Raw genomic sequence first — 144179 nt, forward strand, 5'->3', positions numbered from 1 at the left:
AGCTTTAAAGCAGGGATACCCAATCCTGGCAGCTTTAAGACTTGTGGACTTTAAATCCCAGAGTTCCTCAACCAGCATGACTGGCTGGAGAATTCTGAGAGTTGAAGTCCACAGGTCTTAAAATTGCCAAGGTTGGACATTTCTGCTCTAGACTGTATAAAAGGTGGGAAAACAAATATGCAAGAAACTGTATACCGTATTCCCTTCCTCATGCCATTTTCCCAGATGAGCAATCAGAGCCACTTTTTCTAATATGAGAAATATTTCAGCTACTCTGAAATGCCATATAAATTGCGTAGTTCTATGATTCCTGCTGCTTTTCTTAGAAGAGGCCTTCTCTGGTGAAAGTTAAGGATTGAGTAACTCAAAAACTAAGTCTAAATTCTTAACGGAAGTCTATTATAGAAGATGACTATCTTGTATATAAAAAGCTCTAAAGGTTTCCCAGTTTGATTAAGTGCCTCACCTCATCCCATTTATTCTTTCCCAGTGGGCTAATATAAAGCCTAATTCATAGTTATAAAACTATGATTCAAGATTTCATGCTGTCCTTCAACCCCCACATTCAGTTGCTGTCCCTCTGCTGCCATTTTCCTGTATCACATCCTGTTGTTTCCTATAGAAGACTCATATTTTGTTTTGTACTCACATACTTAATCTATTTTAGAGATACACAGTATTTGGATCTGAAATGCTCCCATTTCATTCTGCCTATAATATATAGCCTGAAATCCTATACCAGTTTAGAATGAGGATTCATTGAAGTCCGTACCTATTTCTGTAAACCAGTTAACTGGATATGTTAATTGTTATGTAAAAGATGCCATAATGTAAAAATTCAGGTAGAAAGTAGGCACTTCTTAGACATGGCATTTTCTTCTGTCTTTCATACAAGATAATGTCTCCTTTATTGGGCTCCCTGTTACAACATATTTATATATAAAGATCACAGAAATATGTTTCTTCTTCAAAGTACTGTTGTTCCTAAATGCCACAATGCATTTATTAAAATGCTTGCAATAATTCGGTGGGCTCTGGAACAGTTCTTCCTTCTTGCATGGCTTGGAAATCCAACAATTAGCATGCCTTCCCAGAAAAGACTTCATGTGGTTAAGTAGAGGATATTTAGGAAGAGCTTTAGATACAAAGGTTATAAGGGCCAGTTTCATCTAGTGCTTAAGGCACCAGGCTAGAACACCTGCTTCTAAGCAGGTAGCTGCTAAGGCACCTACTTAGGCATGAAAAACTGGCTGGGTCACCTTGGGTCAATCATTCTCTCTCAGCCCAACACACCTAATGAGATTTATGTTGTGGTGAAAATACGAGGAAGAAGAAGCGTTATGTATGTTCACTGCTTTATTTACAAAGTAATAAAGGTGGAATCATAATCATAATCTAATTTTAAAAAATCTAATATAAACCCTCTGCCCCAAACTGGTAAAAAAAATAGGATTGTTTTCGAACTGACTACTCATCTACTACTATTGCTTTCAGAGGAAAAAGTTAATAATAATCACACTCCAAATTTAATAACTGTTGATAATAAAAACAAAATAGTCTGGATAGTGGATGTGGCAGTACTTGCAGACATGTAGAATAGAAGAAAAAGAACTGGGAGAAGATAACAAAATAGAAATATCTGAAAATAAAACATCTGCAGCCAAAGAAAGCAATGGTAGTACCAACAGTAATGCTTTTTGGGTGCAATCTCAAAACAACTGGAACATCATTTGAACACCACTGGCTTAACAAAATCACCATCGGTTAAAAGGCAGCTTCACACGGAACAGCTTACATCCTACAATATCTTTAACACCATCAAACAACAGCTCCCTATCCCAGGTCCTTGAGAAGGACTCGATACATAGGTAAAAATGCCAAATCCAATCTAAACATCTGGTGGGCTGTGCAACGAACAATAATAATTTAATATACTATGTTATTATATTTATAATAATAAAGACCTGATACTGATTCCACATTGTTGTGTATATAATAATATACCCTTAATATTATTAAACAATATCTTCTATCCCAGGTCCTTGGGAAGGTGAACAAAAATGCCAAATCCACTCTAAACATCTGAATGACTGTGTGACCAACCATAACAATAAGATACAAATTCCAATGGCCATTATTTTCCTGGAAAACTGTGCCAGGCAGAGGGTATTTATTTTAACTTTTATGGAGTTAAAATATTGTTTACTCAAAAATTCCTTCAACTTCAGTAGAATCTATTACCATTACTATTCCAGATTACACAATTATTATTTTTACTTTGTACTGGCAGGCCACAAGTTTTAATAAGATTTTAAAGAATGGCTCTGAAAAATTGTATCTTCTATTAACTAAAAAATGATTTCTGGATGTCAGTCATATAAGAGCATGTCATGTATTTTTTTAATTAAGGCTTGTTTTATTTATTTAAATTATATTAAATTAAATTAGCAGGCTTTTTGGTCAAATTATAAACAAAGTACTTATATAAAATATTATTCTTCAAATAAATCTTAATATTTTGCATAATCTAGTAAATGAACACCATATAATAATTTAGAAGAAAAAACAGGGGAAAGAGGTGTAAAGACTTTGGATTCGATATAAACACATTATGAGTAAAAAATATAGCCCTTTCCCATATTCATAAACAAAACAATTGACAATCATTGAAAACAGAGTTCCAGAAATAGTCAATGCCTTTCAGCACATCAATTAACAGAGAGAGCTGTCGCTCTCTTTTGTCTTCTCAGTACTAGTGTCTTTATGAAGCTGTTGACCCTTGTCTTCAGTTATCTTGCCTTGATCCATAACTTTAGGCATTTGTTCTTTGATTTTCTCTGGATTGAATAGTACCATGAATTCAGCTTGCTTGTCTGTGTCAACAATCTTGTTTTTAAATCCTGCATTGCTGGATGACCTAAAAGGCAAATTAAAAAAACAAAGGGAATACTACATGATTTTAAAAATATAAACAACAATCAACCAGTTAGTTACAGTCTTAGCACGTGCTTGATATACTACCACAGTTTATGAGCCTGACTTTCATACTGCACACCAGTAGTGGGTTTCTACCCGTTTGCCTCGGTTCAGGTGAACCAGTAGTGGCAGCGGCGGGAGGCTCCGCCCATCTGCCCAGACATCATCACAGACGCTCTGCGCATGCGCAGAAAGGTTCTGTGCGTGTGCAGAAGCGCCACCCGCGAGTTCACAGTCCCAAACCAGTAGCGAAGGTAAGTGAAAACCACTACTGCTGCACACCCATAATAATTGCCTTCTCACACAATTTTGATCTAAGCTGAAAAACTGAACATAATGTCGACACCATCTCAAACATTTATTAACACAGTATAAGAAATGATAGTTTACTGTGAGGATGCAAAATTACAGCAAAGTTCAACCATTCAATAGCTATCGCTACTTCCTGTAAATGAAATCAGTGAATACAACCAACAGTCTAAGATCATTTTTTCCTAGCACCTAACAAAGATAGTACTGCCTATGAATTTCCTCTTAGTAAAAGGCAAGTCGGTAAAATGCAAATATATAGTAAACCATCCATGAGTTGGCAGGAGTACTGGTTATAATGTTAACTTAAAAATAGCTGGACTAAAATTGGAAGTATTAGGTTAGTCTTTTTTTTTTCCCAGAAGAAACATCTCACTTTAAGTATAATCTTAAATAAAAAGATGGTTTAATGACAGTTAAACACTTTAGCATATTAAACACTGTCATTGACATGCACTTCTATAATTGACATTCTTCTATTGACAGAATTAAGTAGTAACCATATCAGGGAGATGGCAGCATATAAATTTAATAAATAAATCAATGCATCAGGTGCAAATGTGTTTATTAACTTACTTTCTATAGTTTGAACATTATCTGCTTTGAAGTCATGGTTGTGAGTTTTAAATGCATTGATTGATTGATTTTAATTATTTATTACATTTATATGCCACTCACCTTGCTATCCAAAGTGACTCAGGACGGCTTACAGTGGTATAAAAGAATCAAAACTAACAACAATTTAATAAAGGGTGAAAACCAAGGTTACAAGTGGGTTTTTGTCTCTCTATTAGCCATCTCCAGCATAGCGCACTCCCATCGGGGCCCCAAGCCAAGCAGCAGAGTCAGGTTTTAAGACCCTTCCAGAAGGCAGAAGGATGGAGGCAGATTTCACCTCTCATGGCAAAGTATTTATTGTCTATTATGCCTTGGAAGGTGGTCTTAGGATTCTTTCTTAAACAGAATACTGAACAGCCAAGTATGTTCTGGATTACAGACATCTATGCATTATTTACCAATTCCAATGGCAACATTCTAAATATTTTAAGAACCATTTAAAGACCAGCTAATTTGCAATTTTATTTTGAAGATCTAGGCAGAAATTATTACATGGCATAATGCAGTAGTAAATGTGTAAGGATTTTTGGCATTGGTTCCACAAGCCAGGTAGAATAAAGTGATGTGTTTTTATTCACTTAGAACAATAAAATCTTGCAGTGTGTCATGCTAAGTGAAGTCCTGCTGATTTCCATGATGAATTCTGTATTACAGGAGCAAGTTTCTTCAATAAAAATGAGAATTTCATGAACAGCAAAAATGTTATTTCTCTTCAGTTAATATTCATGATTCACACTATACACCCTGCCATCTAACACTAGAGTGTGAGACTAATTAGTTCAAGAACTGGCCTCTGACAGGTCCAGTTAGCATTTCCAATCTGCAATTGTTCAGACCCAAATTGTGCAGAGCATTTAGCCTTGTTTTTTGTTTCTCCTGAAAGTGGAAAGAGAAATATGTTTAACGTTATAGTGAATGAAAGTTTGGAAATGACATGACGACAAGGCAGTTATTTTAGAAAATGCTACCTCCAAAATGCTGATTGCCACAACACTATCAAAATGGACAAAGCCATAAATGCCAAGGTCCTTTTTATTTCACTTTGGAGGTAACTATCTTTCAAATCTCAACAGCTGGACTATTTAACACAATCAAGTGAATCAGAGTCTAATTCTTCACTGGGCTCTCCATGGGAGGCCTGCATTAGTGGATGGCAGTCATCCAACAGCTGACACACAGCCAAAGTCTGTGAAGCCTCTGTCATTCAAAATAAAAATGGATAACGGAGCAATCATATTTATCACCTTCAAGGACAGGAAAACGGGAGATGAAAGTCTGTCAATAGAACACAGTTTAATGGCAAACTCCAGTGATTAATAAGTTGTTTGTTCCAGCACAAAATCAGAAATTGCCACTTAGGGTTTCTCCGTTCTTCTTCCTCACAAATACATATATTTTACACAACTGCTGTTATTTATTGAGGTAATAATATTGTTAAAAATCATAAAATCTGTCCAAGGACTTCACTGCTGATTTATTATACTATATCTCGAACTGAAATTTGGCACAGTTATTGTTGTGCAAAATAGATTTCCAAATTCTATAACAGAACAACAAAGCACAACTACCCTATGAAGCCTTGTTACAATGAATAGGATTTGAACAAGACTGGATCAGGGCGAGTTTCAGTCAGTTCTTAATTCTTTCCATAATAGTCTCAGTGGTGTTAAACTGCACTGTGCCGCTCCAGATTAACTCTTGGTCCAAATTAAATGATTGTTTTTATGTTAAAAAAGCTACTTCTTATAAGCTATTTTTATTGAAAAACCAGGGGAAGGGAAATGACAAATTCTCTTTCAATCTGCTGCCCTCTATTGCTATGAATTATCACACAAGCAGCTCTACCTACCATGTATTCACTCTTGTGATCACTAAAAGCCTGCTGCCTTTAATTTTACCTCTTTAACAGTTAACTAAGTACTATACTCCTTTTTGGCAATAGTAGAATTTGTGGTTCCCCTGCTTTTGTCTTGACTCTGGGAGTGTCAAAACAGGGATTTTTAGATTCCAGCAGGATAGAAGGTACTAGGGTACACAGATTCCCTCATGAAGATAGCACTGGAATGAAATCTCATTTCAGTCATCGCCAATACCCCAAATCCAACAGCATATTACTACCATAACTGTACATTCTGGGTTATTCAAATAATGACTAGACAGCCACAAATAAAAGACTCCTTTCTGCCATCCCACGGATGCCATTTTTGTTCCAAGTAACTACATCTGCATATCATTGATGCATCACTTTATATAAATCACTGAGCAGCCATGTCAATAGTTCCTGTCGTGCTAAGAACTGGATGACAATCCATCTCTAGTGCTAGAAGGGACATCGGCATCAAAATGCTTGTTTGATATTTTAGCTTGAGGGAATAGTCTTGTGAATTCTTATTCCAAATTCACTTGAGCAAGAAAATGTAGAGGTATAACTCTGATTTGCCCAATTTTAAAGCATTTTTCTGCAGAAGCCATATGCATTCACTTATTTTGCAGTGCAAAGGGCAAGGTTTTTTTTAAAAGGAAGATTCTAAACTTCCAGTTCATCCTGTTGTATCTTTCTAATATGTTGTTAAGTCTAATGGTCCATGTGGAGACTACAGATGGAAAACCTTTGTAGTTGTGTCTCTTAGACTGGGCTGTTTCCTGCAGTGTCAGTAGATAATTCAGTAGTGCTAAGGTTACAGCTGAGGGAAGGAGAGAAAATCCTTTAATTGTATAAAATCATCAGATTAAGTCTTACTCTGTATGTAGTTTGCTCTGTTAACTGGAATTGTTTACTAAAAGAAAAAAAGGAAGGAGAGAAATATACCCTTCTTCCATTTTTGAAAAATGCTGTGAACTGTCTTAATTTATTCCAATAGTTAATTGATTTAAAATAATCAATTAACTATTAATATTATTTATTGTGTCTAATTTTTCCCCAATAACAACACTGTGTGATAGGCTGGGCAGAGATAAGGTACAGTCCAAAAGACCCAGGGAGCTTTTGTGGCTGAGGATGGATTTCAGACATCAAATTCCTTTATTAAATATTTCAACTTAGTCTCCATTCACTCCTTTTTCATTTTTTTTCTCCATTTTTTTCTTTCTGTCCCAAACCTCCTCCCCTGCAGATAGGAACCATAACTGAAATCAAGTTCAATAGCATGGCTATTTTCATGAATCAATGGAGCTATGATTACTTTTTTAAGAAGTTTGAGACACATTCCTAATTACACATTTGGTACATGAGTGAAATTTTAAGAAGGTTCCCTATTCTCTTCAAAGGGGAAGTACTTAGAGAAATAAAAATGCTTTAGAGAAATAAAAATGATCACAGTGTCCTTCAAAGCCACTAAAACAGTACAGAGCATTGGCAGGAAGAACGGATGATATGGCAAAAGATCTCTTCAATGCCTGTTGCTTACAAAGCAGCAGACCATTGTTGTCTCATAGTTCTATTAAGAAGGAAGACAACTTAATTACCAGATCTGGTAGACACCTGGGTTTGTAAACACGAACAATTCCTCCATGGTCTCTTTAGAGATTTCCACAAAGTAAGAATGTTTATTTCAATTCAAATCAGTGCTTATTTCCATTCAACACTGCAACACTTTTTCAATCCTTTATGTGACCCCCGCGCATTGTAGGGCAAAATCTGGTGGAATTTCAACACTCTGGTTTAGTTATCCTTTATGATTCTATCTTGCACCAATACACAGAGACACACCCTCTCTCTCCCAAAGGAACCAAGTTGGCAAGGTAGTCATTCAGTCTTTCTTTTAAAACCCCAAACATTTCCACAGCTTCATGGTGACACCTCTATCTTTTTTGGAACAAGTCTTACCTCTTGTCCTTTCTATTGGCAGCAAATAACTTATTACCATAGGAATAATAAAGAAGGATGTTTATCATCAGCCTTTCTTGAATAACAGCATGTTGCTATTTAATCCCATGCTTCAACACAGTAATCCTATCACTTTTATTGGATTTAAGTCTGCATAAGGGCAAAAGACTGCCATTAAATCTGACTAGTCCTTGCATTAGCTTTTGCTATACATTGCATATTTTAATCCAAATTGGAATTAATTGGAAAAGCTCTATATATTCTATGGAAAAGCCCTATATATTCTATGTTTCTACATGTTTTAGTAAATGCATACAAATAGACCACAGTTTACAATCACAATTGGGACTGAAATTTGCTATCCAATGTGGTCAGCAACATCATGTGACTCCCTTGCTTAGCAACAGCAATCCTGGAAGTCCCAGTTACTATCAAAATTCCAAATTCATCGGCAGGAAGTGGGAGGAATTCCAAGTAAGGAACATGGGAGCGCTATTGGGTATGGGGGAGGCCCCAGGAGACCTGGGACAGTATGTGTGCATTTTGGGAGGGATTGCAGTCTGGACCAATTTAGGAAGGCTGGGGAGAGCATACTCTTGACTCAGGATTACTTGGTATGCTGGGAGTCTGTAGAGATTTTCAGTCATCCAGTCATGGTTGTCTCAAAGGTGCTTTTTTTCAAGAGGCAACTGGACTTTGTTTTTTCTTTTGAAGATGTTTTGCTCCTCACAAGATAGTGAGGAATGGAAGGATTTATATTTACTATCCTGCCAGAGCTGAAGAAGCTTCTTGGATGAGAAGCGAAATGTCTTCAAAAGAAAAAACAAGAAAGTTCAGTTGCCTCCTGGAAAAAAAGCATCTTTGGGATGCTGGGGTTATAGGGCTGCAAGAACTGCAACTATCCAAGCCTGATCCAGAAATCCAGTGGAAAACCACCACGTTCTGGGAAAGCACAGTCTTCCAAACTCAGATCTAGCCACCCTCATACCTTGCACTCCTAGGCCATGCTGCCCTGCACTCCACCACCCCATCTGACCTTAGCTGTCTTCTTCCTCCCACTGCCAATGAGATGTGCCCAATCTGGCTCTTTGGGAGGCAGTTGTTAGCCACATAAAGCCATCTTTCCCAGGTCTCATATGGCAACGGCCATTTCTGACCTGAAGAAGAAAGCTTTGAGTGGCCAGTAGCTATCTTGCAAACAGCCAGCCAGGCATGCTTGGTCAGCAGTGGGAGAAAGAAGACAGCAAAGGTTAGCTGGAGCATCAGGGTTGCAGAATTTAAAATAGGAGGCCAAAAAGACATACGTGTGTGTGGGGAGTTGACATGCCTCTGTGGTCAGAAATGCAGATGGGCTGCCAAGCGCCTGAATTTTGATCACATGATCGTGGGGACACAGCAACATCCATAACTTTGAGAACCAGTCATAAGTCCTTTCTTTCGGCACTGCTGTGATTTCAGTCACAGTCCTAAATCAAGGACTATTTGGAGTTCTGTTCTTTTTTTGTTGGTTGTTTGGTTTAAAGAGCAGCCGTTGTAATGTTGAATGGGACTCAGGCTCATGAGGTGGGGTACTTCTTTCCATCTGCCAACACCTCATCTTTCATGTAAAACAACCACACACACAAAAGGAATCATATAACATAAAAACCTCACTGGAGGGCAAAGCTTTGTTGAACAATCTGCTGCAAAGCCCGACTCAAGTTTTGTTAAAAAGGAAATTCTATCCTATTGTGGGAAAGGGCTTGCTTATTGCTCTTATACATTATAACATTTTGAAGTGCCACATATTTATTGCACATCGGCTATGCCAAAAGGAGACATCATAGTTTAATGGAACACCCCCGCCCATTTGTATAATGAATAGTTCACAAAAACAACCTCCTCTATTTAACCAGCCACAAAACAGGTTAAAGTGATCATTTCTCTTTTTTTCTCATGTCCATTTTGTGAAACATCTCTGCCCTAAGCAGCTTGAACATTGAGTCAGCCACCTTGCTTCAGGGAACACCACTGACTTTCAGATGCAAACAGTAACAGGTCCTGAGGTGATTTGAAAACAGACAAAGCTTATATTTTAAAATGGAACTCCCTGATTTAAAGACAATGACCATGGGATCCTTAATTTTAAGCTACTTAATTTTAAATGTCATTATATTTAAACCGAATTATTATTAATACTAATACTTAATACATTAAAATAAAATTTATTTCATTAGTAATATTAATTAATATCACTAATATTTAAATTGTTTACTTAAAAAGTTAACATGCAATTTCTATAATGTTGCAGAGATACTTGCTAGTGCTTGCTTTAAATCAAATTGGCATAAATCCACAACTTGTTGCAAGTAAAGGAAATGTACTAGTGACTCACCATTCCTTATCAACAATTACACTGCATGAGTTAAAAAGAATACTTTTCTTAGCCCTGTGACCTGAGATGCTTTCACTGGAAATGTAGGAACTTGGGAATTTTTTACATACAAAATAAATGTTGTCCCATTCAAGTGGAAATTATATATATATGTATAAATATTCATTACATTAACATTAATTCTATAATCTTAAAATGATATTAAACATAATAATCATAATATTTGCTTCTTTCTCTTAACATATCTTCTTTATTTCTCTAATCTTTATCTTTTGTTTCCCGTTTCTAACTTCCATTTTTGTTATCTAACCATTGATAGAATAAGTCCCATGTCATATAATATTCAGTTTGTTCTTTCTCCCTAATTGCTAGCATTAGTCTATTCATTTCTGCACATTCTAATATTTTCCTGATCACATTCTTATCTGTGGGATCTCTTTACTTTTCCAATTTTGTGCAAATACAATTCTAGCTACTCATTCCTGAACAGCATAGCCGATTGCCTTAGAAGTAGGGAACTGATGCAGCACATTCTCGTTTCATCCATCCAAAGGAGATTATGGATTTTTGGCGAGCTGCTTGCTTTGCTTCTTGTAAAAAGCATCACACTAAAGAGAGACTAAACTGACCCCTTACAGTTATTAAGAAAGAAAGTCTGCAAGAAACTTGCTTTACTCAACCCCCCCCCCCCCCCATAATGAAATAATAGAGCCTATTAGGCGGACTTTGGAACTAGGCAGCTTAAGAGCAGAACATCCAGGTGTTATTTATTGTCCAAAGGAATAAGAGCTACAAGTTCTTATATAAAGAAATGCTCCCAATCCAAAATAGCAGTGCAACTTCACTAGATTCAAAGCTCGCATCCTTTCTGCCCTTTAAGAACCAATTTCTCCCTCTCCTTCCCTCTCTGTCTCTCTATCTCTTCCATGTCTCTTGTATCATGCATATTTAGATTATGATCCTAAAGGCCAGCCTTTTTTTTGTTCTTAATTTAAGTGGTTGGCTTTAGTACAGGAGTGAAGGAGGCAAGTAGTTCACAAAATAAAAAACAGCGAAAATCAGTTTGGATAGACATTACCTAATGGATCTTTTTGCCATACTAATTTCATTTTAATCAATCCTGAACAAATGTTCAGTGTTCAGATAATATGTCAGAAATCACTACAGGATCAGGTATATACTTAGGTGTTTATACAATACTTGAATATGATTAGGCAACCCCTACATTATTACATGTAATCCCAAAGGATATGGGTTATGACATTTTTTTTAATTTTTGGAAAGCAGATAAACCCCAAAGATTCTTTTTGGTTCTTGCTGAATAGGCAGTCTGTATGCTAAACAAAACATCATGTCTGCTTTTACTGCATCTAACAGCTATGATAGTCAACACAAGATCCTTTTCACAGTCAATTCACCACGCATTCTGGGAGACCTTGGGTCTACAATTATTTCATTTCCTCTCTTGCAAATGTAATTTCCACTTAGTTTCTTAGAATAAAAGGTGGACAAAAAAGGTAGCAGGGGTAGCAGAATATACTGATTAACATTATCCATTCAAAGAGGTGGAAATCTATAGATGAACAATGCTGTAGTTTATAGGAAACAAAAATCAACTCGGATCAGAACTAAATTGCCCTTTATATGGTTCAAAAGTGGTTAAAAATGCAACCATGTCAAATTGAAGAAATTTAATCAGAAAAGTAAAAAAAAAAAGTACAGTAAAAAAAAAAGTATCAGACAGTGGTGGAGATCAGGAAGGGAGATTTTCTTTTAACACCCAAATTCAGAAGCAAATAAAATAAAACCATAAAGGCAAGTGACAGAGGAAATTCTCCCTTTTCTTTTCTACAAATGATAAAAGCATTAGTATAGAATAAAGCAGTGTGCGTAAATAGAAGTGAATTGAATTTCCACTTCATTTGTTTAGGTTTACCCCTTTGAACTATGAGACGCAGGCCTTGGAGAATGGGTGTTCCTTTTTCCACTGATAGAGCAGGAAATCAGAGGTTTAATTAACCATTATTATAACATTTGTCTCACCTATTTTTTCTTTTCTTTCAGTAATAAACTGCCTGACATCCTGGAAAAAGGACCAAATGAAAACCTGAGAAGAGTTTCTTAAAAGCTGTGAATTGTTATAAAACAAACTGACCCTCGACCGGATCTACCTGAAGTATGTATTTCTGAAGAGGGATTAACTCTTTGATGATAAATCAGCACTTTGAAAGAAAATGTACAGTCAGGTAATACTTTGTCCAACCATACTACGGATTTATTCAGTTAAACAGATGGAGGCTTCAAAGTGTTGGATCCCAACAACTTCAACTAGCTCAACAGCCTGAATCCCACTGATTAAGAGTTGTTTCCACAGCTGGGCTTTAAGCTGAGAAAATATTCATCTTCTTGGCAAACGTATGCTGTGTTGCCACCAATAAGATAATATTGCTACTAAACGTCTAATTTCAATTAGAGTCCTTGCATTATTTGGGTTAAGCAACTAACATGGCTGGGGATCAGTATCCTGGTAGCTGAAGTTGCAGTTGTTCTTTCAAAGTTCTATGTCTTTCTTAATGTCAAAAATGAGGAATGTATCTCAAAGCTGAAAAGCTGGCACAAATAGAAGATTCAATGATGATTTGGGGTGATTCCAATGTCCCATTTCTGGGGTTGGAGACAGTTCAGGAATTCATGGCTGCCATGATGACCATGGCCATGTGCCAGATCATTACCAACCCAATCTAGATATCTGGTCACATACTGGATTTGGTCTTCATATTGGGGCAGATAAGTTTGGTTTGTCAAACTCTTGAGGTCTTGATACACCCATACCTGAAGCCCTTATAAATAGAAGAATACTGACACTGACATCCCCTAAACTCCACTAAAGATGTTACCTAGACTGGTAATGAAACATTTGGAAACCAACCAACAAGCTTGGAGAACGAACCTCACAAATAAAATAGTTCATAAACTCTGAAGTATGTAGCATTTGGAGACAACAACCAGTTATTACTTACTGAGTGACAACTGCAGAACTTGTGCTTTTGACCATTTTATGAGTCTCTTCGTCCAGCCCTGAAGATTTGGAACTGAAGTTTGCTGCTAAATATTTTTTAGTAAATTCCGATTCTGTTTCAATGGAACCCAAAACTGGCATAGATTTAGATTCAGATGTAGCCAAAGTTCCAGTTGGATCTGAAATGTATAAGAGTCCGGCATTTATGTTACATGTTGTTCACATAGCTCAAATCTCTAAATATCTTTAAATAATGTTTATTTGGGCATAAAACTGTGGATCATTTATATCATTTCTTGTGTTCAGATCTCCTGATAATATATTCCCAGTTAAGCACTGGGAATTTATCCTTGGGAATAAGATAATTAATTGAACTACATAATTCACTATTTTTGCTACACTATATAATTCACTATTTTAGATACACTATATAAGTACTGTGAACAACAGAACATGCTTGTAATCAAACAGAACTTTCCCCCCAAAGTTAGAGTCTTGACCATAGAGTCTTAGAGACTAGTTAAGCAGGTTCTTCGAGGTTTACCTGCAGCCGTATCCTTTGACCCCCTTTGACCATTCCTACTCTTATCAATAGATACTGCTTTACAAGAGTAGCTAATGAAAATCAAACCAATGGGCCACAGAGACCATGTTTTCTATAACATTTTATCAATCTGAACTACATATTCCAAGAAAAATTATCTGTTATTTCTATAAAAAAAAGTGTTACTATTTTTAAAAAATTAATATTTGAAAGAAGTTTTGTTTGCTCTCTTGTATACCAATGTTCATCCAATAACATGCAGTTTTCACTTTCTCTCTTCATGCTTGCATTATTTGGATATGCATGGTAATAGACCGGAAAAATGAGGGAGGAGACATGTTTGAATTTATACCTATAATCAGAAAAAAATCAAAAACTTATTTCCTGGCTACTTATTTTTTTATTTGCCATTTTTCAGGACAACGCCTTCCTAAAACGGCTTATAGAAAGAGCAAAAACCTATAGAATGCAACAGTTCTGCATAGCAATTTGCATAAAACAAAGTTGAAGATGGTGTGGAATGTGGTCACCAAGTTGCTGAATGGGACACCTGGCCCTGAAGATGATATCGTTTAACAATTGGCTACTAAACCTGGTTCAATATTTTGATTATGATACATAGTGGGACCAGGACATCAACAGATTGCCTATCCCATTAGATTTATAGTCTTGGTTGATTGCTGAGGTATTGGGGAAGATCCTGCTAAACATGCTGAGAAATTCTGAATGCTATTTGATGGCTTGTTATTCAGCAGCCCTTTTCTGGAGCGGTGCTCTTTTCTTCTTACTGAAATTTAAGAAGTGTTTTCTATATTACATTTAGGCAGCTGCTGAAAACTTAACCTCTCTCCAGGTTTCTCCATATTTTTCCTTTTTTCCCTCTACATTTTAATGAATATGTTCAGTTGAATATTGGTTTCACATTGCATTAATTACCATTCTATTATTTATTTTACTTTATAATTAAAAACTGCTTCAAGATGTTTCAGCATAAAGATTTACTAATTAAATAATGCAGGCATAGTAAGGATTCATGAGAAGGAATTTTACCTATCATTGAAAAGACCTTCTATCCAACTATAGACAGACTATGCCAAATTTTTTAAAAAAGGCTTTTGAAGAGTATCTCAATGGGAGACACATTTGTATAGCTGCAAGTAGCCCTTTAACTTACCAATCTCAAATGATTTCGGACTATGTTGTTTTAGAAATGTTCTTATCAAATGTCACAAATATATTGATGTTCTAGGCCATCCTGACATCCCTGTGTTATTATTAATATGATATCCAACTGTTAATGTATCTGCTCATCTTATGAACCGAAAAAGTTCCTATTAGTTGAAAAAATCACAGCAGCTTTTATCTCAATGTCCAAAGGAGTAGAAGTTTACTTAATCCAATAGTTTACTAAGAAATACTGTGATATTAAGAGCGCAACTATTATGAGAACACGAATTACCGTATTTTTCGCACTATAAGATATACTGGACCATAGGACGTACATTAGCTTTAGAGGAAGAAAACAAGAAAAAAAATTTCTGCCTCTGCCTCCCAGCATCCAGCCAGTATTCATTTGACTAGCATCCTTGCAGCAAACAGCAAACAGCATGGTCAGCTTCAGCACATTATCGCAGCTCCAGCATGTGGCTCATCAGGGCTCCGCTCCGTTGCACCCACCACTGGTCCTCTGAGCTGAGCTGCTGCTGCCGCCGGGGAATGCTGGAGCCTTCACTGCTGATTGGTGGTTGGATTGGCCTCCCGGAATACTGCCGATTAGCTGTTCTATCGCCATCGCTCTCTGCCATTTGGTGACTGCAATCGGCAGCGATTGGCAGCGGCAAACAGCAGTGGTGATTGGCAGCGATCCCCGCAGTCTAGAACAGCTGATCAGTGGTATTCCAGGAGGCTGATCCAACCCCTGATCATCTGCTCATCAGCGAAGGCTCCAGTGTTCCCCAGTGGTGGCAAGCGGCGGCAGTGGTGACAGGCAGCAGCGGTGACAGCCAGCAGCAGTGACAGCCGCACTAACCCTTCCCCCCACCGCAATATTTGCTCTATAAGATGCAGAGATATTTTCACCAACTTTTTTGGGGGGGGAAAGTGCGTCTTATAGTGTGAAAAATATGGTCGCTGGAAATGTGATCAGAGCTCTGCCAAGTAATGAGAATTTGCATATTATAGTTTCGTAAGAAAAACATGATCACGGGACTCATTACGCACGGTCACTCATGCCCTTGTCACCTCCCACCTGGACTATTGCAACATCTCTACATGGGGCTCCCCTTGAGGAGGCTCCAACTGGCACAGAGTGCGGCCGCGCGGGTGGTAATGGGAGCGACATGGCATTCCCATGTAACACCCCTCCTGCGCGAGCTGCACTGGCTCCCGGTGGTCTTCCGGGTGCGCTTCAAGGTTTTGGTTACCACCTTTAAAGCGCTCCATGGCTCAGGACCTGGGTACTTGCGGGACCGCCTACTACCACCAATAGCCTCCCACCGGCTGGTACGCTCCCATAGAGAGGGGCTCCTCCAGGTGCTGACAGCCAAACAATGCCGACTGGCGGCCCCCAGGGGGAGAGCCTTCTCTGTGGGGGCACCTACTATCTGGAACGAGCTCCCCCTGGAGATACGGAGGATCCCGGATCTGCGCACCTTCCGCCGCGCTCTATTATTTCACCAGGCGGGCCTGGCCTAATTTTCTCCCTCTTTTATAAAAGATTTTTAATTTTTAAATATCTTTTAGTATTTTATATATTCAAATTTTAAAATTGGTTTTAAATAGTTTGGGGTTTTAATTTGTTTGGGCCAAAACTATTTAATTTGATTTTAATTCTACTTTTAAATTTTGTATGTATGTATTTTATTGTTTGGCTGTGCACCGCCCTGAGTCCTTCGGGAGTAGGGCGGTATAGAAATAAAATAAAATAAATAAATAAATAAATAAATGATCAGTGGAGTACTATTGAAAATGTAACATGATCCAGTTTCAGGTTCTGAAAACATTACTTACTGCTACTATCTTGATCAGTTGTCACTTTTCTGAGCCTCAGAATTCTTTCTAATTCTGTTTCATTACCGTATGTATCCAGGGATTTTAAACTTCTGGAACTTGCAGATGTACTCAAAGTCTCCTGCAATAAAATATGTCAGTGAAAAATGACCAGTATAAAAATCAAGATAACTTAATGGTAATTGTAAATAAACTCCATACCATCTGTTTCTAAGTTTTCTTTTAAAATTATAGACCAAGTTATGGTGGCAGTACAAAACAAAACATCTTACACATTCAGTATGCAGTCTGGATTATGCCTACATTCTCTTGAAAATGACTATGGAAAAAAAAAATGAAAACACATAATTTTTAAACTTGGCACATCTTTAAAGATTTAAGCAAAACAGCATTTAATTCCCAATGTTTCCTCCAATTAAGTTAAATCTTGCATTTTGTTAGTTCTTTGAATTTAACAGAGCAGTCATATTATTAGCAAATCAGTCCTTGCTATTGTGCTCGGGCTACAGATCTAGTAGCAAAGCAAATAGCATAAGCTGTTTTACATCACGCTTGAAATGGAACAAATTAATATCACTTTGTTTACCACAATTATACAGAGGCCAACATAAAATGCATAATTAGCACAGTAACAATATACATATAAGTATTTTGCTTTATGTCCCCCGATCCTATTCTTCCCATCTCACTGTGCTAATGACTAGGCTTGTGAACGTATTAGAAGTTGGTTTTATAAAGTGCTCTATTTAGTTCCAGTACAGAAAAGATGTACCACTAGCAGATTAGATCTTATTATAGCTAGTACTAAGATCTTATTCAGTCTACAGGCTGAAGAATTTAGATGGAAAAGGGGTACCCACATTCCAGAGGTGGGTTTCAGCAGGTTCTGACCAGTTCTGGAGAGAACCAGTAGCAGAATTTTTGAGTAGCTCGGAGAACCGGTAGTAAAAATTCTGACTGGCCCTGCCCCCATCTATTCTCTGCCTTCCAAGTCCCAGCTGATTGGGAAGAAATGGGCATTTTGCAGTAACCTTCCCCTGGAGTGGGGAGGGAATGGGGATTTTACAGTATCCTTCCCCTGCCACACCCACCAAGCCACGCCCACAGAACTGGTAGTATAAAATTTTGAAACCCACCACTGCCACATTCTTTCTGTAAAAGCCCCACAGAAACTGATGAAATTAAAAGAGTCACCCACAGATCTTATGATAGCTGTCTGCATCTTTTTTTTTAACATATGCCAAATATCACCAAAGTTTTGCCAGGAAAAAAAAAATCATAGTTGGCTTCCCTGCCTCTTTCCATCCCATTTCCACCCCTACCCTGGCAGATCCCAGTCCAATTTACCAGTATTCCTTTTAGTTCTTTCACTGCACTCTCGCTGGGTTTGGCCACCTCTGGCTGTAATTAAAAACAAAACATTCATCTAGATAATCTGATTTTGCGGATGCTAAATAAAATATTCAAGAGTCAGAAATAAATAAGTAAATCACATCTACAGAAAGAAAAATAAAAGTAGGATTCCACAAGAAAGTATCTATTTTGAAGGATAAGGTTTTGGAATGTAGCAGTTATATCTTAAATGAATCTTAATAGAATAAAGTTGGGCAGGAAGGCAGGAAGAAGAAAAGCAGGCAGAAAGTTGGGCAGGGTTTTTTTTTTTTTATTGTGTGTTTGGAATATTTTTGATTTTTAAAAAAGAATGTTCTAATAGCTCATTCAAGTATGATTATATTTAATTGTAATAATACAGAATGAATTACAATGCTGGTGATTTTCATTCTCCCCTGAAACTTAACAAAATGAGCTTCTTTTCTTCAGAGTCAGCCTAAGAGCAGCTGAAGAGGCTCTGAGACAGGTGACTGACAGAATCCAATTCTTTTTTTTTTTTTTAATATCATCTATAAGGTTTTGAGTTAAATAACCGAAGTCATTTTAAGCATACACATATTTTTGCTGTACTTATCTTAGTCTATATGCGCTAAGAGCTGATCCAGCTAACAGGATCAAAATATTGTATTCTGAGTACTAGAATCTTATTCAAATCTAAGGTTTCTTGTATCAGAAAAGGGAACCCCATGAATTGGCTGGTGGTTTCTTAATATTGATGACCCTATATCAATCTAAGCAATGACATAAAACCCTGTCATATTAAAATAGCAGATCAGAGCAGATAGGATATTCATAAAAAGAAAAATTCAATTATAAGAAGGTGATAGTCAATTTATGTAGAAAGTAACCCCACTCCCTCATTTATGTTTAATTTATGTTATATTATTATCTACCAACCTTTGCCCTAAAACGGTTGGTTTGATTAACAGGTCTAAGATGAACTCCTTTTTTAATTCTATCCATCATTTCTTCCACAGCTTGTCTCTTGAGATCCGTTACTTCTCCTGTTCCTGTTCCCAAAATAAAGTAAAAATATATTTAGCAAGTGTATCTACTTGCAGATAAGGTTGTGTCATGCATTGTTACAAGCTGAGGTCTTTGAATATACAGTAACTAGAAGTGACCACATATTTGTTCTTAGAGGACCCTTTAAATTTGAATTGAAACTTGAATGGTAAAATTAAAATAATTTGGTGCACTTGCAGGTTTTAAGATCAACAAAGACAAAGATGTTGGCAAAAAATATGAAGTCAACAGATCACATAAGTCTGAAGAATAAAATGGGTTTTGAAATTGAGAATAAGATAAAATATTCAGAATATTAGTATGACAAATATGAATTTTATGTTATTTCAAAATAATTGCATTAAGATCTGGAACAAAATTAAGAAGACGTGAAGATGGGGAAAACACAATTGCCATTGTCGGGGAGAATTACTGTGATTAAGATGAATGTCTTGTCTAGAACGTTAGTTTTATTTCCAACAATACCAGTTTTGACATCTGATGTACTGTACCACTTAAAACAGTGGCAGAAAGACATGTCTAAATTTGTGTTGCAGGGGGAGAAAAACATGAGTTAAATATAAGGTGTTACAAGATAGAGAAGAAAAGAGGACTGGGTTTACCTGATCTGAAATTATATTTTGCAATCTGCTGTTTGGTCTGGATGAAAGAAAAGATGTTGCTAAGAAACAGGAGGCTTTTAGAATCAGAAGGCCAAGATTTAAGATTTGGGTTGTATGGATATCTATTGTATGATAAAGTTAAGGTTAATGTAGATTTTAGAAATAATTTGTTTGATGTGTCATATTAAGAATATGGAATCTGAAAATACCTTTGGGACTCTCAGCACAGGAATTATTTTATAGAAGAAAAATGATTACTGAACATAAATAGTTGATTTACTCTGGTGTATTATAATTTTCTTGAGGAGAATATAGAATGAAAACAAGAGAAGAACAGGCAATAAAATGATGTTCCTATCAATGATTTTTGTATATATAATTAGGAGTCGGTGTGAGCTTAAATGGACTCCAGAGGATGGTAGAGGACAGGAAGGCCTGAAGGAACGTTGTCCATTGGGTCGCAATGGGTCAGACACGACTTCACAACTAACAACAACAATGTATAATTATTCAAAATATTTAAAGTAGATAAAATAACTTGGTTTTAAACAAAGTAAGATTGAATTTGAAACAAGAACTGTACAAATTATCACGTTATTGCTAAAAGGTATAAACTTTTTTTTTAAAAAAAATGAAGATTCTGAGCTCAGTTGAATATCAATCTTTAAAACCTTCTGAATCAGTGACATGGATTCAATTTTCCTCAGGGTTATTATCAATCTATATTTTTCTTTCCTACTTGGGAGTTTCCTCCTTTTGACCAGGCTCCAAGGAAGTAATAGTGATGGAAAGATTTGACTATATGTGTATCTATTTTGGGTTCTCTATTTGATGAAGTCTGTCTCTGAATATTTATTTCCCTTTTTTGCTACAAAGAGAAACAAGAATATCTTAATTTGTGCTACCTTTCCCTTTATGTGATACTTCAGGAAGAAGTGGGAGTACAGAATGAGACTTTCTCAGTTTCAGCCATTTACCTCCTTATTTATCAGAAAATCAGCAAACTGGAGAAGATCAGAGTGTGTTTTATCTTGCTTTGTGTCAAGATAATTGAAGGGAATAGTAGTAGGAAAGTCATTATATCCCCTTCTGTATCTAAATCAAGCTTCCACAGGTTGTATAATTTTCTCTTATATTCTTATGCTCTTGTCCAAATGGAAGAAAGAAAGAAAGAAAGAAAGAAAGAAAGAAAGAAAGAAAGAAAGAAAGAAAGAAAGAAAGAAAGGAAGGAAGGAAGGAAGGAAGGAAGGAAGGAAGGAAGGAAGGAAGGGAAAAGAAAAGAAAAGAAAAGAAAAGAAAAGAAAAGAAAAGAAAAGAAAAGAAAAGAAAAGAAAAGAAAAGAAAAGCTGTTCACAAACAATCCACTTGCCCTGAAAGGGACAGTAGGCAGTTGAATTTGCTCTGTTTTGATGGTACTGTGAAACCTAGTGGGAAGATACTCCTGATCTGTGAAAGCAAGTAAGACACCAGCAAGCATCTTGGGCCTTGCAACTGTCCCATCAGAGAAGGAAAACATACAAGAATAGCTTCTTATCTTGTCTTATCTTCAGACCTCAGTCCTAATTGTTGAAGGAGGGAAAAGAAAAAAAAAAGATATAAAAGAACCATGCTTTTTTTTGTTTATTAAAAAACAGAGCTCATCAATATCTCTGTTATTCTATGAATAGGCCTGTTAAGTCTGGGTAACAGTACCACTATCCTCTTTGAAGAAACAAGAGATGCTTTCGACCTTGGCTGCCTACCCAAAGAAGTGGTAACTTAAAAGGATATAAAAATTTAAATGCTCATTTGGAATCCTGGGAAAATAATTATATAATTTCTTAGGAAACAAGTGCTTGAATTTAATTAGTGAAAGGGAAGAATTTTATTCAATTAGGAATAGAAGTAAGAAAAATTATCAAAGTCTTTTGCTCCTGGCAACATTCAGTGTTTCCCAAAACAAAAGAATGGAAACCCTGAGCCAAGATTTCAGAGGACTACCAAGCTAAATAGTACAAAGATACAGAAATCTAACATAATATCTCTCCTTCCCTCCTTTCGCTACTCTGTCGGTCCCTTTACTCATTCCTTCATCCTCTCCAGAATACACTACCTTTCATCCTCCCTCTGTCCACATGGTCTTTGTTAATTTAATCTTTAACAGACTTTTTGTAGCCATCTTGTTTCTTAAAACTCTGCAGTTCTCCAATCAGAATGGAAGATGATATCTGTATCTATATTTATATCTATATCTATATAAGGAAGGCTTGGTGGGAAACTACATTAGCATGCTGAAGAGTAGGACAGATTGTTTTATACGGCAAACAATTTGATATGGGAAGACCAGACAGCTTGGCAGTCACACCTGGCCCCTAGGATTGCAAGTTGTTGCATTGTGGATCCCACAATAGGAATGCTTTTAATTGCAATTTTGTGGTCTGCCATAACACAATTGCACTAGAAAGAAAGATGTTCAGAATGTGATGCTGTGATTACCTGATTGTTCATCACAAGAAATCAGTCTGAAGGAATCAGCAGGTAGAAACAAAGTTATGTATACTAATCAAACACAGAAACTCAGCCTGAGTATATTAGTAGGCTGTACTTCACAGCAGAATCTGCTCTCTTGGGATTTAGAAACGTTCTGTTTTACATTTTTGGGCCCACCACCACAATTATTCATAGAAACCCCCCCTCCCCCCGCTTGTTTGTACTGGCTTTCAGTGAATAGGAATGTTCTTAAAATTGGTTTATTTTATTTAAAGTGCCTAGAAGGCACAATATTGTGCTGTGACAAAAATGATTCATTTAAAATACACTATACCTGATTGTTGCTGAGAGGAGGTCTTTTCTTTTTTGGTCAAGTTGCTGTTTGGATGAGACTTCTTACGAATCATTGACATTAGCGACCTTTCAGAAAGAGAAGATGGAGACAATCACACAGCTTTCTTTTGAACATGACCCCAGTACTTAAAGAGCTTTTTGGACCTTAGCCCCCTTCAGTCCCACTCTCACAAGGACATAAATACTTCTGGGATTGGGGCCTGTTTCTATGACATGACTTTGTGAAAAGAACTGGCATTAACCCACAAACAGCTAGTGCTTTTATTAACAAGTGTTCAAACATTGCCAGGTTGAGACAGAAATGTCGCACCTCCTAAAAATACAGCTTGTGTATCATTTGTTTCGTTATTGCTGTTGTCAAGGCATAGTGAAAAACACTCAAGATGTGAATATTAAAAAGGTAACATGGCACTGTGACATGTGTGACAAAATAAAGCTTTTGCACAAAATAAAAAATTGAAGGGTTAGAATGTTAATGTGACACATTACTCTTGAGAGAACAATATTACCCAGCGGGGTACCTCTATAATGTCCCTCCTTTCTACAGTATGTGTTTGCTGGAACATGCCTACTGGTAAACAAACAAAATGAGAATGGAAAATAAAGCCCTCACAGTATCTATGCTTGCCATTCAATCTCCAAAGCATGATATTAGTTTTAAACAGGCACTGCCAAGTCAATATTTAATAAAATATGAGGTGTTTGTTGTCATTTCATTTCTTTTCTTTTTTAAAAGGCTTTTAAAAGGGAGAAAACATTGTTATTAAGTATGTGAACCAGGTTTCCTTGAGTATCATTCAAAATGTTAAAGAACAGGTAATGAATACATAAATCCAGAGATTTTGAAACATTCCCAGCTGCCTGCAACATTTAGAAGATAAGTAGAACTTTAGAACTGTCAGAATTCCTTCAAAGCATAAAACTTAATCTGTGTTACAGTGTCATGCTGCTTACACTGAAATAGAACAACATTTTTGTTTTCTACATTGAATAATTAGGACAGTTATATTTTAACCATTCCTTCAAGCTTTGATCCAGTGACAATAATACAATACCCATTTTATATATATATACTGGATAAGATAATGGACATTTTGCCATCTATCTTATTTCGAAGCGACTCTGGGCAGTTTATAGCACTAAATCATAAAAGATAAATATTTCTAAAATAATAGAAATGGAAATTACAATAAAAAATAAGATTATAAAAGGGAGGGAGCAGCAGGATGTGCTAGGGATTGCCCATTAAGAATAATGCAGTCTGTAGCCATTATCACTTCCATCTAGAGAAATCCTTCCTACATATAAAACCTTCCTGAAGTGATTTAACTCATTTTTGATTTTTTTCCTATCTCCCTGTTTTTACTATTTTGTCAGTAGGTTTGCTTGTGTACTTATGAAGCCTGACTGCATTTATGATTGACTTATCTGAAGCAAGAACACTGTTACTTCCACTTGATCAACCAAGTCCTGCCTATTTGTTAATATTAAATCAAATATAGCTGTTCCACTGCTATGTCCTGAGGAAGAAAGTTTTCAGCAAGTCAGGAATTTTCATACCAAAGAAAGTTTGTTTCCAAGCTTGGGTCAGGATAATTAGTTACCCATCACTACTACTGCATGCTTCTTTAAACGGAATATAAAACATTCACATCTGCTTCTTGGTAGATTAGCCAATAGTTGGTGTTAAATTGGGTGAATGAGGACACAGCAAGCCAGGCAGTGAGTGACAACAGCCCTTTATTGTAGGGTGAGAACCCAGCAACTGACCAGGGGAAACAGCTCCCTTTATATACCTTGCAGCTGTCAGCAGCTCAGCAATCAGCTGACGGTCAGTTAATTCAAACTGCCTGCCCAAAATATACATACATAACACTCCTCCCCTCCCAGAAGTCACTTGGGGTGGCATTAGCATACAAAGTCTCTCAGGTGACCAGGGCATGTCGAAGATGTCGGCTGTGTCGGCGGCCCAACACTTCCATAACTGATCAATGTGTCGGCGCCAAATCCTCCCATCTCCCATGTCTACTCTATAAGATTTGGGTCCGGTTACCTCCGTGATTGTCCCGGTTTCCCAGAGGGGCCCGTTCCCGTAATTTCTAGCTAACACTGGCGTTCCTAGTGTGAACTTCCTAAGCTTTTTCTCTGCCCCTCTGAAGTTGTCCGGGGAATAACTGGGGTGTAGCCTGTCTAGGACTCCTTGGAGCTTTCTCCCCATTAGAAGTTCCACCGGGCTCCTGCCTGTGGCGGTGCATGGTGTGGCGTTTTGGGCTGTTAAGAATTTGTCTATATTTTCCTGCCAGTCTATGGGGCCTAGGCCTGAGATGGCTTCCTTAGCCGTTTTCACAAATCTCTCCACCAATCCATTGCTAACCGGATGAAACGGGGCGGAGAGTACGTGTCTGATCCCCAATTCTGCTAGGTATCCCTCAAACTGCGTGGCCGTGAACTGGAGCCCGTTATCTGAGACTAAGGTGTCCGGTAGACCATGGGTGGCGAACAACTGCCTTAGGTCCCTAATGACGACGTTGGTGGTAGTGGTTTTCATGAGTCTGATCTCCAACCACTTCGAGAAAGCGTCCACGATGACCATAAATACCTGCCCATGGAATGGGCCAGCGAAGTCTATGTGGATCCTGGACGAGGGACCCTGGGGCTGTTCCCATTCCCTGACCAGTGCTGGGGGTCGGGCCTAGACTCCTGGCAGGGTTGGCACTTCCCCACCCACTCAGTGATATCTTTATCCATTAGGGGCCACCATACGTAACTCCTAGCTAACCCCTTTATCCTCACAATCCCGGGGTGCCCCTCATGCAATAGCTTTAAAACTTTTTCCCTTAGGCACAAGGGAACAATAACCCGATCGCCCCACAAAAGACAACCCCCTTGCATTGTCAGCTCGCCCTTTTTGTTAGCGAAGTATTTGAATTCCCCGCCCTCAGTCTTTTCCGGCCACCCCCTCGTGACCCAACTCGTGACTTTCCTAATCACGTGGTCTCTGGTTGAAGCCCTCGCCACCTCTGCTGAAGTGATGGGCTCCGAGTCCAAGACGTCAATTAGCAGGACTGGAACTCCAGGTGTGGGGTACTCTATCCTGTCCAGTAATGGGCAACGGCTGAGGGCGTCGGCATTGCCCATGCTCACCCCTGGTCGATGTTCCAGCCAATAGGAGTATGCTGCCAGGAAGATGGCCCAGCGTGTCATCCTGGGAGATAGGACTGCTGGGGTGGGTCGGTCCCCTGCGATGAGACCCAGAAGGGGGCGATGGTCTGTGATGAGTTCGAAGTCTCTGCCGAACAGGTATTCGTGGAACTTCTTGACTCCTGAGACAGCTGGCAGGGCCTCTTTGTCAAGTTGACTGTAGTTCCGTTCAGCGCTTGAAAGAGTCTGGGAGTAGTAGGCGATGGTGCCTCTAGACCGTTCGATAGTCTATTGCTCAGGACGGCCTGCACGCCAAAGGGGGACGTGTCACAGACTAGCACTAGGGGAAGCGTAGAGTTGTACTGAATTAGAAAACTCTTGGCCGACAGGAGTTTCTTTACGGCCGCAAACACGGTAGCCTCAGCCTTCCCCCAAACCCATTTGGACTTTTTGGCTGAAAGTCTGTGCAGGGGCTCCACTACTGTTGCCTTGTCCCTTAGAAAAATTGTGTAAAAGTTCAATAGTCCCAGGAACGCTTGTAGTTCCGCTTTGTCTTTGGCGGTGGGGGCCTCTCGGATTGCCCTAATCTTGCTCTCTGTGGGGTGTATGCCGGTTCCGTCTATCCGGTACCCCAAGAATTCCATGGAAGGGACTGCGATCATGCACTTGTTGCGTTTGACCCAGAGTCCTGCACTCCTGAACTTCCCTAGGACTTGTCTCAGTCTCTCCCCTAGCTGCTGTTCGTCTTCTGCGGTGACGAGCACGTCATCAAAATACGGGACCACCCCAGGGATCCCCTGTAACAGATGCTCCATGGTGCTCTGGAACAGTCCTGGAGCTATGCTGACTCCGAATTGGAGTCTGGTACACTTGAAGGCACCTCTATGCGTTACTATAGTTTGTGCCTCTGCGGTAGCAGCATCTACCGGCAGTTGCTGGTATGCCTGCGCAAGATCGAGTTTAGCAAAGATCTTGTCTGGTCCTAGGGAATGCAGCAGATGATGTACGATCGGAACCGGGTAAGGGCTCTGTTGCAGGGCCTTGTTGATCGTACACTTATAGTCTGCGCAGATGCACACAGACCCGTCCGGCTTAACGGGGGTCACAATTGGGGTCTCCCAGCGGGGCATGATCAACTGGCACTAACACCCCCTGCTTTATCAATTTGTCCAATTCCACGTCGATCTTGGGCTTTAGGGTGAAGGGTACCCTCCTGGGTTTCAGCCTGATGGGGGCAATATTGGGGTTGAGATTGAATGATATAGGGGTCCCCACATACTTGCCGAGCCGCTCGTCGAACACGTCCTGGAACTCCTGCATCAGGTCATCTTTCAGGGTGCTTCGCACGTTGCGGACTCCAGTGAATCCCATGCTCAGGGCTCTGAACCAGTCCATGCCCAGGCGGCTTGGGAGCTTTCCGCTGACCATGGTGAGGGGAAGCTTCTCCCGGAATTCCCCATACTCCACCTGGAACTCACCAATTCCTTCCACGGGGATGCGGTTCCCCTGGTAATCGCACAGTCCCAGCTGCTGGTGCCGTAGTTGCCGTCTCTGGATGCTGGGGACGGCTTTCTTTAGCTTGTCCCAGGACATGATGGTAATTGGGGATCCGGTGTCGATCTCCATTACGCACTCATGCCCCTCAATGTCGACCGTCGTGTAGGTCTTCTCCCCGGGGGATATACAGGTCCAGCCGATTCGGATGGTGCAGGCCTCAAGATCCTCAGATTTAGCGCTCTTCCTGTAGCCACCCTTCGGATTGGTTCTCGTCCACTGCGCCGTCTCTGATTGGCTAACATTGCTCCGTGGCTTGTAATGGGGGTTCTGCTTGGCTCTGCAGACTCTGATAATGTGCCCCTTCCGCTTGCATTGCCGGCAAATGGCATCTCGGAACTTGCAGGTCTGGCACGGATGGGGTCCGCCACAACTCGCATAGGCATCTCGCTGGCCTCGCCGGTCCTGCTGGTACTGTTCGGTCCGGCAGACCTCCTCGTCCGACTCCAACTCTCTCCCTGGGCCTATGGTTTCCTGGTGAACCGGGGCTGATTTCTGTGCCGTTCTGCTCTGCGTCGTCCCCTATAGTCTCTCGGCTGCCTTGGATGAGGATTTGTGAGCTCTTGCCTCGTCCAGTGCGATGTGTAGTGTGAGATTTGTCTTTGCGAGCAACTTCCTCTGCAAAAGAATATCTCTCACTCCACAGATTAGTTGCTCTAGCAGCATTTCATTGAGGTCTCGGTACTCGCACTGGTTTGCGACCTTGCGCAGGGCAGCGACGTACTTGCTAATCGATTCTCCCTCATGCTGCAGCCGTTGCCGGAAGTCAAACCGTTGGACGTACTTTGATGGCGTTGGGGCATAATGATCCTTCAGCAGCGTCTGAAGCGTCTGCCCGAGATGGTGTGGACCGAGTTCGGTTCCGACAGGGCCTCTGCCATATCGAACACCTTGGGTCCACAATGGCTCAGGAACAGGGCTTTCTTCCGTACATCGGGTAGCCCCTGTAGGTCGCTGGCCACCAGGAAGCATTCGAAGCGGGACATGTAGGATCTCCACTTCTCTTCCGTTGGGTTGAAAGGCACTGGCGGTACGTAGGCAGACATCGTCAGTAGATTCTCCAAGTACTCCACTCGCTCGCCTGACTGGATTCGGGGTTGTAGCTCTCTCATCGGCTCATGGCTTCAGCTCTTTCCGTGGCTTCTGGCCTCAAAATCCCACCTTCATCCGCCAATGTTAAGTTGGGTGAATGAGGATGCAGCAAGCCAGGCAGTGAGTGACAACAGCTCTTTGTTGTAGGGTGAGAACCCAGCGACTGACCAGGGGAAACAGCTCCCTTTATATACCTTGCAGCTGTGGTGGTCAGCCAATCAGTTGACGGTCAGTTAATTCAAACTGCCCGCCCAAAATCTACATACATAACAGTTAGCACTAACAGTAGCACTGCTTTCATTTGTCATTCACTTTTTTAACCTATATATTCTCTATAATGTTGCCAAATTCACTCACTTGAATTTTGTGCAGGTGTGGTTACTTTTAACATACAGAGGCATTCTTACTTATTTTCTATCAGCTTCTATCTCTCTTTTTCAACCATGGATATCATCCTATTTGATTTTCATTACACCCATGGTATTTCCCTTTTGAATGATGATCAGACAGCAATAGCTCCAGTGATATATGGAGCAACTAAATGATTCAAAATTGGGAGTGTTGCAAGGTTGTACACATTTATTTACCATATATGCAAAATATATTATGAAAAATGCTGCAATGGAAGAAATAGAAATAGAAATCAAAAGTTGTCAGAAGAAACATCAACAATAAATTGATGATAGCATAGTAGGGCTGGAAGTGAGAAAAATGTAAGAAGCCCGTTACAGAATGCAACATAAAGAATGAATAACTTAATCTGCTGCTCAATCTTGGAGAAAAAAACCTAAAATTATATCAATGGGCAATACCTTCTGTGTCAAATGACAGAAGAGAAATTGAAACAATAAAGAGACTTTATCTTCTTGGGCTTAAGAATTCATAGGTATAGTGACTGTAGCTAGGAAATAAAGTAATGTCTGCTATTTGGGAAAAAAGACTATGACAAATTTAGGCAAAATATTAAAGAACAGAGACTTTACACTGACAATAAAGCTACATATTGTCAGGGCTATGTTTTCCCAGTTTTAACATGCCTGTGAAAGTTGAATTAACAGGAAAGCTGAACAAAGAAAAAATGATGCCTCTGAATTGCTGTGTTGGAGAAAATTGTTGAGAATATCATGGGCTGCAAGAAAAACCAGGAGACTACTCTTTGGAGACACTAATAATGAAATTACAACTTAATATTTCAAACACCTAATGCTAACACAAAAGTACTGAAGGAAGCACTGATGTTTGTAAAAATTAAAGGCAACTGAAAAAAGGCCAACAGAAGGCAAGGAGATTAAAAACTACCACGGAAGACATACGTATGAAATTACCAAAACTCAAAGAAGCAGTTACTGACAGACGAACCTGAGAAAATGATGTTCATTCAGTCACAAAGAATTGGAAAGTGACTGAATTACAGGGCAACCGAAGTCTGCTTTGCTTATCTTCAATACTTTACCCATTAGTGTTTATATACTGAATAAGAGGAATTCTGTGACCTAATATTTTTTACTGATTTTTCATTGAATGGTTGATTAGCTTCTATTTATAGTAACTCTCTCACTTCCTTCTAAAATACATGCCCTTTATCTGAGAGTCTTACTTCAGAGTTTTCATCTTTAGCCACCCCAGAATTCAGTTTAAAGGCATCCTATCAAGTTCACCAGGCTTCAGCTGAACACATTTTCACCAGTCTTATAAGACACAACCTTATAAAGGAGCAATATATATTGACTGATCTTCCTTGCATGGGAAAATCCCTTTGACTCTTTTGTCCTGATCAGTGCAGCAATGAATTTTTCTGGTCACAAAGATTCCATTCTCATTGAAAGAATCAAATCCACAAAACCCCCAAATTTGCTAAGTTAATACCACTACTTGATGAAAATGAAGAGTTTGGGGGCATTGGAATGAAGCTTGAAAAGATAGGCTGTCTTTAATAGCCCAACCAAACTCAACCAAACTCAAAGCTTTTGTTCTGGAGAAAGAAGAAAGCCAAAAAGAGCATAGCCTTGGTCTCCAACTCTAAACAATTTTTCAAATTCCTTTTTTGGATTCACATTTCTTTTCTCAATCCTTGGAAGCACTAATGTTACAGGAGGTGTCCTTCACTGGAATACATATGGAATTTGTGTTTTTGGATGCCAGGCTGCAAAGTATTCAAGTGGATCTTTTCCCATAGAAATGTCTTTTACCATCAAGGCTGGATAATGGCCTGTTTCACTTCCCCAGAGATAGATGAAATGAGCATCTTTGATTTTCTTGGGTACCAGTAGGCAGTGCTGGACAAGCTGCCCCATTGTCTCAATTTTAGATGTGGATTACTAGAAGAAAGCCTTGTTCTTCTTCTTAAGACCATTCAGCATTGTCCATAGCCTTTCCACTGACAGTGCTACAATTCTTTAAAATGAAGACTCCCCAAAGACTCAGAACTGCTCAGATGTTGGCCCAGGTCCCCTGAAGATGTTGCACAAGGGAGAAGATGGCCAAGGGGTCTTCAGAAAAATTCTGCAGGATTGGCAGCTATTTGCCACTTTATTTTGGCATAGTATGGATAGTATACAAGCTTCTTGTACAGAGGTGAATTCTGACACACCTAATTACTCTGTTATATCTGTTAACTAGAGCAAGGGTCCCCAACCCCCGGTCCATGGACTGGCACCTGTCTGTGGCATGCCAGAAACTGGGCCATGCAAACAAGTGAAGCCCCACTTGTGGGATGCAGGCAGCATGCAAAACTATGTACCCTCCAATCTGCGGAAAAACCTCTCACCACGGAACCGGTCCCTGGTTGGGGGCCGCTGGGGGTATTTAACTGCAAGATTGTCTCTGTAGCCTAGTGAAGACCAGAAAAGGTCTTTTTAGAAAACGCCATGAAAAAACTTGTTACGTGAGGTTTCAGAAGCAACTATAACTATGTACTGTAGTACAGTCTAAATTGAAATACCATTAATATATATTCACTGAATGATATAAAATGCATCTTTTAAAAGTCCATGCTTTGCTATTTTTAATGTTATAATTTGCAATTGTATTATTGATTTGATTTCTGAAATGGCAGTCCTAGAAAAAGGCTCAGCTGATAGCCACTTGATCTGGGTACAGAAAAATTCAAAAGAAACTAAAAGTAAAAAGACAATACCAGCATTGGCCTTGGAATAATTAAAGGACAAGGTTTTGTGTGGAATAAAAAGACTCGAATATTAAGTACATGAAAGTCCAGATTGATTTAAGAATCAGAAAGATGCACATAAAAGAACTGTTAAATAATTAGTATCTATTAGTAGATGGCTGAAGTGATTTAAAAGCAAGGCCAAGACTGAACCGTGAAGGAAACTGATGGGAAAATAACTTGATTCTTTCACTTAAATCTATACATAGTGTTTATTCCAATAGAAGAGAATGATGTTATCTAGTTGGGTAATGAAACGTCTGCAAGCAAGGTCAGAGAACACCAAGGACTCCATAGTATTTATTGAAAGCACATACTTATCAAGCTAGCATTGAAACACGTCAATTTCATTACCATAGCTGACATGGGAGAACATGTCAAATTTTCATTAACTATAATAGTAAGCTGTTACTTCAATAGGATGAGGTAACTTTGACTGTATTTTCACTGCAGAAGATGCACGGAATTGTATTTCTTCTGGGAATTTTTTTACCCTGTATTGGTACATAGTCTTTTGCCTCAAAATTGGTATTATCTTTTAAAAGAGCAGCTGCAGTAATAGCATGTGTTGCCTTTGCAAAGAAGCTGAAGAAATAGTAGACACCTGCTTAGCTGCTGCAAGAAGAATGCATAGTCTATTTATAAACAATGGCATGACAAAGCAGCAAAAACAATGCATTGGAAGACCTGCAAGAAATACCATTTGCCTTCAAGCAAGAACTGGCGGGATCATAAAATAGAGAAAATAATAGAAAATGAAGAAGCTAAAGTGCTCTGGGATTTTAGAATTCAAACTGATAGACACTTGCTGCATAACATGCCAGGCTTAACAACTGTTGATAAGAAAGACAAAAAAAAAAAAATCTGGATAGTGGATATGGCAGTACCTGGAGGCAGAAGGAGAGAAGAGAAGGAACTGGAGAAGATAACAAAATACAAATACCTGCAAATAGAAATAGAATGACTGTGGAAAAAGAAAGCAAAGATAGTATCAACAGTAATAGGTACTTGGATGCAACCCCAAAACAACTGGAGCACTACTTGAATACTATCGGCATTGACAAAATCACCATCAGTCCATTGAAAAAGGTGTCTTTACTTGTAACAGTTTACATCCTGCAATGATACTTCTAACACAGGGGTGTCAAATTTGTGTTGTCACATTGTGTTCACATGATGTATCATGACTTCTTTCCCCTTTGCTAAACCGAGGGTGGGCGTGGCCAGCGCATGATGCATTTAACCCATGGGCCGTGAGTTTGACACTCCTGTTCTAACACCATAAAACCTCCACATCTGCCTATACTAGATCCTTTGGAAAGACCCGATAGGTGTATAAAAATGCCAAATCCAGTTTGAACATCTAGCTGACTGCGACAAAAGTTTATAACGATATAGGTAATAATGCCACCCAAACCTTTAACTGATTATTACTTTAACTACAGTATTGCACTACAGTGTAATCAGTAGGGGCTGTGGGCAGAATCTCTCTTCCCCAATAACCACAGATTTGAATCAAGCCAGGAGAAGGAAGTGAACTAGCATAACACTGTGCTGCCCACCCCAAATCTTCTGAGTTGATCCATAAGGACACCATGGTCAATGGTATCAAAATCTGCTGAGAGATCAAGTAAAGCAAGGATGGATGCATAACCGCCATTCTGCTCTCACCATAGAGATCATCCAAAAGTACAACCAATGCCATTTCTATCCCATATCTTGGTCTGTATCCTGCCTGCAAAATGTCCGGATAACCCACTTCATTCAACATCCTCTGAAACTGTTTTGTAGCCATCTTCTTAAATTACCTTCCCCAAGAAGGGGAAGCTATAGACAAGGGAAGGTTGTACAACGGGGGCCAGCAATAGCTTTTGGAGGAGCTACCAAGGCTTCCTTAAGAAGTAAAGGAACAACCCTGAGAATGCCAGCAATATTCTAGACATCTCTCTTGTTTTAATTGCCTTAGCTCTTCCATGAGCCGTGGGAAGTAATAGCATCCATGAGAAAGGAAAGGTTATATAGGCGCAATTTGATCTAAAGCCTCTGTCATTCTCTTATTCCAAGCAGTGACCAAACTCCAGATGGACTGTGCAGCTGATCAGTAGGAACAACCAAAGCACCCTCTTAAATCCATATGGGTCCATCAACCACCCAGGGTAGAACGATCCAATTGATCCAGCCTCTTTGAAGTGGATAGTGGCACAATAGAATTCCATGGTAATCAGGACATGATCTGACTATGACACCACAAGACACATTACACATCACACTTACATTCCTATGATTCTTCTTACACTTCCAATTCAGAGTAATAAACACTTAAGCCTAGGCAATGAGTTTAAAATGCAATGTGCATGGTACTTACTTTATTGGATTAGGAGGAGGAGGAAGTGGAGGTGGGAGGGGTGGAGGTGGAGGTGGTACTGGATTTTCTGACCGATGTACTCGTTTTTCAAGCTCATCAGCTGTGTAAAGAGAGAACTGAATCTTCACTTAAAAGTACTTATGTACATATAGGTATTTAAAAATGCTAAATAAAAAGGTAAAATAAAATCATTTTTTGTAAAATAAAACCACTTACTAATTAGTGGGTTAATTGATGTTAAAAGTGGACTTTTTTTACACCAAGCATCTCTAGAAATTAGAGTGCTAAATGTTTCCCATCATTATTATAGGCTTTTACCCAGTTCTGTATATATAGACACACTATGATCCTGGAACAGACACCGAAGAAAGGTGCTGAGTGAAGCCTCTTCTTGCTTTAAAGCACTTTCAATCCAAAGCAATGCACTGACTTAATATCTGGAGACCTCCATGTCATTTTTTACTATTGTATCACCTTCTGCTAAACTACACTGCTGAATTTGAAGATAATTCTAGAACACCTGATAGGATAATAAGACAGAAGCAACAGCTTTGATTCTTAAAATGACAAAGCTTAGTACTGATTTGATTTTGTGTACTCATATTTTATAACAGTCTGCTTCAATCTTAAATAACTCCTTAAATAGTACTTTTAAAAAAACCCTCCAAAGAATCATTACTAGTTTTTTTCTACCCAGTTTTTGATTTGCTAAACAATCACTATTTTTGGTATTCAGATCATAACTGAATTGCGAAGTCATTATGAAACGCCATCATGCTGCAATACAGTCAGTACACACATTCAAGTAATTTATTTCAAATCCTGCAGTAGTGCCTGGGCGAGTCTCCTTAGAAATTTCCATAGGTTTTCCAGTTACCTTACTAGCCTGCGATTAATTTAACACACATCACTAGAGTTTTAGGACCTTGCACAAAGGCATTTGTATGTTTTTCTTTTGACATTTTCCATCCACATAATCCAGCTGCTTTAGGATAGTTAAACAGTACTTCCCCTGCTGGTAACTGTATTTTGAATTTATTAAGAAATGGCAATCTTAGATAAAGAGTAGTAAATTACAGTTTTTAGCACTTAATAGGTACGATGCTGTAAGCTGGTCAGGCACCATCCTGGTAAATAATTCTTTGGTAACAACTAAATCACAGTAGTTGATTCATACTGTATGTATTTTAAGTGGTTTTGTCAGTGCTTCTGCTGTCTTGTTTTAGCCTATAAACTGGACAAATAATAGCCAGCAAGTCAGACAGCTTCAACAGTTAGATAGTGAGGGGTAAATGTTTAGCCTGAAGTGCAGGGAATTAGCTACACAGTTCCCATGGATTTTAGCCATTAACACCCATGGGAGTTGCAAAGTTAATTTCTTCTGCATAGCCTTTGACAAAGCATTTACTTTTTAAAATGTCAATCATATGAAGGCTCATAAAACAACAGGGGGGAACAAAACCTTCACATCCATGCTTTCCAACTAACTGTGAAGTTCTAAATATTTTTTTTAAAAAAATATATATTCATAATTTCCAAGGACGAATATCATTTTATACTTTTTAAACCTCTTCATGGCTTTCACTTCTGAAGTGTTCCTAGTCAGGTACTACAGAAGTTTTCTTTTTCACTGGATGCTATAATAAATCACAATTATATGTCAAAACATATCCAATTCAAAACCAGGCAAATTTTACTTCCGTTCCACTAAAACTAAAGGAGTTGATCATATGTAATCTACGGTAAATATCATTGATTTCAATGGGAGCAAAATGCAATTAACTTAATCTGGTTAAATAACAGCAATGTACCAACATTTAGTGAAGAGTCTTGATGTTTTGGCTGCAAATGTAGCCTAACAACCACCATTACATTGAAGACTGCTTTTTAGGAAATAACAAGGTAAATTAATGCTATGGACAAATAGCTAAATTCTGTTAAGAATATGTTAATAATATTTAGAACATCATCAACATGATGTTTTAAATATCTAAAATTATTTATTTATTTAGCTTACCTAAATGCTTTAAGTTTTTAATTTGTTCTTCAGCATTCTGACACTTTTCCTCTAACTCTTTTTTTTCTTCTTCTAGAAGTTCTAGTTGTTGTTTAAGGGACTTGATTTCCTTGTGCAAAACTTCATTACATAATTGTTCTTCCAATTCTTTAATCTAATATTGACAAATATAAAATCACAATGAATATCTAACATATGAATGACAGGATTACCACTGAACTAAACGTTCCTCAAAACCCAATTATTTAATTTTTGACACAGAATTTAATCGTTTTAAATTTTATTGTGTAATAGTTAATATTAAGGGAATATCCTTGAAATCAGTGTGTCCATGTATGCCATTTATTCAAAATCATTTATATGATTTTTAATTTCATCAGTGAAATAGTCAAGATTATTTTGTCTTCCACCACTACATCTTGGTTCTCCCAAACATGGCCCAGATCTCAAAGTTCTCTAGGGATTTGTTGGCAAGGAACAAAACTTCAAGAGAGGAAGAAAAAGTCAAATTGCATGCAGTTTGGAAAGACAACCTAATATATTATTCTTTAAAAACATTATTTGATTTAAATAAAGCATTATAATTTGTAACTGTTTGGAAAGTACCAGCTAACATCTATTGTGCAGCTTTATGTAATAGTAAGTTTCCAGAGTGGTAAAGGTTTAAGATGTAAAGGGGTGTTGGTCCTACCTGAGACGCACCATCCCTTGGAAAGATTTTTTTCTTATTAGTGAAAAGATCTGCCAGTTTACAGAAAGCCAATTTAATAAAAGAAAAGGATGAAGGCTCCACCTTAATGTACTTTGGGGAATATACTGTAGTTGCTTTTCAGAGAAAATAGTTCAGATGCTAGAGTTCTTTTTTTTTCTCAAGAAATCTTGCTAAAGAGACTATGGGATATGATCAGAAAAGAATAGTTTTCCATTTTAAGCAGACACCAAGAGTCTGACATTTTAATTTGCTACGCATAGTGACTATAGGCAGCAAGTTCCTAGTTTTATATTAAAGCATGTTAATTTCCTTGAGTTGTTAAATGATTCATTTTTAGAATATAGTCCAAGTATATGACAATTTAAACTTGAATTGAGCATCTGAATAGGAGGTGGTTTTAAGCATCTGATGTACAGACTGACCAGGACACTAGTCCACCTGGCATGCTTCTTTATTTAGTAAAATCTGATTCGTCAGTTTAAGATAGTGTTCAAATTAAATAACCTCCCTTCTGAACCAAAAAATGGTTTTGCAAATACCTTAAACAGTATGGCTGCACTCTTGATAAGCGTATACCCTGGGATTATGTCCTGCCATATATACAGCATACTAGCTTTTAAAGCAAGAGGTTTACTCAGTTCATGAAAGGGCATGTTTACAGTAAGCAAGCTTGACTCATTTACATACATTATTGTGAGCAAGCTTAACTCATTTACATATTGTGAAGACCTGATGAAGAAATACTTGAATTCCAAAACAACATAAAATTTGATCCTTAACATTAATTATGTATCTTTTTTTTACCTATTCAAACACTCAGCTTTGTTAGTAACATTTTACCTGCGAAAGATGCGTTCAGCCTAATCCAACATATCAGCTGGAGATGTACTGCACTGAAACTAAAATAGTAAATGTCCAAGGTGGGAGCAGGCTTCTTACCTTCTGCTGGTGCTGCAATCTCTCTTTCTCCAGCGTTTGAGTCAGTTTGGCATTTTCATCTAGAGCTTTTGAAAGCTGCTCATCAGGGGTTGAGTTTTGTTGCAGCAACTGACTTTGCCGTTTCAACTTATTTTGTTCAATAAACATCTATCAAACACAACCACACAAAATGTCAGTCAGATTATTTAATAAACTGCATTTACCTGAGCAGACTGCACAGAAACATCAGTTTCCTTTTAGAACAACCTAGAAGTCCAGATATGTCAGATATCAGAAGACCGCTTCTATAATTCATCGACTGCTTTGAAAATATCTCAAGTGACCAAATAAAATATGGAGTGGAGACAATCCCTAAAATAGCACAAGAATAGAAAATGCACTTAGTTTTCTTCCATTTGTTGCATTGAGTTGTCAGTGGGATATATTATATGGAAACACTGAAATACTAGGTGAAGGAATTAAAAAGTTTCAAAGAAGTAGACCTTCAATTATGCAAAGTACTTAACAAAATTCAGAACATGTAGAAATTATTCGATAAGTGTGTTAGGATATTGGATACCAAGGTACACAGAAAGGACTTCGGACAATCAAATATATGATTTGATTTCATCTTTCTCTGTAAGATAAATTGGGTTTCAGGGTGTAGGACTTCAAATTGTTTACATCCAAAAGATGTTGCCTGCATATTTAAGAAATCTTACAACAACAAAATGTTGGTTTCACTTAATGTAGTTTCATATATACCTTGTTAATGAACAATGTGTTAAGACAATATAAATTTATTATAAATTATCAGAAAGTAAAGCAATTATACTTAATCTGAGGGACCAGCTCATCCCGATGGAATTAGACTATCCCACCTATGCTGCAGAAGAGGCATGCTCTCTTTCTCTTCTTTGTGGTTAATGTTCTGACCTAAGCTTCCTGATACAGTAAAAGAGTCCCAAAAACCCTCTTTTTATTTCAACGGCTGTGAATTCTGCTCATTCAAAGCCTGTTCATTCTCAATCTGTTCATTCACAGATGAGTCCCAAATAATTGTAGAGTCCAACAAAAGTCTGCTACAGTTCTTTGGGATAAGGTTGATAAACACCCACCTTTATCTCCCTTGACACGCTGCCAAGACCTAATTGGCAATTAACTTTGCAAGGCCACACGGAATACAGAATCAACACAGAGCTGCAGTCTTGAAACCGGCTAGCACGAACAACAGTTGCTTCCTGCAAAGGCCCATGTGCCTTTGCTCCTCCTTTATGTTTTATGGGAGGGGTCAATCATCTCCAAGCCCTACTCCCAAGTCGTCCCTTTTGTTTTAACTGTTCTTGCCTTCTGGCAGTTCTGTACATGCGCACACTGGGAACAGGCTCCTCCTGTTCCTCTGCCTCACTGATGTCCAACTCTGGAGGCTCTGGAGTCTGCACATAACTCCCATATGGCCCTGGCCCCATCTCTGCCTCCGACGCAGAGCCCTCGACCGAGCCTTCCCCAGACTTCAGGATTGGCCCATGTTTCTCCCTAGCCTCCTCACTGTCCGACAGGCCACCGCGGACCACAACAGTTAAACAAATGTTATCTGAATTTTTAACTGTATGATTCATATTCACTGTTTAAGATTTTAATGTTTATATGGTATTTAATTATTTGACTGTAAGTCTCCTAGTCTTTCCTTCATGAGATAGACAGCATAGAATAAACAAACAAACAAAGATTATATCTATGCTGTAAAACTATTATCTGCTATGTATTAAGATCTTTTGTTTTTTAACAGCTTCCCTGGTCTGAGAGGAGCAATTGCATATATAGTCCAATGCTTTACTCAACAAATAATTATTATTATTTCAAAATTGCTGAAAATTGATCCAGAAAATGGTTAAAGAAGAGACACATTTTAAAATTACTGCCTCAGAAATAAAATGTCCATTATTTATGGTCCCGTGTTGTTTATTTACCAGATAAAATAACAGTCACAGCAGGCTGGCTGATTCATACCATCCTTCAATATTATGTCATTAACAAAATCCAAAATCAGATACTTGTATATGTATTTATTTACTGGAAAAAAAATCTATGCATTGCTTTGAAAAATGCTCCCTATTACTTTCCAATCTCCTGTTTCTAGATGGGGAAAGAAACAGAAGTGAGTAATAGATTTTGATTCCTATACTATTCTACCTAACAGATACTTCATTGTGGTCACACAGACCTTACCAATTGCTTAGATTTGGGTGAACTCCAAGCGGAAGCACAGCCTGCTTTTCTGCTTGCACATTCTTAGAGGGCAATGTAACTGAAGCAAAACTAAATCTGATTTTAAATAGGGAGGGGGAGGGGAGAGGAGAGGAGAAGGGAGGAGAAGAGAGGAGAGGAGAGGAGAGGAGAGGAGAGGAGAGGAGAGGAGAGGAGAGGAGAGGAGAGGAGAGGAGAGAAGAGGTGACAGGAACTCTTTCAGGAACTCTTCCCAAAAAAAAAAACAAAAAAAAAAAAACGCCTGGAGTTTCTACACAAAGCATTTAACCCACAAATCTATGCTCATTTTCTTCAGGATTTCCTGATATCAGCAATTTACCGTAATTATTTACTGAAGAAAGAGATTCTTGCTATGTAATGCAGATTCCTCTATCTAGCTGATCTTTCTTGATTCTGAAAAGCTAAACAAGGTCAGACTGGTTAGTACTAGTTAGTAGTTGAATGAAAGACCATCAGAAAATTATCCTATTTGAATTAGAATAGGTTACAGAATAAGTGAAACATATAACATATTACATCGGTTTCCCTGAAAATAGTTAAAAATATTAGAATGCTTTACTCCTGATATCTACCTTAGCCTTTTTCTCTGATAAGTTAAATTTCCCATTATGTTTGGCAGGTGATAGATTCAAATTTCTAAAGATAAACACACTCGTACCCTAACCTTATCGATTCCTGCATATGACAGTTGAAACTATGGAATGTTATATTAATTATGGTTATACTGTGTAGCAGGTGTTTTTCATTTTTTTTTTCCAATATAGATTAGTCTACACATAAGAACCTTTCTGTAAGTGCAGGTTTTTCAGTCCATTTAGAAATATATTACATATTAATGGACCAGCTATTATAAAGTAACTTAAAAACCATTAATGCATCTAAATGAAGAGTTATTGTGGAGCTTATTATTAATACAGTGCATTGATATCTCTGAATCAATAATATGAAATCTTATTATGAAAGGAGCAAAATTCCTATACAAGAAGGTCATGGCTGTCTGGATTATAAGCATTTTTCTTTACAATTACAAAAAGCAGATAACAGCATTTGAGCTTTCTGCATGTAAATGTTCACTGTAAGGATTTTAAACACAGGTCTGCTAAGTATTTACTAAGGAACCTATAATGAAAAGGGCACTGTAAGTAACCAAGTTAAAGATAGTCACTATAGTTTAAAACTAACTCTATTATTTACATCGTACATATGGAATCTTTCTTGTTACAGAGAAAAAGTGAATTAAATGATAAGAAAGGAAGCAAATTCTTTCTATCTTCTCCTTTCTACTTCCAGTGTCAGATTTCATCCCTGTCCTTATTATTTTAGATAATAGCCGTGATGGTGAGGTGGGCACACGTGCCATCGCCACCAGCTCTTCTGGTTTCCAGTGCGTGCATGCGTGCTGGCCAGTTGGTCTTTGCATGCGCCGGAGCACTGGAAACCTGAAGAACAGCTGGACAGTGCACATGCGCATGCCGGAAACATGAACATGAGCTGGTCGGCATGCACATGTGCACTGGCCAGCTGGTCTTCAGGTTTCTGGCGCTCCAGCGCACACGCATATGTTCTGGTTTGGGCACTCAGTGCTGAAAAGGTTTGCCATCACTGGACTATAAAATCATGTAGGACACATTTTTTTCCTACACATTAAAAAAAGTTACGATGCCAGAATATGCCATTGTATACAACCATCAACACATTTTGCGAACAGTGTTTTTTTCACAAATACGGTATTTTTTCTCTTCATCACTGTTAAAATGGAGTTCACATGGATGCCAGAATTTATTATTTCTAAGCCCCCCAAAACAAGCATGTTAAAAATAGATAGTTTTATCATAAATATAAAACAAAGTCAGTGAACTGTGGACACTCTCACAGGCTTGAATAATAATGTATTTCTGCTTCTGGGTGAGGATCAATTGAGGATTAGATGTCCCTTCTTTTTTTTTTTTTTAATTTGATTTATATGCCGCCCTTCTCCGAAGACTCAGGGCGGCTTACAAAGTGCTCAGCAATAGCCTTCATCCTTTTGTATATTTATACAAAGTCAGCTTATTGCCCCCATAAACTGGGTCCTCATTTCACCTACCTTAGAAAGGATGGAAGGCTGAGTCAACCTTGAGCCTTGGCGAGATTCGAACCCTGCAGTAATTGCAGGCAGCTGGTCTTAAGCAGCTTAATAACAGGGTGCCTTAAACCCTTGTACTACCAAAGTTCCAATAAAATTATATATTATTTTAAAAAGAACAATTCTGTATTTCAAAGGCTCTGGAACTCATTGCCTGTGTTGACACGCCAGGGAAGACAAATTATGAAATACAAAATGACACAAACTCTACCCTTTTTTGTATGTAACAGATGGAGCTTGAGTTTTGATGTCATAGCACATTTCACATTCTGAAAAAATCATGGCTTAGAATGAGAATTATTAACACCATGGTATGATTATCACTTAATGTTCCCAATATAATCATCATTCAGTCAAGTCCTTTGCATTATGAGGAGCTGAGGGAAGAGAAAATAAGGATAACTAGGACTTCTGAGGAAAAAATAGAGGTGGCTGTGGTGGAATGAAGAAATGGCTCTTTGTAATTTCTCTCTGGACAAGGAGAGGACTTGTGATTGTCAAAGTGCTCCTCAAAAGGAGACCAAAAGACCAGAAGTTTGGAGGTCTGGGAGCTGAGAGTGTAGTTAACTTTTTGCTCAAACTATGGCCAGCGCCTTTGAAAAGGTTTGCAAACTTCCTTTTGTACCGACTTTCAGAAATGACTTATTAACTGCTTTTCAGCTATTAGGAATCTTTGGATCAATAGGTTGTACAGCAATAGGTGAGTTTCCTTCAATCCTTAGTGAAAGAAGTTTTAAATAAAAGTTCAAGGACAATTGTTTTCTCTTGGAATAAACAGTAAAAGGGTAATTAGAAACTTGATTTTGGAAAGTTACAGATTAAGAGTCCATAAAGATTTTTTAAAATTATTTTGAAATTAATTATAAGAATTCTTCCATGGGAAAATACTTTTGTTTTGAATTCTCTTTACAAAACACAATAGGATGAAACTTTGAGGTTGAACACTAGAGGGAACCAAGAGGAACTAAAAATTACAATTAAAGGAGAATATTTACACTTGATTCACTAATACAGAATGGAGCAAACTATATTATTAAAATATATTTTAGAACAATAGACCAAGAATTAATTTTAGGAATTTCTGCCATTCTATGACTGTGTTTAAAAGATGCTTCGGAAGAGAATAAGCATTATCAGGCAAGATTGAGACTGATTTGAAAGTGGATTTAAAAATAATAGGCTACACGAATGATATGGAAAGAGATGCTATATGGGACATACAAATAAAACCGACTGATGTCTTAATAATCAAAAGGGATATACAAATAAGAAAATCAAAAGTATGATCTGGATAATTTTTCTGTAGTGGATTTACAAAAGAGCTGTGAAGAATTTTATGAGAAGAGAAAGAAAAAACGAAAACAAATCAAGTTCTAGAACATAATGGACTAAAAATTAAGATTGTTCAAAGTAAAAGTAATTTTTTAAAAAAATTAAGGTTAAAATAGATATGTTGTTATCTCTAGTAACTTTAACAGACTTTTACTGATCAGGAGTGAACAAGGCTTCAAGGTTGTCTTAAACCTTCTCTGAGACAACATCATAAACCATGATCACGGTATTAATGAATTGCTGCTTTTCCATGATATGTTATGGTCAAAAGAGAGCCCTGGTAGCGCAGTAGACTAAAGCACTGTTATTAACATCAACTGCCTGCAATTACTGCAAGTTCAAATCTCACCAGGCTCAAGGTTGATTTAGCCTTCCATCCTTTCTAAGGTAGGTAAAATGAGGACCCAGATTGTGGGGTCAATAAGCTGACTTTGTATAAAATATACAAAAGTATGAAGGCTATTGCTTAACGCATTGTAAGCTGCCCTGAGTCTCCGGAGAAGGGCGGCATATAAATCAAATAAAAAAAAAATAGTTCTTAATTTTATAAACAGATCTATTTTCCACTGGATATTTATTTTCCAAATAATTTACAGGAATAATGAAATACTGGAGGGTTTCTAAATGTTTAAATCAGCTGATGAATTATTTAAGTTCAACCCACCCAGAAGCAAAACCTGATTATGTCAACATTGCTGATTTATTTCTTAATGATGTAATCCACAGAATAAATCCTCTTTGAAACTGATTCCACCTGAACACATTCCACCTGAATCATGAGAAAACGAAATCTTTCAACAGGATAAAACAGCCTTTCTAGGTCCTTAGAGAAACAAGAAGTACAAAAGGATGTACCCCATATCCATCTATCACAACATTAATGTTATAGATTATTAGAGTATCGTAAACTACTTCAAACATTGTGGCACAATAAACACTGGTATTTCAATTTATATATAAATTATTGTACATAATTAATGATCAAGTGAGGGGATATGGTGCTTATTTGCTTGCATACCAGTCTTTTTGAGAATGTACACTGATTAATGATAAATCCTCCCATCTCATGGAGAAGAAAAGAAGTTAATTTATGGGTAGGAGAGTTAATCTCAATGTAATACAGTATATGCCACATATGCAATTTTGGTATGAGCCCTGTCAGTCTAAAAGGAAGACTCATACACGGGCAGACAATACATTTGACATTAAAACATTGGCATTCATCACAAGAAGCTGGATATTGTACACTGGATAAAATATCTCCACCAAAAAGTCAGAGAAATATGGTCAAGGTCAAATATAGATAGAAACTCCCCAAGTAAGCATCAGAACAATAAACACCCATTTACTGCAGAACTGAAGAGTTTTCATCTGAAGAGAACTTCGCAGCATGATTTTTATTAACTTATTATTAAATACATCTTTGCACTGTCACATAGCCTGTATAAAGTATCCATTTATAAAGCAGAGAACTAAAGAGAAAAGAGCTGGAATTGAAAAAAGCCATTGTTTCTTCAGAACATTTTTAAAAAAATGCTTGCTATGGTCCGTTCTCTGATCAGAAAAAGCTATTAACTTCCATACCTCTTGTGCAAAGTTTTCCGCCCTCTTCCGTAGGTTTTTTTCCAGCTCAAAGTTGTCTTGGAGTTCTTCATACTCGTCTACTGCTAGTACAGACACTGTGAAATGAAAAGGAGGGGGAGAAGGAGGAAGGGCAGTTGTAGCAGTGGTGGTGAAACAAAACACAACCATGAAACATGCCATGAAACAAGATTATTTAAAGTGTAGCAATATGGCTGTAAGGAAGATATTTTCTTCTTTTCTACTACAGTATTTGAAATGTTGTAATTAATTATATAAGTAATTAGACATATGAACTAAAGTGGAATGGGAGGTGTACTTGTCCTGCTAGAAGGAAGGAGGGACAATCGTTGACTGCCCGCAAACTGTTCCCTTCAAGGTTAGAAAGCGAGACTGAAAAATGATGTTGAAAAATGACTGTAGAAATAAGTTTCTTTAAGGTAAAGTGAAAAACACTTTACATTCCATGGCAAATTAGACAGAAGTTTGATGACTTGGTCCAGTGATGTCAGAGGCATCTAATAACAGATACTTATAACAGTAAAAGAAGTGGCCATTTCTTGCCTCATCCACATAACCTCCTTCCTAAAATATCACAATGGTCTGTTTACAGTATCTGGAAGAAAGGATCTCACAACAAACTTTGATCTTGTGATCAAAGTTGTCACTATTGCCAGTGACAACTAATAGTGATCAACCTGTCACTGTTGCCAGGTCAAAAAAAACTACACAATGTATCCTTACGTTACATTGGAACTTGCCAGTTCAACCCAGTTGTGAGGCTGACTCAGCTAAAGATGGAAATATTTATCCCACTCATATCAAATAGCTCATACTAGCTTCTCCATTCTGTATCCTGGGAGCAGAGAGAAAGGGGGCTTCTCGACTGCATCTCTAGGTACTAGTCCTGCGTGAGAAGCATTCATGGCTCACTGCAAAGAAAAAGGCCTACTGCCACAAGGAATCTCATGACTAAGCTGACCCAGCAAGATCAGAAAAGAGAAGGAGGGATAAATACAGGTGCATTGCACAGGTGACCATGCGGGAGGAAGAAGGAGAAAGTACTCGTGGGAAGAAGGCTCTGGAACCCAACCTTTCAATTCCCACAGACTCAACAAAGTGTTATCCATGTTGAAATGAAATGTTTGTGAAAGATTAGGGCCCTGTATACATGATTGCACAGGAGACTTACCTTTTATTTCTCTTTTTAATTGGAAGTATAAAGTCTCTTGGATTTATCATGAAGTAGTAATAGCAATAGCACTTAGACTTATATACCACTTTACAGCCCTCTCTGAGCAATTTACAGAGTCAGCATATTGCCCCCCAACAATTTGGGTCCTCATTTTACCCACCTCGGAAGGATGGAAGGGTGAGTCAACCTTGAGCCTGGTGAGATTTGAATTGCTAAATTGCAGGCAGCTGGCAGTCAGCAGAAGTAGCTTGCAGTACTGCACTCTAACCACTGTGCCACTGCGGCTCATGTATGCAAAATAATGGCATATGCTATTGATTCTGAATACTTTGGCATTATAATTCTTCCAAAATCATTAAATGTTAACAATCTTATTTAAGCCTAGTGAGTTAATCTGTATACGGTTTTAGTTAAAGCATTAACTATCATTCAGTAACCTGAATACTAGTCATCATAGAATTCAGATTATATTTCCCACTTCAGTTATAAATAAGTATTGATCGGATTATTGAATGGGGAATAGAATATTTTATGATCCAACTGCCAAGGTTATAAATATATCAAGGTCTTCAAAGGAATCAAGTAGCAATTAGTAAACTAAGTCATCCTGATGTTTCTTGTTTTGATTCTTACATTTCTTGAGTAAGTTCTGATAGAGAGTAACGATTTGACTGTCTTAGATTCTTACAGCTCCTATATGTGCGCATACTTCAGGGTCTAGAACATGACTGTTTCCTCAGTCTAACATGTGGCAGCAAATTCCATGCAGTCACAAGAAATGATAAAGATAAACCTATGTGATTATACTATACATGGTATAATTTAATATGGGTATATAGAAACATTTGTAGTGCTAAAGTTTCTTCCAGGCAATCAGAGGAACTTTATAAATTGACATTATTATATTTTATACTGTCTTGCCACGCAAATAGCAGGGGTGAAATCCAACAGGTTCTGACAGGTTCTGGAGAACTGGTAGCAGAAATTTTGAGCAGTTCGGAGAACCAGTAGCGGAAATTTTGAATACCACCTCTGACTGGCCCCAGAGTGGTGTGGGAATGGAGATTGTGCAATATCCCTCCCCTGGAGTGGGGTGGGAATGGAGATTTTGCAGTATCCTTCCCCTGCCATGCCCACCAAGCCACACCCCACCTACCAAGCCACGCCCACAGAACCGGTAGTAAAAAAAATTGGATTTCACCACTGGCAAATAGTGCAATAATACAGTTCATTTTAGAAGTATACCTGAACAAATAAGTATGTACACAAGGTAGCCAAGAGTCCCTGAGATACAGTTCTATCTAAATCAATTGCATTGTTGCCAAAGATTTATGAACAGGTATGGAGAAAAACGAACAATCTTGCCATTATTCCCAAATGCTAAATTCACAACTGGAAATCATTGGAATGTTAGAGAGGGTAAAAGCATATACGCTGGTCAGCAATGCAAATCCTTCTGGACCTTGGTTTCTATTGGTCATAGAAGAGTTCATTAAGACTATACTCTTTACATTTCTATCCCTATTCTTGCTTGCTTGTATAAAGGTACACCAGCCTTCATCGGTTTGATAATATCTTGTGATTACCCAATACAGATAGCCTTCAACTTACAACCACCATTTGGACTGGATTTTCAGTCACTAAGAGATGCTATTGCTAGAAAGCCATCACATGACCAGACTCGATTTTACAGATATTTTTTCTGTGGTAGTTTAAAAAAAATATCCTGTGGTAATTAAGAAAATCACACGGCCATTAAACAAGTTTGACTTTCCCAGCTGATATTGTTTGTCAGAACCCGGCTAGGAAGGTCACAAGTCACAATCATGTGACCGCAGGATGCTACAACTGGTCATAAAATGCGAGCTGGTTGCCAAGTGCCTGAATTGGTATAACATGACCCTGGGAGTGGTGTGACAGTCATAAATTCAGGGACATGTCATAAATCACTTTTATTAAGGCTACTGTAGTTTTGAACCATTCTTAAAGAAATTACTTTTTAGTCTAGCCATGTGTGCAAAATTATGCCAAGAAATTAGTTTACAGTTTGGTATGTTTCATCAATCCTGAAAATTGTGCTCCCATGTTTATAATAAATATGGTTAAGTGTATTGTGTGAACATACGCATTATTAAATTGAGTACTATACTGGTAAGATTGTTTGAGGATCGGTAGAATTGCAAAGAGAGGCAGTGCTTTCTGGAAAGTGATTATTATACCTCCAACCAAGAACAGCTTTTATCTCAAGGCATGTCCCTGCACCAATTTACTATACCAAGTTAACAATTTTAAACATATGAAAGTGCATCTTTTTTCCTCTGGCATTCATAAGAAAGCAGAAAATGTAAGGATGCAGTTTTCATCTTCTAGTTAAAATAAATTAAATCTGGTGAGAATTTGCCTGGATTTTCTGGCTGATTCTGATTAACCTCTTATACATTCTCTATAATTTAAGGATGATTGGTCAAGTTTTATAGTTACAATGCTTATTACAATATCCACAAGAATGTGGCAGTAACTTATTGTACTCTAATCCTTGTCTCAGACATAGATCTAGAAATTCTCATCAAGTGGATCAAAATCTGACAAGTGGTCATCTCTTAGCTTCTAAGATCAGATAACAGGTGTGTGGAAATTAACAATAAATACATCTAAATTTTATTAATTATTCACAGGTACACATATTGATAGAATTTCCATTAAAAGCCTAAGATATCTCTGGCTAGTAGAATCTGTGCAGTAGATTCAGAGATCTGTCCCTGCTCTGGATCTCTGTTACGTCAGTTATCCATCTGTCCATCTGTCTACTCATCAATGCAACAACATTAGGTATTAAAGTATTACCATTAAGCGTTCTAGAGAAGCATACATACGTACTTCGATTACATTTTTCCAACAACTTGTGATGGTTGTGAACTTCAGATGCTAGGACTGCATTTTGTTCCTTTAGTTTATTTATCTGAAAAACAGATGAGCCAAATAATGAGATTATCAGAGAAACTTAAACACTAATAATGATGCTATGAACATTCAAGAAGTTTTCTTTAAATCTATCAAGCTTCCAATCCAATTATCAATTTTAAGTGAATAACAGCAACCAGGGAGTGTACCAATATTCTTCGTTATTTCACTGATGTATTAGTTTCTGTACCAAGTTGCAAACAACTGTTGGATTTCCAGCTAAAGAAGCAATCTGAAACAACCTTTCCCCATTTACTTCCTAATATCTTTGGTCAAGGTTATAGCCAAATGGTATTAAAACAGCTAGAATGCTTTAAATGCTACATTAAATGGAACCTGCCTTGAGAGGTAGCAATTAAATACTTTGCAGCTCATGCAGAGAAAACCCTTGCTTATGAAGAATTAAGATTTAGCTAGCAAGACAGCTTACAAAGGGACAGGATATTATTAAGATGTATAGTTTAAAATTCTTGCTTTAGCTTTGACTAGCATAATATCTACCATAAAAATCACAGCTTCCAATCTCAGCAACTGAGAATAATCTGTTCGCTTATATAGTGGATCACTTTTCATGAGATGGACGACTATATAAATTTGATTAATAAATAAATAACAAACAACCAAGTAGCAACACCCTGACCATGCATAGGTAGTCCTCAATTTATAAATGTTCATTTAACAATGTTTCAAAGTTTACAATGACCTTGGAAAAAGCATTTAAAACCTGTCCTCGCACTTACAACCAGCACATCATCCCTTCAGTCATATAATCACAAACCGAGCACTTGGCAACCAGCTTGCATTTACAGCCGATTGCAGTGTTTTGCAGTCATGTGACTGTAATTTCTAAACTTCTTAGATATTTTCTGACAAAAAACTGCCAATTAGGGAAGATGGATCCACTTAATAACCACATTAAAAATAGTCATAAAATCGCATCTGGCCACATGACGACTCACTTTGCAACCTCACTGACTTACAATGGAAAAATCTGTAGTTGTGGTCCTAAGTCGAAGGCTGCCTGCACAGTGGTTCTTAGCCCTCTAGCTAAAATACTTACTTCTGCTATTCCTTCTACAAATGTGCTCTTCAGGTTTTCCAGCTCGATGACAGCAGTCTTCTTCTCCTCTTGAAGTGAGATAATTTGATCTCGCAGATCTTCATTTTCAAGAACAGCAGTGGCCGTTCATTTTTCATTTTAAGACAAAAAGGAACAGGGTAAGTGTAGAAAAGCTGAAGAGCAAAGGCATTCACTGTTTTTTGAATTATTAAGCATGCAGAGGTTTCACATGTCGGTGTTCTCACAAACAGTAATGGTTAACTAGCCCTTTAATCTGTGTTTGAGGAGTTTCATTGTGGAGATTTTCAACTCTGAAAGGGAAGATTCTCAACTCAGCTATACAAGTTATCTCTCAGTTTTAGAGAAAGCTTCTTTTTTAAGGAAGACACAAAAATTATTTGCTTATTCAGCTGTTCTACTGTAATAGCTGTCATCTCATTTTCTACTTTCCTATTTCATCATTCTAAATGATGGAGCCAAAAACCATAACTAGAAATCACTACCTAGAGAGATTAGCATTCAAAATTAAGGCACATAAAAATAAACAGCTGCGTGCCATTTAGCACTACAAAATAATATTAAAGTACTACATTTTAATGTAATTAAGATTTAAATACTCCCAGTTCACGCAACCCTGAACAATATACAGTTAGGATAAAAGTATATAATCGTTTCAGGAAAAAATTAAAAATCAATGTAACCCCTCCCCCTCCCCCAAACCAGACAATTCAAATGAGCAGGGGGGGAAAACCAAAAGTAATTTTAAAATTATAACTTTAAAAAAAATGGACTAGTTTCAAAGTAATCACTATAATCAGAATTATCAGAAACTGTTCATAAACATCAATTTTATAGCAGAAAAAAAAGCAAGAAAAGGAAGTGGGTGTGAGTTTTTGTAGAGTTCCTGAATAGCATGCTATAAACTGTATATTAATTTCTTCATTAAATACATTATTTGATTCAGTATCTAATCCCCATTTTATGGAAGGCTGGCCTGCAAAAGCAGTACAGAATCTGAAACTATGAGTCTATGGATGAGGTTTAGTTTAGGTCAGGAAACTGACTCAATTTAAGCCTACAACTGAACTGCAAAAGATTATGCTATGCTATTTAACCTAATTCCAATGGCTTAACCTACCCCTCCTGAATTAAATAGTGACCCAGACACTTGTCAGTCAGTCCAAAACAATGCATCTGAACTTCTGCTGTCCTACTGGTAAGTCCTATTATGTTCTTGCTCTTCTGTTTACAGTAAGTTTAGCGCTGAACGGTTTGTTTTGATTTGTGAGCTTGTCACTTACTCTAAGCAAGCTGCTGTCCTCTTTCAACATAGGACTTCCACTAATTAGGGCTCTGCATCAGGAATGGGGAGGTTCCATCTTCAGAAATCTATTTAGTGTTCTAGTTTTTTTAGGTTGGTTTGTCTGACTCCTTACACCATGTGTTCCAGCAGAAGCTGGAGGCTTCATCCAAATATTGCACAAAAATGCACATTCCAACATTTTGATGAAACAAACTCTGTTAAGTATTTGCCTGAATGTCATGACACAATTACAAAGGGGGCACAGTTTCATCATTCCCCTAGTGATTCCCTGTGGATGTGCCTGAGTCCTACGCGTTATATCCCAAGGTAAATAATATGGAATCAAGAAACATGGGAAGGCATCACCATAGAAATCCACTCTTAGAAGGGAGTGAGGTAAATTCTGTCATAAATTAGCAAGTAGCTTCTATACATCTGAACTGACCTGAACCAAGAACTGGAGCTAACTAATGGACAACGAGGCTACTGAAAAACGAAAGCCAACTTCAACATCTCTCATCATTTTTTTTTTTTTTGATGTTACAATGAGGAAAAAAAGTGCACTTGATAAGTGCCAGCTACAATGCATATAAATGATATAATAAGATACATGTACAGTACACTTCTCACAGTGTAATAGACTTATCTTTCTATTGGCTTTCAGCTGAATTGGAATTCACTTGCCATTATTCTTAGAGAGCAAAGCATCTGGCTATTCTAATGAGGGATTAGAGGGACTGAAATCCAACACATTTGGAAACTATTAGATTAGGGAAGGGTATCTATTACAATGAAACTGGATCTTCATGTTCACTTTTTGAAAATGAAAACCCACTCTAATCTTCAGAAAAGCACTCACCTTTTATTACCTGCTGGCACTCCATTGAGTCACAGGCTCCAGGGCTAACTTCTGTGTCCGTACAAGATTCTCCATCATCAATGTTAATTTCTTCAGTAATGATGTCTGGCCCCAGTTTTGCCATATACAACATGCTGATTCTTTTCAGCGTCTTGTTCTCTTTGCTCAGCTACAAAATGTCAATTACATATTCTGTTGCTATGAATTCCTTAATTTTTTTTTTCTTTTGAAGGAAAAATAAACATGTCAAATGCCCGTAAAGTCGCCAATGAGTTTGGCTGAAGAGAACAAAATTAATGGATTTTTCATTAGCCACAATTAAATTAGGGAATTCCTTATCCTTCTAGCATGGCATGTTAATAATTGTGATCTATAAAACCTCTTTATTTAAGAAGGCTTTCATTTAGTATTTAATACAATTTATTTCCCTGACTTATTTTACTTTGTGGTTATATTTTAATGCTGTCTATACTGAGTGATGCATGAGCAGCAAAAGAGAAGAGGACAAAGGGTCATATAAATATAATAAGACTGGCATTTCTTGAGACATCAATTTCAATGTAATAGAGCAGATATCGGCAGTTTTTCAGGCTAAGGTTCTACCTGGTTATTGTGCTGCAACTGAGGACCAAGATTCCCCAATGTGGGTGAGGCTGTTAAAAAAATTAAATGTTATTTATTTAATTTAAATGTAAACTTAATTAAATTACCATTAATGTCATATTAATTATATAACTTATGTATTTAATATTTTCTGCTATCGAATTAAAAATGATAATTCAAAACTTTTATAGAAATTTTGAGGGCTTCATTCAAGATTCAGAACCTCCATAATATATAAATCATAAATCATGGCTCCTGAGAAATGATTTGAACTAACTTGCAACTTTATAATATTTAATAACTTTACAGTTTAAGTTGCAAGAGAAATGGGTTCATAAGGTCAACCTTTTTTTCCCCCTTTAGGATATCTTGTTAGCTGCTACTTCTAAGGATATGGGAAGGAAGGGCATGATATTGTTATAACTGGGAATTCTAGCCCCTCTCCAGAATTCAAGCATTTCTGAAGGTCCAGTAAGTACACAACAGCTCTTCCCTTCTGTAAAGATACACACTGACTTTAATCATCCATGAATATACTGTGGCTTTCTAGAGGGAATTCATAGAGTTCTAAATTTTATACTCTAAGGGTTAAGCTCAGACGGAAACTTTTGAATGTAGGCCAGTGCTTTTAGTTATAATATTTAATTGAATCCAATGATACATGATCATCAAGTTTGTTTGGTGAGTTGTGCACTTTAATGGATTAAGTTACTGCTGCACATAGCAAGCCACTTTCTCATCCTTTTCCCGAGGTGGTACAACAGGTAATTTAATATAAAGATTTTTGCTCTCTGCTTCAATATAAAAAAGGGGGTACAAAAATAAATTATAAAATCAAAAAGGAAGAAAAAAGAAAAGGGACCAAGTCTTATAATGTATACAAACAACAGCTTAATTTCTAATTACCTTGGTGACTCAGAGTAATATTGATAAGGTTTTTTTCATCATGTCGTGTCAATAGAAACTCAGTTCATAAGAAGAAAGTACTCATATAAACAATTCAAGTTTGTAAATTTGGAATAACACTGCCTGTCTGATAAAAAAAAAATAACCTTTTTTGCTCTGACTCATACTCAATAGCTAAAAGTATAAATAGTTCTTCATAAAGTAATAGATTTCAAACTCTGGGAATAACATTCAGAAACACAGTCATACTTTTAAACTATTAATTTTCCAAGCTATGTTAACAAGCATATGAAGTAAATGAGCCTAACGTATGATTGCTTTGCAGGGAGAAAAATATCCCAAAGAAAAATTAACTGACAGCTTCTCTTGCTTGTAAAATTGGAAGCACATAGGCCACAGCTCACTACAAAATGAAATATGTTGGTGAACATAAATGCCAGCATTCTTTTTCAACAAGAACTATGCTGTTGTTGGATCTGAAACAAAAACATTTTTAAAATGCAGGTTAGAAATGCAGGCATCAAGTTTTTCAAACTAGAGCAGGCCTTAAGGTTAGATATTACCTCTGTGCCATTTGAAACCTTGCCAAATTCTTGCTTTAAATACAGTTTACAGTACTAATTAAAGCAGCTATAGATTTTATTTTTTAAAAAATAGTTTTTAAAAAACAAGGCAAGATGAAAAAGACAGAGTCGCAAAAAAGAATCCATTCTGGGAGGAGCACAATAAAACCTAGCAGACAACAGCAAAGCCAAATCATCATACTTACTTCTATACCCTCCAATCCCTTTGCATCTTTCATTTCTGTCCTTGAATGTCCAGTTCCATTAATGAAAGGTTATTGTTTCAAGGTAGCTTTGATTATTCATAACTTGTACTATTATATATACACACAGGCTCAAAATTAAATATGAAAAATGAAACAGTAGAAATTGGGAATGCTACATCCAAAATCTTGCATATCAGCATCTGATGCCATCAGAATGCAATGATTCCATTATACACTAATTTGCCTAATCTTTAAATCAGAGTAGCTGTGAGAGCAGAAGCTGCAAAAGGAACAACTGCACTTTATATAAGCATGTCTAATGATCTTGCAACTTGGTAGGAAGGTCAGTAATTGGAATGACATACAAAAATAATATCTCTGTCCCATTCCATGAATAATTTTGCATTATACAATGCAGAACTACGGCAGAAGCTTCTATTTCTAAGAAATAATCAAAGACCAAGAAAAGATCCTAAAGTAAAAATATTACTCTTCTCTTTTCAAAACTACATGAATTATCATAATCATTTTGAGGATGTAAGAAACATACTGCTTCAAGAGATATCAGAGTTGAAGTGGGGATTAGTTTCGATACAAAGAAAAGCTAGAGTTTGTTTATCTATTTTTAAAATTCTCACTCATCAGGACTAAAGCAGTAGATTGGTACATGCTGTTCGATTAGGTATTAATGTATTTATTTATCGATTTGACTGGTGCATGATGGTGCATGCTGTCCAATAATGTATTAATATAGTTATTATTATTATACACACATACACACAACAGAGTGATCATTATTACACCAGCCAAATAGCATTGTGCCACTGTCTTATTTTACTATGTATCATTACATAAAAAGAATGGAAAGAAAAAATCTATGCATTCATGTTCATACTGATAAGTTCTCATTTTATAAATCCTTATATAGTATCATTATGCAAACAATCAAGTAAATACCTATTCAAAGTACACTATTAATGCATCTACATTTTAAAAAATACTACTGTGGAATTTCTGCTCTATCTGAAGTAGAGAGAAAATTCAAAAATGTACACACATACACACACACATGCACACACACACACAGACAGAGAGAGAGAGAGAGAGAGAGAGAGAGAGAGAGAGAGAGAGAGAGAGAGAGAGAGAGCAACACACGGAGTCATGGACCAGTCAACATTGCTAATGAAATTTGGTTCAAAATTGCTTCAATCTATTTTCTGATGATGAAGTGGTTGGTATGTGTTTTTCACAACTAAAAAAAAATACCAAAGAGATAAAAAAATTCTTTAATAATAATAATGCACTTCTGATGAGATGGAATATAGAAAATTATATACTTGGCAAATTCATCAACCTAGATGCAATCAACAGAGCAGTGTGGGTCACCTTTTGCTTGCTCCATAGTTTGCTTTCATAAACAATCACCTGAAATGTAATACTCTGCCTGACTTTTCCATTTGATTCAGACCCTGAAAAGCTCATTATTCTTTTATGTGACAGACACTCAGTATATTTCTAAACTTGTTTATCTGTTAACCCAGATGCATAAAATACATGTGGGAGGAAGGTGTCAAAGAATATAAATATGAATATATTTACGAAAATATTTATGAATATATATGCACATATTTGTAAAATAACACTTTTCTATTGTCCTTATATTTCTCTGCAATCCCCAAATATGAACATCATATTTCAGGGCTGCTTCATTCGAACATGTAACTCTTAACACATAATAAACTATTCTCCATGAAGGGATTTTATTATGCACTAACTCTAAGAGTATAACCAACAACACTGAAAAGAAAAAGATACTGGATAGTTCTGTATGTCCAATGGGACAATATTGACAATATTTTGTCCCACTGAGTAAATATGCCAACTATATATTTATTCAGAAGGAAATCCCACATAAAATTTAATAGGATTTCTGCCAAGTAATGCACAAGCGTTTACTGAGTGTAACCCCAAAATAACTCTGGACAGAACTGTAGTCTCATTTTCTGAAGTAAATCTCATAGTTTCTCTAGTGCACAGCAGCCAAGAAGGTATTGGCAAGGCTGTTGTGTGAATCTGTCCTGACCAACCGATTACCCTAAGACTGTGACTTCTGAACAGAGAATGTAAAATATAAAATTGTTTCTTACCTTAGTAGCCAAAGCTTCTGCACTTTCACGACATGTCTTTTCAATGTCTAGGTGGTTTTGTATACAGCTGACTTCTTCAATAACCATATGAGAAACTAGAGAATTAGGGTAAAACCCATGATTCATACAGTTTAATATGAGTCAAACCTTCTCCATATATTGTTATTCAGAAAAACATCCTATGCTCATGAATATTTCTTGGACTGCCACATGTTTTAGAATGTATATAATTGCTTTTCATGTAGCACAGACACTACCATATGAAACATAATAAAATGATACATTTGGAAGATTATGAAACGGCATTCTTGATTCTCACTGAGGAAACCCTCCCCAGTGCTCTAGTCCTACAAAGATACACCTTGATGTCCCATTTCATGCATCTGATGAAGTGAGTTGCTGCTCATAAAAGCATATGTCTTTTGATAAAATTTGTTAGAATGTACCGATGCCATCAGGCTGTTTCTGATTTCTTTGTATTTATCTGTTTGCTTGTTTGTTTGTTTGCTTGCTTGCTTGCTTTTTTATTAGCTGGTATACTCTTTCTTGTCTCTCTATTATTTTTGAACATATTAACGAAGACATTTTTGGTTCTTTTTAACGTTTTTCCCCAACTACATCTCACTCTGCTATTTGGCCTTTCTCCATAGTGTAGTTGGGGAAGAATGTTAAAACTCTCTCTTTGGCTTTTATTTTCAAATTGTCACTAAGTGTTTTGGGCTGCCAGACTGACTTCTTTTTAAAAAATCTTTCAATTCCATATACAATATGGGGGGCGGGATCGCAAGTTTATTTTATACCAATGTACTTGTGGCAGAGAAACAGCAAATTGCCAAGATGTTAATCCAAATGTTGGTCTATTTTATTTCAAGATTTCTTCCACTGACTCATTTAGCTCCTGTTTTTCCTGTCTCATCATTCTCTACTGTTCCTTAATCTAGAAGTCTGACCAACCTCTATCAGGAAGAGGTCACTTAGGAGCAATTGAGTCAATGGCTAGAGCCATTTCTACAATTAAAGTTCTCTCAATTGCAACACTGTGGAAAAGTGTTCTCCATTTCCTAGATGCCTCATTCTCTTAAGATTTAAATATTCTGAGCAGAATTTAGATCTGTCAAAAGATTTGTTTGGAATTTCTCCCCATTTAGGTCTACTGGAATGCTTTATTAATCCTGTATACAATTAGGAGTGATTATATCCTATTGCTACCAACTTAAATGTAAAACATTTCAACAGGCAAACATCTAGTTACAGGTCAATCTTCCTGCCCCAAACTGTGACCCAGATTATACTATTTGAAAACTGTTCTGTTAGGAAGAAGTGTTCTTGCACCAAGGATGCAAAAATGCAGCTCAAATACCAATTGTAGCCCGCTAGCATCTCTTTTGGAACCTCAATGCATCACATAGCTTTTAAATGTGGGCAAGAGGAATGGAGAAAGGTTTAGTCTTCTGCAGGCTAAATTTCACCCTTTACAACCACTGTATCATTTTCCCCCTGCCCAAATGTATCCTGATTCTGCCCAATTTTACAGTGTAGTCCTTATATTCTAGATCAGGGGTATCAAACTGGATTTCTTCAAGGGCCTGATCAGCATTGCAGTTTTCCTCTGTGGGCCGTCCTGGGGAGAGGGAGATCGGATGGACACCTCCTGCAGCATCCTGCCGGCCAAAACGGGGCACGGGGCACTGGTTGCCAGAGGCACTGCGGGCCTTTGCTATTTTGAGGCCGGCCCCATGGGCCAGATTTAAGCACCCCGCGGGCCAGATCCAGCCCGCGGGCCTTGAGTTTGACACCCCTGTTCTAGATCAAGCCTAAGGAAGTTCTTGGGCTATTGGAAGTTGCAATGCCTATGTGTTTGTTATGTTCAAAATCAAGTCCTTTACAGCTCCATAGGTATGGAGTAGTGCTGAAAACTGCGCCTTAAAAGCAACATGAGAACAATGATACGCTCCATAATTATTATTTATGCTTTGAGTTCTGTGAGCTTCTGGCACTGTACCATGACAGAGATGAAAGCAAACAGACTTAACCCAAGGAGATGCGTTGTGCTTCAGCTAGGCCTGGAGCATTGCCACATGGCAGTTGTGTCTTGGGTAGAAAAGGTAAAACCAAAACTAGCCAAGGAAATTCTCTATGCTGGGATTGTGTAATCAAAAAACACAGTGGCAAAAGATTTGGCACTAGCACCCATACTTTAAGAGGCTTATCTTCTATTAGGTCAGCCCAGGCCATCCATTTTTGCTGTGTGCCATGAGCCAAGAACAGGAATAAGCAATGCATGCCATGCAGAGATACTGTCAGCAAATGAGAAGAGTGTACACAACACGAAAAAAATGCCCCAAGTAGACTGTGCCACATATTGCAAGAAAAAAATAAGTTACCAGCCAACTTGTTTCAGACTGCAATCAAATACACAGTTACTTGGAAGTAAAATCTATTAAGTCATTGTAATTAACTTGTATGAGTTTAGTTGCATAGTGGCATAAAGGAAATTACTACCTCTGAACTGAAAGTATAAAGTGATAGCTTATGCTCAGAAAATAAACTGCTTTATTATGACTACTGTATTATACATATAAAATATGTACATGTAAAATGTGCACTGGGGAAATGTGCAACGAAATCACAATTAGCTATTTCTGTATCACATACATGCAACATAAATATTATGAAAAACTCTATAAACAGAACAAGAAACTATTGTTCACATGACATACTGTTCTTACATATAAATCAATGACCAAAAAGAAGACAGTTGTTTTTATCCAAGAAGGCTTTATGGTTACTTCCCATAGTTAGCTGAGAATTTAAAAGAAAGTTCTGAGTGTGTATGCGTATGTGTATAGATATATCTATATCTATCTCCTAGAAATAACTCATGGTTCATTTAAGATTAGTTAACCTGCAATTATGATTAAATTTCCAAAGAGGAAAAAAATCTTTAAAAATGAAATAGAAAGAAAAGGTGCTAGTTTCTAAGATGTCCCGAGTTCTTCTCAGGTTGATATTAAAATTCATAAAGCAACACTAAATGGCCAGAACACTCTCCAACCTCAACATTTTTTCAGGGGTAATAATAATATGCAGCAAATGCAGGCCAACCAAAAACCACTTAACTAATTAGTAGTTGCAGTCACCGAGAAAACATGAATCAACACTGTTATTACAAGTGGCACATTTGAGTGGCATCTAATTATGACTTGATGAGCGTGATACTTGCATTATCAACATTACTCCCGCATCCCATCAGGGACTAAAAGCCGCTGATGGCATTGACTGCAAGAAACTCCCACTCAATGGCACTGCAGCACCCAACAATCTCCTTGGCAGGGGCACCCTCACTAAATGGCACGTTAAGCATAATTACTGGCCGACATTGTAAATAAACAGGATTGGAAGTGAAAATTGTACCAAGTGCATAAGACACAATCTGACACATTGGAAGTGGCAGCCTTAATTGAGAGTTTCTTTGACTGTTCAAGATCATTTCAACTGCATTTCTCGGAGGACAGTGATTATAACTGTGGAGACAGACGGCATAATGGTATCAGCACTGCTGACAGAGCAGTGAATTAAATTGTATCTGCTGTTGTGTGAAAGCCTTGATGAGAAGTACAGATCCTTAGTGGTCTTATCATTATCACACAATGGTCATGTTGTCATCAACCTTTCTGGCTCCAATTGAAAAGAAATGATTGTGTGGTGAAGCGTCCCCCTCCCTTACCACCACCTTCTATCTCTTGTGCTGAATAGAACCAATTTTCAGAGAGCTATGAAATCACGCTATAGGGCCTAAAATGCAGCTGCTTGGCATACAAACTGGGCCCCATTAAACAGGAATCAGGCACAATATGTGTTTATGCCGAGAGAACAAATAGAAGCTGAGCACAGGCCAAGTTTATTCACAGACACAAAGCCCATGTAGCTCTTCATCAATATAATTGCCTTTTATATTGTCATTTAAATAATGGGCTCCATTATTGCTGTAAAATCCTAATATTCCTGGCATTTATTGCCATGTTTACAAGACATGTCTTTTTTTTTTTAAGGAAGGTAGGGGGGAAAAAAAGAATCAGGAAAAAAAGTGAAGAGGCAGATAAAAGAAACCTATGACATTTTACAAAAGCAAATACTACTTTTGAATTTTAAGTCTTAGCTACTTGACATTTTATGCCTGCTTTATGAATTGCCAATATCATAACAAATACAAATAGGCCATAAGGTATTTGTGTATTTTTATATGTGATATTCATTCCCTTTCTTTTCACAGGAATTTGGCTTATAATTAGAAAATGTTTGCCGCTTAGGATGATAGCCTAAGTTTAGGATCGTTTTGAAGGAGGCATTTCATAAATGGCCTATATATAAACTAGGGTAAACAAGAGCTGCATAAATTCCTTTGACAACTCTGCATTAGATGCAAGGTGCTTAGGCTTTTTTTTTTTTTTTAATGATTATTAACCCAACAAAACACACTATACTGACAGAGAGGTAGCATAACAGGCTGTGATACTGTTGTCATCGTTCTCAAGAAGCTATTCACAAGAGCTTTTCCACTCCCATTAGCTGTGTTTTGTTACCCTCAGACCCCCACACTGGATCAATAGAAGTGTTGTCTCATAAGAGGAAAATCTGGGTGTTTCGCAAGATGGGTGAGCTGTTCACATGTTTATCCCTTGTGCCAGAGGAAGTCAGCATCATACCTATTTTAAATCTGGTGATGTCTGGTTTTTGTATCACCAGACTTAAAAGGGAACAGTGAAGCTCAGGAAGTCTGCAACCCTGGGCTTTCAATCCATAAGCAAACAGGGCTTTTTTGATAGGAGACATGGGTAGGATTTCTTCTCCTCTCTAACTGCATATCAAAAAGTATCAAAATAGGTGCAAAGGGTAAGCAAAGGACAAAGGTTTCTTTTTATCATAACCCCTTGAAAGAAAAATGTCATCCATTTAAAAAAAAAGGAGCTTTTAGTTTCTGCTAACAAGAAAAAAATGGTCTCTTTCTGGCTATTGGAGCAGAACTCTGGATGTTTTAAAAATAGGGAAGCCATTAAGTTGATAATGGATGCAAGAAAGCAAAAGTAAAAACAAATAAAATGCTTGTAATCCGTAATATATAAATTTTAATTAACTGTATGTATAATGTATATGCTAGGTATTTTAGAAATAAATCACTCCTTCTCAGGCAAAGATATACTCTCCAGACTAATGGAGTTTAAAGACGCATTACGTTAGATGAATTATGCCAATTGCGAGTCACGGGAGATTAGAAAGTTAGCAAAATGGAACTAACTCCTTGGCAAAAAAATGCCAAAGAAAATGCCAAATAAATGAACAGATCTTTAAGAAGATGAGCTGTGCCCTGTAAAAACATCAGACAGATTTTCGGTCAGTCTTAAACATTTTAGACAATGTATTAGTATATGGTTTGACTTTGCAGATACAAACAGATCTGACTTTAATGCAGAAATCCACTACCATCTTTCACAAGTGTACAAGAGGCAAATGTTTGTAGATAAAATCCACTGTGGGGAGAACAAATGTTCTGCAAACATTTACACATGTACAGGAACTTTGGCTGGCTACATTCTTTTCTGTAGTAGTATTTATTTTTTTGTAGTCCTTTTTGAATTTATTTGCTTTGGATCAACTCCAGCTGGGTCAAATTGGGCTAGGACTCTTAAGCTTAACAAACAAGGATTTTGAACATTTTTGAAAGCTGTGCTATCAGCTCCGCAGAAGGGACAATTATAAATCTGGAAGAAAGAAGGAATGTAACTAAAAGCATTTTAAGAAATGCTTGATTCATTATTTTTTTCTGCTATGAGAAAATAATTTGGAGTAGAATGGATCTTTCATCCTAGCTCAGTGGCCTTGGGATAGGCAGATGCCTATCTGGAAGAGGTATATATAGATGGCCAACTAGTAACAGAACAAGGTAAAGGAGCAGCCCCCAACCTTTCGAGCACCAGGGATCAGTTCTGTAGAGAGACGTTTTTCTGCAGAGCGGAGGGGGCGTGGTTTCTCATTCTCCCTGTACCCTGCAGATGGAGCTTTGCTTGTTTGCATGGCCCAGTTTCTGGCATGTTGTGGCCCAGTGCCGGTCCACGGACCAGGGGTTGGGGACCCTGAGATAAAGGATACTACTTCTTATGCTGTCATCCCAGTGGACTTTGATGACTGCCTCCTCCAACATAAAACAATCTATACGTAACACATTGGTAATGGTCAGCATTCCTTCCTTCCCAATTATGGTATATTTAGGCAGGCATGATGACAATTTTGAAACAGGGTGTACCTACACAAACTGGAGATCTAAATCTAATAGCAGTAGTCCAACTTTATATATATATAAAAGCAAGTGATGGAAATAAATACCCAAAATAGTCTATATGCGAAGGCCACCAATGGAAATTGGAAAAGCTTTTATTTGATTTTTATCTCACTTCCATTATTTCATAAATAACTGAAAGCAGCAAACATATCTAATATTCCTGCTTCCTCCTATTTTCCATACACAACAACCCTTTGAGGTGAGAAAGAGAGCGACTGGCCAGTCTCACATAGCCAGCTTTCATGCCTAAGGTGGAGTCTAAAAGTCAGAGTCTCCTGCACATTATTAATTTTGGGTGCTGGGAGTAGATTTTAAAGTATATGAACTGCAAAAAAAAAAAAAAAAAACTAGAAAAATATTGCCACTTCTCATAAAATAACCCTGATTATTAAACATAAATAGTTGCAGCTCTGGAAAGACTAAACTGATTTTTGCTCATTTAAACCTTACCTTTATGCAGTTCTTGCAGCTGTTTGACCACTTCATCTCTTTCTTGCTTGAATTTGTCACACTGGAAAAAAATGTTTTCATGTTAAAAAGGGTTACTTTCTCACAATTGACAGTAAATAGACCAAAACAAGGAGTTCATTTAAAACTGCAAGAACAACTTACAACTAAATGTGAAAGAAAAGTAGTGGGTGTTAGGGAAGAAGCTAGTATGGGGGGTGTAGGGAAGTTGTACACAGCCATTTCCAGGGTAGACAAAATTGTTACATTAACACCGATCACTGCCTTCCGAGGTCAACAAAGGAATAGTTTAACTATGCACAGATTTGAAAATGCAAGATGAAAAAAATTAGATTTTAAATTCTGGAGTCCAGACTTATATAGAGGCCTTGAACTGTATGTGCAGCAATAGGCAAATCTTGCAAATAGCTTCATTCTTGTCTATTCATGTAATTTTCTGTTGCATTAGCGAAGTCTTGAATAAGAGCTAAGATTCTAGCCATTTATGTATGCAAACTCCAACCACACATAGCTAAGAGTGAATTTTTCCATTTAAACTTAGCTCTATCCTATATCCCAAATTCTTTCACATTCAATATATATAGTTTGGATAATTTTCACATGAAAACTAAGAGCAGCCTTTACTATGTCTTTTTATTTACTTTTGTATTTTATCAACAGAGTTCACAGGAGTACTTCTAGTAGAGAGTTCCATTAAATGCAATACAGAGCTATTCCATCTTTTCTTTCTTTCTTTCTCTTTCTTTCTTTCTTTCTTTCTTTCTTTCTTTCTTTCTTTCTTTCTTTCTTTCTTTCTTTCTTTCTTTCTTCTATACAAAGAAAAGTAGGGAAACATGAGAGAGTAATAACTAGGATGCTATGTAATTCTATCAAGCAGACTGTCTGGATGTACCGACTGTAAAGCTCCGGTGATATAAAAATTGTACCTACAATCTCGTAAATAGTACAAGCTTATTCTTCCATTGTTGGGCTTAATTCTGTTGTTAAGGGGTGCATGGTTTTTTTCTGAAATAAGTGGATTTAAGCTTGTTTTTAAAGGGAGTCTTCCTTGGCTATCCTATTTTTCGCCATCTCAGATAACTTATAATAACTAACAGCTTTGTGTTGCACCCACTCTAACATGCAATCAAATGACTTTTGTTTAAGAACTGCTTCTGTTTTACCTACCACCACTAATAAAAAAACCCTAGTAATTGGCTCAGCAGTGTTTCTCAACTTTGGCATCTTTTAAGATGTATGGACCAACTCCCAGCATTCATCAAGCTAAATGTGAACACGATCTTTATAAATTTATTATGTAAGTGGAAAATCAATGATGCAGGACATTCACAATCATGATTTTCTTGGTGTATTTCTAAATATGAACAACCATAGTGGGAGGAACATGAATTGGATTGTAAATAGCAATAGCACTTAGACTTATATACTGCTTTACAGTGCTTTACAGCCCTCTCTAGGCAGTTTATAGTCAGCATATTGGCCCCAACAATTTGTGTCCTCATTTTACCCACCTCGGAAGGATGGAAGGCTGAATCAACCTTGAAAATAGTTATGGAGACATGTAGATATTTGCCTCATGCTACTTTCTTTGGAATACCATGCCTTCGTAAACAAAGCACTTTCTGTGGCAGGTGGGTGAAATTATGAAAACAATAAATAGTTATCCTCCATTCACCAGGGTTGTCATTTCAGTTTGAGTCAGCTGTCCTGACTTCTCTTCCTTTAACTCAGGAAAAAAAATCCTGGCCAAACATCTCCCATGTTCCACTGCACATACCTTTAAGCTGATAGCACCACCAATACCCCAAGACAACAATAACTTTATTTGATTGAAATTATAACTACGACTCTTCCAGTTCACTCCATATTTAACTGAAATTCTAGGAACCTGCACCTTTCCTTTATAAAAATAAAACAGAATGAGATGCAATCTTGGAGAGCAGCTAGAATTAAAACATTTCATTCAGAACCCAACTAAGATTTATATGACAATGTAAATGCCTACCATTTTTGTTTAAAAAAAGACGCTTTGTATCTTAGAATTAAAATGAATGGTCAAGGCTATCAAATCTAAAGATGCCAGCTGCTGTATATCCTACATAATATTCTTTCTTCAATCTTAACTCACATGCACAAAAACATCTACACAAAGCCAAACATGTTTGAATATGTAGAAGTAAAAAAGATATCTTGTATATTCATGTCAGAGATTCAAATTAATAACCTGAAAGGCATGAATACATAGACAGTTTTTTGTAAATCAACAGGTTTTATTTACTTAATGGGAAAAAGTCTGCTAAAAATGTACTCTTATATAGCATCCTCTTCCCTTCAATAGAAATAGATGGTTTCTATTAACAACAGAAGCTATCAAAAAGCATACACAGAAAGGGAGGAAGAATTACAAACCCTAGTATAAAATAGATATAATTATTTCTTGCTTATTCTCTTAATATGCAGCTTCACATAAAATGTAATCCACTTACCTCTTAAACCATAGCCCTCCTCTGCCTTTAGTCAAATTAAACCAACTCAAATCAATGTTTATTATTGAAATAGACCAGCATAAGGCATGGGGAAGGAATACAGTCAATAAAAGAAGACACAGAGGTATCGAAGATATAAAATGGTGTAGAGAATATAAAAAGTTATATTATGGACTGACTGTAAATTAAAGACCATAAGCTTCTAGGTTTTAAAGTACTCCATGGTGAACAACTAGGAGCATTGCCAAAAATAATCTATAAGGTTTGGCATTAACCATGAGGTAAATGTCATTCTACAATGAACGTTGAGTGCTCCTACACAGAATCAAAAAATACTGCATGTTGTAGTCCAATTTATTTCCAAAAGGAACAGGAAAATGCAAATTGCTGCCATGGCTCCTGGATGCTGTATAGTAGAATGAGGTTCATATGGTTGTAAACAAGCATTGGAGGAAGATGCATGGCTTCTATGCGCCTCATTGTTACAAGGGCATTTTTGTTCTGAGAAGGAACATTGGACTTACCTGAAGGTTCTTTCTCCTTGCGCTGCGTGAGAGTCCATTGAATGGGTTAATCCTCATGTGATTGGCCAAAGTAAGAATTTGTTTAAACACACCTCCTCTTCCTGTCTAGCCCCAGTTCTAAAACGAAGTCCGGATCTGAAGAAACAGAAACTTGAATGGAAAAGGAGTTAATAGTAGTCCTGGACCCCCAACAAGGGAGGGTATGGACTCTCACACAGTGCAAGGGGAAAGTGTGGGGGGTAGGTGGTATGATGGTTTCTGCCTGCTTTTTGGCTTTGTCAAATTGCTTGGTTAGGGCCAAATGCCTTCTCCTGGCATCCTTTTCTGCTGCAGAGGAAGAAGTAGCAGCGGTGGATGTTTTGGCCCTGGTAAGATGCTTGACCTTAGATCTGCCCCTGTGCTGAGAAGAAGAATTGGATCTCCTAGGTGGGGAATGACTGTGGTTGGCCATTTTGAAAGGCTTAGTGGCTGCAACAAGTAAAGCCAAAATAAATTCCAACTGGGTTAGAAAAATGTGCCACAAAGGCGTGGGGCTGACAAAACAGCTCCTGGAAGCCTGAAGTTGGAAATCAAATGGCACGGGGCTGGCAGAACAGTCCCGGTTGAAAACACCTCACACAGTGTGAAACCAAAATGGCGCTGAGCCGACAACACAGCCCTCAGGCGCCTCAAAATGGCGGCAAAGCAGCTTGGAGCAAGTAAAACAACTCCTCAGATGCCTTAAAACTACTGTGGGAACGGCGCAGAGCCGGCAGCACAGCTCTAGAAAGCGCCCAAACTATCCGCCACAAAATGGCGCAGAGCTGGCAAAACAGCCCCTTTTGTGCCTGGAAATGAGCCCGAACAAAGCTGGAGCCAGCAAAACAGCTCCTGAATCAAAGGCAAAACGGGCTAAGCGAGGGAGAGCTGAGCTCTGACAACATGGAGCTATTCTCGATCCCCGCAACACGAAGCCGACAACACAGGTTCCCTCGCACTCCCCAGACAATTTACAGTAGGGCGATCTCCTCTGAACAGCAGGCTGTGAACTCCACGTGTCAATGGGGCAACGCCGAGGAAAGTTAATGCAAATCGCCACCGGCAAAGCCGCTGCTCAGCTGAGCGGCACTCAGCCAAGTGCGAATCCACAAACTGCCAGTAACTCAGCAGGCTTTCATTCAGGGTTCAATTTTAGAAAAAATTGTTAAGCTTCCTCGAAACTGCAAAGTAGAGAGTCCAAAGAATGGAGCTATAGAAAAAAAGAAAGTCTCTAAAGGCCGGACTGAGTAAGGAACTGGGGCTAGACAGGAAGAGGAAGTGTGTTTAAACAAATTCTTATTCAGTCTCTGGCCAATCACATGAGGATTAAGCCATTCAATGGACTCTCTAAACAGCGCAAGGGAGAAAGGAGCCTTCTTGTATCATTCCCAAAGCACACTGAAAGAAGGATGTGACATCATGCCAAAGTAATGGTCCTTGGTGATCTCAAAAGGCAACTGGACTTTCTTAATTTTTTTCCTTGAAAACGTTTTGCTTACCCCTGAAGAACTGAAGAAGCTTCTTGAATGAAAAGTGAAATGTTTTCAAGGGAAAAAAAGAAACCAAGAAAGTCCAGTTGTTCTTTGAAAAGCATTTTTGGGACAATCATGATCTGAATGATTGAGAATCTCCATAGACTTTTGGCCCTTGGTGAGTTGAGAGTTCTAGTTGTTTTAGGTATGCCACAGAAAAGCAAATTACCTCAGATCTCAGAGAGAAATTTTAGGTCAGGCCATTGTTACATATGACTTATGCACAATATGGTAAAGAGTTTTGATTGTAACCAAGTAGGAGAAGAATGAATTTTAAGTCACAACTACCTGGCATCTACACGGATTGGAAATCATTGTTCATAGTTGGGGAGGGTGGGGAAGTAAAACCCAGGAGAAAGAGAAATAGTCCCAACCAACAGCTAAGCATGGCCAAAGTCCCTGTAGCTTTTATCATAGTGAGGCCTGTCCCCAGTTGCAGGGTGGCACTGGAGATGCAGCTAGTGACTTGAAGGATTATTCTTAAGAATTTTGATTGTACAAACTCCAGGAAGGCAAAATTGGAAAAGGGACCCAAGTGAGTATCATGAAAAAGCTATGCTGCTGGCTTGGCTCCAAACAATTTGAGCCAATTTAAACCATGAAGTTCTTGTTAGCTTTCTTGCTGATGGCAGAGTAGAGGAGTAAACTATCTGAAACAGGAAAACTATTCACTCTTCTGATCATCTAAAATTCCATAAGTGAGTTTGGACCCTTTGAGCAACTATCATAATTTTGGTTTTCTAGTAGTTAGGTTCTAGCAGGTCTTCCTTGCAACATTGTCTTAGAGATCTTAGTGCTGTTGAAGGCCAATAAGAGTCCTTGAGAATATCACTGTATTGTCTGCTACAGTCAGATGGAAAAGTGTACCCAGCAAATTTTGGAGAGTGAAAGTCTTGAGTTGTTGAGTTGACCTACCATGGAGTTAATATAAACATTAGAATAGAATAACAGAGTTGGAAAGGACCTTGGAATCATAGTGCCAGTATGTAGCTTTACTTGGTACTCTTGCAGGTTTCATTAGTACTAGCAAGATGGCCCTGGAGATTTCACCTTACATTGAGCAACATGACTTCATGTAGCATTCGTATTAGGTATAACATGCATCAGACAATTGACATTGCCTACAGCTTCTCCCCCAGTTTGATGCATGCAACGGAATCCAATGCTGCTTTAAAATCTAAATGCAGCATTGGAGAGTCATTGGATGAGTTTGATCCTGTGACCCCAGATGACGTGGACAGGATTCTGGGTAGATTGAACGCGACCACATGTTTGTTGGACCCGTGTCCCTCCTGGTTAGTGCTGGCTTCCCGGGAGGTGACGCGAGGCTGGCTCCAGGGGATTATCAATGCTTCATTGGGTGAGGGTGTCTTCCCCACCGCCTTGGTTGATGATCTCTGGAGGGCTCGGGACAGGGGCTGCTCCTCTGTCCTGGTCCTATTAGACCTCTCAGCGGCTTTTGATACCATCGACCATGGTATCATGCTGCACCGGTTGGAAGAGTTGGGGGTGGGAGGCACCGTACTAAGGTGGTTCTTCTCCTCCTTCTCCGGTCGCAGTCTGTGTTGACAGGGGGGCAGAGGTCGACCCCGAGGCCCCTCATATGTGGGGTGCCGCAGGGATCGGTCCTCTCGCCCCTTTTGTTCAACATTTATGTAAAGCCGCTGGGCGAGATCATCCGTGGTTTTGGGGTGAAGTACCATCAGTACGCGGATGACACCCAGCTGTACATCTCCACCCCGGACCACCCCAACGATGCCCTTGAAGTGATGTCCCAGTGCCTGGAGGCCGTACGGATCTGGATGGGGAGGAACAGGCTCAGGCTCAACCCATCCAAGACCGAGTGGCTGTGGTTTCCGACGTCCCGATATAGTCAGCTAGTGCCATCGCTGACTATTGGGGGCGAATCATTGGCCCCCACGGATAGGGCCCGCAACCTGGGTGTCCTCCTGGATTCACGGCTGTCGTTAGAAGAGCATGTGACAGCCGTGTCCGGGAGGATTTTTCATCAGGTTCGCCTGATCCGCCAGTTGCGTCCCTATCTAGATCGGGACTCCCTACACACAGTCACTCATGCCCTCGTTACTTCTCGTCTGGACTACTGCAATGCTCTCTACATGGGGCTCCCCTTGAGGTGCACTCGGAGGCTCCAACTGGCGCAGAGTGCGGCCGCGCGGGTGGTGATGGGAGCGACATGGAGTTCCCATGTGACACCTCTCCTGCGCGAGCTGCACTGGCTCCCGGTGGTCTTCCGAGTGCGCTTCAAGGTTCTGGTTATCACCTTTAAAGCGCTCCATGGCTTAGGACCTGGTTATTTACGGGACCGCCTGCTACCACCAATAGCCTCCCACCGGCCAGTACGCTCCCATAGAGAGGGGTGCCGTCGGCCAAACAATGTCGGCTGTCGGCCCCTAGGGGGAGAGCCTTCTCTGTGGGGGCACCTACGATTTGGAACGAGCTCCCCCCAGAGATACGTAGGATCCCGGATCTGCGCACCTTCCGCCACGCGCTTAAGACTTTTCTATTTTATCAAGCTGGCCTGGCCTAAATCTTCCCCCTTTTAAATGTGGAAATTTTAAATTTTTAAATTTTAAATTCGTCTTATTTATAGGGGTATGGGTAAGGCGTTTTAAATTGGGGAGCCATTTTAGATTTAATTCTGTTTTAAACGTATTTTAATTGTTTATATTGTATGTTTTTAATTTTGGCTGTTCACCGCCCCGAGTCCTTCGGGAGAGGGGGCGGTATAAAAATCTAATAAATAAATAATAAATAAATAAATACATTTTTCAATGAAGGGCCAAAGTACTACCTAGTCTTTAGCTCCCCTTTCTTTTCAACAATCCTTTGGTTGCAAAACACCCAGAGTATGGTTTTAATATGGCATATAAATGTTTCAAATAAATAAATGAATAAATATCCCCCAAAACAGAGCAATTCAGTTATTATATTTGTTCAAAGTTTGCGATAACTTCATTAAAAACTATAGAAAAATCCATTTATTGGCATATAGTGCTAAACTCTGCCAAAATGAAAATACAGAACTGTTACAAAAGAAATTTACATATTGATTCCGACATTGTAAAAAGCACCCTTTTAATTGATTTCTTGATAGTATGGACAGTTTCAACAGAAAATAGGAGGAAAACTTCCTATCCCTAATTAGGAGAATATTCCAGATGAAATACCCATAGCTTTTTCTTCAAAACAAAAGTTTGAACCTTCAGTGACAGAAAAAAGCCCATAGTACTTGTTTTGAAGAAGTCACATTTGCCGTTTAAAATTGTTCAAAGCTAAATTGAATAACATAAAAAAAAAACTGCAGAAAAAAAATCCAGTAATTTGAATGCATACGTAACTGGAAAGCATGAAATGTCTTACAAAAGGAACTGACAAATCGATTAGGAAATGAAACATTAAGAAAACATAAAATGCAGATATGCATAAAATAAACACAATAGAAAAGCTATCCATTATGTAAACTATGTAAGTGGTACATTGCAATGTTTAGGGAGAAGTACAAGCGGAAAACCTTGACGGAGGGGATAGTTCTGCCATCCTTAAAAAAGAAACGGTTCATCTTGCGAGAGAAAGAAGTTGGGATTTCTGCCTGCTCTTTGTAAGGCAATAAAGTTAGGGTAGCTGGCAGACAAGCTGCTTCTCCCCCCCTTCTCCTCAGGCATTCATCCATTCCCTCAGAACTGCACTAATAGGGACATTCAAGCTGATGCTCCAGCTGCCTGGCTAATTGAGCCACACCCTGGTGTTTTCAAGGACATGCTGACCCAGGAGCAGCTTCACCCCACCCAGTCTTTTCAGCTTACAAAAGCAAATGCTGAGACAGAGGGAGAAAAGAAGGTGTGTATAGCAGGAAAGGTAAAAACAAAGGGCCTACTGAGGAAGAAGCAGAGGTGATGTCTGAAGAATAGCAACAGCAATAGACTTATATACCGCTTTACAGCCCTCTCTAAGCAGTTCACAGAGTCAGCATATTGCCCCCAGCGATATGGGTCTTCATTTTACTGACCTTGGAAGGATGGAAGGCTGAGTCAACCTTTAGCCGAGAAAGACTCAAACTGCTGGCAGTTGGCAGGCAGCAGAATTAGCCTGCAATACTGCATTCTAACCACTGCGCCACCATGGTATTAGCAGCTATTACAAGCAAGCAAGGGGACGTTTATTCAACTGCCGGGGCCACCAGCCATGGTGAGCAAGCATATCCCAGAGTCAGACGGAATCCAATTAGTTTGGAGCTTTGCCTGGAGCTTGGCAGCAGCTAAAAAAGAGCAAGCAAACTGAAACAGCACCTCACCCCAATTCATGCAAGTGTTTGAATAAGGGCAAAGGCTGTACACAGGTAGTCCTCGACTTACAATAGTTCATTCAGTGACCATTCAAAAGTTACAACGGCACTGAAAAAAGTGATCTATGACCACTTTTCACAGTTACAACCTTTGAAGCATCCCCATGATCATGTGATCAAAATTCAGATCTTTGGCAACTGGTTCGTACTTATGATCATTACTGTGCCCCAGGGTCAGAGGATCCCCTTTTGCAACTTTTTGACAAACAGAGTCAATGCGGAAGCCAAGTTCACTTAACAACCATTACTAACATCAACTGCAGTAATTCGCTTAATAACTGTGGCAAGAAAGGTCGTAAAATACAGCAAAACTCACTTAACAAATATCTCACTTAACAACAGAAATTTGGGACTCAACTGTGATCGTAAATCGAGGACTACCTGTATGTGTTACTTTAAAGACTTCGAGTCTTTTGTTTGACTGAGTATTAGCAGACTAAGTATTAAAGTACTAATTATCAAAGACACGTTTATGAGGCAACATCAACTTGAAAACCTAGAAGGCTGGAACTGACCTAGAGCAGTAGGCCAACTGTTGGAGAATGTGTGTGTAGTAATGAAGTATTGTGTATTGATTTGTTATGCTGTGATGTGTTCAATACTTAAGAGAGCAAAGAATCTTCATACAGCTCCTCCTTAAGAAGCCATCCCAGCCTACCCATTTGGGGCAATTTTTACCGTCTCCAACTTCCCCTTTTTAGGGAAAATTGTTGAGAAGGTAGTTGTCTTGTTGCTTTAGAGGGCTTTGTATGAAGTGGATTGTTTGGACCAGTTGGGTTTTAGGACAGAGTATGTGACTGAAATGGCATTACCACACTTGGAGATGACATCTGGAAGGATAAAAATAGTGTAATCATCTTTGCTCGCCTTGATTTTTTAGTTCTGTTCACTTCCATCAATAATAGTATCCTTCTGGACCAGCTCCAGGATTATGGAGTTGGGGGCACAATGTTATGTTGGTAGTCCTTCCTCCGAGGTCACTTCTAGTTAGTGTTTATAGGAGGGGACAGGTCTGATCTACAGGTCCTCTTAGGTGGGATGCCTCCTATGATACTCAACTCTATCTCTACCCACAGTGTTGCTGTGGAAGTTCTTCTCAGAGCCTGGAAGCTATGGGAATCTGAATAGGGAAGATCAGGCTTGAACCTAGCTAGACATATTTGTTTTGATTTGTTAGGGTCTCCTGGATCTGGTGGTTTTCCTTCCTTAGTTCTGTATGAGGTCCCTCTCCAAGAAAATCTTTGTAAAGTTTGGGTGTCCCTCTTGACTTGCAGCTCCAGTTCAAAGAGCAGATGGCAGCAAGGATCAGAGAGCCTTTACACAACATTGTGTTGTTGACCAATTGCACTTGTTCTTGAATTGGGAGCTACTACACAGGCACTCATGTTTCATTTATATCCTGAACAGGTTATCGCAATGCATTCTAATTAGGCTTCCCTTGAAGAATATTCAGAAGTTTCAATTGATCCAGAATGCAGCGGCATAGACAATTATGAGTATGCCTCATTAAGCTTATGTAGATCTTTGTTCTCCTAGCTGCATTGCTACTCCCAATTTGCTTCTATGTGTAATTCAAGGGGTTGGTTATTACCTGTAAAGCCCTATATGGCATGGGGCATAACATTTGAGGGATCATCTTACTTCCATTATTTCTACCTATCCCATTGAATTGGGCAGGAAGGACACACACTGGTTCTCATAAATCAGGTATTGACATCCAGCTATGCCTGGAGGTGTGTCTTTTCTGTAGTTGCACCTCTGTGTTAATTTGATACCTCTAATCTTGGACCTACATTTTCTGCCCATAACTGTACCTCATATCAGGAATAAATGTTGATAGTCAGGATGGTATTGAAATACTGCAAATGGTCCTTGATATGAATATCATTTGATGGCAGAAAGAATCTCATCAACTTTAGATAAAAGACAAAATATTCAACAAGAAGATCCATAAAAATCAGTAGATAATAAACATTATGAAAATACCAAGTCATGTCAAAATGAGTACCAACCTCTTCTTTTGTTTTCTTATTTTCTTTTCTTAAATCTTCATATTCACCAATAGCTATAAAGACAAAGAAGAATAATAGCAATACATTTAGAAAAAATATATTTGTTTTTATAACTTCAGTTAAGATTTTACTATAGTGTTAGACCAGTGTATACACCCAAGATTCCTCACAATTTGTAAATAGAGTGGTAAAGGAGGATCCAAACAGCAATATAAAAATAAATGACAAGGAATTTAAAAAGAAAATTATAAGTTTATTTTTTAAAGAGTCACTCATGTTGGACGTTATTTGTTGCTGTGTTCTCACAGTTGCCGGGCAAAATCTGACCAATGTGTGGGTAACAATGGTTCTATGGTCTGCTAGAAGAAAAGAGATATACCAAACATTACCTCTGCTTGACAGTCCTTTTATGAGGGATCTAATTACTCCTGACATAAGTCGCTATTAAAATTACAGTTTAGTTGAACTTGTCACACATTTTCTGCAGTATAGGAGTCCTGTAGTCAGAGGTATTCACTATCTTTCACTATCTACCTTTAGGATTGCTGAAGACAGTACATCAAACCTGGAGAGGATAAATTTGATATATATAATTTGTTAAGGAATGACAATAGCTGGCGTAGTACCGTGTTTCCCCTAAAATAAGACATCCCCTGATAATAAGCCCAATCGGGCTTTTGAGTGCAGGGCAATAAGGCCAAGCACTTATTTCAGGGTTCAAAAAAATATAAGATAGGGTCTTATTTTGGGGGAAACACGGTAGTACAGGACAGAATCTAAGACTTATATTGCCTTTGTACCATACTAATATCTTGCTGGAATTTTATAATCTGAGAATTCTCTTCTTTGGTACTTTTTTTTTTTTTGCTTGACCATATCTATCCTTTTATGGTCTTACTGGAGAAACCATATGCAGCTAATTTCATTTTGATATATATCTTCCATATAAATTGAAAGTCACTATTGTTTATCAAAGGAATCATATAACATACCATAAAATAATGAAGTAGTGAGTTTGTGAAATGAAATAATAAGAATATTAGATGTAAGAACAAGATAAAACCAGAGCTACAAAAGAAGTATTTCCTTCTAAGTTTAAATGAAAGCAGAGCAACAGTAACAACCTGGTTGATAATAGTTGGACACATCTGCAAGAACATAGTTCAACTGTTCAAAATATCAGCCCTTGAGATCACCTACCATCAATCATTTGGCTTAATCTCCTTGTAAATGGGGCAGTGGAGGACATTGTAAGAATAAAGTCCTTCACTTGACCAATAGCCAAAAACCTTGTTTGACAGGACACTTGCAAATCTTCTTTTAAGATATGCTGAGAACATGGTCAGTGAGCAAAGAGATGTACACACCCGTGTCAGTGAGACACTGGTAATATTTACTAGGTACTGGGAAAGTTTTCTATATTTTTATAGTGACAGTACTAAGATGAAAATTTGTATGATTATATTACATGGCACCTTTATTGCCATCCCTTTCAAAAAGCAATCTCTAATATTTTCTCTGTTCCTTGAAGGGTCATTCCATGTCAAGTGGTCTCTTTTCAGAAAAGTGCCCCGCTCGACCATCACGGATTTTGATGAAATTTTGTGTGACAAAAATGCCTATATCTCCACAAGTATTGCATCAGCACACAAAACACTTTACCAATGTTCATTGGGGACGTGTGCATGTTTACACAAAATTTCATTGAAATCCATGATAGTCAAGCAGGGACCCCCAGACCATTTGACATGGAATAACCCAAAAGTTAAGTTAAGTAGAGAATATATTTGTAGCACAGGCAACAAAATTTGGTCCATTAATTCCAAACCATGAAATGGAGAAAATAGAGTCTGTAAAAGTGGAATTCTTAAAGGCTTTCTAGTTTCTTAAAGTGCCCCAACAATGCAAGATGCATTCTCATACCAATGGAAAATAACCCTATCTCCACCCTTAAGTAAATAGCAGGGAGCCCTGGGAAAACTCAAAAATCTTCCTTATGAATTTATTATTATTATTCCATTTGGGCAATTACCTTCTCATCCTACCACCAGAACTCAGCCCCATACATTATCTGGACTCTGGCCTTGCCCTGGAATATTTTAAATATAAGGGTCACAATCTTTAGAATCATTTAGAACCAAAAACCTCCAAACAGTGCCCATTGTATCAGGGGCAGTTCAGGAGTCAAATGCTCCCGGTTCGGACCGTATCGCCCAATCCGGTAGTGATGGAGGCGGGGGTTCGAAGAACCGGTGGCAAAAATCCCTGGACACCCCCATGCCTAGCTGAGCCACACAATCATCAGAGGCTTTTTTTTTTTTTACTTTTAAAAGCATTTTTTCTACAACCTCTTCGGCCGAAAAAATGCTTTTAAAAGTAAAAAAAAAAGCCTCTGATGATTGTGCAGCTCAGCTGGGATCGTCAAAGGCTTTTAAAAGCATTTTTTCTACAACCTCTTCAGAGCGAAGTGGTTGTAAAAAAAATGCTTTCAAAAGGCTCTGACGATCCCAGCTGACTTGCCTGATCAGCAGAGGCTTTTTTTCTTTTAAATGCCTGACGATCAGGCAAGTCAGCTTGGATCATCAGAGGCATCTTCACTGAAGAGGTTGTAGAAAAAATAGTTTTAAAAGTAAAAAAAAAAAAATTGGCCACGCCCACCAAGTCACATTATCACCCCCCCCACCAAGCCCACAGAACCAGTAGCAACAAATTTTAGATTTCACTACTGGGGCAGTTGCTAAGACAGTATTTAAATGTATTTTCCACGTAAGGGATTTATGAAAGGTAATATCTAGGCATTTAAAAGAGGAGCACTGCTCTATTTGTTGGGCATAAATTTTCTATTTGCATTTAGTATTATTCCTGCCAGATCTATTACTTTTGTTTTATTATAATTTATGCTCAATTTTTCCATTTCATAATAATCAGCTAAAATGGCCAATAAACTTGTAAAGCCAATTTCAGTATAGGAAATAAAGAGCCATGCCAATGGCATGCACTAACCCTGAATTTTTCCATGCATTAGGTGAGAGGAAGAAAAACTTTGTGATTTCATAGCCACTAGCAGTATTATTAATGTAAGAGTTAAATAAGAAACAAACAAGAAAGAAACAGCCGTTTGCCTTTTCTGTCCAATAAAATAGGGCAGGGCTATCAAACTCACGGCCCACAGGCCAGAGGTGTCACACGCTGGCTACGCCCATGCCTGGTTTAGCGAAGGGGAAAAAAGTTGTGATACATCACGTGATACTGCCCTGTCAACACGAGTTTGACACCCCTGAAATAGGGTCTAACAAGGATCCTAGTGGGCCTAGTTTATGCTGCCTGGTATGAGCCGAGGTGGCGCAGTGGTTAGAGTGCAGTACTGCAGCTACTTCAGCTGACTGTTAGTTCAGCAGATCAGCGGATCAAATCTCACCGGCTCAAGGTTGACTCAGCCTTCCATCCTTTCGAGGTGGGTAAAATGAAGACCCAGATTGTTGGGGGCAATATGCTATTTAGTATACTGTCTTTGGTGTAACCCGCCCAGAGTCTCGGAGAGTGGGCGGCATAGAAATATGACTAATAAAATAAATAAATAAAATGTAGTTCAATTATTAGGTTTTAGTAGGGATTTATCAAGGTCTATCTTAACTAGTTTGTCCCACAGGTGAGAGCTATCAATTAAAGAAGGCAGAGGGAAAGTCAATCAAGGCAACATAGAATTGCTTTGTATGTTTGTTATATTTATGAATAAGGGCCTTCATGATACAGTGATTTAATTTACTATGCCCTTTCTGAAAACCTGCCTATTCTGGATAACTAATAAATAATTCTTTTTCCCAATCTTTTCATTTATTAAGAAGTAAACTTTAGAAGAAGAATAAAGTTTAGAAGTATCTAGCAGATTAATTGGATGGTCACAGGTAGTTTCCTACCCATTGTCCTTTTGAAGATTGGGTATGCTATACCCAATTTGTTCCAGTGGGCAAGTACAACATTATCTATTTTTGAAAAAGTTTAGTCAGGAAGGGATCCCACATGGAATCATTCAACTTATACATCCTTGGAGATTTCATATCCTTTCTAGGAGTTATTCTCTTACGCTTAATTCAGTAGATGCTGTTGTTAGCTCAGTACATGGGCAGATGTAAAAATGGTAGAATATGCTATCCAATTTATGCTGAAACACATGCATGAGATATACAACTGTGTATGAAAATACTATTAGCCACCAAATCCCCAAATTTCCTCTTTTTAAAAAACTTAAACAGAGGTAAATTTCTTCCACTGAGTCCTAGGAAGAGACAATGATAATGATGCCATTCATTCATTCATTCATTCTTACATTTATTCATTCATAAGATTTATCAGTCTGTTAGATATCTATTATGACTCCATATCTAAGAGTTACCATCCTATTGCTTACTTGTAAACCTGTAAAATAACTATTCTAATTAAATTTAGCATTTAAACATTCAAAAGTCAATAAATGCATTTTCTCTGTAAATACAAATATTACCTTTTTAAATTTTGAAATCTTTTTTTAAAAAATAAAGTTAATGTATTTTTAAAAGCTAAATATTCAGCAGCAAGAATTGTACAGGAAGCCAATGAAGCTGCAAAATGACAACACAAATGGAAGACTAAGCAATGGACAACTATTTTGAAAAGTAGGATGGTAATATATATGGAACGAATATCGTGGAAGGGAATAAATATAACAAGATAACAGACTGAGAAACTATTTGTCATGAAGTGACTCAGCAAATACAGTAAAGGAGGGAACATTGCACAAAAATAATATAGTTTAAATAGAGGAGTTGCCTCTAGAAAATTTCTGCCAAATTCTTAAATTATTGAACTGAAAAGGGGGAAATAGCTCTGAAAGAGGAACCTACTTTCAGAATTGTGTGGGGGCTTTCAAATCATGGTCTTCCCCATTTCTTAGATATTTGTAATAAAAGCACAAAATGTAAACCTTAAGAAATACTTTGTTTGTATAATGGATTCTGAAACTTGTAAAGGATTGTGTGACCACTGGCAATGTTCAACTGCAAATCCCAAGGCCAACTAGAGATACTATAGAAGTCTTAATCAGCTTCAGGAGACTATATATTATATAGGTATAAACAATCTCTGATAAATTCCTTGAAAACAGAATTATTGCTTATCCAGAAACATTGTACTGTAGTTCCAAAGGTCATATTAGGACTCTAAATGACTAAGGAGACACACAATATAGGAACTTTTCTGAACTTGCAGCTTTTGCTGCAAAAGCAGATAAAAACTATGATGCCTTCACACAATCCTGGTTGATGTACCCCAGGAATGCCTTGGTGACAATAATTCATGCCCTTATCATTTTGGATTACAGTAATAAATTTACCTGGGGATGCCTTTGAAAATGAGTCAGAAGGTCCAATTCTGAAATGTAGTAGTCAGGGTTACGGTAGATGACTGCTGCTATATCTCTCTCTTTTTTTTTTTTTTTTTTGGATCCACTGGTTGATACATGTCTGAATCTAATTGAAAGTGCTGGTTTTGGTTATAATGCCTGCTTCCCAAGTACCCTAGATATCCTCTCCGTTGAACCTGCCTAATCCATGCATTCATGTAGCAAAGAGTCATCACAAGAGGATGTAGATCCTAAAGTAGGTCTACCGTTTTGCAGTTTCCAAACTTCCAAATAACATCTACAGGTAACCAAAGACTGAGAAATGTTGTAACTGAGTGCATATGAATTCATGGACTCCTAAAATACATTGAGGTATAATTACTGTATATGAAAAGAGTTTGTGGTGTTCAGGATAAGCATTTCCCATGTCCAATAGCATTTTTATACTGTGTTTCTGATTACCTTTCTCCTTCTTTTCTGATTCTGTCCTCCTGTTTTCAAAAGAGCTACTAAAACTGACTTAGAAGAGCTATTAGTTATTTATATGCTCCAAATAATGTACAAATGGAATCCTTCAGATCACATATGAATTTTAGATGAACTGGTCAATGCAATTAGTGATGTATTTAGTTTCATTAAACTATATAAGGAAAATGCATAGTGTATATTGTATCTTCTGGTTTTTATTTTATTTCGTATAAGATCACTATGGCCCAATCTGTACTGAGAACACCATACATGAAGAGATGGTTTCTTAACCTCAGTTTCCCCAGTTTCTCTGATATAAAAAAAATGCCTCACCTTCTTCAAACTGCAGTGTTAGAATGGAGCCAAGAGGCATTAAGGATGTTGGTGGTTGGCTGCTGTACATCTCTCTCACAAGTAAATGACTTCAAAACAACTAGCCCATAACTCTTGCTCTTTTTTTCAAAAATATATGTAGAATCAAACTTGTTATGATGTTATGATTTGTCCTTGGGTATAAGATTTTTTATTTTGTTTTACAAATGGTGAACATGCACAGAAGGAATAAATTGGGACTACGGCAGTAGTGGGTTTCAATTTCAGCCGCTACCGGTTCGCTTGTGGGCGCACGCGATGCTTCTGCACATGCATAGAAGCTTGTGCGCATGCCAGAAATGTCCGGGTGGGGGGTGGAGCCTGCCGCTGCTGGTTCGTCTGACCTGGGGTGAACTGGTAGCAACCCACCACTGGACTATGGTACGGGGAGTTTGGTCTTTTTTTTTTTTGGGTTTGCATCTATTGCCTCAGTCTTAATTGTCCCCATCATCCATATATTATCTCCACTCTCTAATGTATGCTCTTTGCAGAACTTGAGAATTCTGCTCATTGAAAGAAAACAAAAATTTTACTTGTAAAGTATAAAATAAATGTCTATAAAGGATAAGCTTCTCAGCCTCTCTCTCTCTCTCTTCGATTTTGAATAAACTTTCTGTGTTATTGCAGCAAATAAAGAGACTGATTGTCAACTGAAGGAGCAGAAAAAACATTTCCAACAAAGTTATCATAGGAAAAAGTGCTTTAAACGAAGTTCTAGTAATAAATAAATTCTAACAATAATGTACTTTCTAGTTTCCCTCTTTTTCCCCCCATATTGATTAATAGCTAGATCAACCAAAACAGCAGACTTGCTACGAAGATCACTTTGGATTTTATATGAAAAAGAAACATAAGTCATTAAGGCAGGAATGTCAAACTCAAGGCCTGAAGGCCGCTTCCAGCCCTTTGGGTGCTTAGATCTGGCCCATGGGGCCTCCCTGAAAACAGCAAAGGTCTGGTCCACAGTGGCTCTACCAGCAAAAACGGAGCTTGGGAGGGCCGCGCATGGCCCTCCCAAGCTCCATTTTCGCTAGCAGATTGTTGCAGGAGGCAGGCCCAGCAGAAAACGGAGCTTGGGAGCCCGTTTTCGTTGGCAGAGCGCTCGGGCCACAAGTGCCCCCAACATGAGTGATGTCAAGCTGGCCACACCTACCTTGGCCATGTCCCCTCCTGGCCCTCCTGAGGTCAAACACAACCCTGATACGACCCTCAATGACCTGAACTGAAATATCATTTTATTATATCATCATAGAGATGGTAATAAGTCTTTCCAATTCAAATATGTGTGTTCTGTCCTGTAAGCCCATGAATCGTGTACCAGGGTTACATGATTAGGACCTTTCCTATCCAGCTATTAGGTAAGATAAGAATGATGTACCCAATGCATTCTTCTGAAACCCAATGTTCATACATCAAGCAAGCTTTCAGGAAAAATATCTACTATTAACCATCCTGCATTATTTATGCAGTGTATTCTGATATATTTGAAGAGCACTCTATCGTATATTTCACATAAATATATGGAATGTATTACAGTGCAGTTTTGACAATAGCCATGTAAGATATTAAATTACCAAGTGATGAAAATTGTGTTTGACATCCATTAATTCTACTCAACCCTTTTATATACACACCATAAATATGGGCTTACAACTGAGATTGTGTCAAAATAACAGACACATGGGGATATCATACACAGACACTGTGTGTCAGTCCTGCTATATAGACCAAACCAAGAAATCAATTGTACTCAGCGAAAACTACTTTTATTAATTGAACCATCAAGTCTGACTTGCTTTATTCCACCCACCCACCCCCTGGGGTCAGGTGAATTTGGGAGGTATTTGCCTTAGTCTTTTGCACATGTCTTCTTTTTGTTTTGTACTTAAGTCATGTTTTCCCTTTGTTGCTTTGGTGAAGGATATGGCTATCTCTATCAAGGTCAACACTCAACATTGCTCTTATGAATGTATGTCAGCACAATGTTGTCCACAACTACAGAAGTTGTGGCTTTTGTATACTGATGTCATAACACATTTTGTCCCTTATTCAAAAAGAATAGCAACATGTTAAAATAATGTTCATTTTAAAAATGTATAGTACGGACCAAGCTGGCCCTAGAACCACTGACCATCCTATACATGTATGAGTAAATAGATACATGTTGAGATACATCTGAAGAAGCCAGTACGAGAGACTACCATACTTCCCTTCCAAAAAAGTTCCCTAAATGAAGTGTTGCCGCTGGTAAGATGCTTCTCCTAGCTGCTTCTCCAATTTGCTTCTCCAAAGTAGCAAATGGGCTTTATCGTTTAATATTTATATCTTAAACTGGACTTGATATTTTACAAGTTGCAATGTAAGATAACTCTTAATGGATATGTTGGCTAGAGTGCAATAACCCTTTTTCTTTTTAAACTTGCACAATTTTATGTATATTGTATTTTAATGGCTTCTCTTATTTTTATCCTTATTAAATTAAAAATATAATACATAATGTCTCAGAAATCAGGAATGTCCTTCAATTCCTGTTTGGGCCACACATTTTCCTATCTTTGAGCCACACATATTCAGGCTGAATGCTCACTAGGGGTAAAGCTGGATCAGTACAGGTAGCCGTTGAGCAGTTCATTTAGTGATCGTTCAAAGTTACAACAGCATGGAAAAAGTGACTTATGACCACTTTTCACATTTTCAACTGTTGCAGCATCCCCAAGGTCACATGATCAAAATTCAGATATTTGGCAACTGACTCATATTCATGCCAGTTGCAATGTCCCAGGGTCATGTGATCACCTTTTGTCACCTTCTGAACAAGCAAAGTCAATGGGAAGCCAGATTCACTTAACAACTGTGTCACTAACTACAGGATTCACTTAAAAACTGTGTCAAGAAAGGAAATAAAATTCACTTAACAAACATCTCACTTAACAACAGAAATGTTGGGTTCAATTGTGGTCACAAGCCAAGGACTCCCTATACCTTTAAGGAGCTTCTTTGAGAAGATATTTAACTGACTGTAGAGTTTTTCTTCTACTTGAGTTTTTTCTTCTACTTAATTCATTACTTATCACAATAAAAAGCTCCCATTTGGAAATCCTTCAAAGCACAACTTCTTGTATTAGATTATGCTTAGGTTATTAATAACTGGAAATATTATTTGATTACAGTTCTTGATGTAAAAATCCACCCAAGGGCAAAATCTGCATAGAAATTCCAAAGTTCCCAGAAATTTCACCAAAAAAGTTTGATGAAGGTAGAGCATCTCAACTGACTCAGAATGCTGAATGGCGGCTGGAATGGGAAACTAGCAGGCTGCAAAGCAAAGCACCCAATTAAACAGTGTCTCTATGCTTGATCAAATCAAAAATTCTTAAAAAGAAAATGATGGGTAGCTGCAGTCTAGTGTTCTTTCTTGTTTACTGATAAATTTTTATATTTGGCCACACCATTATAGTAATTATTTTGTGAGACTCTGTTCTGCAAATTTCAAGTTAAGGACCCCTGACATAGTTTGCAGCTTAGAAGAACAATTAATTTGTCTGCAAAAGATCACAGTTCAGTTCAAGACTTTGGAGGTTAACCTTTTCACAACTTTTAACAGCAAGAGAACAACTGTCTTCTCTCTTCTCCTATGCTTATGCCTTTCCCCCTGCCCCTGAGTTTTGAAAAGACACCCCTTTCAGCACTAACAAAACAGAAAAGTTTCATATCCAATCTTCTCAGCACTAAAAAGAGAAGCCCACTGCACTATGGAAAAGAAATTGTCCCTTCCACCTGCAGATTTACATAGGATCAGCTGAGAATCTGGATGCTGGAAGGCTTCTTAAGAGACAGTGTAAAACCCCAGATAAAAAATTGTATGGGGTTCATGTCAGTGGTTGGTCTAAATTTAAGATTTTAGGCTAAAAACGGTTTCCATCATTGGTTTATTGGTCTATATGTGTTTGAATGGATTTTGTTAAAGTACTAAGTGCCATAATAAGACATAGCATCAAGTCAGAATAGGCTAACTGAAACTCACAGAGTTATTACTGCCTTGAAGAGTAGTCTAAAATGAATTTTAATTCTCACAAGACAGCAAGAAATCAGGGGGGAAATGCTGAAATTGTACTGGTGAATTTATCTCATTAATACTACTTTCTTTTCTAAGAAGAACATAGCTTCTCTCCATTCCTTTCCATTGCTATCCCCACAAACAATCTGAGGTAGAAGAAGAGATCAGCTGGTCTGCAGTCACACCATTTTGTCACTGAGTGAGCACTGCACACAGATGATCTCCCTTAAGCACCTGCCTGTTCCCTAAACTCACAAGTTAGGATGCTGTATTTTCAGAGTTGTAGCCTAAAGCATGAAAAAAAGCTGGATTGCTCAAGCATTAAAAACTGCTAAGCCCTAAATTATGATATAAATTTAATTTCCTACCCAGGAATGTATTATCTATTGAAGTGTTACATTTTGAAGCAAAGTCTTAAAACACATTCAGTTCTATTTTTGTTTTTAAGTAATTTCCCTGGACATTTTTTGTTCAGTTGTGAAGGGTTTTACAACTGAAAGAGGGAAGACCTATAAACTGAGAAGGTGTTTCTAGATGCTATAGGATTTCATCCCAAATCCACCCAATGGATAGAATCTATTATTACTGCCAGGTCAGCCGGCACACATACAAACACACAAAAACACTGATAAGTCTTGAGCAAGTAAATAAATTAAGACTCGGTTAAATCGTTCAGAAACGAAAGTGGGTGGACTGCAACATTTTCCTGCAGTGCGGGCCCACGGGGATGGATAGACAGACAGAGAGAGAGAGAGCGCAAAGGAGAGGAATAAGAAATCTGGATCCAGCAGATCTCTGCGTAGGACCAGGCCGGTCATCGAACAGCTGTCTTGAGATGGGATCCACATGTCTGCTGCTTCCGAGGTGACACCCCACCCTGAAAGGCCGGTCACCAGAGTCACGGCTGCTTGGATTCTGACATTCCTTTCAGACGCTAAAGGCCGTTCCGGGGCGAAGGGACCCGTTTGCCTACAGAAGCCGCCTGGGCGTCGTTTTTCCCCGCTTTTCTGAGCCGCCCCGAAAAGGAGAGCAGAAGTGAAAGCGCGCCGCTCACAAGCCTGGCCGGCCAAGGACTGTTTTTAAACTAAGCCCGGCGGCTTTGGAGGAGCCTTACCTTGTTCTTTCAGGCTGCTGAGGAGCTCCAGCTGCTTCTCTTCCTCGGAGCCGCTCATTTCGCCTCTCCGGCCCGCGGGGCGTCTTGCGGAGGGGCACCCGGAAACGCCACTTTCCCTCCGCCCCGATGGCGGCTAAGTGGCGCCACTCGCACCTGGATGCAAGCGGAGAGGGCGAGGTTTGAGGCGGGCGCTGGGAGAGATCCCCGAGCAGCCTCTTTGCCAGGCTACTGCACATGCCCGGCCTTCTCTTGGAGCATGTGCGAAAGCCAGATTTTCTTGCGCCGGAGGCAACGGGGCTTTTTTCCTCCGCTCCTGGGCAGGCCTTTATGGTCCTGGCGCAGAGAAGCGGGAAGGAGGCAGCAGGTGGAGGGTGAGGCTACATTATTATAGAGCTTTAGGTTCAGCAGGGTTATATTACACCCGTGTTAGTAAATATGGCAGGGAGTATGCTCTTTCGCTTCTTTTTTCCAGGTATATCCAGTCGCAGGGTACAGTTAGTCCTCAATGTATGACTACAATCAGTGGTGGGATTCAGCCAGTTCGCATCACTTCTGGAGAACCGTTTGTTAACTTTCTGAGCAGTTTAGTGAATTGGTTTTGGAAGAAATCATTAGGGCAGAGAAACGGTGGTTAAATTATTTGAATCCCACCACTGACTACAATCGAGCTCAAAATTTCCGTTGTTAAGCGATATATTTGTTCAGGGAGTTTTGGGACTCCCTTTTTCTTGCCACAGTTGTTAAGTGAATCACTGCAGTTGATGAAGTTAGTCATCCGGTTGTTAAATTGACTATTGCTTGTGAGAAGGTCACAAAAGGGGATCATGTGATCCCCGGGACACAGCAACAGTCCTATGTATGCCAAGCACATGATTATGTGGATGCTGCAAAAGTCGTAACGGTGAAAAACGGGCCTAAGTCACATTTTTCAGTGCCATTGTAACGTGAAATGTCACTAAATGAACTGTTGTAAATCGAGAACTCCCTGTAGAAGAAAGTGCTTTGTGAACTCGAAAACTCCGATTGGATCAACTTTTCTATTCAGGGACATTTAGGTGATGGCTGGACAAATTACCTGGAAGGGTAATTTTTTTTTTTATTTTTTTTAAATATCATCCATTTTACAACAAGGACAAATGAAGGGGGATTTTCATATTAAAGCCAGAATATTTTCAAAGTCATTGAAACCAGGACAATTTATTTCTAAAAGTATTAGGCTTGGGACCCTCAAGGGTGACTTCCTTGTGAGAGTACAGCTCTGAATATACAGCTTATAAATACCAACTTCCCAACAAATGCTTAACCAGTCTTGTGGATGTACCTTTGAATATACAGTGTATATTCAGAAATACATTCACAAGAGTGGTTGGTCATTTGTTGGAATTTTGGTAATTAGAAGAATCCATCCTATTGATTGATAAAACCAAAGTTAAAGGCAGCATTTACTTTCCAGAGTTTCTCCTCTTTCCTATTAAACAGCACTGCTTGCATGCAATACAAAGTGTAGCTATTAACTATAAAGTCCAAAGTGGTGTAGGGGCTGGCTATATGCGGGATCAATCACTTATCTTCCATGTTTTTTGCCCAACTGGTATGCTCCAGCAAAGTGGATGTGCTCTGGGTCTCTTCAATTAGGTAGTGTTATCTTTTGGAAGACATAGAACATACATAAGAGTCTAAAAATAAATATTATGAAAAGCTAGATAGTTTATATTAAAATAAACAAAGTATATATAAAAATGAATTTAAAAGAAGGATAGGAGTACCAGCTGGGTGTATGAGGTTAGTATGTGGAAGATTATATCAGATTACAGAGCACTCCAGTGTGGCAAACTAGAGACTCATTAAGGGTAGTTTATGGCCCAGGACATACTATGAACTAAGTGTCAATGCAGAGAACCTGAAAGCAGCAGGGAAGTGTAGATTTGTCCTGTGACCCCTGTAATGGTAAAGTGAAGCTAGTATAAATGTCTCTGTAATGCAGGAACTGCTCTGCTGTTCATAAGGACATTGTCTTCCCAGGTAAGGAATCTTCCCGTATTGGTCTTCAAGAACAGCCAAAGGGAGGCCAGGACATCAGGGCACACATAAAGAAGCTTGCATAATTGTGCTTTAAAAAGTTAGATTGTACCATCTCTGCTGCAACAAGGTAAACCCCTGTGTACTATATAGTAGCTATGTCATTACTTTTTGTGCAAATAGCCAAAAGCAGTTGGATTGTAATACCCATCTTTAGGAGGGGGGAATATAATACCCATCTTTGGAGCCATCCAGGAGGTATGGACCAGTTAAACAGAAAGATTACTGAGCCAAGAATTTTAGAACTGTTTTCATTTCTATAAAGAAAAAGAATAACAATGTCATCACCAGACAAGACCACTGGAATATATCTCTTAACCAGTTTAGGTGGCTAACATTTATTTTTATTAAGGTATTATACTTGTCTATTTTAAAAAAATGGAATACTAATGGAGCAAGGATGCAACCTTGCTTCACTCCTGGTTGTACTAATCAAATCTGTTATTTACCCTTGGAAACCATATCTAGCCCTCAAGTAACGTTTATATATTAGCTGTTGAATGTTTTTATCAATATTGGTAACCAGCAGATTTTTCCATAGCATCCGTCTAGATATTGAAAGACAGGCAAGATCTATAAAAGCTGCATATAGGGTGCTTTTAGATCCATAAAGATATTTCTGTATTAAGAATTACAATATAATTGCCTTGTCTGTAGTTGATCTTCCTCCTCTAAATCCTGCTAGTTCGTCTGCTATAACATCATTGTCTTCTATGCAATCAACATTTCTCAAGCAGATTTTTAGGCTCAATTTTATTAATTATATTTAAGAGGCTGATTAGCTGATAGCAAGGTCTACCATTTTTTTTTAAGAAGCAGTCATTCATTGTGAGATATCTCCTTTGTTGCCTATCATGCTTCCAGATCCATCTTTTTTTAAAAAATATTCATTTCATTTTTTAAAAAATAGCAAGCTAACATGGTGCAAGGCATAGCACGAGTCTCTAGCAATATATTTATTTGTAATAATGATTTTGGGCTACTCAAAAATCCTACTAGCATAATAAAGAGTGCCTTGCAGCTAAGTATGAATGATGAATGAATGTTTTATGACTGGCTTTTAGAACCTTATACATCTTCAAAGGATTTTTATTGCAAGAAACATTTGTGCAGAGTACTATTCAAAGATGCCCCTCTCCCATTTCTAAAAGCAAAGCATCTGCATTGGTTCACATCACAGTTTGTGTTGCTCTGATAGCCTTTTCTAGCTCTTACAATCATTGTAGGAGATTGAATGATATGAAGCCCCTCAATAGAACAATTATATCACCTCACAGAGGCATGTCATAAATAAAGTATAAAGTATGGATAAAGCATGTCTAACATCTACACTTTACTAATTGCCTCCCATGAAAGCCAATTTAGGATTAGGCAGGCCTTCCATAAATGAGTCTTGAGCAAAACATACCCTCAAAATTCCAAATGTATCTCTGATCCTCAAAAGTTGTGAATTTCTGACCAAATTGATCACACATATTTAGTTTCTGATTTTAAAGCCAGTGCCTTTTTTGTCTACTTCTGAGTAGATATGCATAGAATTGCATTGTTAAATCACACGTATAGATATAGGACTAGAAATAACTGGTAGTCATAATGGCTGGATTTTCTATGACTCAAGGCCTATTTGCATTCTCTAACACTCTTTGATTCCTTTTATACTCTTTTCTGACCACAGTTACTGAAAATCAGCATTTTTTCGTCATTTTGAGGCACAAAAATGAAATTGTAGAGCCCTAAAAAATAGGCTTAATATGCTTTTTTAAAAATTCCCTTAAAATCTAGAGAGGAAACATATTTTCCAGAAGAATTAAACAGCTCTTCCCTCTTCCCTGCTTACACCCATAGCTCACAGGGTCTGTAAAAATGTTAACTGCAGGCTCCTGCCACCAGGAGCATGTCCATTCCTGATTCTTATGCTAGCTAAGGAAGTCAGTATTCCTTTAATAAAAATAGTCTTAAAAACAAACTTCATATACATTTGTAACTGACAACATGTTTTGCTGCCTTATGTGCTTTATTGATCTCTAGTTCTGGAGACAAACTGGATTGATATGTTTACAACATGGTCTATTGGAGAATCAATATGTAGCAGTGTGGTGTCTATCGTACTTCATTCATGGGCATTCAAAGACACTGATTCAATCTATTCTACGGTAACTATACCTCTGATGGAGGTTTTATGATGTCTGGCCATGGCAGATAATGCTGATATTTCTCAGGAAGAGGTTGCACCCAGCTTTGGCTGGGTGCCAGAATATTTCAGCCTTTAAGGTGGCTATGAAGTAACTAGTTACATACATTAATAATAATGAGTCAGTAGTAGTATGGATTAAAGTAGATGGAAAGATATGGAGAATAACAGAATACTTGGGGCAAAAGCTTAGGGCCAAAGGAAAACTGCATTCCTCATTTAGAGAAGCACCACACATTGCATTTGTCTTGTGCACCTAAAATTTTGTGATGTGTCTTTTCACCAGTTGAACAAAGTTGAGCAGAATTTCATCAGGGAAGATAATGAATATAATTATCCAGCAAAAGTGCTAGATCTTTGCAGAGCATACAAGTGGGTTATTTTCGCTTAGCCAGTTATAGTTTCCTGCCCTTGGACCTCAGTGTTCTCCTCATCCCCATTGTAAAGCCATTATAAATGTATACTCTCACTTTTCTAATACATTAATGTATGAACTAATACTTTTAATACATGTATGTGGCTTTGCATCTAACCTGATTGTGCCAACAAAACTGGCCATTGCTGGGTGAGGGTGATTAGGTGTTGATTCTTTTGTTCTTCCACTAGCAGAAGAAGTGTGGTCAGCTCATGCATTTTTCATGATCTACAGTGATGAGGTCTGCTGCTGGGAGTGAAAGCAGTGACAGGAAAGAAAGAACCATAACAAAATTATTCCAGATGCTAGTTGACATGCACTTTAGGGCAGCATCTTCACTAATGACTCAAAGCATCTTCTATAGTCATCAAAATGTCACAAATCAGTACTAGGGAAAGGTCATAGATTGTAAAAAAAATCAGCAGATGGAATAATGGAACTCTGCCGTCAAAAAGAAGGTAAGGTATCCCTACCCCCAAGTAATTATTCTTTTTTATATCACCTATATATTTTTTTAAAAATTGTTGTTATGATTACTTTGTTAAAAATACAAAATTATCCAAAATACAGTATATCCAAAAAAACCTGAAAATACTGAAAAATCACATAACTCTGGCGATATAAGTGTATATGAAATGTTCACATAATATAGTGCAGATGTTCTAAATATGTAATAGCAGAATACTCTTACCTAGATATATTGACTATTTGGTGCTTAAAATAAAATGTTTTCAGTAGGAATTTCATTGCTCCTTCATACCTTGAAGCAAACTTGAAGGGATATGGAAATGTAAAGTAGCACAAATAATGTATATTTGTGCCTACAAGTACAAGTTAGATACTCTGTATGTGGGTGGGCGATGAGCACCATTGTTTGCAAACCATGCTGAGTGGCAGAAATTGCTAGGTGACTTTGGGCCAATCATTCTTTTTCAGTCCAACTACTTCACAGAGTTGTTGTTCTGGGGAAAACTAGAAGGAAATCCTATGTAAGTCACCTTGACTTGGATGAAAAGCAAGATATAAATTTAATGCTTCTTAAATATATACCTGACTTTCTTGGTGGGAATTGAAAACACAAACCTAGCAGTAAGATAACTTCAACTCAGTGGTGAAATCTGAACTGGTTTACTACCGGTTCGCTGGCTGCGCGCTGCGTGCACATATAGTCGGGATTTTAAATGTAGGCCAAAGTTGTGTAATTCTTTTAACAAATTTTAAATTTTGTGTTGGGATGTTTTTATTTTGGCTGTGCACCGCCCTGAGTCCAGTAGGAGAAGGGCGGTATACAAATTTAATAAAATAAATTAAATAAATAAATATGCACAGTGTGCACCATGTATCAAATGCAAGATGCACGCACGGGCACAGTGCCCACCAAAAGGAGGCATGGGGTAAGTATAACAGCGCGGGGGGGGTGGTGATCAGCTGTGGCACGCGATCTTCAGAGCCTTTTTTTTACTTTTACTTCCCCAAATAGGTTGTAAAAAATGCCTTTAAAAGTAAAAAAAAAAAAAAAGGCTCTGAGCATGCAGCACAGCTGTGATTGTCGGAGCCTTTTTTTTACTTCTTAAAAGCATTTTTTTTTTTAGAACCTATTCGCCAAATAGGTTGTAAAAAAATGCTTTTAAAAGTAAAAAAAAGGCTCTTGACGATCGCGCGGTACAGCTACTACCGGAGAATTTTTTACAGTAGTAAAAAATGCCTAAAAAGTTTTTTTTTAAAAAAAGTTCCAATGATCAGCTGAGCGACTTTTTACTTTTTAAAGCATTTTTAACTACCGGTTCTGGAGAACTTGTAGTAAAAAAAAATGCTAAAAAAGTTTTTAAAAAAAGTTCCGACGATCGCACGTCACTCAACTGATTGTTGGAACTTTTTTTTTTTACATTTTTTACTATTAGTTCGGCGAACCTGTAGCCTTTTTTACTACCGGTTCGGGTGAACTTGACCAAACCGGTAGCATTTCACCCCTACTTCAACTAATACATGGCAAATTTAGCTCAAAAGCAGTTGCAAAAGAAACATAGACTAAGGTTTCAGTTATGACGATGTAACGTTTTCTATATCGAAGGACTTAAGGCTAAGGAAATGATCTTGGACCATCTAGACTTCTTCTCCAAGATACGTTATTGGAAAAATTTAGAAGTGACCATAATCTGTTACATTCAACATGTAATGGACAGTTACATGAAAAAGCCAAACAAAATCACATTTGACTTTTAAAAGAGCAGATTCTCTCATTTCCCCTCCTCCATGGTTTTAAAGTGGGACTAAATAAATTAATAGAGGATACAGCTGTCAATCGCTAGTAATAGTGATGGTTATATAGCAAATTTTGAGTCATAGGCAGCATAGCTTAAGTACTGGTTGCTAGGGAACAACTGTGGAAGAGTGTTATGATCCCCATATTTGAATTTTCTCCTTTGGTTAACTATCCAGTTAAGTTGGATCTTGGAAATATAGTTGGTCATAAGCTGAATATAGGTCAGCCATAGGATATGACTGTTAACAAGACCAATGCAATTTTAGCATGTCACAGGGAAAAATAGATTAATTTAGAAAAACTTTTTCTAAAGTAATCTCCTTCATTTACTGTGATTAGTTGAAGGGACCATATTTTTTTTTTTTAAAAAATACACAAATTGGATCAGGCCAGTGGTGAAATGTAAAATTTGTTACTACCGGTTCTGTGGGCGTGGCTTGGTGGGAGGGGTAATGTGACTGGGTGGGGGTGGCCAACTTTTTTTTTTTTTTACTTTTAAAAGCATTTTTTCTACAACCTTAAGAGGTTGCAGAAAAAAATGCTTTTAGAAGCCTCTGACGATCAGGCAACTCAGCTGAGATCACCAGAGGCTTTTAAAGTCATTTTTTTTCTACAACGTCTTTGGCTGAAGAGGTTGCAGAAAAAAATGCTTTTAAAAGCCTTTGACGATCCCAGCTGAGTCGCGTGATCATCAGAGGCTTTTTTTTTTTATTTTTAAAAGCATTTTTTCGGCCAAAGAGGTTGCAGGAAAAAATGCTTTTAAAAGTTTTAAAAAACAGCCTCTGATGATCACGTGGCTCAGTTGGGCATGGGGGAGGGCAGAGATTTTTGCTACCGGTTCTCTGAACCACCCACCGCCATTGCTACCAGATCGGGCGATCCTATCCGAACTGGGACCATTTCACCCCTGGATCAGGCGCAAAGAAAGACAGTGAAGGTAGAATGAACTGGAGACTGTTATAAAGAGAAAGTGACAGAATTGGGTAGTTTTAACAAAAAGAACATAATTGATGTGTACAGTACTCTTCAACTGAACTACTCTTCAGTTTCCAAAAGTCACACAGAAGAAGGTAAAACTTGATTTTGTTCTATTTATGTTATTTTGAAACTTTTTCTCTATCACCTTAGAGTTTCAAGAGAGATTCCTGCTGAGAGAGCCTTTCAATTCTATGTTTTTAATGATATCATGATCCTATATAATTAGTGCAGTACTGTTTTTAATCTTCCTGGTGGTTTTGATAAAAATCTAACCATCTTCGAATGGTGGACTTTGAATGGGGACTTTAAAGTCTTGAATGGGGAATTTGTGGTCCTTCAGAAAACATTGAACTCTCATCATCCTTGTCAGCATGGCCATTGGTTATGGGTAGGTAAAAGATAAAAGCTGAACAAAGCTAGAAGACCATATTGATGGAAGACCATATTGACCATATACGACCGGAACAATCTGGAACTGAACACATTCAAGACCATAGAAATGGTGGTAGACTTTAGGAGAAACCCTTCCATACTTCCACCTCTTACAATACTAGATAACACAATATCAACAGTAGAGACCTTCAAAGGTTCTACCATATTGCAAGATCTAAAATGGACATCAAATGTCCATTTTTGATGATTTGATCTAACATCAAAAACATCATCAAAAAAGCACAACAAAGAATGTTCTTTCTGCGCCAACTCAGAAAGCTCAAACTGCCCAAGAGGTTGATGATACATTTCTACAGAGGAATTATTGAGTCTGCCATCTGCACCTCTATAACTGGTTTGGTTCTGCAACTGAACAAGACAGACACAGACTTCAGAGGATAATTAGAACTGCAGAAAAAAACAATTGCTATTAACCTGCCTTCCATTGAGGACCTGTATACTGCACGAGTCAAAAAAAGGGCTGTGAAAATATTTACAGACCCCTCACATCCTGGACATGTTTCAACTCCTACCCTCAAAACGACGCTATAGTGCAGTGATGGTTAGCCTTTTTGCTGCCGCCCCCTGTGCATCTGCACACAACACCCCCCGCCCCTTGTGCTTCTCCTGCTTTTGGCACACAATGGCAAAAAGGTTACCAGTGGGCCCGGTAGGCCTGTTTTTCGCCCTCCCCAGGCTCCAGAGGCCTTCCCCATCTCCCTGGAGGCTCTCGGAGGCTGGAAACGGCCAGTTTTCCGACCTCCAGAAGGAAGGTCCAAAAGTCAGCTGGCATGCATGCTGGAGCTGATCTAGGACAACGCTCACGTGCCCACAGATATGGATCTGTGTGCCACCTGTGGCACGCGTGCCATAGGTTCACCATCACAGCTATAGAGCACTGCACACCAGAACAACTAGACACAACAGTTTTTTCCCAAACGCCATCACTTAAACAAATATTTCCCTCAACACTGTCAAACTATTTATTAAGTCTGCACTACTGTTAGTCTTCTCATCTTTCCTATCACCCATCTCCTTCCACTAATGACTGTATGACTGTAACTTTGTTGCTTGTATCCGTATGATTTATATTGACTGTTTCCTAATATGAATTGATTGCTTATTTGTACCCTATAAATATCATTAAGTGTTATACCTTATGTTCCTTGATGAACGTATCTTTTACTGAGAGCATATGCACCAAGACAAATTCCTTGGTGTCCATTCTATTCTATTCTATTCTATTCTATTCTATTCTATTCTATTCTATTCTATTCTATTCTATTCTATTCTATTCTATTCTATTCTATTCCTTACTCTTCCTCTGGATATTGCTTGAAGATCTACATGTTTACTTTTGCAGTTCAGGGAGTCATGTAAAATCACATGATAGAATCACATAATATAACATCTATACTTTTTTGTCACTGATAAAAAGGAAGATGGATTGAATATGCTACTCTAAAAATTGTCCCTGTATAATATATCTCTTTCTTCAGTATTCTTCAGCACCAGGCACTGGATAGCTCCTAAGCTAATGCATTGTGTAAGGTTACCTAATAAGCTCTTTGAGGTAGATCAGGAAGCAGGCATCAAGAAATACTAGAATTTTACTTAATTAATATAAACTACAACAGAATTGTGAAAGTATGACACTATGTCTCTTTCCTTCTCTCTTACACAAAACAGAAAATAATCACAACTTCCTTTATCCAATTTTCAAGGACCAAATTTCATATTTTTCTAAAAGTCACATATTTCCTTCATTGCCATCTCCATATTCCTGCACATCTAAGCTGTAAGAGTCATGAGTTCGATTCCCATTAGTGTGTGGATCTCCTAGAAACATCTGGGGCTACATATACCTGATGAGTTTCAAGTAAAATGCTTATGTACTCCAGATGGTCAATATAAATAAAAACACTACATAGGTTACTCAAGGGTATAGAAACATGTTTCTCATTTTGTAAGGTCTGTTTTTTTCTCTCCAAACATCCAGACACTGATTCATTTGCAAAGGCCTGGAAAGTTCCAGCAGTGCAGAATTTCTTCTATATCTCTTTGTTTTAGTTGGTGCTATCTGCTAAGTTCCTATTGCTTTCTTCCTTTCCTATGGAAATTAGCTTTCAATGTGATGATTCTGCTGTAGCCATTTTGTTTGAATTAATAAATCCATAGATATTGATCAAAACGAACACTCCTCAAAAATCTGCATAGTAATAAAATAGATTATTAGATTATATCTGTGGGTGTGGGTGTATTATCCATGCTATGGTTGCAACATGGCTTGACTTGCAACATCCTTTAGTTGAAAAATATCCAGAAGCTTCAACTGATGGAAAATGTGACAGCTAGGTTGCTAATTAGTGCCCAAAATTGCCATTTCAGAAATCCACTCCGGTTGCTAATTTCTTTCTAGGCATAATTTAAGGTGTTGATGTTAATTTTTAAAATTGTAAGTGGTTCATGGCCTATCTGAAGGATTGTTTCTCCTGTGACATACCTCTCTGAACATTATGATCTGCCATAGAAAGAGGTTTTTGCAATATGTCTCCTTTTCAAGCAAAGTGTTAATTGAGTACATGACACAAAGACCTCTATTATTTAAAAATCTGGTTGCTTTATTATTTTAATAGACAAACTTTTGATATACTGTATATAATATTGTATCTAACTTAAATGTATAAATGTGTGTTTGTATATACTGTGTACACACAGAGAGAGCCTCACACACACACACAGATAGTGACATTTTTAGCTTCTATCAGTGTTTTATGAATGGAAAAGCACAATACAAATTGCATCCATAAAGATATAAACCTGGTAAAACAACAAATCCATATAATATCAATACAGTTGGTTTATGATTTCTATGCTATTTACTAGGTTAATCCTGGTTTGCTCTTAAAGGTTTTTAGCTTTTTTTAATGAAAATGCATTTTTCTTTTCTTATTTTCTATTATCTAAAAGCTGCCTTCTCCGAGCATTTAATGAGGTCATATGAGGGAAAGAAATACAAATATCTTTTTTATGGAACATGGTTGGTTCAGTCATATGAGGGGATTAAGTGCAAATAGGAAAACTGAGTCAACTGACCAAATCAATTTTCCGTATGAGAATTAGGTTTAGCTCGAAATAGCCATGCGACTACTTGGGGCTAAACTAACAGCTCTTAGTCAACCTTGTTTTCTGAACAGCCTATAGATCTGTTCTGTGATTAAGACAAAGTGTTAGGAAGTCACATAAAAGCCAGGCCTATGTAAGCTTTCTCCTCTGTGGATATGACACATCATACAATAAAAATGTAAGGTATAACATACTTTATGCAATAGGCAGAATTCCTGTATATGTATATACGTGGTAGCAGGGCAAACAAGCCTTAATGCAGCATTTTATCACTATAAAATAGCAATAACCATTTTACACTATAATTAACATGAATACCTTTGAACAGATGCATATTTTCTATCGCATCAATCAAGATCAAATAATAGTTCCAGCATAACATAAAAATAAGAATAGCGTGGATATAAGTGTGTGCTAAAATGAACTAATCAAACACATTCATAATCAACGTCTATGATTAAAGTAGCAAAAATGCTTAATCTTTTTTTTTAATTGTAATGGTTTGATTAGAGGCATTATTTTTGTACATGACTTCTCAGTAGCCAGCTATTCCCACTGATGTGTGTTTTGCCTGTCTATGCAAAGAAATTGTAACCTTAATTGGAGGATTAAATGGTAGAGGGAACCCAGAATATACACAGAATGAAATGTTTTAAAACATCTATTGAAAGCTCACATATGAACGATGGCTGTTTTCTCTTAGAATGCAAAATAAAAGTAAACATACAATTGATAGTATATGAATATGAACAGACCCATATTGATATTCTCTTAATAATAGACTATATTAATAAATATATTTTGTAATTAGCTGAAGGTAGCACATGTGAGTATTTTCTTCCCTTCCCTCTGTTTATTTTTCCTCACATTTTTCCTCACATCCTTTTCCTTGATGATGTCTTAGACAATTTTGGGATACAGCTTTTTTCAGTTCCATTGGATAGTCTAACCTAGAACTCTGTTCCAGTGATTATTAACTAATTAATTAGTTGCATTTGTATACTGTTAAACACTGTGTATTATAGTGGTTTATAGTATTATTACAAGCAAAAATAAAGTTCAATGTAGGGAAAAAACGATCTTAGAAAATAATACCAATTGTAATAAGTATCAGTGCCCACCTAATATTCACTGACATTTACTTTCAAAATCTCTACTGAATAGCTGAATGTGAAGTTAATTGGTACTATCTGATATCAGTCCTGGGGAAGCTGTTTCATAGAGAAACGCCTATCTTTGGGCTCTCGCCCATCTTATATCTGGGATGTTGGTGACATCCCAGAATCAATATACTCAATATTTTGATTTCACCTGGAAAAGGCAAGGACCAAGAAGCCAACCCATACTGGCTTTTTAAGGTTAAAACATAACATTTTGAACTTTAGCTAAAAACCTACTGGAAGCCAATGCAGGATCCACAGTATAGATATTGTATGGCTGTATCCCCTCTTCTCTATTGTCACACAACAAGTGCATTTTGCATCAGCTGCAATTTCAGAGGAGCCTTCAAATATAGCTCCATGTAGAATTTATTATGTTAGTTTAAACAGGAGGTGATGAAAATGTAAGTTAGCATTGTCAACTGCTGAAACTGGGCAAAGGCTGCACTGGTCATAAACTCTTATCTGCACATCCTGAAGGAATTATAAATCTAAAAGGGTACTCAAAAAGTAGACCTGCTCTTTGAGGGGGAACTGCCACTTCATCCAAAGTTATCATCAGAGCAGGCAGAAAATCCACTTTGGACAAACTGTCACTCCATTTTGTTGAGATTCAACTTCAGGTTTTTTTCTTATTCAGCTCCAAGCATTAGATCAAGTTTCTCAGAGTATACTAGTTGTGTCTTAGGTGTTGCTTGAATTATTGCCTTAGATGTTTCAGTGCTGTATTCTGTATTTGTTATTTTAATAATTGTGATTAATTTTACAAAGATAATGGACCATAAATAAAAAGTAACGATACTGAAAAACAATAAAAGCCCTTTTAATACATTTAAACACTATTGAATGTTGCTGGCTTCATCAACTTTAGCAGGGTAAGAAACACATTTCACTGTAAAGTGCATTGATCTTTCAAAAATAGTTGGTCAGACAAGTGGGAAAGCTGGATTTAAATTCATTCACATTTATATTGATTGAACATTAAATATAATTAATTTGATTACTCTCCAGTCAAGTATTTAATCATTTTCCACTTTTGACATTATAAAGTTTGAGAACCATTTTGAATGGGCTGCACTCAAACTCTTTGAGTATGGTGGCGCATAGTTATTGAATAAGTCAGTATTCAACTTATCTGATCCTGGTACTGCATGAAACCTATATTAGGAAAGCACCTGCAAGATTTTATTAGATTAACATTTCTCTACCTTGGCATATTTAAGATGTGTTGACTTCAACTCCCAGAATTCCCCAGCCAGCAATGAGAAACCCTGCTGGAAAGGAGATCAATATCTCCTTTTCCATCAGCTGGCCTGACGATAGAATATTTTGGGTGCTGCAGCCCATTTGCATTCAGGAAGCAGATTCAGGTCTGGACAGTGAGCTTCATAATAGAGGTCATGTATTATGCCACTGTCTTATTGGAGGACTGAATGGGCATTGGTTCAGTCACTGCGTGACAGTTGACTCTTTGGGATTTTGTACAATAGGGCTAATTGGGAGAAGATATATAGATGTAGAATTGCCATAATACATTTTAATTACTTTTGCCTAAGTACTGAATGGAATGGGAAATGTGTGCTGAATTGACCCTAATTCTATCATGCTCAATAACTGAGAATGAGGATTTTTATTCTTCCAAAAATTTCTCTTAACAGTTTTGATGTAAGTTTGAAAGTTAGTAACAAGTTAGGCAAACCCTGAAATAACCGTATCCTAAAGCTTGAGTTTTAAAGGGTTAAAACTAGCATTTTAAAATTCATATGGAATCATTTGACAACCATAAAAATTCTGGTATATGGTGTGAGATGATGATATCAGTTAACTGGTTAGCAACCTATTTGCTGCATTTTGCATTTTTCGGCAGTGCTTCCAGAAGCTCCAAAGGGGATAAGACACAACTGGCATACTAAATGGAGCCATCGAGGCATGTCCTTATTACTATAAATTTCTGATGAAATAAAAGGGTTCAAGAAAATGGTAGCTATGAACAAACAGTAAATTTGCTCCACATTAGCTAGGACTTCATATTGAACTGTAACTATTTATTAATTTATTTTTATTTATTTGTTTAAATTTCTATACCGCCCTTCTCCAATATAGGACTCAGGGCGGTGAACAGCCAAAGTAAAAACAAGACATACATACAAAACATACAAAATCTAAAAAACTGATTAAAATAATTAAATATCTTGGCCATAATTAAAACTGTTCCAATTTAAAATCAATTTAAAATTTGACTCAAGCCAGCCCAGCTAGTTGAAATAAATGGGTTTTCAGGGCCCGACGAAAAATCCGGAGGTCTGTTATTGTACGTAACTCTGGGGGGAGGTTGTTCCAGAGGGTGGGCGCCACCACAGAGAAGGCTCTCCCCCTGGGGGTCGCCAGCCGACATTGTCTGGCGGACGGCACCCTGAGGAGGCCTACTCTGTGTGAGCGTACTGGCCGGTGGGAGGCTATTGGTGGCAGAAGGCGGTCTTGTAAGTACCCCGGCCCTAAGCCATGGAGCGCTTTAAAGGTGGTCACCAACACCTTGAAGCGCACCCGGAAGACCACCGGGAGCCAGTGCAGCTCGCGCAGGAGAGGTGTCACATGGGAGCGCCTCGTCGCCCCCATAATCCCCCGCGCGGCCGCGTTCTGGACCAGCTGGAGCCTCCGGGTGCACCCCAGGGGGAGCCCCATGTAGAGAGCGTTGCAGTAGTCCAGGCGGGAAGTGACTAGTGCCTGAGTGACTGTGCGTAAGGAGTCCCGATCTAGAAAGGGGCGCAACTGGCGTATCAGGCGAACCTGATAGAAAGCCCCCCTGGCCACGGCCGCCAATGATCTTCTAAAGACAGCCGTGCGTCCAGGAGGACGCCCAAGTTACGAGCCCTCTCTGTGGGGGCGAGTGATTCACCCCCAATAGCCAGCGATGGCATCAGCTGGCTATATCGGGACGCCGGAAGCCACAGCCACTCGGTCTTGGAGGGGTTGAGTCGGAGCCTGTTTCTCCCCATCCAGGCCCGCACGGCCTCCAGGCACTGGGACATCACTTCAAGGGCATCATTGGGGTGGCCTGGGGTGGAGATGTACAGCTGGGTGTCATCAGCGTACTGATGGAACTCCACCCCGAAGCCACGGATGATCTCACCCAGCGGCTTTACATAAATGTTGAACAGAAGGGGCGAGAGGACCGACCCTTGTGGCACCCCACAAGCAAGGTGCCTCGGGGTCGACTGCTGCCCCCCTGTCAACACAGATTGCGACCGGTCAGAGAGGTAGGAGGAGAACCACCGCAAAACGGTGCCTCCCACCCCCAACCCCGCCAACCGGTGCAACATGATACCATGGTCGATGGTATCAAAAGCCGCTGAGAGGTCTAACAGGACCAGGATAGAGGAGCAACCCCTATCCCGGGCCCTCCAGAGATCATCCACCAATGCGACCAATGCCGTTTCCGTGCTGTGCCCAGGCCGGAAGCCGGACTGGAGCGGGTCTAGATAGACAGCTTCATCCAGGTACCGGGGAAGCTGTTGCGCCACCACACTCTCAACAACCTTCGCAACAAAGCGAAGGTTGGAGACTGGATGATAGTTAGCCAAAACAGCCGGATCCAGAGAGGGCTTCTTGAGGAGGGGCCTCACAACCGCTTCTTTCAAAGCAGCCGGCAGGACCCCCTCACTTAAAGAAGCGTTAACAATCTTCTGGAGCCAGCCTCGTGTCACCTCCCGGGAAGCCAGTACCAACCAGGAGGGACACGGGTCCAATAAACATGTGGTCGCGTTCAGCCGTCCCAGGACCCTGTCCATGTCCTCGGGAGCCACAGGATCGAACTCCCCCCCAGATAACGCTCTCAAGACCTGCCTCAGTCATCCCGTCCGGACATACCCAGTCAGAGGCCAGCCCTTCCCGAATCTGAGCGATTTTGTCATACAGATACAAAATTATTATTTTATTAGCTATTAATTTTATTAGCTGATAATTTTAATAAATAGTAATAGCCTTCTACATCTATTTGGTATTTTTATTATACTGAGTGACAGAAATCCAAGGTAATAACAGAACCACACAGAAACTCTTTATTTCAGTAACCTTGACAAAGTCACTCTAATTTCTGAACATCTCAGCAATAGATACACCAGTGTCCATGTTCCGCCTTTATTCCCAAACAAAGCTAACAAGTTATGCACCACATTTCCTAATGCTGCATTGGTTGAATTTTTCTTTCCTATGAATAAAAAGTGCAGAAGCAAACAGTTATGTTCTGAGACAAAATTGATTAACATGAATTATTTAATCATTTTTTTTACAAACAGTACTAAAATATTTGGTCCTTAACTGTCTAGAACAAAGCCAGATGCTAGTATGGTTTAATGATACTGTAATTACTGTGGTTTGATGTTAAAGGAGTGTATCATACTTGGGCTCCCATTGTTCCTCTTTTGCACTCAATGGGAGGAAATCAGAAGCTTCTGTTTACAATTTAGAACAAATAAGATACTGATTCAATAAGCTATTTACAGATACAAGATAGGGTTTATTGGATTTGGATAAAACAAGTTTGTTAAATATATATGGACTCTTTCATGAACAATCATTTTGTAAAAATTCTCTTCAAGGTTATAACATCAATTTCAATCCACATATAGTCCCATTGTTCCATCTGCATTTTATAATCAAAAACTTAGCCTAATTTATCATAAGGTCTTTCATTTTATCTTCTATTTCAAATTTTAATTAATAATTGGTAAAATTGCATGTTAAATGTAATTTTTAACAATTACATGTTAATTCTTTATACCTAATTCCATTACAGACTCAATCTTATTATGTTCAAAACCATATTTTTTCTCTACTTTAAAGCTTTATAATAACCATAAATAAGAAAACTATTAGCAACTATCTCCTTTGCCATCAGTTCTTCTCTTGATTTTATTTTGTATTCCCTTTGACAAATTCTAGTATCTCACAATAAATTAGCCATTGGTATTTGCTATTATTTCTTGTCTGTAAAATGCTTCTTGTGCTGAGAGCCCCAGAGGTGTCATTGAGCACAACCTACATGTCTATCTATTCTGTATTCTTGATATGGGCACATTATATTATCATTTTAAAATGCACATTAACCTTGATTTTGTCATACTACAAATACCCATACCATCCAAAATTCAGACCATGGTCTTCTAACGCAAAAAAAACCTTCTGTTTCTCAACTGTGCCCATTTTTTCATCCAAACCAAATAACAAGCTGCAAAATATAATTTCAAATTGTGTAAACCCAGTCCTCCCTTTTCCATTGCGTCCTGTAGCACCTTATATTTAACTTAGGAGTTTTTTTCCCTTACCACACAAATTTAGATATTTCTTTCTGCTATTTTTAAGTGTTGCATCACTTATCAAAATTGATATTATGTGGAACAAAAACACTATTGTAGAAAGGACATTTATTTTTATCAGAAATTCTCCCCAGCAACTATTGTAATTTCTGCCATCTTAACATATCTTTTTAACTTCACTCCATGTCTTCACATTTTGAAATAACATGCAATTCATATTTGTCATAGTGATACCCAGATATTTTACTTTCTTCTCAATCTTAACATTCATTGTATTCCTCAGTTTTGTTTGAACTAGTACTTTCATGTTTTTTGTTAACATTACCTTATGTTTGTTCACCTAAAACCTGCTAATCACAAATTAGTTTAGTTTTCCCATTAGTGTTTCAATTCCCTTTAAATGATTTTCCAGAAACAACTCAAGTCACTTGCTTAATTTATAAGATTAATTTACAAATATGTTAACTTATAAGTTTCTTTTTTTAATCTTTATTCCCACAATTATCTCATGTTGTCCTATCCCTATGTTCAGTATTTTAAGAACCAACATAAAAAGAGAGGAGCTAGTGAACATTCCTGCCTCATTTTTGTTTCACAAGGCTTTGTGAAATGAAAATTGGTTTCGTTTGTGCTTTCTTTGAAGTGTAAATAAATCTTCCCCATTTTGTAAAATCCTCTCCAAAGTTCATATCTTCCAAAACTTTGAATAGGAAAGCCCAATTCAAATTATCAAAGGCCTCCTCTGCATCTAAGAAAATCATTGTGGCATGTTTTTCATTATGTTGATTCAAATATTCTAACATTGTCCTTTTAATTAAAAAAAATTCATATTGATCGTCACAAATAAATTCTTGCAAAATTATTTTCAGTCTATCAGCAATAATCATTGTGAACAATCATTATTCAATTATGTTATCAGTTTGTAGTCTCTCGTTAAAGTCAAATCCTGTTCCTATTTAGGTATTAGGGTGATACCCGCCTCTTTCCAGCTCTTTGACAACTTTCCTCCCTGAAGGAGTTTATTTTAAAGATTGTAAAAGTTCATCCTCAAAACATTTATAATAAGAACCTGATAATCCATCTTATCCAGGCATTTTTCCTGCTTTAATCTTTTTTTATAGCTTCAGAAACTTCCCTTATTGTTATAGGTCCATTCATAATCTGTTTCTGATCCTCTGTAATCCTCAGTAAATTTTGCTCTTTAGGTATTCATCTATTTCTCCAGAGAGATGTCACTTGCTTCATAGAATAATATTGATGAGATGCTTTTTTTCCATGGCCATGTTATCTATTAATACCATATCACCATCTTGTATTTTCAATATTATTTTCTTTTCTTTTTCTTTTCTTAATTTATATGCCAACTGTTTCCCTGGTTTGTTTGTAAACTCAAAGGATTTTTTTCCCTTTGCATAACTCATTTTGGATTCCATAGATAACTGCTCCTAAAAGAGAGAGAAAAAAAATCATTATTTGAAAAAGTTAATTAAGACATAATTTGCCTACGAGACACTCATATTAGAAAAAAGGCAAAATATTTGATTTATAAAAATGTGGGTGAAGAATTCATTTTAGCACGAACTAAAAAATAAAATTGTTTTATATATAAACCCCCAACTTAAAGCAGAACTTGTATTGACTGATGACCCATGGTGTCTCTGGTCTTTGATTGTAATAAACTTCATTTGATTTGATGACCTATGGTAGATTTGTTGATTTTGATTTTGAGAATTTGTGCTCCAAATGAGAGTAAAGTATTGTTTTATAAGGGACTTTGGGAGAGATTAATTGGCTTCTGTTGTAAAAATGGATACTTGATTGGGAATTAAAATGGAATGATTAACCACAACCGGTCAGAACTGATCATGCCAGTCAAACCTTATTGCCTTCTTTGACAAAGTGACTAAATTAATGGATTGGGGAAATGCTCTGGACATAGTTTACTTAGACTCCAGTAAGGCATTTGAAAAAGTAGACTACAGCCTATTCTTGGGAAGATAGAAAATGTGGGATAGACAGCATCCAGATGGATTCACAACTGGTTGACCAACCTCATTCAACATGCAGCCCTCAATGGAATTGTTCCATCATCTACATGGAGAGAAGCATGCAGAGGGGTACCTTAAAGTTCTGTGTTAGGGCCATTACTCTTCAATATCTTCCTAAATAATTTAGAGGGAATAGAAGGGGAAACTCATCAAATTTGCAAATGACACCAAGCTGGAAAATTACCCAGACTTTAGAAAATAGACTCAGGATTCAGAATAATCTTGACAGACTTTAGCATTGGCCCTATCCAACAAAATGCAATTCAGTAGTGAGAACAGTAAAGTGCTGCACCTAGGCAGAAAAGTCAAAGGCACAGCTATAGAATAGGTGGTACCTGGCTTAATAGTAGTAACCATAAGAGGGATTTAGGTGTCCTAGTGGGCCATCACTTAAGTATGAGCCAGCACTATGCTTCAGCTTCCAAAAAACCAATGCATCCTGGGTTCATCAATAGGGATAGTATCAAGATCATGAGAAGTGATAGTACTGCTCTGTGCTGTATTAAAGAGGCCACATTTGGAATGTTTAGTCCATTTCTGGTTGCCATGATACAAAAAAGATGCTGAGGAACTAGAAGGAGTGCAGAGAAGAGCCAACAAAGATGATAAGGGGTTGGGAGTCTAAACCATATGATGAATGGCAAAGGGAACCAAGTATGTAGTCTAGCTTCCAATACTGGGTGTCACGGAGAAGAGGAATCTGATCTGTTCTCCAAAGGACATGAGGGTAGGACAAAAAGTAATGGGTGGAAGATCATTAAAGAGAGATCCAACCTAGGAGAAAATTTTCTGAGAGCGAGAACAATTGATCAGTGGAACGGTTTGCCTCTAAAGTTGTGGGTGCTCCATCATTGGAGGTTTGTAAGAAGAGATTGGACAGCAACTTGTCTGAAATTATATAGGGTCTCCTGCTTGAGCAGGGGTTGGACTAGAAGACCTCCAAGGTCCCTTCCAACTCTGTTATTCTGTAAGACCTCATGAAGTTCATAAGATCTACTTAAGAATAAATGTAATTAGCATAAATATTGCATTTTGTGTGGAGAATGAAACTGAAGTTACTGTATATTGAAGTTGCTAATAAATCCAACCAGATAAATGCAGGGGCAGCATTGTATTGTTCAAGGATTCTGATAAAAGTATTGTTCACCAAAATGCCATAAATCAACAGTCATGCATCTAAAACCAAAAATTTGCCTTAATCATCCTCATATATCTGTGAGGAAGAATGTACAACTGGCTTTGTGAAGGGAGCAATGAACTTCTAAGGGAGCAATGTAGACTAATTCCTAAGAAAACGAAAAAGGTGTGAAAGAAACTCAAAATAATCCCCTCTTGATTGTGTTTGATAAGAGAAACCCTAACAAGCTTTTAGTTTATTCTACCCCAGAGTAATAAAAAGCATTCCTGCAATCCCTGTTCCGTCTGTTCCTTGACCTGGCCTACCTTTACCTTGAAGGGCTGACAAGCTAGTAAGCATGCTGCTCCATCACAGAGGCTTGATTACACAAAACTAATGATTCTGGATTTGACCCTCACCCCCTGAAAATGAGGGACAAGCCGCTGTTTCTCCCAGTATAAAAGGAGCTGATGTAGTTGGGCCAATTCCAGTGGAGATATGTTGCCGACATCCATCATAGGCCTTGACACAGGTGTCAAATTAAAAGAAATATGAATACATATGAATACTTGTCTGGACAGGAAGTAAGGGCAGAATTACTCATTTTTTTTTATTTCAGACCCTTCTGATTATTCTATCATCTTATCTAAGCATCTAAGCTTATCTAATCTTAACTGAGGTACATGGAATCTTGCATTTGTTGACATATTTATTGTCGTTTTCAAAGACAAATATGATTGCTAGGTTGCCAAATAATGTTTTCTGAATTTTAAGAGTACTGAAATTACAAGACTGAACACAGCAACTGCATTCATTTAAATATATTCCATCCTTCATCTCAGTGAACAAAATTAATAGTTCTTTCAGTAGTTCTGAACAGTAGATTTAAGCAGCACAGCAGTTATAGCCTTCTCTATATTTTTGAAGGTTTTAAGGATATCAGCACCATCTCCCCTAGCAATCTAGCATCTTAAAATTGCAAGAGAAAGTAAACGTATTTTATTTGAAGCTTATCAAGCATATCCTGAGATACTGTTACCTTTCTTTTTGCCAATTTCTTATCAATATCAGGGAATCACAGGGCCTCTGGTGTTAATAAAGAATATGTGGGCACTCTGGTAAAATTAGATTTGCAAGCATCCCTTGCACTTGGTGGGTTGTGTCAAGGAGATGTTAAACTGAGAGCATTTCGACAACATATTCACTATGTAATGCCGCCAATATTACAAGCAGATTAGATTTACTTTCAAAGTCAAATAATTAAGAATGTCAACATTTGATAATATTGTTGCATATGAACCCTATGTATGACTCATGAAGTTGGTCCCCAAAATCTTTAATAATAGCCCAGAAATAGATTTTCTTGAGTTTCACTCTAGGTGACAAAGTAAACACATCTGTGTCATTTTCTTGGTAGCAACTCTCCCAAGAAAACAGTAGTACTGGCTTGTTGTAGCTTTCTTCTGGACAGTTGTTTTGATTTTCCACTTGATATAATCATAATACAATCATGGAATTTCCTGGTGGTCCCCCATCCAAGTGTTAATTAGATCTGACCCTGCTTAGCTTTTTGTAGGGAGTCAGCCAGAAGATGGCTAGGATTGCATTGAGGCATTCTTCATTATGATTGACAAGGTAACACAATATAATATTTCTCCAAGCATTCTTCCTACCTTTCAGCGTGGCTGTATTATTTCTTAAAATTAAGCAGAAAAGATTCTTAGTCCTTGTCAGCCATTTTCAGTATCTGACAAGCAAAATTGCAATATGTTTTTTTTTTTAATGAAGCAGCAAAGTGAACATTCAGTGTTCACTGAAAAAGCGTGCCTTTTTTGCAGTTAAGTTCTCATCTCCATTAATGGGTCAGTCAATACATGTGGTAGTGCAACACAATTATTATACCATTTTAAATTAGTATATTGGGATGGGTCATCTGGAAAAATGAAAAAGAATGTTATTTATATAAATGTTATATTAGTAATGGCAGTCGTTGTGCTTGGCTGGAGGTACACATTCCATTAGGCCGTGAGTGGCACCTTGATGACAGTCTCTTTAGACAGGCAATGACCAAATGGAGATCAGACTACTCCAGGGTCAGGGTTAAGTGAGGTCAGGAGTTTTCACTCCCAGCGTTCTTGCAATATGAATTTCAAGACTGAACATAATATTATAGCTATCACAACCTGTGTGCAGCTCTTTTGCAAACATTGAACAAAGAAGATTCACATGCAGTTGTTATGGAAAGCCATTTGTTATATCATATGCCTCAGGTGTTTTTTTACAGCTCAGTGGAACAAAACTTTTCTTTACTTATTACTAGTGCTAACTTAAATTCCTAGGATAATGCAGGAGACATGTACCGGCTGTGGGCCTTAAAACAGATGCTACTAGGAAGGTTGAAAAGGACATGCATAAAATCTGATTCAACCTGAAAAATACAACTGAAGTTTCAAGAAACAGTCTTGAACAGATTAATTAATGTCCAGTTGCTTTGCGGTAAGGTTGCTGTATAGAATGAGAAGTTCTTGTATATTAGGGAACAGTGAGCAAATTACAACCCAGATAACCATTGATTTTGATGGACATAAAGTGACTGCTGGGAAGTGAGAGCCCCCTACTGGTTGTTAAGTAAGCAGAATTAGCTGCACTTGGCTGGCTTCGAGAAGTTAAGCAGGCTCAGGACTGGTTAATACTTGGATGGGAACCACTAAGGAATCTCAGAGCTGTAGATAAGGCTGGGGGGGCGAGGGTGTGGGCGGGGGGGAAGATCCCAAAGGAAAATGATCCCCAACCATCTCCACTGTACCAAACTGTATCGATATATCCATTATTTTTACCAGGAGCGGAGTTAAATATGAAGGGATCTTTTCTCTCACCTAATTGCTCTAGTGAAATTAGCTGTAAAATACTTCAGTTAATATCACCACACAATTAATCACAACATCTTTTAGGTGGAGTGCCAATTTCTGATGCAACTACGTAATTTTCCTACATCAGGAAGATAATCTTTTGGGGGCTCAAAATACTTCTTGCATTCCACTCATTTTTTTAATTATTATTATTAAAATTGCCATTATCTCAGCTCAAGGTAACTCTTATCCCCAATATAGCATCAGTGGAGAAGGCTTTTGTTGTTAATCATGAAAACACACATTTCCTTAGCAAATAGCCTATATCTTCCCCTTCTTACAATCTCCTTGTTTTCAACTTTAGTAGCTAACAAGCCCATTCAGGCCTAGGAAACATTAGCAGCCCCATTGGCAGATGTGCAGATCCATAGACCTATTGCCCCCAACAATGCGGGTCCTTGTTTTACTGACCTCAGAAGGATGGAAGCCTGAGTCAGCCTTGAGCCAGTGAGAATCGAGCAGCCGAATTTCTGGCAATCGGCAGTCAGCAGAATTAGCCTGCAATATTGCATTCTAACCACTGCACCACCACGGCTCAATCCATTTGCTTCCATTATTTCCCCAAGGATCATATTTTGAAATAGGAAGGTTTTAACTCTTTGTCCTACACTGTAGTCTAGGCCAGGCAGGAGCCATTCAATTATATTTTGCACTGGAAGTGCAAATTCAAATGTGCAGGAATGATCTGAAAGGGGAGTGCAGCAGTGGAGGCAGACATAAAATTCCTATACTCCATGTTTGATTTCTGATCCTTGTCCCATTTTTCTCTTTTGAGTAAAAAAGCAAAGTAATACAACTCTTTAAAAGAGCAACCAATTTGACTTTTTCTGTCATACTTAGTAGTACCTTAACAAGGATAGGAGATATTCTGTTGCTTTAGATACTTTTTTACTCTAATTATTTTTATAACTGTAACTTTGTTTTCTAATGTAAATTGCTGTGTAATTAATAAATGAACACAATATTATATCAAGCCTAGCTCAGTATTGTATTAGCATATCTGCATCTGGTATCAATGAGCAAATGAACACATGGATGACTGAGTAATATGACCAGCCTCTGTTGCTGAAAATTTAATTATAATTAATAATTATTGCGATGAGATTGAAATGATGAAATGTAAGGACATAAAAGTAAATTATACCTTCAATGCAGTGGTGAAATGTAAAATTTGTTACTACTGGTTCTATGGGCGTGGCTTGGTGGTGGTGGGTGTAATAAGACTGGCCAACTTTTTTTTTTTTTTACTTTTAAAACCATTTTTTCTACAACCTCTTCGGCTGAAGAGGTTGTAAAAAAAATGCTTTTAAAGCCTTTGACGATCCCAGCTGACTTGCCTGATCGGCAGAGGCTTTCTTTCTTTTTTTTAAAGGCTCTGATGATCCCAGCTGATCATCAGAGGCTTTTTTTTTACTTTTAAAAATATTTTTTCGGCCAAAGGTTGTAGAAAAAATGCTTTTAAAAATAAAAAAAAAAGCCTCTGATGATTGCGCGGCTCAGCTGGGCAATGGGGGAGGCGGGGATTTTTGCTACCAGTTCTCCGAATCACCTGCCTCTATCGCTACCGTATCAGGCGATCCGGTCCGAACCGGGAGCATTTCACCCCTGCTTCAATGCATTTGGAAGATACTTGGCAGAACAGAATGTATCTATGTGCTACCATTGTGGCCATAGAGTCATAACGTTGGACATGAACGTTATGTCCATGGATGTGAGATGGGAGACAAATAAATTTGGTAATAATAAAAATAATAAGGACTAGATAGCAAGTGCCGCCTCTGCAAAGAAGCTGAAGAAACAGTGGACCACATAGTTAGCTGCCACACAGGCTCACTACAAGCAGGACATGACAAAGGAGCAACAATGATGCAATGGAAGATCTGCAAGAAATACCATTTGCCTGTAAGCAAGAACTGGTAGGACCATAAAATAGAGAAAGTAATAGAAAATGAAGAAGCTAAAGTACTCTTGAGATTTTAGAATTCAAACCAACAGATACCTGCCTCCTAACACCCCAGACTTAACAACTGTTGGGAAGTTTCAAGTCGTTGTTTCTGTCCTGCCTTCAGGATGACATAAAACGTAAGGATGACAGATCTCCTGTATATGATGTCCCTGTAGATATCTGAAAACCTCTGCTATTTCTCCTCTTAATCATATTTCCTGAGGTTTCAGAAGCTCAGCACTTTTAATTGTTTCTTGCAGGACTTCATTCCCAGCACTCCCGCCATCATGCATCTCAACATTAATCTTGTTAGCAGTTGTATTTCACTGTTAGCCAATATTCAAACTGTGATCTACTAGTACCAGTCCAATTATTTTTACATATGCCAAGGCAGTAATCTCCTCCATCCTATACTTGTGCCTTTCAGGACTTGTGCAGGACTTCTCTCTTTAAATGTTGATAATGATGATTATCAACATCATCAGCATCATCAGCATCATTATCATTATTTGGACCTATTGTTTAAGCATATCTGAATCTTTCAGAATCTTTTCTTTCTTTTCTAAGGTGCTAAACCAGTTCTAAAGGTTTTATGTCATTTGCAGAGGTCATCCTCCTCCTTCTCTTTGTACAAGTTTTTGTTAAAAACACTGAACAGCACACAGTACCAGGCTAAAGCTCTGCAATGGTCCTCTTGATACTGCTCTCCATGACGACGTGGAACTATTTAGGAGTATTTTCTGAGTGCAATCATCCAACCAATTATGAATCAAACTTCATCTAACTTATAATTTTATTTTTTATTAGTTAGAAAGTCATTAGAGACCATGTTGTAAATCTCACAAACATATATAATGCTGTATGGAATATGTTCATGAATTTACCTGTTTTCCTTTGCATAATGCAAGCTGTAAGATGATTTCAGGCCGTGGCCTTACTATAGATCTTTTGTGCTATATTATAGAATATCATTATTTATCCCACTCATTATTTGTATCAGGAAGGATTTGTTATCTATGGCAGTAGCTTCCCTCTCGATCTAGATGTTGTCTTGTGGGAAAAGAGGCCAGAATCCTTATACACAGACACTCTCTTCCTCCTGTTCCTCTTCCTCCTCCTCGTCCCACACAGTAGGGTTAATTCTCAGTCATGCAGGTCATGGTTGTCTGAAGAAGCTTCTTTGATTAGAAGTGAAACATTTTCAAAGAAAAAAGAACAAGAAAGTCCAGTTGCCTTTTGGAAAAGGCATCTTTGAGAATAGGGCTAATTCTGACTTCCTCTTATTCCCAGATAACTGGTAGCATTTGAATAAAAACAACTCATTTTAAATGTGTGAATCATACATTTAATAGACTAAATTGTTTAGTTTAGCACTATTTAGCAAAGTTTCTTTTCTATATAATAATTCAGTTCTCAAACACAAGAAAACTCAGCTTGCAGAGTCTGAATAATCACTCTGTAATACATTTAGTTGAGATATAAAAAGTTTTTATATTTGTAAATCTCTTCTAATCTTTATTAATAGTAATCTGGGAGGAGGTAAATATTTAAAAGACACAGTACACATAAAAGCAAAATGTATCATTCTAACAATAATAAAAGTAATGAAGACAGTGAAGAGAGCTATAAAAAATAAAATAATGAAAATGGCATTCAGAAATCCATTAGCAAAGCGTGATGATGCTTCAGAGGCCTGGGAAAGTATTTTAAATGTAAGCAAAGACCTTTGCATTTAAAATCCTTAATGAAGATTTTTAGAAAAGACTAAAAGCTATGATAAAATCTTGAAAATAAGGCTAATACCTTGATTCATAATGGACTATAAGTCAATACTGTCATTCTCACTTACATTACTGCAGACTAAAATTATTAGAGTGCATAGCGCCTTATGCTCCGTTTTTCATAACCTGCTCTTTTTCTGTTAGGCTTGCTGCATTATTTAATTTTATTTGCCTCTGTTGTTCAGTAACAAGAAGATAAATAGCAGTGTAATTGGCTTTGTTTGCTTTTTGCCATGAAAAATGAAGCAGTTTCACTGCAACTCCACCAATGTCTGCAGTTCATTCCTTTTGGTATAGATGGGACTTCAGAGTGCTTTAAAACTGACTTGGATCACACCAATTACAAGTTTATTATCTCAGAATTACTACTTTTTCAAATCAGAATTTGGAGTTGTGGACATCACAGAATAAAGGGTAAAACTGGGGGGGGGGGAACTGTTTGCATGTGTGTGTATAAATGATCAAAATGATCAGTATAATATTTAAGCTGAACTTACTGGCGAGTTAGGTCAGTGGCCTTGAACAATAAAAAGCCTTAAAAAATCTTTATAGAATCAACACTGAAATCAATTGACATTTCATGTACAAAGATGAGCGTCTGAAATACCTGCAAGAATAAGAGAGGTAAACCACTATCTTTATTACATGAAAGAGAAATAAATGAAATTTGGCAAGGCCTCGTTCTAAGAAAACCAATAAAATACTTTCCAGACATGTTGATCCCATTAAATTGTGTTTGAATATCAATATACCTGTGGTTATTTTTGTAGTAACTAAATAACCACCTTTTATTTTTCTTCTACACTGAACCAGATTGATGATGACATCCAGATTTATTTATAATATTTTCAGCAAATGGTATGGTCTCCTTGCATACCTGCCTTATGTCTATATTGGACTGAATAAGAAATAATAAAATTACACTCAACTTCAAGCAAGATGGAACTATTAATTGTAAGGTACCCTACTTAAAGAGAGGAGATAGAATTGCCTGTTCTGAATGGGATTACACTGTGCCAGGTAGATCAGGGATGTATTGTGGGGTGCTTCTGGACTCATATGTTCTCTCTGTTTTCCCAGATTGAGCTAATAGCCAAGATAATCTTTTAACTTCTTTGGTTGATACAGAACATCCCTTTGGAAAATGACTTAAAGCTGGAATGTAATAACAATGTTTTGTTGTTTTTAATGTTTTATGTTTTAACTGATTATGTTTTATAGTTTTAAAAATGATTTTATGTTTTTTAATTTTTGATTGGGAATTGGCCAGAGTTGACTGAAAATACGGGCAGCTATATAAATGTTTTAAACAGACAAACAAATGAATGTTGTCTATATTAAACTGCTCACTTTGTGCCTAGTCAAAAAGCTCCAGTTAATCCAGAAATCAGCAGCCAGAGTAGATAAAGAAAGAGAACATATTATACCTGTGTGTAAAGCATGTAGTGGCTGCCTATTTGTTTTTGGGCAAAATACAAAATATTGGTTATTATCTTTAAAGCTTAGCACCAGGCAATTTTGAGACAATGACTTCTAGTTTAGGTCATCTGAGAAGTTCACCTCCAGCTGTTGTGATTTTGTTTGGTGGCAACTCAAGATCAAACCTTTTCCATTGCTGCTCCAGCTCTTTCAAATGCACTTCCTACAGAGCTGACTGGACAGGCAATTCTATCTTAAAAGTCTCTTAAAACAGATATTTTAATGCAGGCTTTTAATTACTTATTCTAAATATTAATTGCAATTATTCTACTTCACTTCTTAACCCTTCTACTTTTTTGTCTGAATGTATTTATTTTATATCCCACCTTTTCTTTTTTTATAAATATGTAAGTTTTGAATTTAAATTTATTTTTTTTACTGTAAACTGCCAAGAGACTTTGGTTGTTGATAGTATATAAATATTAAAAATAAATAGAATTAGAAGCAATTGATAGGAATAACCAAGCTAATTCCTTGTTCAAAGTCAGTAGGTCTACCATTTCCTACAAGTCAGCAGGGAAATCCCCATCAGATATCAAGAATCTGCAATGATGAAAACATGAGAATGGAATTCTTGTTCATTCTTGCTATTTTTGTTTCAGACAATACCTATTTTGATAACCATTTAAACAATGGCAGAATAACATATCTAAATTTGTCCAGAAAGAGGGGAAAAAACACAATTTAATATAAGGTTTTACAAGATGTGTAGGAAAGAGGAGGATTGGCCCTATTGGATTTGACACAATATTTTGCTGTCTGTTACTTAGTTTAGATGAAAAAGAAGGTGTTGTTACATAATAGAAGGTTCCTGGATGAAAAAGATCACAATCTGAAATTTGGATACCATGGGTATTTATGGCATGATGAAGCTAAGGGGAATATGGTCTTTAAAATTCATTATGTTAGATGAGTTTGGAATATGGAATAAATATATATTTAAATTCTGCCCAAAAATACCTTTGTGGCTTTCAGTGCCACAAGCATTTCACAGATAAGAAATGATAAGTAAATATAAATGGTTAGCTTATTGTAATGTGCTAGAATTCTCTCAGGAGGACTGTAAAATGAAAAGAAGACTGTAAAAGAAGATCTGATAACAGAAGGATATCCATGTTAATGGTTTTCATATGAACAATTATCAGAAAGATTTAAAGTTGATAAAAGATTTTATGATTTTGAACAAAGTAAGAATGAGTTTCCCCTTCATGGATTACTGCCTTGTCCTGGCGAAGGGGCTTGCATAGCTCAATGAAGCTATGAGCTATACCGTGCAGGGCCACCCAAGACGGACAGGTCATAGCAGAGAGTTCTGACAAAACGTGATCCACTGGAGAAGGAAATGGCAACCCATTCCAGCATCTTTGCCATGAAAACCCCATGGACAGTACCAAAAGGAAAAAAAAAGATATGACACTGGAAGATGAGCCCCTCAGGTTGGAAGGTGTCCAATATGCTACTGGGGAAGAACAGAGGGTTAGTACTAGTAGCACCAGAAAGAGTAAAGCGACTGGGCCAAAGTCAAAAGGACACTCCACTGTGGATGCATCTGGTGGTGAAAGGAAACTCTGATGCTGTAAAGATTTTTTCTCCATAGGAACCTGGAATGTAAGATCCATGAATCAAGCAAGCTGGACGTGGTCAAACAAGAGATGACAAGACTGAACATCAACATCTTAGGAATCAGCGAACTAAAATGGACAGGAATGGGTGAATTTAATTCAGATGACCATCAGGTATACTATTGCGGGCAAGAATCCCTCAGAAGAAATGGAGTAGCCTTCATAATCAATAAAAGAGTAGGAAAAGCAATACTGGGATACAATCCCTAAAATGACAGAATGATCTCAGTTCGAATCCAAGGCAAACCACTCAATATCACAGTTATCCAAGTCTATGTCCCAACCACTGGTGCTGAAGAGGATGAAATTGACCAGTTCTATGAAGTCCTACAGCACCTTATAGAATTAACACCAAAAAATGATGTCCTTATCATCATGGGAGATTGGAATACTAAAATAGGAAACCAAAATATAACCGGAATAACAGGCAAGTTTGGCGTTGGAGTACAAAATGAAGCAGGGGACAGGCTGATAGAATTCTGTCAAGATAATACGATGGTCATAGCAAACACTCTTTTCCAACAACCCAAGAGACGACTCTACACATGGATAGCACCAGACAGTCAACACAGAAATCAGATTGACTGTGCTCTGCAGCCAAAGATGGATATAGTCAGTAAAAACAAGACCAGGAGCTGACTGTGGCTCAGATCATGAGCTTCTCGTTGCAAAATTTAGGCTTAAATTGAAGAAAGTAGAGAAAAGCATTAGGCCACTCAGGTATGAACTAAATCATATCCTTGATGAATATACAGTAGAGGTGACAAATAGATTTAAGGAATTAGATCTGATAGACAGAGTGCCTGAAGAACTATGGATGGAGGTTCACAACATTGTACAAGAGGTAGCAACTAAAACCATCCCAAAGAAAAAGAAATGCAAGAAAGCAAAATGGTTGTCTGAGGGAGCTTTGCAAATAGCTGAGGAAAGAAGGGAAGTGAAAGATAAGGGAGAAAGAGAAAGATACACCCCACTGAATGCAGAATTCCAGAGAATAGCTAGAAGAGAGAAGAATACCTTCTTAAATGAAAGGTGCAAAGAAATAGAAGAAAACAATAGAATAGGGAGGACCAGAGATCTCTTCAAGAAAATTGGAGATATGAAGGGAACGTTTCATGCAAAGATGGGCATGATAAGGGACCAAAATAGCAGGGACCTAACAGAGGCAGAAGAGATTAAGAAGAGGTGGCAAAATTACACAAAAGAACTATACAAGAACGAGCTTAGCATCCCTGATAACCACGATGGGGTGGTCACTGATCTCGAGCCAGATATCCTAGAATGTGAAGTCAAATGGGCCTTAGGAAATCTGAGCAACAACAAAGCTAATGGAACTGACAGTATTCCAGCTGAGCTATTCAAAATCTTAAAAGACGATGCAGTAAAAGTGCTACACTCAATTTGCCAGCAAATTTGGAAAACTCAACAGTGGCCACATGATTGGAAAAGATCAGTTTACGTTCCAATTCCAAAGAAATGCAATGCCAAAGAATGTTCAAACTATTGCACCATTGCACTCATTTCACATGCTAGTAAAGTTAAAATCCTACCAGCTAGGCTCCAACAGTATGTGCATCGAGAACTACCAGAAGTACAGGCAGGATTTCGAAGAGGCAGAGGAACTAGAGATCAAATTGCTAACATACGCTGGATCATGGAGAAAGCTAGGGGTTCCAGAAAAACATCTACTTCTGCTTTATTGACTATGCTAAAGCCTTTGATTGTGTAGATCACAAATTGTGGCAAGTTCTTAAAGAGATGGGAGTACCAGACCATCTTATTTGTCTCTTGAGAAAACTATATGCAGGTCAAGAAGCAACAGTGAGAATTGGACACGGAACCGCTGATTGGTTCAAAATTGGGAAAGGAGTCCAGCAAGGCTGTATACTGTCACCCTGCCTATTTAATTTATATGCAGAGCACATCATGATAAAGGCGGGGCTAGATGAATCAAAAATTGGAATTAAGATTGCCGGGAGAAATATCAATAGTCTCAGATATGCAGATTATACCACTCTAATGGCAGAAAGCGAAGAACTAAAGAGCTTCTTGATGCTGGTGAAGAAGGAGAGTGCAAAAGTTGGCTTGAAACTCAATATTAAGAAAACTAAGATCATGGCATCCAGCCCTCTCAATTCCTGGCAAATAGAGGGTGAAGAAATGGAGGTAGTGACAGATTTTATTTTCCTGGGCTCCAAGATCACCACAGATAGGGACTGCAGCCAAGAAATTAAAAGACACTTGCTCCTGGAGGGGAAAGCTATGGCAAATCTAGACAGCATTCTAAAAAGCAGAGACATCACCCTGCCAACAAAAGTGCGTATAGTCAAGGTTATGGTTTTCCCAGTTGCAATGTTTGGCTTGTGAAAATTGGACCATAGGAAAGGCTGAGCACCAAAGAATTGAGGCCTTTCAACTACGGTGCTGGAGAAGACTCCTACAAGTCCCTTGGACTGCAAGGCGATCAAACCAGTCAGTCCTAGAAGAGATCAACCCTGACTGCTCTTTAGAAGGCCAGATCCTGAAGATGAAACTCAAATACTTTGGCTACCTAATGAGACGGAAGGACTCACTAGAGAAGAACCTAATGCTGGGAAAGATTGAGGGCAAAAGAAGAAGGGGATGTCAGAGAATGAGGTGGCTGGATGGAGTCACTGAAGCAGAAGGTGTGAGCTTAAATGGACTACAGAGGATGGTAGAGAACAGGAAGGCCTGGAGGAACATTGTCCATGGAGTTGCGATGGGTTGGACACGACTTCGCAACTAACAACAAGAATGAGTTTTAAAGTTGTATAAACTTTTGTTGAAATATGAAACGGAAGAATAAATGAAATAATGTAATAAAATGGGCTAAAAATTTTGTCATAATAAACAAAAGTATCAATGGAAAATATATGGTTGAAAAGAATGAAATTTACTTTATTTTCTAGCCTTAAAGAGATTTTTTAAATAAAATGATATATTGCTATTGGTCATGAGACATTATCTAGAATTTATGAAGTACTTCGAATCTTTGCAGGAAATGTGAAAAATATGAAGGGACATTTTATTATTTTGGGTGTACATGCAAAAACAGTTTTTAAAAATGGATACAAATACCTTAATGCAGAAGGTTTAAAAGGATAAAGAACAATTGAAACCAGAGACTTTTCTTTTGGAACTAATGGACAGACAACTGTAAAAAAAGGCATGGAACTTTATTTTCATATATAATAGGCACAATAAGACTATTATATATTTGAAAGTGGAAAGGTTCAACATTATCCACAATGGAAAAAATGGAACTTGCAGATGTGGTTCTTTGATTAGAGAAAATATAATATCTGTATTTATGGCTAACTGGAAATCCCTTACAGTATAGTCTTTTTCAGGGGTGAAATCTAAAATTTGTTACTACTGGTTATGTGGGCGTGACTTGGTGGTGGTGGGGTAATGTGACTGGGTGGGCGTGGCCAACTTTTTTTTTTTTTTACTTTTAAAAGCATTTTTTCTTTAACCTTTTTGGCCTATAAACTTTTTGGTTGTAGAAAAAATGCTTTTAAAAGCCTCTGAGGATCCCAGCTGAGCCACGCGATCATCAGAGTTGTTTTTTTTTTACTTTTAAAAGCATTTTTTCAACCGAAGAGGTTGGAGAAAAAATGCTTTTAAAAATAAAAAAAACAGCCTCTGATGATTGTGCGGCTCAGCTGGGCATGGGGGGGGGGCACACAGGGATTTTTGCTACCAGTTCTCCGAACCATCCGCCTCCATCGCTACTGGATTGGGCGATCCAGTCCGAACCGGGAGCATTTCACCCCTGGTCTCTTTGCATAAAACAGAAAAGTGCATTCCTGTTTTCTGGGTTTGATGATTAGAAAAAAATTGAACAATAGAAAAAAAAGTAAGCTTTTTTTGTAAGCAGCCAATATTTTCATTGTACTTGTATTTGCCATGGAAGAACTCATTAGCTTCTATTTATTTTTGTTCTGTTCTTGTTCGTTTTTTCTTTCTTTTTTCCTTTCTTCCTTTGTTTTTTTTTATCCTTTATGAGTTTGTGTTAGTTTTTATTTCTTTGCAAAGCCTTTAATAAAATGTGTATCCCTATGACCTGCATTAAATACCCTCTCTGCTCTCTTGCTGAATGTTATGGAATAAATATAATTTGAAACAAGTCTAGAATGTGATCATGAATTCCTAAGCTGTATCCAACAAGGAAGCGTGAGCATAGATGTTAATTTTATAAGACTTTGAAGACCACCTCCAAGGCCATTTCTATAAACTCGTTAAAATGAAGTACTCTATCCTGTCATGAGTACTGAGCACCACATTCAAGCACTCATTTTGAATGAATTGTTTTACAGTGACCTGTTCACTAAATTGAAATCTTAGTTTTGGCAACATTCTCGCCTACCCTTCTTTGCCCAACTGATGGAATCAATGTTTATGATGTACTTGGAAATCCACTGAAAATAGCTGGGAGCTTAACATTAACATCCTCCCCAGCCTAAATACTGTTATGCCGAATGGCAGTGGTTTTAGCATTCATTAAGCTCAACATTTACTATAGAAATGATAATATGCCTTCCTATTGCTGAGAATTATGGATTGAAGCTTAAAGTTCCACAGGGATTATATGAATTGGAGAGGACCTAACATAGACAATCAGAAGGTCTAATATGAATTCTATTGGAATTTACAAAGGTTATAGAATGTCAAGTGACATAAAAATCTCTGTGTTATACCTTATAGAAGAAAAAATATTCAAATTGCTTTGTCTTGCTTTCTCATTATATATTATTTAAAATATGTGAGTGGTGCCTTATTTTTTATCGTTGACTCCAACTTTTGCAGTTCAGCAATTACTTCAAATCCTTTCTTGTTGTGATCCTTCAGGAAATTGGTTGTATAAGATGCTATAACACATTGACGTGATTATTGTTGCTTGTTGCTGCTAAAAGAGAGACAAGAACCATCCTCAGCAGGCAAACAACATCTCAGCTAATAAGGACTCATAATTTGCATATCAGCAGAAAAAGAGATAAACATAGATTATAATTCAATAGTCTGTAATTTTAATTGCTTGTAGATGTTATTAATTCTGTTTGTGACGATCTGAATAGGTAATAAGGCTAAAGGCTGTCAAATTAATGAAGTACATATTCATTAAATTCAAGGTAGCTTCAGTTTCTTTTATTGCACAAATACAATTAACACTTAATCTGAATCTCAGTAAGTTACATAATCATGTGACTCAAAATAAAAGGAGGATACAACCTTGGCCTTTTACTTTTTACATGGGAAAACATTAATGATGCTGACATTGGAGACAATTAGACAGTGTCAGCCAATTGTTTTTAGTCAGCTTTCTCTCACATCTGTGGTGTCTACAAGCAAGAACAGCCATTGTTTCTGCAGGCCTCTGTCGCGCTTTGGCTTTTTGTGCTAACCGTCAATCTTTTGGTAAATATCAAAGCGGTGAGGAAATTAGAACAGACCAGCTCTACTGCAATCCACTAAAGCTTAGCAGGGTGCATCCACTATGCTACTAATTAGGCTCTGGCCAACAAAGTAACCTGTCAGTGCGTGCTTGCTATTTCCCACACACCTGCATTTCATACACTAATAAGCATACATCCAGGGAAAGAAAGGGATAACTGCTGAAGTGTGAAAAATGAACAAAACATAACAATGTTTCCATCCCCACCTAGACCACTACCAATTACCGTTAAGCATGAGGTAGAATCAACATGTCAGAAGAAACACAATACAGTATCTGAAACTAAAGACAAGGAAAGGGGAGGAGGAAGTTGTGTGTGGTGGTGGTGCAGGGAACCATACATTGAGAACATTTATTGTTTGCTCTAAAATATCTTGCTGGAGTGGAGTTCGTGGTTATTTGTAAAATCCTGACTGTGATCATAATGATGGGGTTTCCCATTTGCCTCAAGTTACAAATTCTCGATTTCTTAAAACAAATGACTAAATGTCTTGACAATGTTTTCATTCAGCTACATGCACTGAAATGAATTGGCTCTTCAAAGACTCAGTGTTGCACGCTGGTTGCAGAGGTGGGGTGCAATGGGAAGATTGAGATTCAAATCAAACCTCAGCTGTGGAAGCTTACCAGGTGACTCTGGGCCAGCCATGCTTTGTCAATGCAACCTCCCACACAGGTTTGTTGTTGGGTGGGGCGAGGGGAAAACATGAAGGATGATCCAATGGAAACGTCATTGAATTTGTGGAGCAAAAGCATGATTTTAACCGAGTAAAGCAATACAATAAGGATATAAATTGGCTAAGTTCCATGGCATGACCTAAAGTATTTGGCACTCACTGAAATCAGTTTTTCCTTCCATTATTTTTTCTTGTTTTACTGAATCCTGAAGTCTTTAAAACATCATCCTAGCACTTGTTTTCATTTCAGATCTATCTTTTTCTCTCTCAAGAAAATATAGGCAATGGAATTTTTCTAATTGAATGATTATATCTATAGTGAATAAATAATTTAAAAGTCTTGTTTCAAGTTAGGCTTGAAATGATCGTTCTTTTACTATATTTACAAAATAATGCAGTTATGTTTAGCATTAGCCATGATTTTACTTACCAGATTTGGAAGAAATTTACTGTAAATATGGAGAGAGTTTTTATCAGAGTTTATAAAATAAATTATAAATTATCATCCTTGATAAATTTCTGGACTCCTTTATGTAATGACACATACTTACAAATAATTTTCCCACTTTTTCTTGGTCTGCCACCAAATTAGATTACTGAAAGTAATATCAATTAAAGATAATGTAATTTAAAGTCCTGTATAAGGAAAATATACACATCTATAGATGTTTTCAATCAAGTCTTTGAGTAGGATAAACAGGCTCACTTCAATTAAAACCAGCTAAGGATAATTTGTTCCACATAGAGTTTTTCTTTACAAAAATAAACATTATAATCACTAGATTGTTTTTAAAAGGTAAAATCAAAGGTATAATTTCTCTTACAGATTTTTAACTACTTTTTTTTTTTACTAGGAATGGCGGGAATGGCAGTTCCAACACATTCTAAAAATTATTAACATGGGTAAAAACAGTTTAGGGATCATGGAAGATGAAACTCAATATAGCATATAAAAGGATCCACTAGAAACAAAAAGAAATGAAGATGCCAATGGGGTGATTTGGTTTCTTGACTATCGTTTCACTTTTTTTTCTCAAAACTTATTTTCCATGCTTTTCCACCCACAAAAAAATAATATAGATATATTCAGTCCAGTGGTGAAATGCAGCCGGTTTTATCCGGCTCGGGTGAACTGGTAGCACATCCGTTATTGACCCATTGAGCATGCGCAGAAGGCTCTGCGCATGCGTGGAGGAGGCGCACATGCTCACATTTGCGAACTGGTAGCGAAGGTAAGTGGATTTCACCCCTGATTTAGTCCCTTGAACAATACAATTGCCTTCTCTCTAAAATAAATTCCTTGTGTGTCTAATCACACTTGGCCAAATAAAGTATTCAATTCAATTCAAATACATCATTATATATTGTAAATAAAGTAAAATATTTCATAGAGACATATGATAATAGCTACTTTGTGTATGTAATAATAATAATAATAATAATAATAATAATAATAATAATAATAATAGTAATAGTAATAATAATACTGGTAATGATTATTATTATTATTATTCATGTTCAGTTGACTGAGTTTCATGTTTAATGAATAAAAGAGATGATAATAATAATAATGTCTTATTACGTATTTATAGCAGCTCCCTGAGACTAGCACACATTTTTTAAACAAAACTTAAAGAGAAGCCTACAAACATTCTGAGATAGTATGTGGCTTAATCAGTTGTTTTTCTCAACCACGTCTTAAAAATTTCTGTTCCATATGCAGCATGGAATTACAACATTGTTACCGAATCCTTGATGGGAATTAATACAATAAAGGGCAATATTCAAATGATATTTGTTAGATACTTTTGAACACCACTCTGCCTTTCTTCACACATTATCCAGGAGCAGCGTTTTCAATTATAAATAAAAACTTTCTCCGCCTCTTCCCACTTGAGCTCAAGCACAGAAGGCCCTTATTTAAAATGCAGCTCCTGAACAGGCCACCAGGCTGCCTGTTCAGCTGCCAGTGGCTTTTGTGTACAGAGATGTTAATTGGTCCTAATCCCCTCCTAGAAGCTGTTTTGGTAGCCTGACCTGGCACCCCGAAGGACACCTTGGTGTGAAAAACTAAAGGGTCCATTCAAAAGGGAGTGAAAAGCTGTACTGAGCATTCCAACATATTTTAATTTCAGGAATTAAAAAAGGGAGGGCTGGGGTGGAGGGGAAAGAGAGAAACATCATCGTTCAAATTCTGAACTATTCTGTTTTTTAAAAGCAAGCTCCTGGGACAATTAAGTCCTACAAATACTTCCTTGAAAGCAAATACCGGGGTGGGGAGTGGGACGAGAGACTGATATCTGCGTGGAATTCAGGTAGAGCAGTTTTAGAATATGATCCTCAAAGCATTTATTTTCCAACGGCATTTTATAGGCAGAAAAACAAAAGAAGTCTTCTTATAATTTATGCCCCGAAAACCAAAGTATAGTTTTAGATTTAGACTTCATGCGCTTTTTTCATACACCTTCTCATCCCATCATTCTGAATAAATATAATCACAAATGATGCCAGAACAGTTTCTATAATACCAGCATACACCAAGCTTATAATCAAGGCTGGTAAGAAAGACCAAATATAAATAATCAATGTTAGCAAGTTTTAGTTTCCTTTCTTTCCCCATCACTGTGTCATTGTAGAATGTACATTTACATCTTGGGTGGCAAATTATGCTAATAGGATGCACAACCCTCAACAGTGTAATTCTGAATTTTTTGACAAAGTTCACAGATCAGCTTCATAGGTCAAAGAAGTCTGCCTCCCACAGAGTGATCAAACAAAACGATTCATGTATGTGTGTGATTATTGTAATCATGCCAAATGCCAAGTGCTTAGGTAGATTGTATGTCACCTATTTTCATCTCTGCACTGATTTGTAGCAAATACACTAGCAATGTTTGGAGAAAAACAGGATGAAAATAACCTTCATGACTATAAAGTTGAAGGGACTGGATATAAAAATAACATTTAGACACTGCTGCAGACTATCAAAGCAAATTCTAAGCAGAACACCACTCACCAATTATTTAATGTTTTTGGTTTATAAGCATATCTCCAAAGAGCTGAAAGAACATAGTATCTGTTTCTATTATGTTAGAGATATTTTTTTTCTATTAAAAATTATTTCTGATTCAATATTATGGCTAATTGGAAGGATGTACAGTGAGATATGCCATGAAAAAAGGCATCATATGTACAACACTAATGAAAAGGCTTAAGTTGAAGGTAATAACAATTAGCTGGTAACGGGGGACTGCAATGACAAAGGCAAACAGAGATTAAAGATAATAGTCTACAATAACATTTGTCTCTCCTGTCCAAGTTCACTGTTATAATAATTTGAAAGCTCTTTGGGGCTTTTATGTACCAATCTGTTCATTCCACAGGCCCATGCATAAGAAATCTTCTAAATGTCTTTAACTCATAATTTTATTTTATTCTTCATTGTGGACCAGGGCTATCAAACTCATGTCATCATGGCAGGGTCACATGACGTAGTGGGACTGTTTTCCCCTTTCACTAAACTGGGCATGGGCGTGGCCAGGGGGTGATGCATCCGGCCCACGGGCTGGGAATTTGACAGCCCCGTTGTGGACTATGAATTACGAGAATCACTCACCTGGTACCAGCACCGCTCCTGCGCAAACAACTTAGTTCGGTTGCCTCAGCTTCAGAGCAGTCATTTTTCAATGGCCGCTGCCCCCGCTGCCAGTTCGAAGAGCAGCCTCCGACCTTTTAAGGAACTTGCCTGTTCCTTTTGGTTGTCTGAGGCACCTCTCCTTCTTCACTGTCCCTACAGGATGGTTCCAGTCCAAAGAACCCCAACAGCAGTTTGTCCAGCTGGATTTTGGCGGAGCTCGCTATTTTTCCAGCCAGTCTCGCTGCAATGCTTCTGGTTTCTCTTGGTGCATTGAAATGCTTAATACTATGATTTTTACAACCTAGACTTATAATAAACATAATCCATAATCTATAGCATCTTAAAGAATAACGCTTTACACGAATGAACTAATGAGTTCCCTGGGAACTTGACTCATCCTCAGGCACCAGAAATACATGTTATATTACACAATCAAATACATGATTGTATTGCAGAATCAAAAGTGCATTATTACATAGCCAAATGGAAAACAACAATTTTTAAAATCCTTCTAGCCATAGTTAAGGAGAATGGAAATCTACAAAAGTTTGCTTTTCCCATATTGAAACTCACTGTGCTAATATATGTTGTACTTCAGTATTCTTAATTAGAGGCAGGTAGCCTTGTTATTTAGGCTCCAAGATCATTGCAGACAGCAACTGTGATCATGAAATTAAAAGATGTTTGCTCCTTGGGAGGAAAGCGATGGCAAACCTATACAGCATATTAAAAACAGTGGCATCACCTTGTGACAAAGGTCCATATACTGTAATCATAGCAATGTATGGCTGTGAGAGTTGGAGCATAAAGAAGCTGGACACCAAAGAATTTCAAATTGAGGTGTTGGAGAAGGCTCTTTAAAGTTCGTTGGACTGCAAGGAGATCAAATCAGTCAATCCTAAAGTAAATCAACTCTGCTTTTGGAAGGACAGATACAGATACAGAAACTGAAGCTCAAACACTTTGACGACCCACTCAGAAGAGAGGACTCATTGGAAAAGACCTTGATGTTGGGAAAGATTGAAGGCAAAAGGTGAAGAGGACAGCAGAGTAAGATGGTAAAATAGTATCATCGACACAGTAGTTATGAATTTGGCCAAACTCTGGGAAATAGTGGAGGACAGTGGGACCTGGCATGCTGTGGTTCATGTGTCACAAAGAGTTGGACACAACCTAGCGACTGAATGACAACAAAACTTTATAGCCAGAATTATTTTTGCAACTAGAATTTCTATGGGAAGATTGTTCAGTGATTTACCTCTGGGTTCTACAGGCCTGTTTAGATGGGATATGTTTACTGCCTTCCAAAAAGAGGTTCAGGTGTAGCTTATATAGTACTACCACTCTAAATGTACTGAATTTAATTGCTTTTTTTATTGATAGATTTTTCTATTTCTCCTTTTGTTTGGTTCCATTCTGTTCATTTCCTGATCATATTAACTTGTGACAAAATACAATACAAAAATATTTTTGTATTATTTTCATTGAAATCATTAAGAGCCAGTTTCTTGAGCTATGAATTATATTGATTAATAAACTTCTTAGTTTCCATCTAATGAATTGCTGCAATAATAGCACCATCTTTCTGGTGCTGCAATATTGATTTTTAAAAGAAATTTGTTTCCAACCCTCTTTTTTTTTAATTGTACAAAAAAAAAAGAAAAAAGAAACACTCATTAACAAGCAAGAAGAGTAAGTGATCATTGAAGCTTACACCCAATAACAATAACATTTTATCCACTTTTTGGCTATTCAAAGGACCCATGGATAGAGCAGACATATCTATTCTGATATTTCTTTGGAAGCTTCACAGACAAACACCTAACACTAATGTTCTTTCCTATATAGAAGAATCTTCAAAGATGGAAGAGATCATAATGACTGTTAAATCCATAATATTTATTTTTTCTCAAAAGTTGTCTTGATTGGTTCATAGGCTATTCTAAAATGAAGGTGGCATAGATCGCAGCTCTGTGATGTCATCTCAGTCTTTGTAGGTGGGGTCCGCTGGTCACTTTGCTCTTTTTTCCTCCATTTAGAATTGTGCTATTACCAAATATAAAACTGCAGCTTCAAAACAAGAGGTTCTTGTTTGCTAGACCTATTTATAGGTCTAGACCTATTTTTTACTTTTTGGGTGACATTAAATAAGAAACCTAAGGAATCTAAAGAAGATGAGAGTTTTTTTTCAAAGCTAAAATTCTGACCTGAAAAAATTTGAAGACGAAACTGCTAAAGTTTTAAAGGGCTTAAATGCGTTAAAAGTAGAAAACTAACCAGGGCTAGAGTAGAATCTAGAGACAAAGCTACAAAAGGAATAAGAGGAAAGTGAAGAATATTGCATCCAAACTACATAAATTATTTGCACTGTAAATTGTTTAAGCAAATCACTGTTAAGAAAATGAAGCAGCAGGTGTAAAGGGCTCAAATATCACTGACAAAGGGAAAAGGAAATGCCACAATCAATCACTTGGGGAACTCACCCAATTATAATTTACAATCTAATATGCATGCTAAAATATTACAACAGTTCACTCATCAAAGGTTTTCGCAGATAACTAATGCAGATTGTTCAGTGGCATATTCACTTACAGAACTGGGATGTTACCTAAGTATTAGAGTTATCATATGATCATTGTATCTGCACAGAGACCTATTTTTCAAGGTATCAGTTTGAATCAGCCTCTGCTGGCATTTCTGCTTTGTGAACTATTGAAGTCACTTATTATTCTGACATTTTTGTCTAGAATTAAATCTGAAAAATGAAAAGATAAACATATTCTCTCTCCTTGAAAATGTCTTTTATCTGTGTAATTTCTTTAGAAGCATAAATGTCTATTCCCTCATTGATGAAGCAAAAGAATTATATGCATAACTTCCATTAACATTAATACATCTCACCTACATAAAATCAATGTTACATCAAGGGGAGAATGGACCTTAGGTAACTGATGGCAATACAGAATCTTTTTTTTTATGTTTAAAGGCACAGTTTGCTTAGTATATAGTGTAAATCAGGTCCCACTGAGTGAATGAAAGCCTTTTATCGCTCACTTCATCGTCATTTGCCTCTTTTCAGAAAACTGTCCAGGAGCAGCATTTTAACATCATGCTTTCTTTCTTGTGCTTCTTTTTCTGTCAGCCAGAAGCTAACATAAGGTCAAAAAAATCATTTTAGACTTTTAATAAAAGTGTTGCTGCATCCTTATATCTAGTAGCATCACAGATAGTATTTTACATAGAGAAATAAATACACTGTTATGGATTGCCATGATACCATCAATCAAGTGCCAGGAACTCTCACAAAGTTAGGTTCATACCTGCCCCTCTTATAAGAAATTATCTTCATTTCTAAAGAGGAATAAGACCAAGTGGATGTTTGATATTGGAAATGGATTCAAGAGGTGATTGTCTTCTTACATACATGTGCCTCTAGCAATATTTCCCCTCCTGTTCCAATGCACTGGAACATCACTGCAGTAGGTAAAGAAAGCTGCAGAATATGCAACGTAGAAGTGTTTGGGGGGAAATGCTGCCATTTCCTTTCCTTCAGTATATATCAACAGAATCTTGATGCCTCTTTGGCTATTGTCATTGGTTTAAATGAACTGAAGTAAAGCACATTGTTTTTTAAAAACATTTTTATAAATAAACTATGTTCCCTTTTATATAACCTGATAAAAAATGTGCTTGAGTGACTTTTAAAACTGGATGAACAGTTTGAGTCATTGTGGTTATTGTTTCCCTTTCTGTAGATGTCTTTATAGTCAGGTCTCCTGACAAGCAAATGTCAAGGGTTTACCGACTCCCATCAGAAACATTTTTATTCGAGTGGATCTGCTTTTTGGCTTAAACTCCTGTATCAAAACACCAAAATTCATATAAGTGAATACAGAGTTCAGAAAAGCTTTTAAACTCTCTCTTGTTTCTGCCTACCAGAAAATGTTGAAAGTAGTAATAATTTTCTGTAAGAAACACTGACAAGCAAACCATATCCAAAACAGCTGAAAACTTCAAAATCACAGATTCTTCTTATCTTTGATTAAAAAAGAGCCTTCCTGTGAAGAACTAATTGTGTCAGTCTTGGGGAAGCCATGGAATTAGACCAAGCCAGGTTGCAAAAGATTTCTCTCAGTTCCAGCATCACAGATTAATTAGTACCAGACATTCCAGAATTCTTAAATCCAGATTGTGGTGGTGGTGCTTGTAGTTATTTTGCATATCTAACACATCAGTATGGTTCCTATTAGGACCAAAAGTAATATTTGGATTATTTTGGATTTTGGATTTAATACAGTAAAAATGAAGCTGCGCTTCAAAACACTGTGCTAACAAAACTAACACTGAATTTAAATGTATTAAATAAAGTAAATGAATTTCTCTAGATAGAAAGAGATATATTTTCTAACAGGCATATAGGACATGAAAACACATACTAAGATGAACCCTCTTTCCAATTCATAACTGGTTGCTCTTCAGATCAAACTGATAAACAAGGGCTTTAAGACCCTGTCCCAAATAGTTAAGTATATTCTATGTAGCTTTGTTCAGATTTGATAAGAATGGTTAAATCTGCCGTATTAGATTTTAGAAATATATGCTTGCTGACATGTAACACCACTATATCATGGGACAAGTTGGATGAGACCTAAAAATGGAACTGAGAAAGAGGGAAATGGTGGTTTACAAGTTATTTTTGTGAACAATGTGTGCTTGTATGGAAAATGTCAAATTGCTGGTTAATAACTAAAATTGCTAAGAGTGGCACAAATTGCCTCTCATACTAATTCAGGAAAGTGGCTCAATACACCTCTACTATAAAATAGGGACCAAGGAGATGGGGGACACACAAGTTTCCTTTCTTCTGCACAGAATGAACTTTTCAATCTCCACCCTGGTGTGTGTGTCATTGGGTTTCCACACAACAGGCATGAAACCAGCATTTCTGGGACCACAAAACAGCAAAATTTGGCTGTCCTGTGCTAAGCATGAAGAAGAATGGGATTTAAAGATAGAAGCAGCAGCACATGAGAACTATAAAATGTACTGAATTAGCTAATCATGTGTCACCAGTTTGGTTTCTTCATCAGTTTAAATTCATTTTTATTGCTCTAAACAAGACCTTTTAAACCTGCAAGAATCATTTAATACATGTTCAAGTATCAGAGAATTCCAGAAAATAAATTACAAATATGTTTTACAACATTTACATCAACAGCTGAGCCACAACAGGCAAAAATCACTCACATTAGCATTGTATGATGAACAAATTATTTAAAAACTTATTTCAAGTTTTTTAATTTTCTTTTCAATCACAATCTCTTATGAATCCCTAGTGACCTCTTGTGGAACCCATGGTTCAGGGGAGCCCCAGTTACAAAATCTACTCTGAACGCCTCAATCTGGGAATTTAGCATTTTCTGAATGTATCTTATTTGGAAATTTTGACAGAATAATTGTTTTTAAATATCAGCCTCAAATTCAGAACTACAAAGATGCAGTTTATTCATGTTCTATGAATAAGAAGCTTCATCTATCGAATTTCTGTTTATTATGAAACTATAAGACATATAGAATATTTGAAAAAATTATAGGGCCTAATAAATAATAAAAAGTAACTACAAATGGAACTAAAGGAGAAAATAATTTGCTACTTTAGTTTTCTTTCCTATGAAAATTATACAAAGGGACAGAATTTATCAAAAGTGAATAAATGATTGAAGTATCTGTGAACATTATAAAATGTATGAAAAATATCAAAATAAATAGATATAGCCCAACAGACGAGTTTTAAAACTTCCTGATAATTTTTAAAGAAGATAGTAATACAGAAATGGAAACAAATGCCACATTTTCTATGCAATACATTCTATGGTAGTTTCAGAAATTCTCAACAAAAGTATTAAATATAACAGATCTGGAAAGAAATAACTTGCAGCTGAAAATGAAATCTAGTGCCAACTACCATACAGCAAAACAGACCAGTCCAGAGAGAAACTCAATATTGCTATTTCATTCTAAATCCATCTTGACCAACAAAATGTTTCCAGCCATTTGGATTTTATCAACAATTACTTATGACTAATTATCATTATGGCTGGATTACAAAAAATGAGGTTCAAACCACATCTATGCCACCAATTGAAGAAGGTTGCTTGATATCTTCTAGCATAGAAATGATATTGTTAACTTCCAGTTCCCATCAGTCTTCCTTTATACACACACGATAATTGGAACTGCAATCCAAAAACACCTGGAGGCCACATCTTGCCCAACCACAGGAGCTTGGCATATGATGTAATGCTCTTAGTTTGTATCTTAGCACTGAACTATGAATAAAAGGCTGTTAGTGAACAAAGATGACAGCAAGAGATAGACCTAAACTTTAGCAATTAAGTGACATCCTGAATCATTGAAGCGGTACAAAATAATTTGTAAACCTCAAGGGTAAAGAAGAGGGAGAGACTCCCTATCCCCACCCCCATGTTGAGAGTTTAAAAAGAGATATTTCTTACAATATTTTTTTAAAAAAATACTGCACTTTCCCTTTCTAACAAATGTGAAATACTTTTAAAAGCACTATTTTAAACAATATGATTACAATTTTACTGGCAAAGAAATTTACTAGCTATAGAAGTTATAATGTTATCAATTATTTCATTTCTATTAGATTTTGTATTAAATCAAATTAAATTTGTTTTAAGTTATTGAATCACTATTCTGATGTCAAAAAATACTGCAGAATATTCTTAGGTATTTGTCTAATTTAGTAGAATATCTAATATATTGCTCTCACCAGATATATACAACACCTCTGCAAATGTTCACATCTTCTTCTCCTGAACCAAAGTAAATCTGAGATTATTCACTTTTATTAATTGAACATAAATACACACATCGTGACATATTAGAGACTTGGGAGAGAGGGATAAAATGATACTGTGTAACAATTTATACAAATACTAATTAGGTGGATGATTCAAATAATACTCATATCCTGTTAAATTATGTCTGTGCATTATTGTTTTTTTAAGGGAGATAATTTTGACACAGGCAATTATTTACTAAACAACATAACTCATTCTCATTCCTTATAAGACACTTTCTAGTGTTGAAGTGTTTTTTGTAGTGTTTAAATATTTTTTTTTAGTAAGTACACGAAGAACATTTTGAATAAAACAATTATGTTCTTTATGCTTGTAATAGACACAGATATAGAATGCTTTGGGGAAATTATATTATACATTCTAGCAAATGGAGGAGTAACTGAAGGGAAAAATTGAATTCTCATTTTAGAAGGACAGCAATACATAATTTTTTTCTCCAAAGTAAACAGTATAGCACTGTTTATATAACTCTGTAAATTATATTTTTAAAAACTTAATAATGTAAAAAAGCTATAATTATAAATGTATATGTAATATACTTTAAACATAAACATTGAACCTTAGCATGTATTGCATTAAAATATGAGATTTTAGAATAAATCATTTTGTGCACAAATTTCTCTGTCATTATTGATTATATTTATTTCCTATCTTTCTCCTCAGGCACCAAACCATTAAAAATGCTTACTTTTATCTCCCACTGTTATACTGTAACCTCATTCCTTGCAACTACAACAAAAAAAATCCACCTCAGGTTCTGATGCATGTAACCTTTGTAGACAAGCTGAACAACCCTTAAGAAAATGTTCTGTCGACAAGACTCTTTCTTATCCACTCCTGGTCAATATAATTACATTTTTTCTCTATAAGAAGCATACAACTGCTAATTCATTATAGACATAATATATGTACTAACCTCATTCTAGCAGGATAATCTCATAATGGACATCAGTGAAGAGAGAATTAATGGGAAAGGTATTAATAAAACAATTTAACAAAATCTCAGATATTTTTTTTCTTTCAGCGCACAGAGTCAATTTTATATTTTATTTCTGGTACTATCCAGCCTGAGCAGTTGGGAACAAAATTTTAGGCATTTCCCTGGGAAATGGAAGGAATTATCTTCCATAAAAAAAATTCAGCAGAAGAATGTTTTGCATTTGTGACTTTTCCTTTAGGAAACACTGGTAGATAATGAAAAGAGAAATGGATCAGAAGAAAATAAATGATTTCAGTGTATATGTTCTTACAATCACAATTTATTTAGCTTTACTTTGGGCAAAATGCTTTGAATTCTTTTTTCACTAGCCACCTGATTGTATGCCTGAGGAAATTCCATGCCTTCTGATTTGTGTCCTTCTCCTCAACTAGGATAAGATTACAGGAATTCAGTTGTGAGAACTCACAAGTGGTCACTCACATCTGTCCCCAAAAGAACAACCTGTGACTGTGAAAACTGTGGAACTGTAAGCTGAAAAAGAAAGCATCTGAGGGAGAAAACAAAACACTGAAGAATGATTGGGGGGGGGGACAAAGGAAGGGGGAGGCAAAGGAAATAAAAAAAAAACAAGCAAAAAGAGATGCCAGAGAACAAAGAGAGAAACTAGTCAGAAGGAAAGGGAAAAAAAGAGAGGTAAGAAAAGAGAAGGAAGAACAGCCGCCCTCTCCCACCCAAAAAGTTCCCTACCTTGAACAGGGAAAAAGTAAAGAATATTTGTATGGATGAATATTTTTATTATGGTCGCTGACTGGACAAGCAATTTGTTTTTGCAAACAATAATATGTTAATAATAAAGGAAAAACAAAGCAATAATCACAATTATTGTTTGTCAGTGAATAATCAAAGTCTGCCTAATTTTATAGGAAGTGTAACACAATGTAGCTACATTCAAGGAGACTGAGTCATATTGATCTAATAATAACTATATAAAAAGACCAAAAAATTGCAGGCATTTTATAAAGTGTTTGATGGAGCCCTTATAGAAGGTACAGTATAGTAGGACATGAGTTATAGTTTCAATAGTGCCTTGTTCACAGGGGCACAATCTCAGCTCATAGGGGGCTTTCTGGTATCAGCCCTCCAAAACTGCTGCAGGAATAAAGAATGTTTATGCTTCCCCCCCAGCAAAGAAAGCAATCCAGGTAGTCCTCAATTTATGGCCACAATTAAGCTCAAAATTTCTGTTGTTAAGTGAAACATTTGTTAAGTGAGTTTTGCCCCATTTTATGACCTTTATTGCCACAGTTGTTAAGTGGATCACTGCAGTTGATAAGTTAGGAACATGGTTGTTAAGCGAATCTGGCTTTCCCATTGACTTTGCTTGTCAGAAGGTCCCAAAAGATGATCACATGGCCTTGGGTGGTAATTATGAACCAGGTGCCAAGAATTTTGAAGACATGGCCATGAGGCTGCTACAAAGGTCGTAAGTGTGAAAAATGATCATAACTCACTTTTTTCAGTGTCGTCGTAACTTTGAACGGTCACTAAATGAACGGTTGTAAATCAAGGACCACCTGTATAATAAGATCAATTAATAAATATATTTAAGTATTAAATTCTTACCATGTTATGAACATATTTAAAGCAGCCAAAGAAAAGTTTACTAGAAAATAATAAATGGGTCCAATTCTAATTGTATACGTGTAGCTAGAGAGCCATTCATTACTGTTTAGCTGGCTGCTTTACTTGCAGTACAGAGCTTTACCATTTCACAGCTAAGGAGAGTTTTACCTAGGAATCCAAGACCCTTAACTTTAAAATGACAGAGATTGAAAGTATACCTTTCTTCCATTGTATAGAAATTTCTGACAACAGTCAATATCTTTCAACACTACACTGTTGAGCATACTTGCGGAAAATAAAACTTGAGCATATCCCCTTCCAACAACAGTGGATACACTTTCGACATAGAATGTGAAATCTCACAAAAATACTGTATCTTTCTGAAAATGAAAAAAACGTAAATGCTTTCATATATTGGAGTACTCATTTGCAAGTAGAAGAGGTCCACATCAACAAGAAATGGGTTGGCTTTGTTAACTTGTCCGATAAGTCATCACACATACCAAAGTCATACATTTTCTAATGATGCTGGTCCTAAAGCCATTACCTGCAGAGATAATATCTATTTTTCTCAAAAAGTAGAATTTTATGTGATCAGTGTAAAGAGAAAAAAATGTAGACAAAAGTAGGACAACTTCATCTAAATGCCATATCCAAAGTTAATAAGGAAATCAAGCAATGTAAAATTAAACATTTAGTCGGCAGACTGCTCAGTTTAATCTGACATGATTCATCTTTGTTCGATAAGCAAATTATTGCCATGATGGTTAAACAGGCCCTGTTATGGGGACAATTAGATGATATTTTGCTGTCAGAGGATGGCTTTAAACATGCAACAATGCAGTGGAGTCTTTGTACCCAGGAAGTAAGAGGTAAAACTTGTATATACAAAAAATTGTATGTACAATTGTATATACACCTTTTTAAAATAATAATAATAATAATAATAATAATAATAATAATAATAATAATAATAATAATAATAATAATTTTTATATTATTTCTTTTCAGTTGTGATATCCTTTTTTATGCTGAATATGCTGAAGACTTTGAAAAAGAATATGCATGAAACAAAATTAGCACACAAAGATTTCCTGCAGTCATGGATGGAATAGCACAGAGAATGAAAATTCTTCCAGTTGTTGATGCACTGTAATCACTATTATTTTCTGAACAGCTCTATGTACAATAAATAGAATAATTTATTGTTTACATGGCTAAAACTAAGTATTCTTTTTCGGAAAAGAAAGCTTTTGCCTCAGTGTTAAAAATAAAATGGATCTAGAGGAAATTGGGCGTGGGGGGGGTCAATTCTTCAATACATTATTTTTATTGGATTTTGTTTTATAAAAACACTGCAGTGGTCAGTTGTGGGACAAATTGTAACTAGAAGTTCAGCCTTACTGCCATTTTAAGACTTATCAGAAGAACTGAATTGACAAAAGAAATGAAGAAATGTGTTTTTCTTGTAGAAGGTGAATCAAGTAGAAATTTTGGGGTTCAGGCCAAGAATGACTTTACTTCCAGCCTAATATTTTTGTCGGTATTTCACAGCATACATTAACAGGAATGTTGTGTCTTCTCTGAGATTGTTTCTCAGCAATTTCAACACAACTAAGATTGCTGGGAAGGGAATGTGGAAGACTCTTCTCCCTATTTTCCAGTCCTGCTCCTAAAATACCAACTATACCAGTGGTGGGTTTCAAAATTTTTTACTACCGGTTCTGTGGGTGTGGCTTGGTGGGCGTGACTTGGTGGGCGTAGCAGGGGAAGGATACTGCAAAATCCCCATTTCCTTCCAATCAGATGGGACTTGGGAGGCAGAGAATAGATTGGCCAGTTAGAATTTTTACTACTGGTTCTCTGAACTACTCAAAATTTCCACTACCGGTTCTCCAGAACTGGTCAGAACCTGCTGAAACCCACCTCTGAACTATACCATCACTGATGATTTTCTGCAACACTGTTCAAGACCCTGAAAGATCAGAGCCAGTGGTGGAATTCAAATTTTTTTACTATCAGTTCTGTGGGCATGGCTTTGCAGGTGTGGCAGGGGAAGGATACTGCAAAATTTCCATTCCCACTCCACTCCTGGGGCCAGCCAGAGATGGTATTTGCCAGTTCTCCAAACTACTCAAAATTTCCGCAACCAGTTCTCCAGAACCTCTCAGAACCTGCTGAATAGCACCCCTGATCAGAACCCTTTCAATCCAGAAGACAAACCTTCTGATGCTTTGGTGTCTTTCTGAAAAGAGTTCTATCATCATTCAATCTGTAGATTAAGATTCATTTAGTTGCAAGCATTACTAACTATATAGCCTGCTCAATATAAAGACCTAAGTATTGGTTGAAACAGACACTGGTTGCTGTTTCAAAGGGGGATTGTGGCTATTGAACCTTACAAAGAGTAAGTCTTCTAGATTCAAGACACATAGCCATATGAAAAGGAGGCAGAGAACTTATGGGCACTTAAAGTGACCCAGGGGCTGTGGGTTGCCTTCTCTGCCCTAAAAGGAAGCTGCTCCTGCACACAGCCTTCTAAGCAATCCCATTTAGCACCATGCCAGAAAGCACAGTTCTCATCAATTAGCTATTATTAGCTTTAATTATCTCCAATTAGGATTTCTCACAGAAGAAGCAAAACCAGATACCCTATTCAATTTTTCAGAAATCTCTTGTGGGAAAAGGATTTAAGAATTTCTGCTTCTCTTTGTTTTATGTATGTCACAGGATAGTCTTTTTTATAGAATCATAGGGCTGGAAGGGATCTTGGAGGTCTTCTAGTCTAACCCCCTGCTCAAGCAGGAGACACAATATCAGACAAATGGTTGTCCAGTCTCTTCTTGAAAGCCTCTAGTGATGGAGCACCCACAACTTCTGAAGGCAAGCCATTCCACTGATTGTTCTAACTGTCAAGGAGTTTCTTATGTTACTTAGGTTGGTTCCCTCCTTGATTAGTTCCTATCCATTGCTTCTTGTTGCCATTGCTTCTAGTGCTTTAGAGAATAGGTTGGCCCCATTCTCCTTTATGGGAGCCCCGCAAGTATTGCTATCATATCACTCCTAGTCTTCCTTTCATTAAACTAGATGAAACATTTCTTACATTCCAGAAAAATATATCTTCCACCAAATCAAAGACTTCACAAAAATTTTAAAGAATACTTTTTGTTTTAACATTCATCTCCATTTTTTCCTTTCCATCTATTTCCTTTCTATATATTCCTCCAACTTTTCTTCTATTATGTATGCAGCTCTCTCTCTGTCTCTCTTTCTTCCTTCTTTCTTCCCTCTTTCCAATCAGTTATAGACAACGTTGAAACACTTTAACAACCCTTTGTCCTCTCACTACAGGCTACTCAAACAACTTCAGACTTTTTATGTGGCCTACAGCCACATAAAACGCCCCAATTCACTGACTTCTTGCTCTGCTTTGTGTTGATATAATTTTTTAATTTATTCACTAAACTTTTAAAATATGTACTATAATGAATGTTATTTTTATCTAAACTAATCCATTATTGGGTTTCAGCATTATTCTAAAATGAACAGAAAAATATGATCCCAATATATAATCAAATATTTAAATTAGACCTGCTTCATTTGACCTCCCCCCCCGCCCCAGGACATCTCCATGATTTGGTCCTGATATCACATTAAAAATGGCATTTCTGTGGTAAATATTGCTGTTCCAGATTTGCCACAGCACTGCCAGTTACTAACATATTGGCACGTAGACCTCGAAGGCTGACATAGCACAAACTTGCCCAATTCCCATCAATGTGTCACTAAAAATTTTTTCCCCTTTGGGATTCCCTATGAAATCTCAACAATGAACCATCTGTAAATCTCTCCAGTGTCCAACATAACTGCCAGAAAAAAACTTCAGTCCAAGACACATCTGCCTGTTATTTTTTTCCCAGTGTATTAGCAAGTCAGCAGATGGTGCATTTTCCTCTTAAGGTGCTGTTTTTCTTTCCTATCATGCACAATAAAACAGATGATGGAAGCCACACCGTATTTACCCTTAAGTAGCTTTCCAAGAACAAATACAACTAAAGCAGAGAAAGCATGATACAGTCTGAAGGCTTGTTTGTTAAGCTGTTCTGGACTAATGGATATTTTATCATACAGATTATTTTGAATCACAAGATGAAAATCATTTTGTTTGATGTCTTTGCTTTGGTTCCCCCCTATCATTTTCATTTCCTTAAAACATTTTTATTACACTGATTTAATTTTTTTAATGAATGTTTATAAAAAATAAAATAAACACACAATTAAATCAAAGAAGTTTAAATACTCAAGATAGGTAAATATGTGAAAAATGTTTTGAGATTCATGTTTAAAATTTAGCAAGTGTGACACTAATCTTATGGATACATATTAGATTGCTGCAGCTTTATGACTGGAAAAAAAATCTCTCCCATCAGCCAATGGCCAGAAAGCTGTCTTTCCTGACTTGCTCTCTGTAGATGTGCCATCATTTCCACAGGAGGTTTGATGGTGGATGGGCGAGGGTGGTATTGTGGCCCAGCATATGGAGAGCCCCAGGTTGAGCAAAGATAGGCAAAGTACATAAGCAGATTGCAGTGACAATACGTTATTTTTTGAATACTGAGTTGAAGCTCTTTACAGCAAATGTCTCCAAAATCATTAGAGTGATAAATGTCAGAATCACAGCAAAGGTACATAAGAGTTACAAGTGCCAGTGCCATCATTAATTCTATCCATGTAATATTGTTGATGCTTTTCATTGAAGTAATGACAATCTGAACTGACTGTATCAATATATACTATTGCATTCATATAGTTCCTCATAGATCTTAGCTGAGATCAAAAGAAAATAAACATGCAACGTTTAAAAATGCATGCATTAGTCTGGTGTTGAGCATATTCCTTTCTAAACCATTTATGCACTGTTGGAGGTCTATTTCCAAACAGCATTTTCAGTTCAGTAAAAATGTATCAAAAATTTGGCTATGCCAGCAGGAATGTCTTGTCTTGTTGCCAGTAAATTAATTTATAATGCATATCGAACATTATACTTAGATATAATTAGTACAAGAAGTTTTATTTCTGGTTCATTACTTCAGTCTTGATTGTTAAATGAATAATTGCTTAGCTGTAAAAAGCTAGAAAAGAAACAAAATAGATTGGATCCTTCTTTCACATATGGTGGCAATTTTGCAAAGCTTAACAATACTGGACAGAACTTCATCATAGAATCAAACAAATTTGGGAAGTCATAATCCCAAATTGAGAGATTTTTAAAACCGCTGAACCATATATGTCTTTAAAATTTGCTAAATTGGTATTATGTATGTTAAAAGTTGTGAAAATTTTATATGTTTTTATTGGGAGAAAAAATTGATTTCCTTAGGGAAGAATGATTAATCAAATTGTGGGAATATTGCTTGGATGTTAGAGTTAACTTCCTATTAAAAAATAAGTCTGATGTAGAATTCAATTTGGAAACATTTCCAGACTACAATCCCAAGCATGAAAATGTGTGTCATCCAAAATTTCATTTTTAGATGTTATATTTTATTTGACATGTAATCTAAAAATACTTTGCATATTACCTTAATATAGCATTTATTGTCTACAGTTTTCCTCCCTTCCTCCTATTGATTCCAATTAGTTTAACTGGGTATTTTTAAAGTTTAATAGAGACATGTTTTGATTTAGAAATTGGGTCTGACTCTGTACCATTCCATTGGTTGGGATGGGAAACTGGATCTGTACTTTTAAGCTTTTAATAATGCATTGTAGTAATGTTCTATAATTTTAATTGGGAAATAAAATAAACTGGAAATTGAGAGATGGAAAGACACCAGCTCAGAACCCTAACTTGGTTTCACGACTTAACAATACTGGACAGAACTTACTTTCTTGTGTCATAAAATACACCTTTAGATGGTGTATTTTCAATAGATTTGAGTGATTTAAAATGTTAAGCTGCTACGCTTATAAATCTCTTGCCTTGCTACAGCTCATAAGCAAAGCCACTAATGCTGATAGCTAAGGGTTCTATTCTTCATTCAACACATGGACAGAATTCTTGGGACAAAAATGAATATATAACACCCTTAAGTAATATTTATAGATTGATGGAATTGCAGGGAAGATCTGGAATAATCCCATCTAATTCAGTTTATAAAGTAAACTGGATGGATAAGAAGCCAGATCTATGGTTAAATAAATGTGTCCTTATTTTTTACTTAGTGGCTATCATAATATTAAGCATCATCCTCTAATACCATTACCTAATTTATCATTTTTTTCATATCTGTGTAAAATATTTGTGAGGAATTGAAATTAATACTGACCTTAAAATATTTTCCTTTTAAAACATTCTCACACAAATCAAATGATCTAATATTTAGTACCTATGTATTCTGTTAACTATTACCTATTCTTTAAATACCCCAGAAAAAAGTGAAAAACCAAATGGACATAGCTGTCATTTGATTTCCGCTTCAAGAATATTATAATAATCTGTGTTTTGATTTTGAGCAGAGTTCTTATGTGAAATATTATCATTGAATGGTGTATTTTGTGTGTGTGTGTGTGTGTGTGTGTGTGTGTGTGTGTGTGTGTATATAATATATACACACACACATATATATACATATATGTATATGTGTATGTATGTATGTATATATGTATGTGTGTGTGTGTGTAATTTATATTTGCTGATAAAGAAATAAAGGAAAATATAACAAATATATATGTTATTTATTGAGGAACTATGTGTCATGGCAACACATGTCAATGATTCAATAAAATGAAATGTCATTGTGTAAATAAGTATTATCTTTAACCTATCCTATCTCCCTCACTTTTTAAAGGTTGGTGTAATATATGACTAATGTGGACTTTTCCAATTAAATATTTAATTGGTAGCTAATGTTAATATACTTTGAAATATAATCAACAATATTTAATTTGTGGCTAATGTTAATATACTTTGAAATATAAGCACAAGTCTTAACCATCTTGCTAAAATTATCCAGAAGTGTGAAGCTCTATTCTCTGACAAAAGACTTGTTAGAGAATATTTCTTCAAATATTATTAACAGATAAGGAAAAGGGTACTGTCCAGGGTACTGATCATAAATCTTGAAGATCACATATAAACTCTTATTTATATTTATATAAATATTTACATTATTTATTTTATTACATGTCTATTTTGAATTATAAGACATATTCAGGTAGCGTACATGAGGGCTTTCCTATTTTATCCTCCCAATAATTATTTGACATAGAATAGGGAGAAAATTTGACTACTTCAGTTACTCCATCAAAGGGTATCAGCAGTCTTGGGGAAACCAAAAATAGTTTGAATAACATTAATTACTGTAATCAAGAAACCAAAAATGCCATCATCAACATGACCACCAATAACATGAATATGCTCAATGGCACATTCTTGAGTGCTAAGATACAAAACAATATTAGAGAACAAATAGTGTTGTACTGAATTGCTTTATGGAGTAAAACGTAGTTTGCAGACCAGTACAAGAAAAGCCACATCTGAAGCCCTTAACCCAGGTGTAAATCTAGGAAATTATTGTACTCCTTTGAATTACTCACCATAGATAGAACTGGGGGGGGGGATTTTTTGCCTAGTGGACATGCATAAACCAGACATCCATTGGGGTTTTGTATTTTTGGTAAAAAAAATGGTCCTAAATGATAATTATCATGTGATTAAGGAAGATGTATTCTCCCTTTGCCAATTTTGAGTGAAAGAGGAAGACAAACCGTGGATACATAAAGGCTAATTTCTACAGCCATTATACTATAGACATTCCCTGGGTTATGTACACTTTCCAACCAAAGAATTTGGGCCCAAGCTTATTATTATGCATTCTGGAATTCACACTGTATAAATGCCTAGAAATAGTGGTGACTAATTTGCACATGGGCAAAATGGTGGATGTCAGTTTTGTATCTCTTGGAATAATGTAATTTAGGTATTGTCTATATAAAAGGTTGAAAAACTTGCAATATTTTGCTTTTTGAAGCACGGATAAAAGTTTGGAAATTTAACCATTTTATTAAAATGTATATGCTATACATGAAGCAAACATTTGCCTTTTTAAAGCATTTACAAACAATGTATTATTTAAATCATCTTCCTATGTCTGATGTGGAAGAAAACTTTGGCAAAAGAATTATAATTAATTACTTCTAAACAGTCTGGAAATTGTACTCTGAATAACGAAAAAGAAACATACATAAGGAGCTCCTTTTAAAATGTTTTATAAATGCTTTTTATTAATAGCATTTCCAAAGTTGCTAAAGGTGTGTTAATAACTGCCCTCCAGCTATATTATTTTCCTGAAGTAGA

General features: G+C 37.4%; 1 protein-coding gene across 1 annotated transcript; it reads right to left on the minus strand.

Annotated features, from left to right (window-relative positions):
- Positions 1-2566: 2566 nt before the first annotated feature.
- Positions 2567-85871, minus strand: SHTN1 (shootin 1). Its single transcript, XM_070945311.1, has 17 exons — positions 85721-85871; positions 74333-74385; positions 63380-63440; positions 56593-56687; positions 52168-52336; positions 50006-50103; positions 48862-48943; positions 44793-44887; positions 37505-37651; positions 35854-36007; positions 33837-33936; positions 22499-22584; positions 18965-19077; positions 18023-18076; positions 16676-16796; positions 13124-13301; positions 2567-2917 (listed from the first exon to the last, which is right to left on the minus strand). The coding sequence occupies exons 1-17, from the start codon at positions 85776-85778 to the stop codon at positions 2713-2715; spliced, it is 1869 nt and encodes a 622-aa protein (XP_070801412.1). The 5' UTR covers positions 85779-85871; the 3' UTR covers positions 2567-2712.
- Positions 85872-144179: the final 58308 nt, after the last annotated feature.

This window comes from Pituophis catenifer, unplaced genomic scaffold (assembly GCF_029215685.1).
Source record: "Pituophis catenifer annectens isolate HBS135680 unplaced genomic scaffold, rPitCat1.0.hap2 SCAF_6, whole genome shotgun sequence".
NCBI classification, from domain to species: Eukaryota; Metazoa; Chordata; class Lepidosauria; order Squamata; family Colubridae; genus Pituophis; species Pituophis catenifer.

Excerpts from the sequence above, each read along its gene's own strand:
- SHTN1 (XM_070945311.1), bottom strand. The coding sequence starts at position 85,778 with ATGAGCGGCTCCGAGGAAGAGAAGCAGCTGGAGCTCCTCAGCAGCCTG. Across the intron at positions 16,797-18,022 it reads AAGAACTAAAAGGAATACTG|GAGACTTTGAGTACATCTGC; the intron begins GTAAATTGGACT and ends ATTTTATTGCAG. Across the intron at positions 13,302-16,675 it reads AACTGATCAAGATAGTAGCA|ATCCAACTGGAACTTTGGCT; the intron begins GTAAGTAATGTT and ends TATACATTTCAG.